The 117,873-nt window shown below is 34.4% G+C and overlaps 2 protein-coding genes and 1 long non-coding RNA gene across 16 annotated transcripts; 2 read left to right on the top strand and 1 right to left on the bottom strand.

Annotated features, from left to right (window-relative positions):
• Positions 1-607: 607 nt before the first annotated feature.
• LOC127834836 (uncharacterized) lies at positions 608-3,957 on the bottom strand. Its single transcript, XR_008028235.1, has 3 exons — positions 3,824-3,957; positions 1,054-1,148; positions 608-768 (listed from the first exon to the last, which is right to left on the bottom strand). It is a non-coding gene; the product is annotated as an uncharacterized LOC127834836 (long non-coding RNA).
• Positions 3,958-7,704: 3,747 nt separating this feature from the next.
• Positions 7,705-85,047, top strand: LOC127833813 (glutamate-rich protein 6-like). Of its 14 annotated transcripts, none has more exons than XM_052359274.1 (23): positions 7,705-7,810; positions 16,829-16,936; positions 20,148-20,234; positions 21,784-21,801; positions 24,506-24,632; positions 25,819-25,949; positions 26,931-26,975; positions 29,405-29,520; positions 38,748-38,906; positions 41,982-42,155; positions 43,994-44,175; positions 45,167-45,234; positions 47,399-47,467; positions 58,222-58,482; positions 60,250-60,407; positions 72,545-72,598; positions 76,940-77,025; positions 77,840-77,992; positions 80,539-80,767; positions 81,147-81,209; positions 82,495-82,566; positions 83,239-83,318; positions 84,468-85,047. In XM_052359274.1, the coding sequence occupies exons 2-23, from the start codon at positions 16,873-16,875 to the stop codon at positions 84,655-84,657; spliced, it is 2,586 nt and encodes an 861-aa protein (XP_052215234.1). In that variant the 5' UTR covers positions 7,705-7,810; positions 16,829-16,872; the 3' UTR covers positions 84,658-85,047. The 14 variants fall into 14 exon arrangements, with proteins under 14 accessions (XP_052215234.1, XP_052215233.1, XP_052215237.1 ...); XM_052359273.1 differs by having other exon boundaries at positions 21,763-21,801; XM_052359277.1 differs by lacking the exon at positions 38,748-38,906 and adding an exon at positions 34,648-34,731 and having other exon boundaries at positions 21,763-21,801.
• On the top strand, positions 9,070-13,691 carry LOC127835562 (uncharacterized). Its single transcript, XM_052361996.1, has 2 exons — positions 9,070-9,836; positions 13,688-13,691. The coding sequence occupies exons 1-2, from the start codon at positions 9,070-9,072 to the stop codon at positions 13,689-13,691; spliced, it is 771 nt and encodes a 256-aa protein (XP_052217956.1).
• Positions 85,048-117,873: the final 32,826 nt, after the last annotated feature.

Below are 117,873 nucleotides of genomic sequence, written 5' to 3'. Positions count from 1 at the left end.
AGTAAAAAATCAAGAAAAAAAATTAAAAAAAAGGAAAAGAACATTGCCCGGAGCAGGTTTCGAACCAGTGACCCCTGAAGTCCTGCCAGAGTCCTGAAGTAAAAACGCTTTAGCCTACTGAGCTATTACGCCGAGTACACATTTCTGACGTATTTTATACCTTATATAAGCAATCTTCGTAGTTGCACAAAATTTAACGACAAAAACAGAACTCTCCAAATTATTCAATCGTTTCGCGTTGCAACGCTTTATAATTTTTAGGTTTTAAAATCGTCAAAAGATGCATATAATGGCTATATTAGAGCATGGTTAATGTTCAGTATTACTGTTTCCTCACAAATAACATAACTAAAACGAAAACTTACGAATCTGAAACAACTTTTTTCAATTTTGTCAATTTACCAAAGCGTGAAAAGATCCCTTTAAGAGAAGCGTTTTGAGCAATCACATTGAGCGATTAAGCTGTAAATTTCGTAGTAACGGGAAGAAATTTAAATGATAAATAAACACAATTTAATGATTTGAGGCAAATACGCTCCCAAAACAGTATGAAAATGACATGTGGATATATTTCATGGTTCTTTCTAAAACGATTTACATTTTACAAAGTCGCTAACCAGAAACTGGTCACTTTGATTACAAATAAATACTGTAATATAATGTCATACCATTTGGTCGGCGCACACCTCGTAGACAATTTTTAATGAAGTAATTTTCCATGTCTGAATCAACGTGGATAAGGTTCCCACCATGTATCTGACAGTAGTGCTTTGAAACGAGAATTCGATCATTACATATCAAAATAGGCCGTAAAATATAGATTTTACCATTTTAAAATATTGTTTCCCAAAATCGCATCAGTTGTATTGAAAATAACCCGTATATATACAACACGTATGTGGAATACATTTACCAATACGACAAACTTAGGGAATTTAATGATATTTAAACAAACGTCTCACAATGATTTCGTCCCAAAAAACAATTAGCTAACATTTAAACAAAGATTTACACATAAAACGTTTATACAAATGACTAAAAGCATATACCCACCACAGCTTCCCAGAAGCGCGCGGGTGTTTTCGGAAACAAGTAGCACGAGCAATCAAATGCCAGCCATCCATCAGGACAATCTGTTCCCTCTGTTGCTGGTAAGATGATGTGGTAGAATAATAGGTTGGTGTTTATTATAGATCAGGTTTATCATGCGAGGCTTAGAAAACAAAAAGCACGAGCCTTGGCGAGTGCTTTTTCGTTTTCGTGCCGAGCATGATAAACCTGATCTATAATCAACACTAATCTATTATTCTATTTATCCCACTGTTTATACAGTAAACCTTTTTATTTAAACAAAAATTGTTTTCATGAGTGTTTGTCGTACTTGGATAATGACTGTAGTGTAACCAATGTCAGTATATTAATCCGCGTTCCAAAAATAACCGCTGATCAAATAATCATTTTTTTAAATCAGAATATCGTTCTGTGACAAAGAGTCGTACGTTATTAATTACAAATGTATTCATATTGAATTGCAAATCTATAACTTTTATAACATCAATATAACATTTTGTTGTTATATAAAAGGAGCTGCATTTGTTTACAACGTAGCCAAACAACGTATCACGTGCCGTTGATTATAGCAGAAATTTAATAAACGGGGCTTTAATCAACCGAATTCGCTGTAAAAGTGGGATAAATAAGATTAATACATGTGGTTATACATAACATTTAGTTTATATATAGAGAATAATAGGTTAGTGTTGATTATAGATAAGGTTTATCGTGCAAGGCTTAGAAAACAAAAAGCACGAGCCTTGGCGAGTGCTTTTTCGTTTTCGTACCGAGCATGATAAACCTGATCTATAACCAACACTAATCTTTTATTCTATCTATTCCACTTTTTATTCAGTAAACCTTTTTATTTAAACAAAAATTGTTTTCATGAGTGTTTGTCGTACTTTGATTATGACTGTAGTGTAACCAAGGTCAGTGTATTAATCCGCGTACCAAAAATAACCGCTGATCAAATAATCATTTTTTTAATCAGAATATCGTTCTGTGATAAAGAGTCGTGCGTTATTAATTACAATTTTATTCATATTGAATTGCAAATCTAAAAGTTGTATAAAATCAATATAACATTAAGTTGTTATATACAAGGAACTACATTTGGTTACAACGGAGTCTGACAACGTGGCATTATTTGCCTTGTTGAAACTCTAGAGGCTACATTTATTGTCCAATCTTCATGAAATTTGGTCAGAAGAATGGTCTCAATAATATCTTGGATGAGTTCGAAAATGGTTACGTTTGCTTGAAAAACATGACTGTCAAAGGGCGGGGCATTTTTCCTAATATTGCTATATATAGTAAAAAAGTGTTAACACTCTAAAGGCCACATTTATTGTCCTATCTTCATGAAACCCGGTCAAAAGATTCATCCCAATAATTTCTTGGACGAGTTAAAAAATGATGCCGATTGGTTGAAAAACATGGCCACCAGGGGGCGGGGCATTTTTCCTTATTTGGCTATAGTAAAACCTTGTTAACACTCTAGAGGCCACATTTACTTTCCGATCATCATAAAACTTAGTCAGAAGATTTTTCCTAATGATATCTTGGATGAATTCTAAAATGGTTGCGGTTGTTTTAAAAACATGGCCACATAGGGGCGGGGCATTTTTACTAATATGGCTATTTATTGCTTTAGTAAAACCTTATTGACACTCTAGAGGCCACATTTATTGTCCGATCATCATAAAACTTGGTCAGACGATTTGTACCAATTATATTTTGGATGCGTTCGAAAATGGTTCCGGTTGGTTAAAAACATGGCCGCCAAGGGGGCGTCGCTTTTTCCATATAGCAGTAAAACCTTGTTAACACTCTAGAAGCAATACTTATTGTCCGATCATCTTGAAACATTGTCAGAAGATTTGTCCCAATGATATCTTGGACAAGTTCGAAAAAGGTTTCAGTTGCTTGAAAAATATGGCCACCAATGGGCTGGGCATTTTTTCTTATATGACTTCATGAAATTTTGTAAGAATATTTGTTTAAATGATATCTTGGAAGTGTATGAAAATGGTTCTGGTCTGTAGAAAAACGTGGCTGCCAGGGTGTTTACTAGTCATGAAGGTTGGTAAGAACATTTTGTTCTTATGACATCTTGGGTTGCACATAACAAGTCAGTTCCTTTGAATCTCAGGTAAGCGACTTTGGGCCTTTCAGGTCCTCTTGTTTTTTTTATTTTTTGTTAGGTTAGTATTTCTACGGCCGATTCTCCGATAAACAGGATTCTAAATAGTTTTTCGTTGTTATATTGTTATAATATTGGGCGAAAATAAACGTTCTGTTCTGATTCCGGTTATCATTTCACAGTTTTGACTTCCATTATTGTAAATTAAAAATACATTACGCATACGTTGTACTAGCTAGTATATAAATAATACGTTGGTAATATCTAGTTTGTTAGATTGTGTAAGATTATCGATTTTATTTTCAGAATAACACCAGGAAATATTTTTCTTTTCTAATAAGTTGATGATAACATACAATGTAAGGTATTTTCTTATTATTCAAGCTTTCCCATCGTTTGTTTACTTGTTTAAAGGACTTTAAAGGATTTCTCTTCTAGAATCTTAACGCAAAACTAGTAATAGCATTGCTTTTCTGGTTTTCCTGTCGAAAATAGTATATATTTTTTTCTAATGTCTTTTTTTTTACTAAATTTCAAATCACCGACATTTCCCTAAAAAAATATAATTGCAGATTATATGTAATAAATGAATCATGAACATATTAAAACGCAAACAATATTTACCTGCCAACAAAGAGAATAGAATAACAAGACCGTGTTGTTTCGACATTCCGATTGTGTTTGAGATTTGATAAGAGACCTGATGTGAAATAACTCAGATAAGAGTCTCTGTACAAAGACATGTGGTTTTAATTACATAAGTATGGAAAAAGAGGCATATCAATGGCATGTTCCGTAAATAGCGACAGGCATGTCACGGCACATAAGAACTTGAATGACATTTGTTTTAAGAAAACAAAAACTGCTTATAGACGTTGTGCATATTAAGAACATATGCGACACTATGCAATGTCGTGCAATTGAAAAGAGAACATTCGAAAACGTTTTAGCTTTAAAACACAAAAAGCAGAAAGATTAAAAAAAATGATTGTTGTCATTTTCTTTGTTGTTGCTGTTAATTGTTCACCTTAAAGTGACCTTACTTATTCAGAAAATATGGGAAAAAAATCTAACATTTTACTACTTCAATGTGCAGAATAAGTCGATATATTTTAGCTTACTTAACAGTAGGCTTGAAATTAAAGACTTACTACTTTACACCACTTTTAGGTTAGATTTGATCTCTTGACTCCTCATTATGTGAATGATAAGGAAACTGTGCTATTACAGTTACAATTATAATAATACTATTAATATTTATTTATTTACATTTAAGGTCAATAGCACATACACATATATGACACATTAGACATGGAATATATCACAGATTAACATAGAATATATCTCAGATTTCAAGGAATTAAGACTAGGCTGATTTTTGAAAAATCAAAATTTAAGAGCAAACAAATAAAACGCTGTTACTGTATGCATACTTTTAACAATACTGAAGTTTTTTTAACAGTAGTATGTTCATATGAGCATAAATGCTGAGAACGTATGCATAACCCATTAAGCTGAAAGCTTATTTCCAATGGGGTCCATAAAACACCCACTGAAAAAGAAAAGTGACACATAACCATATGAAAAAACAAAAATTAAGAATTATCAATTAAGATTTTGGTAAAAAACGGGATTCTCAAGAGTAGGCATTCATCTTAATTTGCACAACATCACAATTTAACATGGTTATCACAGATGATTGTTGCAACATAGTATTAATAAAATAAAGTCACGTTTACTTTCTGATACGTGTTGTTCAAGAAGATGCTTTTTCACTAATTGTTTGAACGAAGTAATATTTTTTACACCAGAACAGAAAAGAACATAAGTTTATTTACGACTTGTACAATAAGTACATAATCATTGCAATTCTCTTAACAGAGTTGTCGTTCGTGCCACAACATGCATATGCATGTAATGAACCGCAGTGTAAGAGAGAGAATCATTGCATAAATACATATTTTGCAAACATAATATAAAGTCACATTGGAAAAAAGAAGCACATTCAACTAAACAATTACATAACTATAAGAGGATGAACTGATTTTTTATTATAAGTAATAGCAGTTCTATGAGACAGTGCTAATTTAATATAAAGAGCTAGGTTTTTCAGAACATTCTTACAATTAGTATTTAACAAATTTATGAATTTAATAACACTTGGATTAACATGATAGTATCATTTGATATATTTTTGTCTTATATCAATATACAATGGATAACGTGCCAATTCACTATATATACAGCAGCATTGGAAGTTCCGATATTTATGCCCCCCTTCGAAGAAGAGGGGGTATATTGCTTTGCACATGTCGGTCGGTCGGTCTGTCGTTCTGTCGGTCCGTCCACCAGGTGGTTTCCGGATGATAACTCAAGAACGCTTGGGGCTAGGATCATAAAACTTCATAGGTACATTGATCATGACTTGCAGATGACCCCTATTGATTTTGAGGTCACTAGGTCAAAGGTCAAGGTCACGGTGACCCGAAATAGTAAAATGGTTTCCGGATGATAACTCAAGAATGCATACGCCTAGGATCATGAAACTTCATGGGTAGATTGATCATGACTCGCAGATGACCCCTATTGATTTTGAGGTCACTAGGTCAAAGGTCAAGGTCACGGTGACCCGAAATAGTAAAATGGTTTCCGGATGATAACTCAAGAACGCATACGCCTAGGATAATGAAACTAAATGGTTAGATTGATAATGACTGGCAGATGACCCCTATAGATTTTGAGGTCACTAGGTCAAAGGTCAAGGTCACGTTGACCCGAAATAGTTAAATGGTTTTTGGATGATAATTCAATAACGCATACGCCTAGGATCATGAAATTTCATAGATAGATTGATCATGACTCGCAGATGACCCCTATTGATTTTGAGGTCACAAGGTCAAAGGTCAAGGTCACGGTGACCCAAAATAGTAAAATGATTTTTGGATGATAACTCAAGAACGCTTTTGCCTAGGATCATGACACTTCATAGGTACATTGATCAAGACTCGCAGATGACCCCTATTGATTTTCAGGTCACTAGGTCAAAGGTCAAGGTCACAGTGACAAAAATAGTATTCACACAATGGCTGTCACTACAATGGCCAGCCCATATGGGGGGCATGCATGTTTTACAAACAGCGCTTGTTACATTTAGTATCCTTTTACAAAATTTTAGTTGAACCGTTTCAATAACCTTAGATTTACCGTGGCCCCAAATCTCTGCCGCCTAACATAAGGTAGATCCAACAAAGGAGTAAAAACTTTGACATAGTAGTTTTGGCTTCAATTTATATTTGTTACAATTAATCAATAAAACATTCAACGCTTTACCAACTAGTTGTTCTTGGGTCACTGCAAAATTACCAGTATAATTGAAAACTGTTCCTAAATAATTAAAATCATTTATCACTTCCAGTGGGGAACCATTATATACTAAATTCTCTGATTGCAACAGACTGCCTCTTTTTCTAAAAACCATAACTTTCGTTTTATCTACATAAAAATCTAGACTCCATTTAGTACAATAACTACGTAATAAAAGTAAACTTTTGTTAATCTCTTCAGGCGAATTACCAAGAATTATATATCATCAGCAAATAGCAACAATATCAAGATAATATCATTCAGTTCTAAACCACAATTTATATCTTGTAAAAATAACTCGAAGTCATCTATAAACAGATGACCTTTAATCTTGTCAGGGAGAGAATTCCAGTCTCTTGGTCCAGTATATAAAAAAGTATGTTTACAAGAAGTATTATGGACACTAGGTAAAAAAATAAAACAAGAAATGGCGCGGCAGAGGCCGACGCGTATCCCCACGCCACATGTTTGACCCAGGGGGCGCCCCAGAGTTGGTAATGGGGTCTTGCATATTTGAGATTGACCGTATTGTCATAAGAGATGTTCAGTATCAATTTGAACTAATTCGGTGTAAAAATGAAGAAGTTAATGTAAAATAACATAAAAATGTGTAAAAATCTCTGACCCAACCCCTATAACTTTTGACACAGGGGTCAGATCAATATTCCAAATAGTGCAGGGTCGCACATATCCTCATAGCTTCCATGTGTGTAAGTCAAGGTTCTAGTGCTAATAGTGTAGGAGGAGATAGTAGCCAGGACGGACGGACGGCGGAGATAACCACAATATCCCCACGCTTTTTAAAAAGCGTGGGGATAATTAAATTCCTTGGTTTCTCTAGAGCTATTAACAAATTTTTCTCTAAGATATGAAGGACATGTTTTATAATAGACTTTATGCATGCACTTTAGCCTTAGCTGTTTTACTCTATAGCTAACATTTAACATATTCAGATGAACATAGTCCTGCCAAGTAATACTTTTTTTTTATTTAAAATGTTTTTCATACTTGTAATGCACATTAAATTTAATTATCTAATACACTTCATATCGTCATGTATGCAGTAAATAACGTACAGTTGAAATGCAATCCTATAAAGCTAAACCCATTGTAAGTAGTGTGTAACCATTTTCTTAGGGTTCCTTTTGATCACGTGACGATCACTAATGTAAACTAACATGGTGGATTAATAAGAAAAGTCGTCGCGAAAATGTTTTAATAATTGCCATAGATTGACCTTAGATACAGGTATTTCTACCAACTACATACAGTTAACTGTTGTTTTTTATTTTGTGTAAATTTCACATTTCGGCTGTATGCGATTACCCAGCGTCTGATGCTAAGCGATGGAATTGCCAACGTCACCTGGCCCTGGGTTTTCATTGTGATATCGGTGATCATGTTTTATCTTGTGTTAAACTTTAAAATTGTTAAATATTATTAAATGTTTTCCCCTTTCCCAATGGAAATAAGTATATATTTTTTCCAAATGGGAGCAAAAAAATCCCAAAGGAAGGTGTTTTTTAGATCTCAATATTTTGTTCATCTCCCATCGATATAAGTTCAACTATAGTAAATATCGTACGATTACCGTAAGTCGACCATGACCTAATTTCGACCACTTTGTTTACATTAAGAACGCGGCCATTTGGATGACGTCACACGCAAGCGCTCCGAGTATTTTGATGAAGTGACATAAATACGCTTATAAACAAAAACAAATAAAAACAAAATGAGGAAAAAACAGGTAAAATTGCATTTCAAAATAAAAATTTAACTAAAATTACACAAATTTATCTATATCCCATACCTTTTATTGGTCCTCTTTATTAAATTCCCACAAAAATTGAAATGTCTAGTCGACGATCTTAACATAACACTTTCATTGACAGCGCTTCATATCGGAAATAGTAGTAAATCGTAGTAAATTTAAAGCAAAGCTTTTTATTAAATTGGTTTTCAGACCTCTTCATAATGGTGATCTTTTTTTACTTTTTTTCTGTTAAGGCTTATCCAAAACGACTTAAACAGACAAAGAAACACAGATTGTACTCCCCAACAGCTTTATCAAATGCTTACAAGCTAGTAAAAAAAGATGGTGTCTCTGTAAGAAAAGCGGCTGCCTTGTTCAACGTCCCAAAAACCACTCTAACGGATAGAACTGCTGGAAGGGTCAATGTTAACATTATGTCTGCAGGAGCTTTGCCTTTGTTTAGCTATGAAGAAGAAAAAAAATTGGTTGAACATTTCAAAAAAATGGCTGAATATGGCTATGGGTATACCAGCAAAGAGTGTATAGACATTGCATCTGACTACGCTATTCAGTTGGGTAAAAGAACGAAGGATAACCTCCTTTCTCTAAAGTGGATTTATGGGTTTTTAAAGCGCTGGCCAGAACTCAAAGTTCTCAAACCAAGAGCCCTTGATCATGCTCGAGCTAAAATGGCCTCAAGGAGTCCATCTCGAATTTTTATCACAACCTCAAAGAAACATTAACAAAAAATGAAATGACTGATGAGCCCCACCTGATCTACAACATTGATGAAAATGGGGTAACAGTTAATCACAAACCACCATTCATCGTAGCTGGTGCTGATTACTGTCCTTCATCTGTCACTTCTGGAAAAGGGCAGACAATCACAATAATTGGATGCGGTAATGCAGCAAGTCAAGCTATACCCCCATTTTACATTTTCCCAGGCCAACGAATGAAACCTGACTTGTTGAATGGTGCAGCTCCAGGCTCTAATGGTACAGTAAGCGAGACCGGATGGTCCAATGGTTGCGTTTTTCGCTCCTACTTAGAGCAGCATTTCCTGAAGTTCACCCCCGGATCTAGTGACCAGAAGAAACTACTGATACTTGATGGCCACAAATCACATGTGTCAGTTGGTTTGACAGAATGGGCTCTGGAACAAAACATCATCATATTTGTCCTTCCCCCTCATTGCAGCCATATCCTCCAACCTTTAGATATCGGCTGCTTTGGACCGTTCCAGAAGATGTACGACAGCCTCTGCCATCGACTAATGCGCCAAACATCAGCTGTCATTACACGCTACAATGTGTGTGATGTCGCATCAAAGGCATACATGAAGTCAATGTCTGCTGAAAACCTTACTTCATCATTTCGCCGTGCAGGCATATACCCGTTTAATGAAGACGCTGTCCCCAGCCAATGTCTTATCCCAGCTGAAGTTTTTCAGCACACCGAGACAGAAACTTCAGACAGCCAGAAAACTGTTGAAGGTGGGATACAAGTTGATCAGAAGAGGTGCAACATTTATGTGCCCATGCTGTGCTTAAGAAGAGTGACAATTGTTCTTAAGAAAAGTGAAAGAAACTTGTTCAATTGTATTTATAAAATATTGAAAACATATTTAATATATATTTACTGTTTTAGTTCGTGTTAAAATTGTTCAGAGAAGCGAAGTTTTAAGTTTAGTTGGCCTAATCCATTACCACTAGGGTGCTGTCCCTTTCCCGGATGTGACGAATCGACTTAAGGTAAACAACGCGCGGAGTTAATGTTCTTGTAGTGTGTATGAAACTATCGGCTTTGCGTAGTAAAACATGCTGTAAATAATCATTTTTGACATTGATTTAACGGGAATTAAATAAATCTCTGAAGGTAAATAGTATATTGCTGCATTTTGTTGCGTAAATTTAGAAATTCTTTTACTTGTTTCCTTAACCGGTCGACTTTCGGTAATTGGAGGATATACGATGCTGTCCGGTAATCTTGCGCAGTTAAGGGTCAATTGGTTTTAAACATGTTCTTTTATAAATTGACAATATAACAGGGCTCGAATTTAACTTTTTTTTCTACTTGCAAAAAATTGCGAGCAGCTTTAATACCAACTTGCAAAATAAAAAACATTCTCGCAAATTTTGATGGAAACATAAAAAACCTTGGACATTAGTTTAGTACTATTTAAACAAAATAAAAGTACTTAACATGTATACACATTTTATTTCTGCAACCATACAAAGATATCAGTTCCTTGGACCATAAGGGCCCACATCAGGTTGATTGACCATCTTCATCTACAACAAGTTTTAGTCTTATTTTAAGTTATTTTTCCCACTAATTCACTGTTTTCGTAGAAGGATTTAAAATCTGTTTTTTCTAACTAAACGGTTAACTTTGCTTTATCTTTTGTATTATGTATATTTTGTGTTATTTCCGTCTGTGGGAATAAAGTGACAAGTTATTTTTCGCTTCAATTAACATGTGTGAATAGTCGACTGTTTCACATCCTTTGTACCAATACCATCCGTGTATCTGTTTATACCAGTCTACATACATGGTGCGCGCTTACGCATAAGGGTACTTGGGCGTTCTATAAATTGACCTAAGTCTTAGGGATCATGACGTCGAGCAGCATTATACCTACTCATTTCTTTTCACTATTTGTTTACTCGCAAAAAAATACTAGTGGCTTAAAACTTAACTCGCAATTGGTAATTTTTACTTGCATTTTGCGAGTGTGCGAGTGTTAATTTCGAGCCCTGTATAATATCAAAATTTATAATGAAAATAAGAAGTTCATGTGCTTATTAACACGAAAATATCTGATTAATTCAGTGAAGATCTGTCTGATTTGATTTCAAAACAAACATGACTCACCTCACTTTCAAACTATCACAGTGTCCAGTAATCTTGGGCACTTGGTGTAATGACCTCGTTTAGGCAAAATTGCAGACATATGGTGTCTAATTTTTGAAAAAAAAAAACATTCCAGAAAATTATTTTAAAAAGCAGTTTGTAAAACCATTCAAATTTAATGTGGATTAATAGCTGTACTTCGGTTTCCTCGATGATGGTGATGGCATTCCGTTGACTGTAGCAAAAGAAATATTAACATGTTAAATTAATTGATTTCTAGCGTGAAAAAAATGTTTATGCAGTCATTCCGAAATACCGTCGGCCCTCGGATTTTTCCGATAATAATTTGGAAAATCCGGAAATGATTCTAATATTGCCGGACCTCGTGTCCGGTAATAAAATTGTAGGCGAAATTTGGAATTCCATAAGCTTTTTCCAGAAAAGTTTCAAGGCGAAAGTAAGGAATTTATCTAGTTATTTATGAATACTTTAATCATGAAAAACATTTTTTTATTGGTTGCATTTCTTGAATGACGTACGTGCATATACGGTATCCGAAGATTTTTGCTGTGTCGTCAACGCAAATTACACACTACGTCATCACTATATGAGTAGATTTGCAAAGGGAGAGAAACGATACCATATACTTTTGGTTCCCGTTATATCCGATTAATTCGTAAGCAAGCAGGGCATTAACACAGGTCATTGTGATCTTCCCGCGATCTGTCAACACCTACACAGGAGTTCGAAGCAATCTGACAATATTTACACAGGAGTTCGAAGGAAAACAGAGTATCCAGTTATATGACTGGTGATTTTGTTTTCATTTTATTTATTAATATCTTAAAACGTTTCAATTAAAATTTGGTGAAAGAGCCAAACCAAACTCTCATGATGATCATGATGATCAAACTCAGCACTGCAGATGTTACAGCTTATGACCATTCAGCAGCTGTAGACAAATGGCTGTTCAGATTCGATGGTTTTATTTTAGATTAAATATTTAATGAGGTTTTTACGTAACAAACGCACACCTACATACAGGACCAATAAAGTTTTCTACCATAATTTAAAAAAAATTATCCAAATAATCCACTCAAAAGCATTAGGATTGACATTAAGACTAGTATAATATTATAAGGTATGCTAGCCTACAACACCTTAGCAAAAAAATTAAGTATTATATGCTCATGATACAGGGAGATGGTCTTCGTCGACTTAATTATTAGCGCCCACCCAAGGCTATGCCTGATGAGTATCCAACGAAAGAAGATTAGTCAAAGGATGTGTCTTAGTAGAGGATTCAGATATCCAGGATGAAGAGACAAATGTTAAAGAAATCTTGGCAATTCTGAATTATTAAATGCATGCTTTGTATATTAATCTGATAATATTACAATATTGTTAAAAATGTCATCTTTGTCTTTCGTCGTCATTTTTTTACTTTTTGGGCCTGAAATAATCAGTCTGGGCCGGAAATGGCTGCATGATTATAGGACCTCATTTCCGGCAATAAATTATAATTTTGGGAAGGACTGTTAATGCATATCAGGTTTAATTTTACCATGATCATGCTTCCATAGTTTACTGTACAGAAAATATTAAAACTAGGCAATTGCGCATGCGGAGATCATACCAAATGTGGTTTGACAAAATGGCGGGAAATGATGACAATGTCATCTGATGCGATATATTTTCAAAGCCAAAAAATACAATAACTGATCGGATATTGTGCAATGGATTCTAAATTAAACGTTGGAATTCTTTATTTTAAGTATGAAACGCTAAAGACTGCATGGAATGTGTGATTCATTTCGAATTTATCGTAAGAAGGTCATTGTTAACGATACATGTACAATGTATAAGGATGACATAACCGGTGTTAAAATGTAATGATTGATTTTTATTTTGCATGGAATACGTACCTTTTAAATCCTTTAATTCTTAAAAATGTGAAATTCCATCTTTCATCACCTAAGAAAACTATTCGTCGTCTGCGAAATTCGCAAACTGAAGAGTGCGCAAGATTACCGGACGCCCAAGATTAGCGGATTTAACTGTTTTAATTTAACACTTGTATTCTCAATTTTTAAGCATTTTTTAGCAAAACAACAACACGAATTTCCCAATTTTAGTCAAAACACAGCAAATTTTCCCATTCCAAAGGGACCTGGCCTAATTTACATAATGGTGGAAAAAACACTGCAGAGCATTATGGGCTTACCTTAGTTGCAAAAAAACAAATTTCCAGCAAATGACCTTCTGGGTTGCTGGGAGATTTAGCAGCGATTTTTCTTCCCCCATTGGGAAAAGTACCTGTACCATACCAATTGGGATAAATTAGTGCGAACATCCCTGAAATTGGGAAAATTTGCGTTGTGAAATTTTCACATTGGAAATTATGTGTTTTTTTAATTGCTTCGTATAAACATCACAAATCAACTCAAATATTGATTTACATTCATTTTGGCATGAAATGTTCTGTGTCATTGCTCATTTTATTTGTTAACTTGCAGATAATGCACTTTTGGAAAAAATTGATGAAATTTTCCTTCCCTTTAGGAATTTTTCAGATGGCAATTGCATGGGAATTGGGTAGTTTTTCTTCAACAGTACTGGAAAAGTACCTTTTACGGGTACTTCATAAAAAAGGGAAAAAATCGCTGTGTAGGTACATGTATGTACTTATAAAAGCTAAAAGCATTGAAAGAGAGCTCAGGGGTTTTTTTGCTATGTAAAAAAGGCCGTAAAACGGACCCGATTCAAATGCAAACGGACCTGCTTGCCAACTGAATTTTTTTTTAAATCCCAATTTAAAAAAAAAAATATTTTTTTTAGAAAGTGTCTTATGACTTATGATTTATATTAGACTCTTTATCTCAATTTTATTTTTTAAACAACCTACAAAATATATAACCATAATTTATATGATTTTTATCCAAAATGGCCTGGAAAAAACCTGTTGCGTCAATATTTGTTGATAAAAAAATCCCAAATTTGTCCTTGTTGTCGATATAAAAAATTCCCAAATTTGCCACTTTTATCGATTTAAAAATCCCAATATAACATGATTCCTTTTCCCAAAATTGCTGGAAAACCCCCTGGAGCTCGATATGAGTATTCTTGTGAAAATGTGCATATTGCAGAAATAAATGAAAATAGAACTCATTAGACAGGTCTGAACAATTCAATTAAATTGTATCCTTGTGTTGGGTATTGACAACGGTGTATGGCTTCTATTGACATGCAAAAAGATACAAAAAATTAATGTTGGTAATTCAAACAATATTACCAACTTTAAAATAATATCAACTGTTTACTGCTTATGGGCCGTAATGAAAGTCACTCAATGCACATTGTTTTTACATCATGAAGGGTACAGTCACAATTAACTCTATATTTACAGCGCAAAAAAGTAAACCACCCTTCTTCACATTTAATGGAAAACTTTTGTTATACAATTTGAATGAATGTCGATATTATTTGAAAATTGAGTAGTGTAATGTTCATTATATCCATTTTCATATAATTGCTCTCCAATGATCATTTAATTTTCGTATGTGCATTCTGGATATACAAATGGATCTATCGAACCTTTAACAATGGTTGTTCTAACATGGCAAGTCATATCATTTGTAAGCTAACTAGAATTTAATCATAGTATTCTGGTAGGTAGATTGGTTTGCATAGAGTTTGACTTCATGTTTACCCAATTTTCCTTTTTTTCGCGAGGAAACCTTTTTCTTTTGAACAGTATAATATTGTTGTGATTTTTGCGTGAGGTCTCTGACAGCATGAATGTTCACGTTCTGAAGAAGTCATCACATTGTTATTGTTGTCTATTATTGTCAGTTATACATTTAAAATGTTATTAAAATGTCAAACCTGGATTGCGCTTCTCTTTGCTTTAACAACAGAACTGTTATTATAATACAATGGCTAACACCTATATAAATACTACAAAAAGCATCCAAAGCTGTTCTTGATTGTTTTGTGTGTTAAAAAAAAAGCGTACCAAAAATGCATATATGTCCATATATATATATATCGCTATATGTATACATATTCCGGAAAATCAGCAAAAGTCCCGGAAAATTGAGCTCAATGTCCCAAAATTGGTCTGCAAATTTATGGAGTGTATGTGTGTAAAACAGACAAAATGATAACCTTTGGTGATAAGTGGAATATTAATGGATTATTTATATCAAAATCATAACAAAAGTTAGTATTTTCCTATAAAAATGATAACTGAACAGATTGATAGGAAATATATTAACAAATCAGGGTTGCAAGGGTTCCTTCCTATAATTTACCAATTACTAAGGCTCATTGGGTCATCGTCGACCAGAAATGGCTTGAAGTCACCTGGGGGTGACTAGAAGCAGATTTTTGTCACCCTAGGGTGACTTCAAGCTGATTCATGTCAGCCTGGGGTGACTTCAAGCCGACCGGGGGACACAAGAATCGGCTTGAAGTCACCCCAGGGTGACATGAATCGACTTCTAGTCACCCCCGGGTGACTTCAAGCCATTTCAGGTCGGCAATGACCCAATGAGCATTACTAAGGTAGTACCTGATATGTAAATTATTTGCCTTTATTTTGTTGGTTGGACATACACAATTTAATAATATGTCTCACTTACTTGTGTTGAAAATGTTTTCATTCAGTATAAAAAGTAAATTTAACTCTTAAGTGGCCGAATAAACAAGGAAAGAAGCAATAATTCAGGGCTCGACATTAACGGTAGTCCGACTGTCCGGGACAACCAAATTTTTAGTCCGGACAAGTAAATATACAATTTGCAAGTCCGACGGGACAAGCGGTCGTTATAATTTTATTACTTAAAAAAATGCCTTTAAATCCGTTATTTCTGTGGAGTTACCTCAAAACTTTTTCGATTATATTATGTTAACGTTTAAACGACAAAGCGCAAAGTATTCTGATAGTTCCATGCAATACTACACCGTACTGTTTACAAGGGAAGCAACCCTTAACATTTTCCTTTGCCAAGATAACAAGAATATTCTCCCTTGTAAAGAATATGCATTTTACGACACCGGTACACACCGATCTTACAGACAATTAACGAAGTGACGTCATCTCTATGTATAGAATGATTTTACATAACACAAGTTTTTGTCAGGTATTATGGCTTTATGTGTTTAAAAATCAATAATCTCGAGTTTTCCGTTATTCCAGTCAGTTCTTTTTGTATTGAAATTGCCTACAATTATGTTAACATGTTTTTTGAATGATTACAGTCGTTATGATTTGAGCATTTTGTATTATTTCATTATTTTGCAAAGTTCTGAGCAGATTTATATATAATGGTCAGGACAAGTTGCTTTTTGGTCAGGACAAGTGAAATTTTGGTCTACTTGACCGACCGGACAAGTGGCTTCAAAAGTTAATGTCGAGCCCTGTCATGTAAAACATTGTGCTTAAATTAGCGACAGAATATGGCTTCCATATTTCTTATAAATATTCAGTTTTAAGTTGATTGGATATTATGTCCATGTTGTGAAGGGATTAAAATTGAGGTGTGGATTTTGTAAATTATGTAAACTTAAGTTGTATGTGTACCTTGAATTCCAGGTTGTTACCTATGACAACTTTTTTTTATACATTTTTGTTGATGACATATTATATTTTTTAGAAAAAATGGCATAACAACGTGGTTATTGAACTCAGACACTGAAGATGGCAGATATGGAGCCTGGCCAACCAATGGAGTTTCCACTAACAAAGCCTTTGCCGCCTATTGGTAAGATTGGTATTAAAGTTTCAACTAAATTATTCAAGCTTTACTGTGACAAAAGCCAGGGCTTTGTTTTAGACAAATCCTCTCATTTCCTGGGTAGAACCAGTACTCATTTGTGACAAATTTGTTTTGGACACTCTGTTCACAACCCCAATTGATCATAAAGGAAAATCAAATCCATTACTGCACTGTGACCCAGACAATCAAAATATATAATTCGCCTCTTTGGTGCAATAAGGTACCATGCGACGTTGAAATTAATAGGCACATGTTACCTTTTTGTACCAATGGGGCGAATTATGTACTAGCATTTTGTCAGTTGTGAGCACATTTGTTTTAATTTATTGTACTTTTGTTCAGTTGTGTTTGGATATGTACTATTCCATTGATAACGTTCATGGGAAGCAGGGATTTATACATTTAATAGAGTACTGCCCATAGTATTGACCTTTTAATTCTTGTTGGGTGCCTAGATTGATCCCTTATAGAAAATCAGGGTGGAATGCATATATAGGAGCTTACTTTAAGTGATGTTAGTTGGTTCTGACTTGTAAAAAGGCATTGTTTTCGTGACTTTCGCTAAGGAGTAGCATGTATTTTCCCAAAATGTTCTTTAAAAAAAGTAAATTCCAGAAAGGCGGATTAAAACAATATATTTCGGCAACAAATTGATTTTGAGCAATGAAACCACATTGGAAAAATTAAATAATTATGACTTATGTTATATTTTACAAAACAAATCAAATCTTATACAAAAATATGAGAGAAGCTCAAACGCGTTATAGCTGTATGGTGTATTAATTAAAAAGAAATATAAATATTAAGAGGTTTACCAAGAGAAAATACTTGCTACTTTTTTTTACAAAAATCATCAAAACAACGCCATTTTGTAAGTCAGTTCCAATTAATCTCACTTAAACACAGTCTGCTTCCGTATACCCATTCCCATATTATAACTCAACCACAAAGTATTTATTAAATGGCCGCTTGATATTAAGGTCTTCTTGTTTTGATATAAAGATGGGATTTAGGCTAGATTTTTTTGTTATATTAATATTCTGCAGGAACATGATTTAAGGATTTTAAAGGCAATCTATATTTTATTAATATGGTGAAATATTTTCAATTAATGTGTTTGTGTATTTAGAAGTTTATGAGGTCTTTTGGAGCCAATGGCTACATTATATGTGGACCCGGAGTGTGTCCCAGCACTCCTACTTAATTAGCTTACCTGACTCACAAAAGTTAGGACGAATTTTGATTTCGTGCTATTTCATTGCTTCTTAAAGATTTTTCAATTTTGGTGTGGTCTTGTTGTTGTGGGTCGAAGCCCTAGTGCCGCAATAGGAAACCCCCACCTGTGTGGTATGGTGACCATCAACCAGGACGAATTTCGATTTCCTGCTATTTTCGTTGCTACTTAAAGATTTTTAGCCGGATTTTTTTCGAAAAAATCTCGGCTTATAGATTGATGTTGTCGGGCGGGCGGGGGGGGCGGGCGGGCGGGCGGGGTGGCGGCGTGCTCGAAAATGTTAAAGTTCTTATTTCATGGTATAACTTTGGTATGCTTGGACCTAGAGTCTTCAAACTTGACATGACGGTTGGCCAGGATTAACAGATGACCACTGGTCATTTCAAGGTCATTCATTTGAAGGTCAAGGTCACTGTGACCTTCAATATAAAAAATGTTAAAGTTCTTATAACTTTGGTATGCTTGGACCTAGAGTCTTGAAACTTGACATGAAGGTTGGCCATAACTAGTTAGTAACCACTGGTCATTTCAAGGTCATTCATTTGAAGGTCAAGGTCACTGTGACCTTGAATGTAAAAATGTTAAAGTTCTTATTTCATGGTATAACTTTGGTATGCTTGGACCTAGAGTCCTCAAACTTGACATGAAGGTTGGCCAGGATTAACAGATGACCACTGGTCATTTCAAGGTCATTCATTTGAAGGTGAAGGTCACTGTGACCTTCAATATAAAAATGTTAAAGTTGTTATAACTTTGGTATGCTTGGACCTAGAGTCTTGAAACTTGACATGAAGGTTGGCCAGAACTAGTAAGTAACCACTGGACATTTCAAGGTCATTCATTTGAAGGTCAAGGTCACTGTGACCTTGAATGTAAAAATGTTAAAGTTGTTATAACTTTGGTATGCTTGGACCTAGAGTCTTGAAACTTGACATGAAGGTTGGCCAGAACTAGTAGATGACCACTGGTCATTTTAAGGTCAAGGTCACCGTGACCTTGAATGTAAAAATGTTAAAATTCTTATTTCATGGTATAACTTTCTTATGCTTGGACTTACAGTCTTCAAACTGGACATGAAGGTTGGCCAGCACTAGTAGATGACAATTGGTCATTTTAAGGTCATTGAAGGTCAAGGTCACTGTGACCTTGAATGTTAAAAATTAAAAGTTGTTTTAACTTTCGTATGCTTGGACATGGACTTTGCCATGACTAACAGATGACCACTGGTCAAGAGAACAACTGGTCATTTTAAAGTCTTTCAATTGACAGTGACCTTAAATGTTATTGTTGTTCATGTATATGCATGCATTCAAAACATAACACAAGGTTTGCTCATGCCTTGAAAAGTACTTACATTTCATTTTGACCTTTGAACAATATTTCAGTAATTTAAGTATTGCATTGACAAAAACACGAAAGGTACTTTCCTGTCATTTAAATAAAAAATCCGGCTTCAATGCGGTCATCTCCGACCGCGGAACTCTTGTTCAATTTTGGTGTGGTCTTGTGTTGTGGGTGGAAGCCCTAGTACCGCAGGAGGAAATCCCCACCTGACCATCAACCAAACTCACATGCTTCCAGAAACAGGAATCGAACTTAGGTCGCCTAGGTGAGAAGCGAGTGTACAAACCACTTGGATAGTCGCACAGGGAAAGATTGGTTTAAATAAATATTTACCCCAAGAAAGAAATAAACGATCTTACACTGACATGAACACATTTTCTGTTTCTTTTATGCCCTTTTTTTCAAGAAAATAATTAACAGCTGTTTCCCTTTCACTGAAAAGTTACCCTTTCTCGGAGTTTCTCCCGTGACGTGCCTAAATACATTTCAAAACACAAAATGACGTCATTAGTGTGACGAAATGACGTCATTATACCAGCGAGTTATTTCACTGCAGAAATGTCATATTTTATCATTAGGTATAAAAGAAATATAGTCACTTCATATTAACTTTCACAGGTTCCAAGTCTGCAAATGCAGAGAAGTCACAGAACTCAGAAACAGACCACTCTCAGTCTATAGCCGATGATGACAACAAATCAACAAGTATGTTTTTATGATGATTATTTAAATTTAATGAGCCAAGAAAATGAACAAAAAATCATAAGATGTGTTCCGTTGAAGATGACTTATCAAGCATTTCATTTTTGGGTGCACAAAATATTTTTTGAAGAGTTTACAATTTCTATATCAGGAAGCAATTTCAAACTTGAAATGGCGCAGCTGCAGAGGCCGATGTGTATCCTCACGCTGCATGTTTGACCCAGGGGCGCCCCAGCGTTGGTAATGGGGCCATGCATAGTTGAGATTGACCGTATTGTCATAAGAGAAGTTCAGTATCAATTAAAAGTGAATCGGTGTAGAAATGAAGAAATTATAGTAAAAGGCAATTTTGGGTGAGCGTGGCCTATGTGGGCCGGGCGCCCCAGGGTTGGTAATGGGGCCATACATAGTTGAGATTGACCGTATTGTCATAAGAGAGGTTCAATATCAATTTGAAGAAAATCGGGTAGAAATGAAGAAATTATAGTAAAAGGCAATTTTGGGTGCGCGTGGCCTATGTGGGCGGGGTGCCCCAGGGTTGGTAATGGGGCCATGCATAGTTGAGATTTACTGTATTATCATAAAAGAGGTTCAGTATCAATTTGAAGTGAATCGGTGTAGAAATGAAGATATTATAGTAAAAGGCAATTTTGGGTGGGCGTGGCCTATGTGGGCGGGGCGCCCCAGGGTTGGTAATGGGGCCATGCATAGTTGAGATTAACCGTATTGTCATAAGAGAGGTTCAGTATCAATTTGAAGTGAATCGGTGTAGAAATGAAGAAATTATAGTCAAAGGCAATTTTGGGTGGGCGTGGCCTATGTGGGCAGGGTGCCCCAGGGTTGGTTATGGGGCCATGCATAGCTGCAATTTACCGTATTGTCATAAAAGAGGTTCAGTATCAATTTGAATTGAATCAGCGTAGAAATGAAGAAATTATAGTAAAAGGCATTTTTGGGTGGGCGTGGCCTATGTGGATGGGGCGCCCCAGGGTTGGTTATGGGGCTATGCATAGTTGAGATTGACCGTATTGTCATAAGAGAGGTTCAGTATCATTTTGAAGGCAATCGGTGTAGAAATGAAGAAATTATAGTAAAATAACCTAAAATAATGAGGAAAAATCTCTGACCCGGCCCCGCCCCAACCCCCATAACTTTTGACCCAGGGGTCAGATCAAAATTCCGTCACTGTCACCGTCGCACATATGCTCATAGCTACCATGTAAGTAATTTTCAAGGTTCTAGTGCTAATAGTGTAGGAGGAGCAGGTGGCCAGGAAGGACGGACGGATGGACGGAAGGACAGACGCTCATTACCACAATATCCCCATTTTTTCTCAAAAAAACGTGTCTTTAAGTCTTTTACTTTTTGTTATCTATTTCCTTTGTATATTAACTACAGTTTTTTTTAATGACATTTAGTTTTTGTTGGTGTTATTTTCCTCAAAATTTAGAGTTATATGCATTTATTTTTAATTTTTTACTTACAATTACCTCCCCTTTTGAACAAACCTTTGTTACCTCCCTTGCTTTAGAAAGAGTTGTCCCCCTTGTAGTTTCCAAGCAGCGGTTAGGTAAGATTTACTTAAGCTTTGTGTAAGCAGAAGTCTTAATAATTTTGATTATATTTTATTGTTTATTTAGTTTGTTTTTCCAATTTATTATGCTGATTTTATTGGTTAGGTACATTTTGTTTATATGTTTATATCTATGGTAATACTGTTTTTCTCGATAGTGATTATTTTATATTGATAAAAATGCTTACAAAATATTGTAATTACATTTATGAAAGAGAAAGAAAAACATTAGTTTATATATTGTTAAATTTCTAATTTAACTATGTCCATGTTTTGAAATAATGACGTCATTTTGGGGTTAGAAACAACGTCATTTTAGCAATTTTGACGTCATGAGGTAATTATGACAAACAACGTCATTTAAGCAAATTTGACGTCATGAAGTAATTATAAAAATTAAGACATCATCATTTCTAGGTGATGAGGTCGAAATGACTCCCTACTGTTGAGATACATGAAAAGATGACAAATGTTTAAGATATTTAAGATTTAAATAAAACTAGCTAGAACAAGTGAAATCAGATTTGTGCCATGTGGGCATATTTTACTTATCTTTGTTAAAGTAATAAGAGAGTCTCAATATGTTTACTAGTAAGGTTGTCAAAATTAATTACCCACCTTGGTGGTATATTGGTGAGTGGCTTTTCAAGATTTTTGTTGCAAAGTTTTATTTGAAATTGACATGTCTCTCTTTACATTTTCCAGTCCGGAACTATTATTATTATTTATTTATTTTTAATTATTATTGTTGTTATTGCTATTATTATTATTATTATTATTATTATTGTTTTTATATACTTTTTATTTATTAATAGTGGAGTATTTTTTATTGTTTAATACGTTTTTTGTTGTTTTTTTACTTTCTTTCTTTATATATATTAATTAATTTAATTATTTATGTAATGATGATGATTATTATTATTATTTATTTTTTTGTTTATAAAAAATTAAGTGTTAATTTATTTTGTTAGCCGGATTTTTTTCGAAAAAATCTCGGCTTATAGATTGATGTTGTCGGGCGGGCGGGGGGGCGGGGCGGGGGGGGCGGGCGGCGTGCTCGAAAATGTTAAAGTTCTTATTTCATGGTATAACTTTGGTATGCTTGGACCTAGAGTCTTCAAACTTGACATGAAGGTTGGCCAGGATTAACAGATGACCACTGGTCATTTCAAGGTCATTTATTTGAAGGTCAAGGTCACTGTGACCTTCAATATAAAAAATGTTTAAGTTGTTATAACTTTGGTATGCTTGGACCTAGAGTCTTGAAACTTGACATGAAGGTTGGCCATAACTAGTTAGTAACCACTGGTCATTTCAAGGTCATTCATTTGAAGGTCAAGGTCACTGTGACCTTGAATGTAAAAATGTTAAAGTTCTTATTTCATGGTATAACTTTGGTATGCTTGGACCTAGAGTCTTCAAACTTGACATGAAGGTTGGCCAGGATTAACAGATGACCACTGGTCATTTCAAGGTCATTCATTTGAAGGTGAAGGTCACTGTGACCTTCAATATAAAAATGTTAAAGTTGTTATAACTTTGGTATGCTTGGACCTAGAGTCTTGAAACTTGACATGAAGGTTGGCCAGAACTAGTAAGTAACCACTGGACATTTCAAGGTCATTCATTTGAAGGTCAAGGTCACTGTGACCTTGAATGTAAAAATGTTAAAGTTGTTATAACTTTGGTATGCTTGGACCTAGAGTCTTGAAACTTGACATGAAGGTTGGCCAGAACTAGTAAGTAACCACTGGACATTTCAAGGTCATTCATTTGAAGGTCAAGGTCACTGTGACCTTGAATGTAAAAATGTTAAAGTTCTTATTTCATGTTATAACTTTGGTATGCTTGTACCTAGAGTCTTCAAACTTGAAATAAAGATTGGCCAGTACTAGAAGATGACCACTGGTCATTTCAATGTCATTCATTTGAAGGTCAAGGTCACTGTGACCTTAAATGTTAAAATGTTAAAATTGTTATAACTTTGGTATGCTTGGAAATAGAGCCTTCAAACTTGACATGAAGGTTTGCAAGCACACTTAGATGACCACTGGTCATTTCAAGGTCATTCATTCTAAGGTCAAGGTCACTGTGACCTTGAATGTAAAAATGTTAAAGTTCTTATAACTTTGGTAGGTAAAAATGTTAAAGTTCATATTTGTGACCTTAAATGTTATTGTTGTTCATGTATATGCATGCATTCAAAACATAACACAAGGTTTGCTCATGCCTTGAAAAGTACTTACATTTCATTTTGACCTTTGAACAATATTTCAGTAATTTAAGTATTGCATTGACAAAAACACGAAAGGTACTTTCCTGTCATTTAAATCAAAAATCCGGCTTCAATGCGGTCATCTCCGACCGCGGAACTCTTGTATTTGTTGTAGATTGAGATAAAAATCTCATCAAGTATTATTATTTTTAAAATACATTTTTTTACTATTTTTTTAGACATAAAATTGTTTTGGTCTTTATTTTATATGTTATTGACCTGATTCTTCATAGAAATATCATGATATATAAAATAAAACTTATACATTATACAAATGGATTTTTTATATATATTTGTCTATTCAATGCAAAAGAAAAAAGGCCAACATGCTGTCATGTTGAAACTATATGACATTGATTAAATTGTTTTATGGTTGTGTGTTGCATGATTTTACCTTGTGTTTAAATCTTTCATGGTGGTGTGTAGCCTCAACCGACAAGTCTGCTGAAGGGAGCAGCAAGCCTCGAGTCATCCGGGGATTTCGACCAGAAGCTCTCTCTGATGAGGAAATGGAGAAACAAAAAGAAGCGAGAGCTGTATCATTCAGTGATAAGTATGTGACATGTAATCAAAATTGTTTGTGACAGGGTTTTATGTGCCAATATGTGATATTACATGATATTGTTTTATGTGCCATTTTATGGCCTGTATTCCCTCCTTTACCATCTGATAAAAACATGAAAAAATACCCCTGGATTAGCTTTAATATTTCCCTCATAATGATGATTTATTAACAAACAAGACAGAAACAATTGTAAAATAGAGGAATTTTGCTAACAGTTATAATCAAGTGAGTATATGTCATAAGTTATCAATTTTAGCACAGCAGTTTATTCAGTTTTTATGACATAGTGTTTTCATCACATTAACATGTTGAAATAATTTATTTTGTAAACCTCATTTGTGTGTTACATTTTCCATTTGTGCCCTCTTATGGAATGGCAAAAATACCATTAATTTGAGAATTTAAATAAACAGTAAAATTATATAGATATAGATATAGATATATTATATAGATTCTTTGACATTTATTATGAAACAATCAGGCCCCATGTTCACAAAATGATTTTGCAATCGAAAATCGATTTTAACTGACTTTGATTATCATTTTTGCCTAGCAACTACAATGGAAATCCATTTTCAATGACAAGCAAAATCGATTTTCGTTCGCAAAAAATGTTTTGTGAACACGTGGCCAGATTTTTTAAATAATATGAAAATGACATCTGTTAAGTATTTTAATGTATATTTATTTGGCTGTTATTCGGGCATTGATATTTGTTCACATATCTTGTCTCCATTTACCATCTGATGGTTTTACATTAAGATGTTTTGAAATCAAGTTTTTCATGTAAAAAAACAATTGTTTAAGCAATTTTCAATAAAATTCCTGTAAGTCCTTTAATCCCTTTCCCACTCAGAAGCAAAGTAAAAATGGCTATGTGCAAACAGCATAAAACCAGAACAGCCTGTGAGTAACTCACATTATGTTCAGGTTTTATGCTGTTTGCTGTTTATCAGTACCTAAGGTTTGGAAATGAAGCCTTAAAAACTTGAATCTATTGAGAATGGTCTTAAATTAAATACAACTTTTTAAGGGACTGCAAGTGCGTCAAAATATGTATCTAAGTGGTGAAGGGTTTATCCCTGTGTACATGTCTCTTGTGAAGTTGGTTGCAAATAGCCATTGCCACTTTGCCTGTAAGCAGGAACTTGTTAATATTTTTCTCTTTTTGCAGTCACTCCGTTCCGTTCAAGAAGAAGACATATGATGGACGGGAGATCTTGTTTGTCACCTTGGATACCCAGACTGACTGGGAGTGGGTGGAGAAGAATGAGATCATGGACGCAATGCAGATTGGACCCGATAGTAAGTGCAGTAAACCCTTTGCATGCTGGGAAATTTGTCGTCTGCTAAAATGTTGTCTGCTAAATTTCTAAAATTAGCGTTTTCTTTGATTTTTTTTCAAAGAATACTATCAGAATAGCAAACAGTTTGGATCCTGATGAGACGCAACGTTCTGTGGCGTCTCATCTGGATCCAAACTGTTTGCAAAGGCCTTCAAAATTCTGTTCCAGCACTGAAAGAGTTAACCCTTTCCCACTCAGAAGCAAAGTGAAAATGGCTATATGCAACCCACATTAAACCAGAACAGCCTTCAAGTAACTTGCAGGATGTTCAGGGTAAATGCTGTTTGCTGGTCATCAGTATCTTTGGGTTGGAAATGAAGTCTTTAAAACCGGAATCTATTTGGAAATTTCTTAAATTTAATTGGATTATCTAAGGTATTACAAATGCATTAAATTGCATATTATCTGAGTGAAAAAGGGTTTAATTTGGTATGCTCCTATGTTGATACATACTTATCCTTCTGGTCAAGGCAACAAAAATGCAATCGAGTATGACAAAATATGAATATTATGTCCAAGGTTTAACGCCTTAAAAAACTCATATAAACAACATCATTAATTTAAATGTCAAGTGACAGAAATATTTGTTACAAGGATGACATCATCCTACTTGTCTAAATATCTGTGTTTACAACTGTAGACAAGTGCTTATTAAGTTTAAAAATTAAATTAGCACATTTGATTAAACCTCAAACAAATATTGCATTTGTTTGGCGGAAACCACCCTTTGTTAGAAAAAAGGATGAACATACTTGGTAGAATACTAACAATTAAACATTATTGTAGTTATTTTTTTGAAAATGCTGCTCAGAGTTACTGTCCATTTGGACTTTCTCATCTATTTACTTGTTTTACATACATTGCTGATATTTTTAAGCAATAATAAACTGGGACATTAATTTTGATCTGTTATTTCTCATGCTTTCTTCTACATTTTCAGAAACATCGTCTCCAGATGTAAAAGAAATGGCCTCCCCTAAACCTGGTATTTGAAATTTTATTTTGTTCAATCTTCCAACAGTTAAGAATTCTTTATACATAAATAATTACCCTTAAGGAGTTTTTTTATGCCCCGGGTAGGGTGGCATATAGCAGTTGAACTGTCCGTCAGTCAGTCTGTCTGTCCGTCCGTCCGAAGACTTTAATGGCCATAACTTTTTAAATATTGAAGATAGTAACTTGATATTTGGCATGCATGTGCATCTCATGGAGCTGCAAATTTTTAGTGGTGAAAGGTGAAGGTCAAGCTCATCCTTCAAGATCAAGGTCAAAGGTCAAATTTTTCAATATTGAAAATATTTGGCATTCATGCATATCTCATTGAGCTGCACATTTTGAGTGGTGAAAGGTCAAGGTCATCCTTACATGTCAAAGGTTTAGGTCAAAGGTCAAATTTGGCAATATTGACGATAGCAACTCGATATTTGGCATGCATGTGTATCTCATGGAGCTGCACATTTTGAAAGGTGAAATGTCAAGGTCAAGGTCATCCTTCAAGGTCAAAGGTCTAATATATAGCTTCAAAGCGGCGCAGTAGGGGGCATTGTGTTTTACAAACACAGCTCTTGTTTTTTTATGCCCCCAGTAGGGTGGCATATAGCAGTTGAACTGTCAGTCAGTCAGTCCGTCTGTCCGTGCGTACGAAAACTTTAATGGCCATAACTTTTTCAATATTGAACATAGCAACTTGATATTTGGCATGCATGTGCATCTCATGGAGCTGCACATTTTGAGTGGTGAAAGGTGAAGGTCAAGGTCATCCTTCAAGGTCAAATGTCAAATATATGGCGTCTGTCTGTCCGTCCGAAAACTTTAACATTGGCCATAACTTTTTCAAAATGGAAGATAGCAACTTGATATTTGGCATGGATGTGTATCTCATTGAGCTGAACATTTTGAGTGGTGAAAGATGAAGTCAAGGTCATCCTTCAAGGTCAAATGTCAAATATATGGCGTCTGTCCGTCCATCCAAAAACTTTAACATTTGCCATAACTTTTTAAATATTGAAGATAGCAACTTGATATTTTACATGCATGTGTATCTCATGGAGCTGAACATTTTGAGTGGTGAAAAGTGAAGGTCAAGGTAATCCTTCGAAGGTCAAATGTCAAATATATGGCATTTGTCCGTCCGAAAACTTTAACATTGGCTATAACTTTTTCAATATTGAAGATAGCAACTTGATATTTGGCATGCATGTGCATTTCACGGAGCTGCACATTTTGAGTGGTGAAAGGTGAATTCAAGGTCATCCTTCAAGGTCAAATGTCAAATATATGGCGTCTGTCCGTCCGTCCAAAAACTTTAACATTTGCCATAACTTTTTAAATATTGAAGTTAGCAACTTGATATTTGGCATGCACATGTATCTTATGGAGCTGAACATTTTGAGTGGTGAAAGGTGAAGGTCATCTTTCAAGGTCAAATGTCATATATATGGCGTCTGTCTGTCCGAAAACTTTAACATTGACCATAACTTTTTCAATATTTAAGATAGTAACTTGATATTTGGCATGCATGTGCATCTCATGGAGCTGCACATTTTTAGTGGTGAAAGGTGAAGGTCAAGCTCATCCTTCAAGGTCAAGGTCAAAGGTCAAATTTTGCAATATTGAAGATATTTGGCATTCATGCATATCTCATGGAGCTGCACATTTTGAGTGGTGAAAGGTCAAGGTCATCCTTCAAGGTCAAAGGTTAAGGTCAAAGGTCAAATTTTGCAATATTGAAGATAGCAACTCGATATTTGGCATGCATGTGTATCTCATGGAGCTGCACATTTTGAAAGGTGAAATGTCAAGGTCAAGGTCATCCTTCAAGGTCAAAGGTCAAATATATGGCTTCAAAGTGGCGCAGTAGGGGGCATTGTGTTTCACGAACACAGCTCTTGTTACTATTTCAATTTGTTTGCAATAATTAAAATTATTTAAAGCATGACTTGTTAAATAAAGAAGTTATTTTCCTTGCTATGTTGTATGTATACACAGTAATAAAAAGTATGTTAACAATTAAGTCCCTCTTAGAATGTACACGATGCATTGTTAAAAACTTACATTTTAGCCTTTGTTGCCCATCCTTGTTCTTGCAAAAGTTCTTGTACAGAGGGAATATGAGATTTCCATGGAATTCATAGGAGCTCCCCACAAATTTACAGGTAACCATGACATAGTGGATAAGTTGTCTCCCTAGTGACCGGAAGGTCGAGGGTTTGATCCACACTGTGGGAATGTTCTTTTATCTCCCCCATAGACACCAAGCACTGCATGGTTCTACCCAGGAAAAGGACTTGAGAGCGTTACACTTAGCCTAAAATAAACTAAATCGAAGGTACTTTTGCCTACTGGTCCCCTGCTAACCATGCCCCAAGCTACATTTAACATTTTACAATCCTGTTCATTTGTTTCACAACTCAGGTAGCAGAGCAGATGGTCATGAGGAGAAATCCAGCCCTTCGCCGGCGTCCATTTACATGCCATACAGCGATGAATATGGTATACCCATACTGGACCTTAGTAGCGACACTGATGATGTAAGTGGCCCTTGCTATGAAAGGCTGAAATATGCATTAAAATACATTTCAGTCTTGTTCCGGGAAAACAGGCAAAATGCATGTATGTGCATATGTTCCAGATTAGCCTGTGCAGTCCACACAAGCTATTAAAGGATAACATTTTCTTTTTTTTACTAAGAAGAAATTTCTTTTTAAAACAACATAAAAGCGGGAAGTGCCTTCCCTGATTATCCTGTGGGGACAGTACAGACTATTCTGGGACGATACTTTACGCACATGCATTAAGGCCCATTTTCCAAGAGTGTGACTCATTTAAATTGCATAGTTTATCAAGGACAATGCAGAATTTAAGAAATAATATTTGATACAGCAAATAGTGAATCTGTTTTATGTTTCAAAGAGATAATAATTATCAACTTATGAAATATTTTTTTCTGCTTTATTTCTCAAAGAGATAATAATTATCAACTAATGAAATATTTTTTTCTATTCAGACTTGATTATGTACCTATCAATGTTGTTCTCCAGTGGTATGCATATAGAGATATAGCACGTTAGACTGCAAGTGATATTTGACTGGCGGGATTGGGTCACTGTCAATTATTTAAAGTTGAAAGAAATAATTCTTAGTTTGGATTTCAGATCTCAGCCTGTTCTAAACTTCCCCAGTCTGGACCAAGACCAAGAAAAAATCTAATTCCTAAAAATTCTCCTGGGTGAATTTGTAATCAAACCCTGAGAAAATATTGATAGGCACATTAACTGCAAAGAATATTTTCAGGCATATGACTGATGGCTTGATTTCTTATAAATTGTTAAGCCTGTTTAAACAGAATTAGCTTAATCTCACTTGTTTTCTTATTGCAATAGTTGAAAAACCTTCACTATAAAAGTTTTAATATTTCTAATTGAAAATTATATGTGAACTTAACAACATAAATAATATTTAGAAAGACACCATCAAATTTTAAATAGTAAGACAAATAAATGAAACAAGTGTCTTAATCCAGATATTCCTAAATCAGGCTTAACAATTTTTAGATGTCAGAACCTTATGCTCTGGGCTGGTATTCACCAATCAATTTTTAGACTTTAGTCTAAACACAAAGAATATTCTAAAAATTGTAAAAATTGTTATGTTCTGACAGTGTTATGCAGTTCAATATGAATGTATTTTTTACCACTCTTTACAACACAATCTTCATTTAGAACAATTTATTTATCAAAAGCAACATTAGTAGAATGTATAGATTTAAAATTGATTCTTGTGGGAAACTCTATTCTTTATTCTTAAGTTTAAGAATAGGTTAGTGAAGACTGGCCTTGTTGTATAGTAATTAAATCATGAGATAATATTGTACTGATGGGGTTCAATGAATCTTTGCTAGTTACACGTATTTTTTGTTAAATGTCATCAATAGCTATCAGGCATGTTTATTTATATAGCGCAGAATTAAGGTCAAAATGTTATTTCAATTTAACTAATTTTGTTCCTATTTTTATGTCCCCCACTATAGTAGTGGGGGACATATTGTTTTTGCCCTGTCTGTTGGTCTGTTGGTTTGTTTGCGCCAACTTTAACATTTTGCAATAACTTTTGCTATATTGAAGATAGCAACTTCATATTTGGCATGCATGTGTATGTCATGGAGCTGCATATTTTGAGTGGTGAAAGGTCAAGGTCATCCTTCAAGGTCAAAGGTCAAATATATGTGGCCCAAATCGCTTATTTTTTTAATACTTTTGCAATATTGAAGATAGCAACTTGATATTTGGCATGCATGTGCATCTCATGGAGCTGCACATTTTGAGTGGTGAACGGTCAAGGTCAAGGTCATCCTTCAAGGTCAGAGGTCAAATATATGTGGCCCAAATCGCTTATTTTATGAATACGTTTGCAATATTGAAGATAGCAACTTGATATTTGGCATGCATGTGTATCTCATGGAGCTGCACATTTTGAGTGGTGAAAGGTCAAGGTCAAGGTCATCCTTCACAAGGTCAAGGTCATCCTTCAAGGTCAAACGTCATATAGGGGGACATTGTGTTTCACAAACACATCTTGTTAGATCTATCTTTAAATACTTAAATTATAACACTAATTGTTGATACTGCAAAAGCTAATAGGTTAACGCCTAATGCGTGAACTGAAATTATTTAAAAAAACTTACCACAGAATATTAGCTCTAATTTAATCGATTAATGTCATGTATTAATAGTTTAATTACATGCATCTATTAAAGTCAAGCAGTATATCGCTTTATCTGACTTTGTATATATATTTTTCTTTTGTTTAAATTACATTTGCAAGGTATAGCATTGTCGATCAATGCATTGTGTGTAGTTTGTAAAGCATGCATTTTATAGACGCATGCATTAAATGGAAACATGCTTTTGGGAAAATACCATTCTATACATGGACATGTATCATAAATGACTCCCTGTAAGCCTGCGACTCTTTTCCATGCATGAGACAAACCTAGACGTAGTTCCGTAAGCAATTTATATTTGCACTATTGCATTTGTATATAAGAATTAAGATGAGAGAGAGCAATTGGTATTAAGCATAAAGTGGTTTGATAATATAAATATAAAGGAGATGTGGTTAACAGAAATGCAACTTAAAATAACAGTTTAATAAGAAGTATTTTAAACACGAATTAACAAAATTGATCTGGTTTTTATCTACCAAAACTAAAAAGAAATAAAAAATTGAAATATTCATATCCCATTAGTTTAATCCTAACAACAATTTTGAACCTCATACCTCTCCATATATTTCATCATTAAACTATTGCTGAGTATGTTCATGTTTTCAGCAAGCCCCAATGTCAACTCAAATGATTATATACTTTAAGAAAATAAAGAAAGACAAGCCAGTTAAGAAAGACAAAGTCAAAAAGGTTTTCTTACTGTTGCAAGAAAGCTGTTGAGCATAAAGCATTGTGCACATATCAAAGGTTTCAAAAATAACCATCAATTAGAGTCAGACATTTCTTTAATTATTGCATGATATGCAAATATTTTTCTGTATACAATTAACACATTTTATGCAGTATTAATGCGAAAGTTTTTTTTTCCAAACCTAAAAATATATATTTAGGATGAGGTGTAGATTTTAGAGAAAGTTTGAGTAAAGCATTCCTAAGAAACTTTGGATATGTGCATTACTGATATGTTTAGTTACTTAATGAAACAGTTTACGTCATCTTTTCTTAATTCAATAGTTGCTGTTATGTTTCCTTCAATCAAATATTTATAATTTGAGTTTTACTATATTGTCAGTATTAGTACCACCTTGTCATCCCATATACATGTTTTAAGATGTCTACAGTTATGTTTTTGTAAGAATTTTTTATGTCCCCCACTATAGTAGTGGGGGACATATTGTTTTTGCCCTGTCTGTCTGTTGGTCTGTTGGTCTGTCTGTTGGTCTGTTGGTCTGTTTGCGCCAACTTTAACATTTTGCAATAACTTTTGCTATATTGAAGATAGCAACTTCATATTTGGCATGCATGTGTATCTCATGAAGCTGCACATTTTGAGTAATGAAAGGTCAAGGTCATCCTTCAAGGTCAGAGGTCAAATATATGTGGCCAAAATTGCTCATTTTATGAATACTTTTGCAATATTGAAGATAGCAACTTGATATTTGGCATGCATGTGTATCTCATGGAGCTGCACATTTTGAGTGGTGAAAGGTCAAGGTCATCCTTCAAGGTCAGAGGTCAATTATATGTGGCCAAAATTGCTCATTTTATAAATACTTTTGCAATATTGAAGATAGCAACTTGATATTTGGCATGCATGTGCATCTCATGGAGCTGCACATTTTGAGTGGTGAAAGGTCAAGGTCAAGGTCATCCTTCAAGGTCAGAGGTCAAATATATGTGGCCCAAATCAATTATTTTATGAATACTTTTGCAATATTGAAGATAGCAACTTGATATTTGGCATGCATGTGTATCTCATGGAGCTGCACATTTTGAGAGGTGAAAGGTCAAGGTCATCCTTCACAAGGTCAAGGTCATCCTACAATGTCAAACATCATATAGGGGGACAAACACATCTTGTTTTTTAACAAATCTCAATTTTTGTAATGGAATAAGCATGTACAACATGAATGGTACCTGAAATAACAGCTAACAGTTCCAACATCAGGAGATGAAAAATACCTGGCTGCCCCCAAACATGTCTGTATATATTTGTACTTTATTACGCAACAGTCTTTACAATGACCCAATAATACCTGTCCGATATTTAGTGATTAAGACACTGACCATGTAACCCTTGACCACTTAGATACGTATTTTGACGTGTTTGTAGTCCCTTAGAAAGTTAAATTTATTTAAATACCTTTCTGACTAGTTTTAAGTTTTAAAGGCTTCATTTCCATCCCTTAGATACTGATGAGCAGCAAACAGCATAAAACCTGAACAGACTGCCAGTTGCTCACAGGCTGTTCTCCTTTTTATGCTGTTTGCACATAGCCATTTTCTATGTTCTTGGAAAATAGAACATTTTCTTGGGCCGAGCTAAAGTGAGGAGGTTTTCTGAAGATGTTGGTATATTTGCAATATACAATATATATTATTGATCTGTGGTTGTGAAGAGCTTAGATAAGGAAATTCACTGAAGATATGTGTATATCTGTATAATATGACCCTTGTCATGCAAACATGGGTCTTTTGCCATATGTGGCCAGTGCTACCCTGTCTGCTAATGGGATCATGAAATCATGCCAAACTTATAGCAGGCAGTGTAGCTCCTGACAACTCTGCGCATTGACGTAGTCTTGTCTGGAGCTACCCTGTCTGCTAATGAGACCAGGAAACCATGCCAGACTTATAGCAGGCAGTGTAGCTACTGACCAGACTACGCAAATGCTGGACTAGAGCTACGCTGGCAGAATATTGTACATGACCCATTTTTGTAGTACACTGCATAAAATTACTTAATTTAAGTTTCTAGATATCGTTCCTACAATATGACTAATCCTGTTTTTAAACTGCAAACAGACTGCAGATTGTGCTGTCTCATATGTTAGTTGATAAAATGATTTATTTGTTTTGTATGCTTTTATTATGCAACTTTATTGAGAATGTCTGTATATGTGTGCTCTAAATGACACCTGTTGTACAACAGAGTTCGGATGAGGAGGTCTCCCACAAAAAGGTCAAGGATGAGCGGGCATTCATGCCTAGTATTGGTCCCCCAAATATCTTGCAGGTACAACAGACACCCGGTACCCACCCACCTCTGTAGCGAGACACTAATCTAGTTGCAGTCTTTTCGTACTAATGCTTGAACAGTACAAACTTACAGTTTGGGATGGTCAGCTCTTTGTTGCTTACAGACCTTTTCCTGGCGTATCTATGGTTCCTTTAAACCCACCGATTCCCTGAGCAAAATGGTAAAAAAATCCCTCTTTGAAATAAATTGATTTTTTTGTTAAATATTTTTATTATTGGAATAAATGTCATATGATAATTATATCTCAGTGTATTTTCAATTACATCTAACAAAGTATGTAAGTTTAATTAAAATGTTTTTTTTCTTAAAATTTGATTCTATACAGGGTTATACCGGTATTACCGGGTAAATTATTTTTTCCCTTTTGACCGAGAAAATTCTCAATCCAAAAATTGCATTTTTTTCCCTAAATCACCTGGAAAAGTTCTGGCTTTACTTTAACCCTAGATGTATTGCTTTTTACACTAATGCATAGATGGTAGAAACTTGTGTTTTGGCAGAGTTAACTCCCTTGTAGCTTTATACCTACCCAAGTTGCAGTGATTCTTGCATTAACGCTAATACCATATATACTTACAATTTTGCATAATTACTAGCAGATGTGTGCTACCTAGACACTTAAATTGTAGTTGCATTGTTTTTTGTACTTATTAACATAGCATGTACATGTATACTTATACTTATACCTAAACAAGTGGTTGTTTTCTTAAAAGCAAATATTAATATTGTGTGCAATCATTTTCCTTTTACTTATGTGTAACTTAAAATAGTAATTTGATAATTATCATACACCATGATGATAAGCATTAACAATACACTAAATTTATATGCTACATTTTATTTTATTTTTTCACAAGTTTACTGATTTGATAATGGTACATTTATTGCAATACACTTTGATTGATTTACCCCAATTGCCAGTATGGACACTAATGTATTTATTGCCAGTATGGACACTAATGTATTTATTGCCAGTATGGACACTAATGTATTTATTGCCAGTATGGACACTAATGTATTTTTGGTAACAGTACTTGATTCTATTCATGCATAAAGGGCATATTTGCAGGTTTATGTTGGTTAGCTGTACTGGTTCAAAGAATACTATCAGAATAGCAAACAGTTTGGATCCTGATGAGACGCCACGTTCTGTGGCGTCTCATCTGGATCCAAACTGTTTGCAAAGGCCTTTAAAATTCAGCTCCAGCGCTTTAAGGGTTAACAATTCCATTCTTCTGTTTAATTCTTTTTATTTATAATATGTTTTTAATCTGGCATGCAGTTACTTAATTATTTATTATTTGTAGTACTTATTACATATATCCTATATGCTTATTGAAATGGACAGTCTACCGCGATTGATGAAAAAAGTAAAGTTAATATTTTCAATATATTCGCGATGTGAAATCGAAAGTACATCGCGAAAAATAGGTGACATAACGATATACACACTATAAATAACGCAAGAAGATTGATAATTTTATATATAAAATATATACAATTCACTATGCATGCACAATTCCTGGGTTTACCACATGACGATAATGATCAATCTACTTGCGTTATTTATAGTTAACTGGTAGTTACTTGATACCTGTACCCAGTAAAATGTATTACCAAATATACTGAAAATATGAAAACTTAACAGATTTTTTTCAAGTAATGTAATAAACCAGTCGTGATATTTTAATTAATATAAACTTATAATTGTTAAAAAATACAGTACTTTAGAACTTTTCTTTTTTCGTCAATCGCAGTTGACGGTCCCTTTAACCATGGACACATACTCAGATAACAAGTTCTTTTGCATATTAGTTAGGTTTGGAAAGTTAACCACAGATCCTTTCCTGGTGTGCAGTGTGTTAATTCTTAGACCTGTAACTTATTGTATATAATTTTATGTTGCTATACTTGTAGTTTTTAGCTCTACTGGCCATAGGCCAGAAGAGCTTATGGGATGGCATGGTGTCTGTCTGTCTGTTTGTCTGTGTGTGCGTTAGACTTTCTCTTGTTTATCCTATAAAGTCCACATTTTTCATCCAATTCTTTTCAAACTTGTTCAGTGTGTTGATATTAATGAGGACTCAAACCCTATTGAAAATGGGTTACATCAGAGTAAAAAGTCCAGAATTATCTCCCCTTGAATTTGAGAAAATTGTGAAATAAGGCATGTTTACACAATTAAGTCCACAGTTTTCACCCAATCATTTCCCAACTAGCACAGTGTCTTTATCTGAATGATGAGTCAAACCCTATTGAAAATGAGCAATATTGGAGCTATAAGTCCAGAAATATCTCCCCTTGAATTTGAGAAAAAAATGAAAATCTTCAACATTTTGCCATAACTTTTGCAATATTGAAGATAGCAACTTCATATTTGGCATGCATGTGTATCTCATGGAGCTGCACATTTTGAGTGGTGAAAGGTCAAGGTCATCCTTCAAGGTCAAAGGTCAAAAACAAAAAATCAAAGCGGCGCAGAAAGGGACATAGTGTTTCTGACAAACACATTTCTTGGTTGTTTACATATAAAGTTCTATCCTTTTGAAACTTCAACGGATGTTATATATCATCAAGGGCCAGAACCCCATTGACAGTGAAGAAAATTTGTCCAACTTATTGTTGAAAAGGAGCCATTTGAAGTTTAAGTTTTACGTTTCTTCTTGTTTATGCGATGAATTTCCCATTTTGGGTCTGTTTGTTAAAAACCTACTCAGATTGTTCATACTATCAAGGGCTTGAGCCCTATTGATTCCAGCCAGTAGAGTGATTCAGGCCCTTATTGGCCTTTTGTTAATTCAATCATAGCTACCAGCTGAGTAGCTATTAATTCTTTCTAGCAGTGTTCAAGACAGCATCAATTATTCTTTACTTTAAGACATGATGGTCATCACCATCATCATCAGCAGCAGCAGCAGTACCACCACAACCACCACTACCATCACCAAAATCATCATCATTACCACTGCCACCATCTTCATCATCATCATCATAATCATCACCAATACTGGCACCATCATAATCATCCTCATCACCACCATTATTATTATTGTTTCTTCTCACTCATGTGACTCTTATTTAGCTTTTGCTTTTAAATTTCTTATTCCTTTCTAGAAAAAACAATGTGGTCCAGAAGCGTGTTGGTTATCCAAAGTCATGCAGATGTACGTTTGTCATCCGAATGATTTTGATAAATCTACCAAATCAGAAATAACAAACTTAGTACAGAGACGGTTATTTAAGAAATAATATTTTCTATGATGGTTTGTTGTCGAATAACCCACAGTAAGGAGTATAGATGCGTAGGAATTAAATCACGAGTGCGAAGCACGAGTGATTTGATAACACACATCTATACAACTTACTGTGGGTTATTCGACAACAAACCATCATAGAAAAATATTATTTCGATTCTAACACGATTCTGATTGATTTGGTTCAAGCTTAAGGACGTGAACTATATTTTTCAATGCGCCGCCCTTCTTAGTACAAAGTTCACTATTTAGTGACGTCACTGAATTGTACAAACATATGACGTCGTTTTCATTCATAAATATTTTGCAAATGACGTCACTTTCATTGAAAACAACAATCGTAGAAACTTAATGACGTCACGTTTATTGATGCTACTGAAAAGCTGACATGTTGTAAATGTTTTCTGAATTACGCTTCCTAACCAATAACATTCTTTGTAGGTTTGGTTATGCCACTTATCACCAAATATACAATTTGTTTTTTAATTACATTCATATACATGCTACATTTATCACATTTCTTTTAGGGCGGGTTTTAGCACGTGCATTTTACTGCAATATTTTCTTTATTTATTCGGAACTATTTTCGAAACATTAAGCTCCGCCCATAAGTTATTGCAGAATAACCCACACTTGATTTCCTTCTTTGTCTATAGAAAACAAGTCACGTGCTGTGTTAGAATTCTTTCTTCGCTTTCTCTCTCATTCTGTCTTCTTTCTCTTTCCGTCCCTCATTAGCATGTTCAATCTGCCACTGCCAAATCACGGCCACCAAAGAAATCATCTCAGTCAGGTCAATCAGGGAAACTCTCTGTAATCATTGAAGATTATCTGGAGGTTCGGAGACTCTCAGCTGTATTTGAAGAAGAATCGCTGTTGAATGATACTTCGTCCGAGGTTTGTGCGCAGTTCTCGGGTTAATGTAGCTCATTCTTACATTGCAATTGGAAACCGTTACTTTTTCTCAATCTTCTATCCTCTATTCACGTTTTTGTAAATAGACAAAATTAAAAAAAAAATGTTTCAGATTCACAAATTTTCATTGTAGTTAAGATATTTTTGAAGAAACAGTAAATACTGGACATTAACCATGCTTTAAAATATCCATTGAATATGCATCTTTTGATGATTTTGAAACCTAAAAATTATAAAGTATTGCAACGCAAAATGATTGAATAATGTGGTGAGTTCTGTTGTTGTCGTTATATTTTGTTTCATTACGAGGATTGCTTATATTAAGTATAAATTGTATAAGCACAGATGGCCAAGTGGTATAAGCGATAGACTTTTACTCCATGGTTCAGTGGTTTGAGCCCAGTTGAGGGTTACTTTTTTTTCTTTCTTTATTTTTACTACTGTTTTTTTTTTACTGAAGCTTTTTTATATCGAATGTTTACATTTATCAATATAAAACATTTCATGACAAACTGCAATACATGCCAAATCTGTGAAAAGGTCCCTTTATTGTCTCTAGTTCATTGCGGCTTCTCTGTTTACTGTGTCATAACATTCTTCTATCTGTCATGCCTCCATATCATTCTGACTTCTATATTTCATGTTAAATTGCTTGGTACAAAATAATAGTATATGTCATTATCATTTGATTTAGAAACTATTACTATATTATATTGCAGGAGGTTTTGTTTGCAGGAAACTGGTAAAATATAGACATTCTGTTATGTGTTTCACATGAATGAATTATGCATCCTCACTTGTTGTGGTATTTTTTCTCTAAAGTAAAGACAAAGTCCTGGCAGAAATATTTCCAAAATTAAACTTTGAGCTCACTGTTTCTAATAATAGACATATTACATCTTACAAAATTAAAACAACATAACAGCATTGAAATCAGGCAAATAAAAATTAGGTTATTTTATATAATTCTGTATAATTTTTTGCAATAATTTTGTTCATACGCTTGAGTAAATTGACATGATCATAGCTAGTAATACTCTGTTTATGCCAAGTGTTTATGGTGTACACTTCAACACCATTATTTCGAAGTCGTCGGGACCGTTAAAAAAACTTCGGATTAACGATAATTCGAAAAAAACATTTCAAAGACCAGTTCTTTGATTCTGTAATGTCTAATGATAAAACGTTGTGGAATTCGCATGTTTCGGTTACATGCTACTATTAATTATTGTTTTACTTAAAAACGTAAACTAGTCAGATTGCAATAGATTTCTACTTGGAACGTAGGAATAAACGATTATTTTTCTCCTTTTTATGTTTTCTCCAAGTACAGAACATATTAAATATAATGAATATGCACTAATTATCAGAACATATCAAATATAGATCTAACAAATAGTACAAATTATCAGACCATATAAAATATAACAAATAGCACAAATTGTCCTACATGTAAATACAGAATGATGAATACATTTTCGGAAATGAATTAACATTTTTTGTAAATAAGACGCGATGTCTCTCTGAAAACTGGCCTTAGCAGCACTAAACTGGACGCGTGTAACATATTTCTCCAATTTGTCAAGGACATCAAAGAACTCACTTCCGCCCATGTTTTGCTCGCAGAAGGTAGAGTTTATATAATATGAATTTCATTGGACCACATTTACTCAGACCTATTGTGACACGTTTATTTGTTACTAAAGAATGCAAAACTACATAAATAGTAATTATCGGCTTTTGACGACATTGTAAAATTAACACGCTACTCGCAGACGTCAAAGATGTAATTATCAGCTTTTGACGTGCCAGGCCCAGTCGACAAAGGTGTAAAATTATTTTCAGTGTTTTGCAGCTTTGACTTCGAATTAAAGATTGATGATTAGGTGCGAATTATAGTGTTGGGACCGACAGAATCACTTGGAATTAAAGATTTTTTCGGTTTAACGAAGTTCAGATTAACAATGAATATTTTACATTAGACAAAGAAGAGCCAAAATTGGGACTGGAAAAATACTTCGAAATAACGGTGACTTAAGGTTATCAGTGTTTGAAATAACGGTGCTGAAGTGTATATTCCATCCACATTAAGTGCTTTTAAACATATTTGAATGCATTTCTTAGAAATAATTAATATTCAGATAGAATTGTTTGATAAAATTTTGTTTTTGTAAGAATTTATGCTCTTTTATAATAAGTTGAATGGATTGAATGATTTTGATTGGCTTGTGCCAGCACGTCAATAATAAATACCTTTCAGCAATTATTCCTCTTATAGATCAATTTAACACAGTAAGATAAAAAAATGACACCAATTTTATGGAATTGTGATTGAGCTGCGTCCTTGGAGATGCATGTACTTAAAGTAATAAAGTGTTATCCAAGATGAGCCTGTGATTTTTGCACAGGCTAATCAGGGACGAACACTTTTCACTTTTTTGTAATTTATCATTTAATGAAGTCTGTTCTATACCAAAATCCAGATATGGCAAAAGTTAGTGTCATCCCTGATTTGCACAGGGTATTCATGGATGTCACCTACACTCATGCATTAAACCGAGTGTTCCCAGAATGAGGCTCCATTGTTTTAACGGAATGAACCAATTGATTATTGCATGTGTACAAATGCACAGATTATTCATAAAGCAGTATTCTGATGCTTATTTGTGTTTGTTCCCTGTTATAACGTGTAGCATGCTACTTTTGTATTTTCATACATTGTCAAACTTAATTGCAATTTATTTGGTATAGTAATTTACCTTGTTTTAAGGATAAAACAACAAATCAAAGAAATCATATTTATGATAATAAAATTTTATAAAGACATGTTAATCATGTACTTTTGTGTTTAATTAATAAACAATTAAAAAATTCTCAATCTTATACAAAATGTTGAAGAGAAATTGACAGAAATCATTTTTATTAAATCTGGGTACATATTCTTAAAAGCATTCTTAGTAATTGCTAAACTATTTTGTCATAAAATGTAAATTTCCCTGTATTAAGTACTAACTTAACTAATTTGTCATAATTTTTCCACATTTCCTATCCAATCAGTACCAGCGAGAGTCAGAGAAGCAGGAAATCCCAGTTCAAGACCCTGACTCACGGATCCTTGACTATGACTTTGATAAAGACGATTCCGGGGTTCCGTATGGCATGTTCTCGGGCAACTGCGAGTTCTGCAGCAAACCAATCAAGCCTTTCCCCACAATGGAACAACAGCTTACCGTGAGTGTTCCAGAGTCATTGTCAGTAGGAATGCTTGATTACTTTTGAATATAAAAGAAAATGCAGTGGCCTGGAATTTCCATTCCATAAAATAAAATGTATGGGTTATAGACAAAATCAAATAAGAAGCTATCTTTGTTGCATTATGATTAGTAATAAGTAAAAAATTACTCTCCCACTGTTCTTTCAATCTCCCTCAAAGAAACCAAGTACTTGTTCTACACAGGAAATTGACACAAGAGCGTTTGAATTCAGCTTTCAATGCAATCAAGTTAAAATAAATTAGTTTAAACTTAAGGCTCTATTCAGTTTTTACCTCGTGGTATTGATTTTTTATGCCCCACGGTAGGCTGGCATATAGCAGTTGAACTGACCGTCAGTGTGTCGGTCTGTCCGTCCGAAAACTTTAATGGCCATACCTTTTTCAATATTGAACATAGCAACTTGATATTTGGCATGCATGTGTATCTCATTGAGCTGCACATTTTGAGTGGTGAAAGGTGAAGGCTAAGGTCATTCTTCAAGGTCAAATGTCAAATATATGGCGTCCGTAAAACTTTAATGGCCATACCTTTTTCAATATTGAACATAGCAACTTGATATTTGGCATGCATATGTATCTCATGGAGCTGAACATTTTGAGTACTGAATGGTGAAGGTCAAGGTAATCCTTCTAGGTCAAATATATGGCGTCTGTCCGTCCGTCCGAAAACTTTAACATTGGCCATAACTTTTTCAATATTGAAGATAGCAACTTGATATTTGGCATGCATGTGTATCTCATGGAGCTGCACATTTTGAGTAGTGAAAGGTGAAGGTGAAGGTCATCCTTCAAGGTCAAATGTCAAATATATGGCGTATGTCCGTCCATCCGAAAACTTTAACATTGGCCATCACTTTTTCAATATTGAAGATAGCAACTTGATATTTGGCATGCATGTGTATCTCATGGAGCTGCACATTTTGAAAGGTAAAAGGCCAAGGTCAAGGTCATCTTTCAAGGTCAAAGGTCAAATATATGGCATGTGTCCGTCCGAAAACTTTAAATTTCGCCATAACTTTTTTTATTCCCCTGAAGGGTGGCATATAGTTTTTGAACTGTCTGTCTGTCTGTTCGTCAGTCTCTCCGTTTGTCCGTCAGTCTGAAAACTTTAACATTGACCATAACTTTTGCAATATTGAAGATAGAAACTTGATATTTGGCTCGATGTGTATCTCATGACGCTGCACATTTTGAGTGGTGAAAGGTGAAGGTGAAGGTCATCCTTCAAGGTGAAAGTTAAAGGTCAAAGGTCAAATTTTGCAATATTGAATATAGTAACTTTATATTTGGCATGCATGTGTATCTCATGGAGCTGCACATTTTGAGTGGTGAAAGGTCAAGGTCATCCTTCAAGGTCAAGGGTCAAATTTTGCAATATTGAAGATAGCAACTTGATATTTGACATTCATGCGTATATCATGGAGCTGCACATGTTAAGTGGTGAAAGGTCAAGGTCATCCTTCAAGGTCAAAGGTCAAATTTTGCAATATTGAAGATAGCAACTCTATATTTGGCATGCATGCGTATCTAATGGAGCTGCATATTTTGAGTGGTAAAAGGTCAAGGTCATCCTTCAAGGTCAAAGGTCAAATTTTGCAATTTTGAAGATAGCAACTCCATATTTGGCATGCATGCGTATCTCATGGAGCTGCACATTTTGAATGGTGAAAGGTCAAGGTCATCTTTCAAGGTCAAAGGTTAAATATATGGCTTCAAAGTGGTGCAGTAGGGGGCATTGTGTTTCACGAACACAGCTCTTGTTTTTCATAGTTAAATTGCTTGGTAATTATTGCAGATGCCCCCGGAGACGCTGTACTGCTGTAACGACTATCGAGAGTTTGTGGAGTTTGTGTTGACCACAAGCAAGGAGCTGGAGGAGCAGCAGATGAAGCAGACGCAGATGATTGACATCAAACCTCACGAGCATGTGGGCTCCAAACAGGAGAGGAACGCTGCTAAGGAGAAGGCTGTACAGAGGTGAGACTAGGGGCTGTTGTATGATACTGAGGGAAAACTGGGCTTTATTCTTAGGGTCTGTTGATGGCTGAAACCACTGTTGCAGTAAGGTTGGTAATGATGTAAGTGCTGACGACTGTTGTGGTTTTGTTTGTTTGTTGGTATTCACAGTGGTTTCGATGGTGGTACTTGTAACAATAGTGTAATTGGTCGCATGGGAGACAAGAATTTATGCAGGTGGTGTCCAGCATTTGGCATTGTCAATTACCAAATGAGCCCCATTTTCCGAAAACTGGGCTTAATGCATGTGCGGGACAAAACTTTCCGCTTTTATGGTATATTTTGTATGACGGAAGTCTCCTCTTATCAAAAATCCAGTTTAGGTGGAAAGTGTCACCCCCGACTAGTCTGTGTTCACTGCACAGGCTAATCTGGGACAGCACTTTATGTACATGCATTAAGCCCCATTTTCCCAGAATGAGGCTCAAATAAAACATGACAACTGGCGCTGCAAACGCTGGACAACCACCTTTAATCATTTATATCTCTACCGCGACCACAACCACCATTGATAAGACTTCCAGCATCAAAACCATTGACCGCCACCATCATCACCACCACTGTTAATAGCAACATACACAACCGCCACCATCACTGCGACCAACATCAATGCCAACCATACTGCCTCCATTAATGCAACCACCAACAGACACCATGAACCCCACATAGTGACATAATCATATCAAAGCAGATATGTTTTCACTTTTAATGAAAATAATCATATTTTATCTGACCCTTCATGTATCTTAAACTGAAACCATTGCATATCTTTTGAATCACTAAACACAAAAAAGGTTTTGTCATTCTTAAAATCCAATTAGATTTTGTCAAAACAAGGCTTTTTTTATTCATTCATGCGTCACTTTTATCCAGTACATAATATATACAACTATAAATTATAAAAATTGATATTAAGAATTTATATTATTAATATGCATCAACTCCTTCATAGAATGCGAGAGAGAGAACTACAGCGAAGAGCTCAAGAGGCGAGTGGCATGCAGAATAACTTCTTTGCATGTAAGTGCCATGTGCCTTGTCACCTCTTGGAAAACTGGGCTTAATGCATGTGTGTAAAGTGTCGCCCAAGATTAGCCTGTGCTGTTTGCACAATTTAATCACTGACAATACTCTCTGCTTTTTATGGAAAATACTGTTAAGGCAGAAAGTGTTGCCCTGATAAGCCTGTTTGGCTTGCACAGGCTAATGTGGGAGGACACTTTACACACTTGCATTATTTAAAGCCTGATTTTATCAGGGCGTGGCTCATATATATAATAAGGAGATAGGAAGGCTGCTCCATTGGGTGTTAAGGTGTTCACTAACCTTGAAAAATGTCATTTATACTGTTTTATGCAGTATGAACTGCTATGAAAACAACCATTTAAAATTGTGTTATAACAAGTTTATAACTCACCACTTTAATGTTTAAGTATGTTATATGCTGGCTTTTGTTAAAGATTATTGTTCTGGTGTTTATATTTGGCTGTCTTGATAAAAGGAGACTTGCTCAAACTTTGGGTTTTGGGCTATTGAGCGATGCCATGCAGGTGTCCAGTTGAGTTGATATAAAACAGTAATGAAATGACAGAGAACAGCAATGTATGCAGTATGCTAACGGGTTGTTGGATGTTTGATAAAGGAAACTTGGAATTATGACTGTTTTAACAATACTTTAGTAAATCTGTTAACACTATAAATCAGGATTGTCAGAAGCACTTACATAATTTTGTACTTTTATGAGCTTAAGAACAAGTAAGAGAAAAGATTGCTGTACAATTATTATTTTTGTGTGTAGTTTGATCACTTGCGCAACAAAAATTTCTGAACACTTTGGTGATTTCTGACAATCCTAGGATTTGTTTTTTCATATGTCTGTATGAAAACTTAACAATATTATAACAATTTAACTTGATTGTGTTGTGTCTATGTCATATTCACCAGTGAATCTCATTCCGTTTTCATTTGGTTGGTGCACAGCGGTCTGCTATTTTCCAGACTTCTTTCATTCTTCTCTAGATCACATCCATGCCACTTTTCTATATTTTATGACTCCTTTACACTATACTACATCTTTCATTTCTCAATAACTCTTCTATATTTCTATCTCTTGATAACACTCTTTTATCTTTCATATCTCCATAGCACTCTTTAATCATGTACTGCTTCGGCAGTGCATATACTAAAAAACTCTTATCTTCCATGCAGACCTTTTCCGCTCCATTTTGGGAAAACGCCACACTGGAATTTTGGGAATTTCGCGTTGTGAAAAACCCTATTTTGTGAAAAAAATTAATCGCAAAACTGGCTCAATTGGGAAGAATAATCGCATGTAAATAGTGTTTCTCATATTTCAAAGAAGCTGTTAACTGGTAAATAACGACTATTTTGATAATATATTACTAAAATTTTACAAAAAATTATGAACATGTGTGTTAAGTGCAGGTTTTTTTTATCTGATTTGGGGGAAAGGGCCTGGCTTTTTTTTAAGGGAAAAAATCGCATGAAACACCCGATTTTGGGGAAAATAAGGAAAGTCTTAAATAATCAATTTAACATATTTTACTGTTTTTAAAACAAATTCAAGGCAACAGATAATTTTATTATGCATGCAATGTTTTTCTATTTTCTACACTGGATCTTGTTAACTTATATATTAAAAGGTTTAAAAAAAAATTATTATTTTTTTTTTTTAATTGGGAATTTTTTTTCAATTCGGAAAAAACAACCAGATTTGCATTGGGAATGAGGCCAAAATTCGGACCCGTGGCATAGGGCGGAAAAGGCCTGCCATGTCTCTGTAACACTCTTTTATCTTTCATGGCTCTAATGCTTTCCTTTCTCTATCTTTGTTGTCTCCATAACACTTTTCATTCAGTGTACATATAATTCTTACTTTTATCTTTCATGTCTACATATCCCACTATCCTATCTTTCATGTCTACATATCCCACTATCCTATGTTTCATGTCTACATATCCCTCTATCATATCTTTCCTGTCTACATATCCCACTATTCTATCTTTCATATCTACATATTTCACTATTCTTTCTTTCATGTCTACAAATCCCACTATTCTATCTTTCATGTCTACATATCCCACTATTCTATCTCTCATGTCTATATATCCCACTATCCTATCTTTCATGTCTCCTACACTTTCTGCTGCTTTTCTTCGCACAGCTCCTTCCAAGATGGTATTTATGAAAATCCCTGGAGGCCTGGGCAATGTGACCATGAAAGACTTGTTTGGTAGGTAAACATAGCAACCACACCTTTCTTTGACCTATTTTTATCATTTTTCCTGACCTCTGTTTTATCATTTTTCCTTTCAAAGTTTTACCCAGAACATGTTATATGTTTCATTTTCCTTTCAATGTTGTACGCAGAACATGTTATATATATGTTTCATCTTGTTCATGTTTTCTTGTGAAGCCTCAGATAAAAAGTCCAAGGATTTTTATCTGTATTTCTTAAAAAAAATAAATTGCTACACGATAGTGATTTTTTTTTTTTTTAAACTAGGACAGAACCTTTTAAATTTGACAGTAATAGTCATGTGTTTTGTTCTGAGAAAGCTGGGCTTAATTCATGTGCGAAATGTGTCGTCCCAGATTAGCCTGTGCAGTCCTCACAGGCTAATCAGGGACGACACTTTCCGCTTAAACTTGATTTTTCGGTAAGAAGGGACTTCCTTCAAACTTAAAATACCATAAAAGCGGAAAGTGTCGTTCCTGATAAGCCTGTGCGGACTGCACAGACTAATCCGGGACGACACTTTACGCACATGAATTAAGCCCAGTTTTCTCAGAACACGACACACATGTTCAAAGAGCCAACTAAGGATTGTTTGAAAGAGAAGTATTGCTATACTTTTCATGGATTAAGTGCAAAACTGTGGTATCTGCTAATTATTTCAACATTAGATACAATAATTTTTATACTAATTGCTCTTGATTGTTCTTCCTGAACTTGATATCTGAGGCTACAGTGCCTGTAGATTTGTTTTTTAATAAATCATCCAGTTACCCAGGTCAGCTCTATGACAGTTAGTTTCCTTTCCATGTTCCACGAAGTGGTGGTTTTTTGCTTTGTAACATAAGGTTACATTTAAGCCTCACCTTGGGAAAATGGGGGTAAATTGTTGGCTCAGACTGTGCAGTTCGCACAAGCTGATCAGGGAGAACTCGCTTAGAACTGATTTTCGTTTAACCCTTCTCCACTTAAGATACGCATTTTTACGTATTTGTAGTCCTTTAGAAAGTTAAATTTAATCAAAAACCTTTCTTACTAGATTCAAGTTTAAAAGACATTATTTATTACCCTTAAATACTGATGAACAGCAAACAGCAAAAAACCTGAACTGACTGAGTTACTCACAGGCTGTTCTGGTTTTATGCTGTTTGCACATAGCCATTTTTACTTTTCTTATGAGTGGGAAAGGGTTAAAGAAGACACTTTTTAATATTTCCATAAAAGCTGAAAGTGTGATTCATGATAAGCCTGTGCGGACTGCACAGGCTAATCTGGGACGACACTTTATTGATATGCATAAATCCCTGGTTCCCCAGAGTGTGATTCATTGTATTGTTTGAGTTCATGTTGGGTGTTCATGACTTTGGATGGTGGAGGTAGCATGCTTGCTTCTAAAAAATTCTTTGTATGTGTTTTATTTCAAGACAAGTCGTATATCAAAGGTTGTATTACCATTAGTTTTTTGTTTGCAATTATCCAAGGACCATTTTAATCAGACTTTTACTGGAGACATATTTACGTCTCTGCTTTTACTGACTGTTTACAGGTGTTGTTGATAGACAGAAGTTTTATGTCTGCATGCCCAGTGTATAGATATATCATGTGCATGTATTTAACTGGAAATGTTTTATTTGCATGTTTGCATGTCTAGCTGCAGCCAGAATTGAAGGTAAAATGGTTTTCAAGACACACATTGTTAGCTATGGCCAGAATAGGCTTCAGAAATGCCAGGATAATGGATTATCACTTCTCCAGACCCCAGAGTCACACCTCTCTGTTTGCAGAATAAAGACCCTTTGTCTATTATTCCACTATAGAATCTATAGTCCCAAATTTGTGTGTGTTTAAATCCTCTGTTTACTACTGGGTTAATCTCGCTCAAACTTTCATAGTTGAATCACCTCTAAGTGTTTATGGTAAAAAACTAAGAATAACACTGTAGCCAGTTTTGGCTGAATGTTGGCCCTTTGTATTTGTGCCCAATGTAGAATATAATAGAGGATTTGTCTGAGTTCAAACATTTAATGTGGCAGCATCAGAGTCTATGACGCAATTCTAGTTTCTTATGTATCCGTCATTAATACTGTTTTCAACTTTGAGTCATTAAAAAATATCAAATTAATGTAAATTTTGTTCATTTTGTTCCACATTGGTAAACGTATAATCGGTGTTTGTGATTATATTTAGCCCCCTAGTATGTTTCAATTTTAATGCAGGACTTATAACTGTAAGCGCTAAGTTTTATTTAGGCCATACTTGCATAATTCTCTCAACATATTGCCATTTGAATAATTTTATTTTGATCTTTCTTACAATGATATGAGCCCAGCTCTGCGAAAACTGGGCTTAATGTATGTGAGTGGAGTGAAGTCCCAGATCAGCCTCTGACAAGCTTATCTGGACAGGCTTAATGTATGTGAGTGGAGTGAAGTCCCAGATCAGCCTCTGACAAGCTTATCTGGACAGGCTTAATGTATGTGAGTGGAGTGAAGTCCCAGATCAGCCTGTGACAAGCTTATCTGGACAGGCTTAATGTATGTGAGTGGAGTGAAGTCCCAGATCAGCCTCTGACAAGCTTATCTGGACAGGCTTAATGTATGTGAGTGGAGTGGAGTCCCAGATAAGCCTCTGACAAGCTTATCTGGACAGGCTTAATGTATGTGAGTGGATTGGAGTCCCAGATCAGCCTCTGACAAGCTTATCTGGACAGGCTTAATGTATGTGAGTGGAGTGAAGTCCCAGATCAGCCTCTGAAAGCTTATATGGACAGGCTTAATGTATGTGTGTGGAGTGGAGTCCCAGATCAGCCTGTCACAAGCTTATATGGACAGGCTTAATGTATGTGAGTGGAGTGGAGTCCCAGATCAGCCTGTGACAAGCTTATCTGGACAGGCTTAATGTATGTGAGTGGAGTGGAGTCCCAGATCAGCCTCTGACAAGCTTATCTGGACAGGCTTAATGTATGTGAGTGGAGTGGAGTCCCAGATCAGCCTGTCACAAGCTTATATGGACAGGCTAATATGGACAGGCTAATCTGGGACAAAACTTTTGGCCTAATCTGGACATTTGTTTTGACGAGACTTCCTTTAAACGAAAAATTCCATTTAAGCGTAAAGCATTGTCCCTGATTAGCCTGTGTGTACAGCACAGGCTAATCTTGGATGATCCTTTACCGACATGCATTTAGCACTGTTTTCCCAAAGCGTGGTTTATTATTTGTGCTGCTAGAATTTCACTTAATGTTATCCCATGTATTGAGGGTTGCATGGGAAACTATTGTATCAAATATTGGCATATAAAACATCACAACACCACAACCCTGTGATATCCTATTGTTCATAGATTATTATTCTTTCTCACAAGCAAAAACAATATAACAAGTGACCAATTCAACATGTCCAAACATAAACATAATATAAGTATAATATATAAAATAAAAAAATGGCATGTACATGATACCTTGATGTAGATCAGTTTCATGCTGATATGGATACCTCTTACATAAATAACTCTTCATTTTGTTGTGTCTGTAGCGCATGCAGCATTAATTCCTAATGCCCCATTAGGATCGGGTAAACTATGTTAAATGTTAGCTTACAATCACACACTAGAAGCTGTGCAATAACTTGCTGGGTATATGTATATAAAAAAGTGACATTACCCCACCCATGACCTCTTAATTAAGAGGGAATTAAACTAAAACTAGTAAAAAGACCTGTTTTCTAATTGTTTGTTGTTATAGCCGCCGTGCAATAACTGTCTGGGTATATGTATATGAATCAGAGACACTCTCTTCCCCACCCACAACCTCTAAGTTAAGAAGTAATTGTTCTAAACATACATTTAAGCATGCTCTGTGGAAATGAGGCTTAACACATGGGCATAAAGTGTTGTTCCAGATCAGCTTGTGCAATCTTCACAGGCTAATCAGGGACAACACTTCTGCTTTTATTGATTTTTGTGTATAAACAAAGTTTCTTCTAAATCAAAAACAAATTAAGGGAGAAAGTGATTCCCTGATTAGGGGGTGCAGACTGCATAGGCTAATTTGGGACATCATGTTCCACACATGCATTAAGCCAATTTTCTCAGAACGTGGCTATTTTATTAAAAAGAACTGTAATATATGTTATAGTTGTTGTTGTTTTGGGCATTTCAATAATTTAAGGTATGCTTTATCAAACTTGTCAATTGCTTAATATCATATTGTTTTGTCACTTACTGCAATTGCTTAAAGGTGGGTGGGGAGTGTATTTGATGTGGCATTTGGTAAATAACCACACTATCATGTGCCCTAGAAATAAATTTTACACATGTACTTAAAAAATGCAAGTAGACCCGACATGTAGCAGCTTGTTTTTTTTTGTCCCCTGTCACACGCAACATAGAAAACCTGCAGCAGAGAATTGTCATGACTAAAATGTATTTGCTGGTATATAAATGATGTGTAACAGAAAATTATTATTGCAAGTTTTATTTACATTTTTTGTATTACAGCACATTTGGTGTTTTAATGAATTTTTAGCTCGGATGTTTTCGGAGAAAACCCGAGATATTCTCATAGCCAGCTCGCCGCCCGGTGTCTGCTGTCCGCGTCGTGCTTAAACCTTGACATTTGTCTCTACAATCAAAGTGCTTCCACCTACTACTTTGAAACTTCATATGTAGATGCACCTTGATCAGTTCGCCTGTTCAGCGCAACACTGTTCCAACTCTATTTTTCAAAATTGTTCAGGAAGTAGAAAAAACTTGCCTTTATGTATACTATTTGAGATCCAACACATTTTTTGTCTTATATTTTTTCAACATATCATTTCAATATATTATTCAACATAAATGAAATAATATTACAAACTATAAAAAAGATATTTATCATTATTGGAGTTAGAACAGTTTTCCCACTATAAATTTTAGCAATTGGGAACTTTTGTTTGGTGCAAAACTGTTCTAACTCAAGTTAGAACAGTTTTCCACTTATAAAATTAGGTTGTTTGGTAATAACATTTCAGTGCAAAACTGCTTCTTGGTTATTTTTCTTAAAAAAGAAGTTCTCAAACATGGAAAAATGAATAAACATTTCCAAATAATAAAATCAAGGGTCGAAACATTAATACATTACAATACTGTGAACATTTTATATCCTTAACAATTTATAACATGAACTAGTTTCTATTTGAATTTCATAAATCATATACTTCGTATATTTTTTTGTACTTTATATATCTATACCATTGTATTATGTGAATTTTAAGTAAGACATCAAACTTGGAATGGACATCATTTTTTGTGATTTTCTCAAACAAAACTGTTTATTTCATGTTCTAAATGTTTTTGTTTTTAAATATTCTATCTATAGGTTTAGTATAATAAGAACTTTTCCATTAACAGTAATGGCATTTTTATCAGTTTGAATGTTGTTTCTTTAAATGCTTTCATGCTTTCATCAGTTTCATCATTTTATGATAGCAAAAATCCAATGAAACACCGGTTTCAAAGTAAACTCAATTTATTTGATGCCAGTCGATTTGTGTCTATTTTACTTACATTTTAGTCTATGGTTGATGTCTTATTCCAACTTCAAATATAAATATAAATATTTTCTTTCATTCCTTTAATTTTAACCATTTTATAGATTCATCCACATCAATATATTGGAATTTAATACATCTTTAGTTAGATGTATCAATGGTGTAAAAAATGCGTTCATTTAGGATAATTTTTTATACATTTACTGAAGTATGAACTACTTTTTTCGGCGTAGCTGTTTAACGTCACTTTTGACCTTAGATGACCTTCTTTCATGATAGGTCCGAAATGAATAAACCCGAATTGTGCATTGGCTAATTGGTAAACATTAGTAGTCTGGTTCCCAGACTTAAACATTGGATGCATATCATTTGAACTGAAATATGAATATATTGTAAATTACATTTAAATTACAATAAATTAAAAACTGTCATGGCACAAAACATCCTCTAAACATTACATCGAAATGATTCTCCTTAGTTTACGAAGCAGTACAGTATTAATCACATGTCTTTACAATTAAAAGAATCTATTGTTTACATGCCGTTGCGGCCACACTAAACACTACAAAAACAGGCTAGATTGCACTTTACAGGTACGCAGTTGTTTACCACTATCGACAAAGCGGTGGTTTGGAGGCGGTAGCCCGCGATACTACATATTCCAACATTATGTTCATAGTATTTCAGTGGCGAATAAGTTTTCTTTTCCTATTGAAACTTATGTATTACTCGTTCAATTATGAAAACCTAGTCATTACAATCCTTATTGACAATAAAACATACAATTTCACCTCTTCTTGTTCTTCATTTGTATTTGTTAATACATTAAAATATATTATCTTATTATCACTCACTACTTTATTAAAATACATGGTCGCTTCATTCCATCTCCTTTCACTGGTCGCAAACATTACAACATCAACGCCTTATATCTTTTTAAAGATATTTCTTGTTTAACTTAAATTAATAAGCTCTGGACATTATGATTTTGTAGTTTGTTCTTGAGTCACTCTACATTTTTGGACATCCCAATTTTAGACAAAATAATTATGCTTCGTGACTTATTTTCCGGACGTACTGGTTTTCGTCCATAATTTTCGGACAGTTAATTTTAAAATGCCATTTTACCAGAATTCTTCCCTTCTGCGCTTCTTGTGACACTTCTGGTGATCATGCGTTTTTACAACCGGATAAAGGTAATAAAACTTGGCAGACAAATGCCTTAATGCATTATGTCCATTACATTTGGGCTATTGGGTAAATAACTTTGTTTACCGGTAATAGATAATGGTTTCACCCAACAGCTTAAGTAAATCATATAAAAAATAATGTATACTTTATGGCGTGGTATTTGACAAGAACGTGCTGTCATTCATTTAAACAATTGACTCTTTACACATTGCATACCGGTATCCGATAGTCAATTGAATGTTTTTAGAGTGTCTCTAAATTTTCCGAAACTTGTATATCTGAATATTATTTTAATTTAAATAATATTTTTAAGTGTCCGAAAACTTTTAAGTAATTACAGTATTTAAAATAAAACTATTTTTCAAATGCAGATAACAATTTAAATAACTGAACTGAGGCTACACTTTTTGTTTAGTGCATTGTTGAAACAATGTAAGTGAATGGTTACTTTTCCAAAAAAGTAATGAAGCTAAATACTTGATCGTTTTTATCATCAATGAATCAAACCTTATTTCACATTAATTGTGTTGTCACAAGTGTTATTTTGCATGTTCGTCTATGATGTATATTTTCTCTAAGGAATCATACGACTAATATTAGAAACTGTTATTTTGAGTCCCAAGATATAAGAAGTTACGCCCTGACGACTTCTGCGGAAAACCCATTCACAGTGGTTAACACAGTGATAAAAGCATCATGATGATGAGGCTAGTTATCTTGAGCACCATATATGTTTTAATGTTTAATGTAAAAAGCAAAGTTTACAAAGTACTTTTGGTAATGAATGAATGCAATTAATATATTTGACTTAATTTATGGAATAAGCACAGGTTTATCTTGGTATGATGCTATTTTTCTCACTGATTGGTACCATGCTCAACAATGTGACATAGATGTATTACAGTAAACAATATTCCTATGCAAATGTCTCACCAATATTGCTAATAATCAAGTTTATTCTTAGGACAATAAGTTGAAAAACCACAATAGGAATTTGCATCAAGGACACAATTTTTAATTCTAAACAAGTATTGCAAGAATTATTTTGAACCTGATATATTATCCCTAATGTCCTTGGCCAGGCAATAATTTACAACTTGAGCGAAGCAAATCTTTTGTGAAAACTGTTTTTGAGAATAAATTGTGTTCAAGAGCATGAATAGGTCATACCTTTTATATGACTTAATGCAACAGAATAAAAACGGTTTCTTAAAAAATGCCTACATAGGAAAAAATGCGTGAACACAAATTGAAGCTAACTTCAAGGTTCCATAACTCAAGAAAATGTCTGACTGCAACCTGCTCTTATTTAAAATAAGGATATCCATAAAGACAAGAAATATTAACTAAATGTACTGCAAACTCCAAACATGTGATTTGATTCAGACATCTTCATAGTCATTATGTTTTGTTGATTTCCAGCCAGTAATTATGGAGAAATAGACTAGCAAGATACTACTAATAGTCCTACTTCTACTGCTACTACTTAACTACTACTACTAATAAAGTAATAATTATAATTGTAATAAAACTGAAAATTTTTAGAATTAATTAATTTAAATAGTATTGTTATTATTGTAACCAGTATTGTAATGAGATTCCGTTTTTAATGGTATTTAAAGGTTTAAAAAACACATTCAAAGTGTAAACAATTGCTATGGATATAAATGTCTAATACAAATTCATGTATATACCAAAAGTGACACCATAGTTTTAGTATGATGTCATTATTCAAACAAAGTATACGGTAAAAATTAAATCTACGACAGTATTGCACTGAAAATGTAAGTGATTCTGGTCATTTTTTTATGTGCAACACTGTTCCAACTCAAGTTGGAACAGTGTTGCACTGATCATTACAGCTAAATTGAGTTAGAGCAAAATGCCAACTGGCCCTTTTTGGCCCCAATTTTAAGAATTTTGTTGAAATTCATTTTGAATAATGTGTATTTATTAAAACCAGTTACAAAAATATAAAAATGTCATTTTTGTAAAAAAATGGAGTTAGAACAGTTTTGCGCTGGACAGGCGAGTTGTACATGCAACACCCATTTTTGAGTCACTAGGTCAAAGGTCAAGGTCACTGTGACCTCTAAAAAAATATCTGACTTAGCTTTCATTTATTCAAAATTGCACCCGCAGCTGAGCATTGGCACCCGTTATGCAGTGCTCTTGTATTGATTTGTAAGTGCTATTGTTTTGTTTGTACTGCATGTATAATGCATCATTTAGATTTGCTAGAATTTTTAATGCACAATATTATGGTAGTTCCACGCAACTGGTAACCTTTTAAACAGCTTATGAACATAGAGAAATGATTTTGAAACTGTTGTAACTGCGTAATGTTTCTTTATCGGATACAATTGTTTTATACTCTTCCCTCAACAGGCTATAAGTATAGATAATTATCAGGTAGAAATTCACAATTCACTTAAAAAAAATCCATGTTCACAAAAGAATGTTTGTGTGACTGTGTGTACATATAACATAAAAGTATAAGTAAGTTTAGTCCCAAAACTGTGTGTGTTTAACCCTTTCCCACTCGAAGCCAAAGTGGAAATGGCTATGTGCAAACAGCATTAAACCAGAACAGCCTGCGAGTAACTTGCAGTCTGTTCAGGTTTTATGCTGTTTGCTGCTCATCAGTATATAAGGTTTGGAGATGAAGCCTTAAAAACTTGAATCTAGTAAGAGAGGTCTTAAATTATATATAACTTTCTAAGGCCCTACAAATGCCTAAAAATACTTATTTAAGTGGTAAAGGGTTAAATCCTCTTCAACTTTTGGATAAATCTTGATTAAAACTTTCATAGTCGAAGCACTTCAATATGTTCAAGATCTAAATAGACTGAAATTTTGCTGTAACAAGTTTGGCTGAATTATGGCCCTTGTATATTTGTCCATGTAGAATATATAGTGGAGTTGTCTGTGTTTAAAGATGTGATTTGGGAGCATCAGTGTCATGTCAATTCCATATTTACAAAAGAATGTATACCTATAACCTTAAAGTACATGTGTCAGTGTTTGTATGTGTGTTGTTTGCCTGTTTAGACAGTTCGGGTTCCCCACAGCGATTTCTGGATGGATCAGCAGGAGCTTGTATGTTACCCAGATACAATAAACATCACGAATTACAAAAACTTCCTATCCACGTTTTACAAGTTGGAATATCAATAAACAAACTTATATAATTTTTGACAAAAAAAAAGGGAACTGGGATTTTAAATCCACTGTTCTGATGTACTCAGATAATAATACCCCTTTATGACTTTGTCAAGGAAATAAATTGACTGGGGGTTAATTTATTTTTATAGTGCATTAATATATTCATTGGCATCTTTGAAGTAACTTGATGTATGAAGCTGAAATTCATCACATCTTTATAAGAAGAATGCATCTTGATTGCAGTGCTATAATTTTTATAAAAGCATGTCATAGATTTTATTGATATTCTAACATCCTTGTTTGACTATAAATTGCCCTGACATTTTAGAGGCGGAGTGTGAAACTGTTGTATGTCAGACAGAAATGTAAATCATTTACAACAGTTTCTTGCTCAGTCCATGGATGTGTTACCCAATTCACATCACAAGAGTGGACACCACTTCCTATCCACGATTTTAACATTCTTTCTTTAACAGAACAGTTCCATGACTTTGTGTTATCCTGAGAGATGATAAAAATGTAGCAAATACAAATAAGATTGTATCCATTTTTCTGGCTTTCTTTGTATGACAATACTGTACCACTACAGGTTCCATACTTCTTTAAGACATTTGTGAACATGGGACATTGGTATTTATGATGCAATAAAACAGACAATGGGAACCAAAAAATCTTGGTGCATAGTCGAGACTGTGGGAATAACTGCATGATCTTAATTAAGGGAGCATTCTTTCATTACCACAACCTCTGTTGTACCTCTGGCAAAGCAGAAAGAATGGTTGTACTAGCTATATAAGGATAGCAATAGACAGCATTCTTTCATTACCACAACCTCTGTTGTAAACTGAGTTTTGTAAAAATTTCTAGATGTCCAACTAGACCCTTTTGAGATCCATCTAGATTGTCTAGACATGTGTCCATTACGGGCAAAGTCAAGGGAGTTAGAACAGCGGGGCCAGGGAGGGGACAGGGAGGGGAAAGAGGGGCCGGGCAAGGGGTATGAGGGAGACATGAAAATCAAGGCCACACAAGTCCTCATAGATAAGGGTCACTGCTTTGAGTGTAAGATGTTTCAGACAGCCCAGATTGCTAGCATTTATCAGCAAGCGAAGAGGAACTCAAGCATGGGTAGGGCTTGGTCGGCCTAATATATTTAACCTTGCTATGGGAAAACGGGGCTTAATGCATGTGTGTTAAGTGTTGTTCCAGATTAACCTGAGCAGTCCGCACTGGCTAATAAGGAACAACACTTTTCGCTTTAATGGTATTTTTTGTTTTTAAGGAAGTCTCTTTTTGGTGAAAGTCTGTGCTAACTGCACAGGCTAATCTTGGATGACACTTTATGCACATTCATTATGCCCATTTTTTCCCAAAACAAGGCTGTAATATTTGTTCTGTTCAGAAAATCTGTCTTATAGACTGCATTTTGTTGATAATAAATTCATTAGCCATCATTTCCTATTTAAGTTCAAGATTTGTTCTTGTATAAAAGTTTGAATACTGTTGCATGTACCAAGTGTTAACAAATTATTGTCATTATTATAAGAATTGTTTTGTAAGTCCTTGAAACCAAGTTTTTCAGATGTCATAATTGGAATATCTAATTACATAACTATATATTTTTTCATACTATGTTTCATGCATTTGACTATAATTTTATATTTCAAGGTTAAGTGTAGGATGTTGAATGTTTGGATTGCCTTAGCAATTTTTAGCTCGGCGTTTTCGGAAAAAATCCGAGGTATTGTCATAGCCAGCTCGACGTCCGACGTCCATCGTAGGCCTCGTGCTAAAACCTTAACATTGGCTCTAAAATCAAAGTGCTTCCACCTACAACTTTGAAACTTCATATGTAGATGCACCTTGATGAGTTCTACACGCCACACCCATTTTTGGGTCACTAGGTCAAAGGTCAAGGTCACTGTGACCTTTAATATTAAACTTTAACATAGGCTCTAAAATCAAAGTGCTTCCACCTACAACTTTGAAACTTCATATGTAGATGCACCTTGATGGGTTCTACACGCCACACCCATTTTTGGGTCACTAGGTCAAAGGTCAAGGTCACTGTGACCTCTAATATTAAACTTTAATATTAACCTTAGCATTTGCTCTAAAATCAAAGTGCATCCACCTACAACTTTGAAACTTCATATGTAGATGCACCTTTATCAGTTCTACACGCCACACCCATTTTTGGGTCACTAGGTCAAAGGTCAAGGTCACTGTGACCTCTAAAAAAAATAATTAAAAAATCTGACAAGCTTTCGCAGCCAAGCGTGGCACCCGTTATGCGGTGCTCTTGTTATATATATTTTGCATGGTGTATTTAAAATATGTTCACATGTTTATTAACAGGTTTGAGTGGATTAATATTGTTTTGTTTGCTTAAAAATAATAAAATAACAGTATTTATGCAGAATTAAGTTACTGAGTCTCTTTGTTTTTGCCTTAAAAAATCAACAATGTTTTTCACATTTTGGTTTGATTTCTGTTAAAATATATGGTTAGCTTGTTTTGCCTACTTTTGAAAATTGTACATTTTCTTGAATTTTTGCTAAATCCTTATATGTTTATACATGTTTACAAAAAGTGAAACCATGGCTGAAATCTCTTATACATTAAAAAAGTCTTTGTTGCAATATTTACTAACAATTATCTCATAATTATATTTCACACACACACATTTCTAGCATAAAACCAGAACAGCCTGCGAGTAACTCTGTTAAGGTTTTATGCTGTTTGCTGTTCATTAGACACTTTTGTTTTCTTTCATTTCCTAAGGGACCACAAATTGTCAAAGTGTGTATCTAATTATAAAGGGTTCAATAATTCGACAATCAAACTATGAAACGAAGGTCGGCACATGTTAGAGTGACCTCCCTTGTGTTCTAGTTGCCCGCCAGATGAAGACCATCAACTACCAGCTGTCTTCACAAAAGTGTCTTGATGAAGGCTGGACCGTCCGCGCTCCCTCGCCTTTCTTCGATGATCTTGGCGACGACGTATTCACGCCTGAGCCATTGAATCCTGCAATGCTTGCGGATGGCAAGGTAAAATATAGCTTTTCTCTTTGAACTCGATATTGCCTATCAGCATAAGAATGCTGATAAGCCTCTCTGGCTTATACGTTCTTCTTGAAAGTTAAAGAGGCTTTAGTAATTTTCATTTATGAAAAGGCTTTGCCCTGGTAAAACTGGTACTTAATGCATAGTCCACACAGGCTAATCTGGGCTAAAACATTCTACCTTACCTGGATTTCCTCTCAGAAGAGCCTTCTTTAAAATGAAAAAAACAACATAAAAGCAGAAAGTGCAGACTTAATCTGGGACAACACTTTACGCATATGCATTAAGTCTGGTTTTCCCAGTGGAAGACTTGTTTCATCCTTGAAAGCCAATTTGGCATATGGGCATAATGTTAAAAGAATGTTGATAAGCCCCTCTGGCTAACAGTGAATTATATTCATGTTAGAAATGTCAGGTTTTAGTACTTTAATCTATCATCATGCCACCATTGACAGCGTATACGTGAAAATTTAATGGTATGTTTCTTTCAGTTAAAGGTAGATTTATTTAATTTGTTTTTCTTAAGCTTTGTTTCGTCTGATGAACTATGATTATTTTTATGCCCCCAATGAGTGGTAAGCATTAAGCATGGCACTTGTCCGCCTGTACGTTCTGAAGCTGTGTTTTAAACTTCTCTTAAAGTGTTGGGCGGATCTGGCTAAAAATTTTACACTAAAATGGTCGACCTTAAACTGTACATGTAGGTTTATGTAAAGAAAGGATTTTAGGCTCTTTTTTACAGAAATATGGCCCTTTGTTTTTTTCCAGCAGATAATATTTAGTCACCTGATACTTGTCTTTTCAACTCCTCTTTAACTTTTGGGTGAATCTTAATCAAAATGTCAAAGTTAAATAACCTTAATGTGTATAAATTATGATGGTAAAGAAAGGAATTTTTTCTGAAAATAGTTTTGGCAGAATTATGGTCCTTTGTCTGTTTTTCCACTATTTTCCATATAAACTCCCAAAATTGTGTAATTGTAACTTTTGTTTAACTTCGGGGTAAATCTCACTCACGTTTTCATAGTAAAATGACTTTAAGGTATAAATGATTGTAAAGAAAGGAATTTTAGATGTGGTCAGGTTTGGCAGATTTATGGCCCTTTGCCTTTTTTTTCGAATAGAATATTTGTTTTCTAAACTTGTGTATTATATATGCCTGGCAGATTCTGCTCAAAGTTTCTCAGCTGAATGTGTATCCAATCAATCTGAAAGGAATTTTGCCCTTTGTCTTATTATTTTGTCCCCTGTAGAATATTGAGTAGATTTGTCTGTGTCTAAACATGCATTGCTGGGGCATCAGCCATATCAGTTTACTGTATGTCATGCCAATATTTATGTGTTGTGCTGTGTAAAAGGGGGGTTTAATGCATGCGTTTAAAGTGTTGTCCCTGATTAGCCTATGCCGTCAACAGAGGCTAATCAGGGTTGACACTTTCCGCTTTTATCATATTTTTTTGTTTCAAGAAAGTCCCTTCTTAGTAAAAAATCAAGTTTAGGCGGAAAGTTTTGTCCCTAATAAGCCTGTGCAAACTGCACAGGCTAATCTGGGAAGACTCTTTAGGCACTTGCATTTAACTGCCTTTTTACAGAAGGCAGCTCTTATATTATTTGCCAACTAGATTATGCTTGTTATAACTTGGCTGAAATGTTCAGTAATCAGCTGTTATTATGCTTGTTATAACTTGGCTGAAATGTTCAGTAATCAGCTGTTATTATGCTTCACTGTTTTGCAGAATCATTTTACGTTGATGTCTTAATAGACCTGCATGTTTGTCTCTCAATAGTTCTGTGTCAGACCCAGTGACTTTCAATATGAAATTCAGTCGGGAAATGTGCATGTAAGGCGACTAGTAGGTTAGCAATAATGTTACACACACCATACACTGCACTATAGTATTTTTAACAGAGTATTCAATACATATATACAAGTGTTAAGTCGCAGTTTAACAAATCTTTTAAAACTGATGATTTGGTTTTAGTTGTTTTCAATGTTGAACCATGTAACTTAAGCTTTAAAACAAAACAATTTTGATATGTTTTAAATGGTTGTTTAATGATGCAGTAAGACAAAATAGTATACGAAATATAAAAAATCTGTCCTCTCAACATGGCATAAATCCAATGCTGGAGAATGATCTTTGTTATATAGGATATATAATGTATAATGAATGTGCATTTATTATTTCATTTCCTCTGGTAAAACATTGTGTTCATGTTAAATGCTCACAGAAAATACATATCATCAATTTGAGTTGCGTTCTGAGAAAACCCGGCTTAATAAATTCGCGTAAATTGCACAGGCTAATAAGAGATCACACTTTCCGTCTAAAAACTGGATTTTTATTTAGAAAAGACTTCCAATAAAAAAAAATACACAAAAGCTGAAAGTGTTGTCGCTGATAAGCTTGGAAAGACTGCACTGGCTAATCTCAGACAAAGCTTTATGCACATGAATCAAGCCCAGTTTTCTCAGCACGATGCTCACTTGGTGGTTACTATGGAGACTCGTTTTATCTATGCAGAAGAAGAAGGGTGCTCAAACTGCTAGAACCTCGCGAAAGTCTGTTGTGGAAAGCGTAAGGAGTTTATCTGGTCTTTAAAAAGATACAAATGATGTCTGTTTGACAAATCAGAAATAAGTATATAACAGGACAAGCCATAAGCTTTTTGTATTCATTCTGGAACGGATAAATGCTTTTTCAGAATTTATAATCGAGTCAGTTCTTGTTTAGTTACTTTCAATTAGGGTGCATATGCAAATTATTATACTACAAATTATGAGACACTTCAATAAATTTCAATATTTTTAAATGCAATTTCCTGACCTATGTTTAATAATGTCTTTAAAGTGTTAAATTGAATTCATGCTTGGTAACCAGTCAGTTTAATAATAATATTTAAGTTGTCATTGCCATTTTTACCAGACCAAGCAAAGAGGATCGCAAACCGTGCGAACCCCGAGGTCTAGCATCGATGATGGACTTAATGTAAATGTATAATAAGTATAGACCTGTTTTCAATCACCAGTCAATTTACCGTAATTACTCCAAATTTTGGGACACTCAAAAATAATTAATTTGTGTTATGTCCGAAAATGTAGATACTTAAAAATATTCTAAAAATACAGTGTCCAAGAATTTAGAGACACACCGACGATATTCCTAAAGCATTGGTTGTTCCTATAATCCTTTGCATAACGTCACCGTCGAATAATAAAGTGTGCTTGTGTATATCATGCAGTTAAGTGTTACTTACAATAGGATATATTTGCAACCGTTATTAGGTTGTAAAACACTTGTGTGATGTTTCAACGGAATAATGCAAATTGCTTGCTTTCTGATATAAATGAAACTGTCTGAAAATTAAGAGTCATTCATTATTGGGAAAAATCTTGTTTGTTTTTTTAATTTGAGTATAAACAAGAAATATCTTCAAAAAACGATATACGGTGTTGATTGTGGTTGGAGTTTATGAAAGGTAAAGAGTTCAATGAATGAGATCAAGGATAGCAAATGTCTTTTTCTGTGCAGTTCTTAGCTGCATCACACCCAGTACGGGATGTTATGCGGATTTTTCGCGGCTTAGTTTACATTATTACATATTGTTGGTCATAAACCTATAGATACAAAACAGAAAACCAAACAAAGATTGGAATTGAAATTAAAACATGAGTCAACCGGCCACACGCGAAGTAACCATACATATTTTAAATATTTATACGCGCATTCTTCGAACAAACCTGTTTTTATTTTATTCGATTATTAACAGTATCGAGAATCATTGCGCTCATGCTTAATACATAAGTCAATATGGTGGAATAATTCTTGTTAAATTAATTAAAAATAATATTTATCATGGTATTATTGAAAACACATTAAGAATCTAATATTGACATACCATAATTATATCGCTGGATATCTTCATTTAACATCTTTCTGGTCTCAAGGAAATTCCAGTTCACCTCTAAGTTCACGCTATAGAGTCTTTATTATATAATGATTATTTTACTGGCCGCGCACTCCGGTCAGCACATAAGGTAGTCGTGAAGAAGCAGCGATGACCTGTAAATAAACTCTGACATTCACACACTGGCCGCAAACTGACCTGATACCTCACGGGTTGAAATGCAATTCATTAAAGTGAGGCCTTGCTTCCACTGCTCTTTATACTTTTACATGTTAACATGTTGACAGGAATATGGAAGTTAGTACTAAATATCAGAACATAGCCTTTAAGTACAAACGTTTTCACACTGGCAATCCTCTGAAAATAAAAGGTGCACGCACAAACTGTATTGATGTCCAGATTGAGTATAAAACTGTTCTATCTATTAAACCTTTTCATTAGAGATAAAATTGATTCATACTGAACACGCAGTAAAACAGTGTTACAAAGACGCGGACATGTTTCCAATGTTCTGGTCGTATGCTCAAATCAGCCTATGGGATAGATGAAGTGTATTCATTCTGACCTAGCCGCGGGAAATTTTTTTGAATTTTATTGGACAGTTACAAAGGTCAGGTAAGGTGAAAAGCTGGCGTATACAGCTTCGCCGAAAAAATGATTATTTTGGCTTAAAATTGGGTGTCTGAAAACTTTGAGTAATTACGGTAATTGCATTTTCATATTTTATATTATTGATAAATGCTTCAATTATTTGATATTTGATGTTTTGAAAATGATTTGAGACAGTTTTGTTATGAGTCCAGCTGTTTCATTATTTTAATGTTCTGTTTATTAGTAGCAAATAAATTGAATAGTCATATAACTAAAATGCAAGTTAAACTCGACTAAAAATTGCTGATTGCTATGAAATTGTTTTTAGCTTGGCGTTTTTGGAGGAAACCCAAGGTATTGTCATAGCCAGCTCGTTGTGTTGTCCGACGTCCGCGTTGTGCTAAAACCTTGACATTTTGTTAAGGTTTTGAACATTTGCTCTAAAATCAAATTGCTTCCGCCTACAACTTGGAAACTTCATATGTAGATGCACCTTGATGAGTTCTACATGCCACACCCATTTTTGGGTCACTAGGTCAAAGGTCAAGGTCACTGTGACCTTTAAAAAAATAATCTGACAAGCTTTCATTTATTCAAAACTGCACCTGTAGCCGAGCGTGGCACCCGGTATGCGGTGCTTTTGTTTTACTAATAAGTATAAGACAGCAGAAATGCAATCTTTGGTATTTAACTCATAAATTTGGATTTCCTTTTGCCATTCTTTTGATGAAAGGGCTTGTAAATCTGTGCAATATCTTATTTTAATTCTGTAGCCAGAACATCATATTGTTCATCGACCCTTGTCCAGTGGCAGTGACAGTGTAAGACATAAAATGGGTTGTTGTGAATGTTGAGTTGTGACTAAGTTTGGTGGAATTTGACTCTGGCAAGCACAAAGGGACAATACACACTTTCATTAGAAAACTTCTCAGAGTGATCTCCTCTATATATCCTTGCAGAAACACAGGGAAAAAACTGTAAAAGGTTGCAATTTTGTTTGTAACAATCAGTAATTAATGTTTTTCTTGAAAATTAACTAAAAAGCACATATCCATGTAACTACAATGGATATTCAATTAAAACTACACTTCAACCCCGTTATTTCGAATTCGTTGGGACAGTTAAAAAACGACGGATTAATGATAATTCGAAATAAAAATTTTGACAGAAAACTTCTTTGATTCTGAAAAAATAAAATGTTGTGGAATTCACATGGTTCGGTTACATGCTAACTTAAAAACGTAAACTAGTCAGATAGCAATAGATTTCTACTTGTAACAAACGGTGGAATAAAACGATTCTTTTTCTTGTTTTTATTTTTGTCTAATTACAGAACATATAAAATGTAATGAATAGCACAAATGATCAGACATACATACATACATACATACAAACATATGAAAACATTTTCGGAAATTAATTAACATTTTTTTAAACTAATACGCGATGTCTCTCTGAACAACGGCGTTCACGCAGACGACAAAGGTGTAATTATCGGCTTTTGACGCGTCACGACAAAGGTCTGAAAATTACGCTCAGTATTTTGCAGTTTTGACTTCGGATTAAAGATTGATAATTAGGTGCGAATTATAGTGTTGGGACCGACTGAATCACTTGGAATTAATGATTTCTTCGGTTTAACGAAGTTCGGATTAACAATGAAACTTTACATTAAACAAAGAAGAACCAAAATCACGACCCGAAAAATACTTAGAAATAACGGTGCCTTCGGATTATCGGTGTTCGAAATAACAGTGTTGAAGTGTATATTGGTTATGGACCAAGGCATGTAAATCTGACCTGCAAATTTAGCACAATTATTCTCCTTTTTGTACATATAAAATATAGGCTAATTTTTTTATAAAAAATATAACTGAATTTCCATGCTTGTGGCTAACAAAGACACATTACACATTTCTTAGGTGATTAATAGAAACTTAAAATCTGTCTTTAACATAAAAAATGTATGAGCAAGAGCTTTTTAACCTCAATGATCCTCACAATTCCGAGTTATTTGCCACTGAACATAGCTGACAATGCATCATGGGGTATTAATAATGTTTGTAACAAAGAAGTACATAACATTTTACATAGTGTATGTTATGTCTAACATTTATGGACATGGATCACTATCTCCCCTTTGTGCTGCAAGAGCTAGATGATAACTTACAAAATGAGTATAACTACTAATGATACCTGTGAAGGGAGACCTGGATATTTGTCTTGCTCTGGTAAAATGGGGTTTAATGCATGTGAATCAAGTGCGTGATGTCCCAGATTGCACAGGCTAATCTGGGTCAACACTTTGTGTGCATGCAATAAGCCCAGTTTTCCCAGATTGAGGCTGAGATAAGTATAACTACTAAATTAATGATACATGTGAAGAGTGATTACTGGTAAGATGTTGATATATTTATTCCATGGCAAACCTTGATCAATATGAATATGTTTGTATTTGTGTGTGTTTGTGTATGCAAGGATCAAGATGTGTTGAGGAACAACATTATTGATACATTGATGGTATGCTTTTTTGGAATGGTCATCTGTATTTCGTGAGGAATATTTTGATGGTGAATTTGTTGATGGAATCGAAATGGGTCAAGTCACTATAAATCTTTTGTTACTGTCTTGAATGTGCTTAAGTCATTTCTGCCCTTCAGATTGTTTATAATTGTCAATAAATATCCACATTTTTATACGCCCGTTTAAAAAACAGCAGTTTCCGCTCTCTAATTGACATGACGCTTGGACGATGATCGCTCCGCCCACTTTATCACGTGGCTCAGCGGGTAGCAAAACCTAGACAAGCTAACACTAAAATGGCTTCTTTGCCTATAGATTGCATATAGATTTACGCGATATTCCGGATGATTTTTATGGACTTTTTCACACCATATAACACTTGTAAAAGGGTTTTGTGTCATTTAGTTATTATGCAAATGCAAAAATATACGTTTATACAAAACATCAGCTATTTATAACTTTTTTCGGTACATTAAACACGCTCTCAAACCCTTGCGCGCTTACCAGAATCGAACCTGTTACTACGTGTAATGGTGGTATAAGCAATAAATTAACACTTCTACAACGGTATTTACACATGTTATTTACGAAAATATTCACGAAACATTTTCCCTTGTTTATTTGACACGAAATATCGCTTTATAACTGGGATTTTGATGAAGTTTCACGCACTTTCTGACGGCGAGTGGGTACATGTGTAACTAAATCCCACATGTTATTACATATAAAAGTGATATTAATAATATTAAACATTGCTTATTGGACATTTATCAATCACTATAATTGAAAGTGCAAAACAACACAATCAGTTTGGTCATAGCTACTTAATAAAGCTACCAGTATCAGACGCAGGCGCGCATTTAATTCTTATATCAGTAATAATAACTCTTATACAATGGCATTTATTGAAACGTTTTTATTAAAAAAGTCACATAACATGTTTCTGAAACACACAAAAACTCGATTTATAACGGGGATTTCGTTAAGTTACGCAAAGTGGGTACCAATATTCTCTATTATTTTACATGCACACGTGATATAATTCATACTTTATAATGCTTAGTTACTGGTATGTGACATTTCCATTTTTTTTAAATAAATTAATTTTCTATAAGGGGGAACTCTGTAATTCTACACATTGAAGCTTCCACTCGCTCTTGTCAAGACCGCATTTCCGCGTTGGAAATCTTTCTGGATACCGAATGTCAGAGTTACATAATCCCTATTTACACTGTTTTGCCATATTTCATTTCTGTTGTTTTTTAAACAACATAAACGAAACTCATTGCAAAAAATTAGAACTAGGCATTCGATCTCCAAGTGTGGATTACAAGCGTTCATTTGTGACACCACATGTCCGCACATGTGTAGATACTGTTATTAAGATAAGATATCACGTGTCACCTTCTAATAACATGTATTATGACAATAAAGTGCATTACTATCAGAGTAATAAAACACAGCATGAATAAGGCTTCATGCTGTGTTTTAATTTTCTTAAAGTAATGAAGATGAACCTTGCTTTTATTAATCACCTAGTAACTGACAAAACTATTAAAAACATTAACTATTATGTGATGATCAGATCGATAACATAAACTATTTAAATAGTATATTCCATAATAAGATATTGTAATTGTCTTTGACTGTGTTGACGTTCAGTTGTTTGTGGGGACGACCGCTTGCATTTATCCATCTCTTACACTTCTCAAGATCTCTTTTCGGTTTTGGAAACAGTATAAATTCAATGCCACCAACTAATCTGTCAGGATATCGATTGTCCGAGTTACATAATCCCTATTGACACCGTTTTACCATTTTTAATCTAAGTTTTTTAAGAGGAAAACAAAACAAACTCGTTAAAATAAAAGTGAACCTTGACATAGCTTGTCTAGAAAATGGCGGACAGTTCGTTGCTAACTCGCGCGCCCGATTAATCGATCGCTGCTTGGTAGATCAATTCTTAGATAAGGATGTGATTGACAGGCGGCGTCATTTCAATTCAAATAGTTTTCATCCGATCTTCACCAAACTTGGTCGGAAGTTTTATCTAGACAATATCTAGGTCAAGTTCGATTATGGGTAGGGATGGCAAAATTATTCGAATAATCGAATATTCGATTGAATGGTCAGCATTCGAATAATAAAAATGATATTCGCATATTCGCATTTTTTTCCAAACGTATTTTCACCAATATTTAATGAACTGCGAACCACTTACTAAAAAGCAACCGAAATCACTTGGGAGTAACATGTTTGACGTGACGTTCTTCGTGTCAAACTGATAACGCGGCTCGTATCAGAGTTGATTGCGCAATGCAATATACACGCTCTAAGAAAGGCCCCGACTGTTGTTTGCCAATGGGGTGCCAATTCACGGTTTCAATTGACTGGCGAATAATAAATAAGTTTTGTGATCACAGTATGTACAGCCATTAAAATGTGTAAATTACTCAAAAGTAACAGATGATATAAATTAAACAATCATCAAGGAATCATAATTCAAATCTGAAAATGCCACCAGCCCCTACTTCAGTATGGAATGGTGTCGTGTGGAATACTTTACACGGTCTGTGGATAAGAAGACCGCAAGGTGTAATGTGTGTAAACTTAGTTTTACATATGCGCTGTCTGCTACAAATATGTGGAATCATTAAAAAATAAAATTCTATGACACGATGTTTTTCATTCTATTTGTGCCCGATCACAGTATCGGTCATAGTATTAATCGACAGTAAGGGTATCACGTTTAAACGTTTAAACGATGGAGTTTCGTGTTTTGCTCAAACACGTTTACAAAAACAATAAACGTTTAAACGACAGGCAATGTCAACATTATTCATTTAATTCATTACATTACGATGTTGCAAAACTCATTAAAAGCTGCTGAAAAAGACTCGTATGTGTATCACATGCGCCAGATGGCCCTTATTCACAGTACCGTAGACATAACAATATACCTGTACGACCTAGACGTCTTGAATATTTAACCCGCATCGGCACGAAGTGCTCGGGAAAAGTTTCCCGCTATTTCTTGCATGATCATGCCCCTAATCGTCTTGAACATTCAACGCGCGTCGGCATGAAGTTCATGAGGAAAATTTCCCGCAGTTTATTCATCGGCATTCATTTTTAATTTAATGAACAGATACTCATTTTGATGTACATCTTGTTAATTAAAACAATAAAAACAATTAACACCGGTGTACTCTTATTGAAGAAATGTGGGTTAAATATTAATTCATCTTTGTTACAAAATATAACGGCATGTAAGTAGAAAACGCGTAACCCAATGGTTAGAAAACGACGAGAACATTTGGTTTTAATATGACGTCATTGTGCAAATGGGTTATGAACTAAATATAACTTCCGGAAATAATCACTACTTTCAGTTTGGAAATGTGATGGAACTGATGCTTTTAAAACGGACGTATGGATACCGTTTGAACGGTGTCGTTTCGTTTATTTCATTTCGTTTAAACGTTTAGAAAAATCTGTAAACGTGATACCCTTAGTCGACAGCGATACAATTATTCGATAGCAACGTTAATAAACAGCCGCGTATTTAGCAAACGGATATAACTTACAAACCAATGGAAATTATTACATAACAAGGTAAAATCAATCCAGCCGTTTTATGCGAATATTCGAATATTCGATTGAATGAATTTGCGAACATTCGAATACCGATATTGGTATTCGATGCCATCCCTAATTATGGGTTATGCCGGTCAAAAACTAGGTCACAGGGTCACTTAGTGCAATTAAAGCATTTAGCATGGTTTCCGCTCTCTAATTGAAGTAGTTTTTATCCGATCTTCACCAAACTTGGTCAGAAGTTGTATCTGGACAATATCGTGGTCAAGTTCGAATATGGGTCATTCCGGGTCAAAAACTAGGTCACAGGGTCACAAGTTATAGTGCATTTCAAGCATTTAGCATGGTGTCCGCTCTCTAATTGAAGTAGTTTTCATCCGATAATCACCATACTTGGTCAGAAGTTGTATCTAGACAATATCTAGGTCGAGTTCGAATATGGGTCATGCAGGGTCAAAAACTAGGTCACAGGGTCACTTAGGGCATTTCAAGCATTTAGCATGGTGTCTGCTCTCTAATTGAAGTAGTTTTCATCCAATCTTCACCAAATTTGGTCAGAAGTTGTGTCTAGACAATATCTAGGTCAAGTTCAAATATGGGTCATGCCGGGTCAAAAACTAGATCACAAGGTCACTTAGTGCATTTCAAGCATTTAGCATGGTGTCCGCTCTCTAATTGAAGTAGTTTTCATCTGATCTTGACCAAATTTGGTCAGAAGTTGTGTCTAGATGATATGTAGGTCAAGTTCAAATATTGGTTATGGTAAAGTTATCAAGTTGTCCAAAACCTTTAAACGGGCGTGACTTGTGACAGTTTGGCACTCTTGTTTATTTTCCTACAAATTTTGGTATTTTATGTAAGATCATCAATGGCACAGTAACAGTTTATTTACTTTTTAATAATTATATAACATTTCAACAATAATTTTTCAGATAATTATTGCAAATTTTCACAAATATTGAAAGGAAATAATTTAAATTGCTCGTTATAATTTGCAATTTTAAATAAATAACAACACTTCAGAACCAACATTTAAAACAAATTTTTACACTCAGATATTTAAATCAAATTATGAACATCTAAAAATTGAAATGTTAAAGATAAAAGAATTGATTTAACCTTACAACAACATTCCAATATTCAATTTATTGGAAAGTCAGTTTGTGTACTATAAAAAAATGAAGGATGATTGGGGGCCTTTTTAACCCTTTCCCTCATAAGAAGCGAGGTAAAAATGGCTTTTGCAACTAGCATAAAGCCAGAACAGCCTGTGAGTAACTCGCAGTCTGTTCAGATTTATGCTGTTTGCTGCTTATCAGTATCTAAGGGTTAGAATTGAAGCCTTTAAAACTTGAACCTAGTGAGAAAGGCCTGTAATTAAATTTAACTTTTTAATTGACCACACATGCCTCAAAATACATATATCTTAGTGGTGAAGGGTTAATATAGGGGAGGAATGTTATCAATTATATGGAAAAGTTAATCTGCGTTTTCCCTTTAAGAATTCTGACCTGGCATCAGCATATCGGCCTGATTCAGCTTACTACCGCCAAAGAGTAAGACAGTGCTTAAATATGAAACTTCCCACAATGCTTCTGTACAATAGATTCACAGCGACAGCATTCCAGTCCTGCTCACACCATGCTTTTATATAGCCTTAATAGATAGAGAAGAAAATGCAGCCGCTGCTTTGGGAATACTGGGCTTACTTCATGTGCTTTACAGTGTCATCCCTGATTAGCCTTTGCAGTCTGCACAGGCTAATCAGGGCCGACACTTTTTATAATTTTTTTAAAAGTAAGTGTCTTCTATGTGAAAATTCAGTTAGGTGTAAATTGTTGTCTCTAAATTAGCCTGTGCACACTGCACAGGCTAAACTGGGACTACACTTTAGTCATGGGCAGTAAGCCCAGAGAGAGGCTTAACTTAACATGAATATAGTGTTACTTGCAAACTTAGACAATTTTAATAAAAGTTTTTTCACTTAGCTGCTATAGGGCATTGACTTTTGCACAGCACATAGATTATAAACAGAATGCAGACACAATTTTAGGCGAATTGACTGGTGGGCCCCTGCTAATTTCCACCCCTAGTATGTTCTGTCAAGATTCTTTCCATATAAATTTAATTTGTCCCATATAGTCTATTCACTGTGCTTCAATGTCTCTCACTTCCAAGAGGCAGGTATTCACCTTTGCAATATTATTGCGTGTAAAGAGCAGTATTACAGACTGATATATGTACCAATTATGGCAACTATAGTATTGGAGTAAGAACCAGAGTTTACCCAGTAAAATTGACATGAAATCAATATTAATGTTTTTCTAATGTGCCTCATTGTTGCTTTGTCTGCCAATTTGTTATGTAACTTTTACTTATTGTTTGTGTTGTTATTTTGCTTTATTTACAATTGCTTATTATTTTCTTCCGCAAGTGTTGATGTATTTTGTGTACTTAGAAATGACATTCTGTGCCAACCTGTGTGCTTTGTCTAAGAGTTTGCCTGTGTCAAACATTTGTGTCCCATTTTTAGTGTACCTGTGTCCATATGGACATTTTCTGATTGCCTTTTATCTGTTGATTGCATTTGCAACATTTACCTCTTGAACAATCTAGAGGCAACATTTATTGCCCATATTCATGAAACTTGGTCAGACCATTTGTCCCAATCTTATCTTGGCTGAGTTGGGAACTGGGTCACATGGGGTCAAAAACAAGGTCACAAGGTCAAATTAAAGAAAAATCGTGTGAACTCTCCAGAACTTTTCAAATCTAAATGAAACTTTTTCAGAGCTTTTTTGTCAATGCTATCTCAATCAAATTCGAAACTCGTTTACATGGTATTAAAGTAACTATAACGCTCAAAATCAACGAAAATTTCGTTAAGTATTTCGTAAAATAAAGTTAACACCTTAACAATCAGTGTTCCTTAAAGCAATAGCCAAAATTTCAATGCTAGATGTGGTATGATTACTTAGATTTGTGTAGATACAAAATGCTCGTTTATATTTATTTGTGGCCACAATTAATTCCGGGTGTGTAGAAATACCGATATCCCCGTAATTACCGCAATCCCCCGAAATCCCCAGATATCCCCCGAAATCCCCAATAATATTTATTATTTATCAAACTACTGCGGATATTAAGATAGAATATTGCAAAATACAATCTATTCACTGATGAAAAATTGTTTTTATCCATGTTTGGTAGTGAAAAACGAAAATATATACATAATTATTGGGATTCCGAGTATGAATCCATAGTGCATGCTTTCACAAGCACGATCAGGTACAGAAATCCCCGCTGTAAATATTGTTGTTAAGTTTTTGTCTTTACCTCTTCTTTCTAAAATCAAAAAGCCACCCAGATGATTTTTGACACTTGAAGAGCTTTACAGCGGGGATTTCTGTACCTGATCGTGCTTGTGAAAACATGCACTATGGATTCATACTCGGAATCCCAATAAATATGTAAAAATGTTAGTTTTTCACAACCAAACATGGATAAAAACAATTTTTCATCAGTGAATAGATTGTATTTTGCAATATTCTATCTTAATATCCGCAGTATTTTGATAAATAATAAATATTATTGGGGATTTCTTGGGATTTCGGGGGATTTCGGTTATTACGGGGCTTTCGGTATTTCTACACACCCGGAATTAATTGTGGCCACAAATAAATAAAAACGAGCATTTTGTATCTACAAAAATCTAAGTAATCATTCTACATCTAGCGTTAAAATTTTGGCTATTGCTATAAGAAACACCGATTGTTAAGGTGTTAACTTTATTTTACGAAATACTTAACAAAATTTTCGTTAATTTTGAGCGTTATAGTGACTTTAAAAACTATGTCACTTGGTGAAATTAACTAAAAAGCTGAACACTCTACTTGCAATTTTTAACCCATGCAAAAAACAAAAAAGTCTCACATGACATGAGGTCCGTTAACTTTTAAAATATACCAGACCTTACCAGATTTTATCGGACCTTGTTCTCCTTTTACAAAACAATAGAAAATATATTTTAAAGAGTTTATTTTTATCATTATGATGTTCACAATTTTTAACAATTTTAAATACAATCAAAGAACAACTAAATTTAAACCTGTTCTATTAAAACATGGTTAAACTTCCTATTAAAGGTAAAGAAAGCTTTGTTATTATTTTATAAATTTCAAGTGTTTTCAAACAGCAATACATTAAAACACTAGTAATCCAACTGTTCACAGAAGATAAAACTATGAATTGACGATGGAAAAAAACGCATCACAACAAGTTACGATAGTACTATATCTGTTTATACAAGATTAAAATATGAATTTACAATTTAAAAAAACCCACATCAAGACAAGTTACACTAGTACACTAGTGCAATATTTGAATGGTTTTAAGAATAGCAGTTGGAGTTTGTTATGTCACCAGAAAAGATGGCAAGTTTGAGTGGTTGGTCAAATCCGTTTTATTATAAACATCTATCGTAGTAAAATAAGCATAAACTAGTCCGTTTTTTATATATTTTCCAAATTGTGTTTTCTTTTTAAACCAAAACTGTTTTACATATTGCTTTTTTGTGTCGGAGACAAGGGCTGACAGTTTCTGGAATATTGAATAATACCAGACCTCAGCAAATTTAATCAGAATTGTCCAAGGTCCGACATCTTTCGCATGGGTTTCTAGTAGCCACATTTTTTGCCCAATCATCTTAAAACTTGCTCAGAAGATTTGTTCTTACGACATCTGAAACAAGTTCTGTAATTGTTCTTGAAATATCGCAAAAGCCTCATGTTAGGGACTTAAGGCCTTAAGCCTTCTTGTTCAGTGTTACTATGTATTAATATAATTTAATGTGCTTTAACATTTATTGTTTATTTGTTTTATGTGCCCAGAACTGTTTGTCATTTTTTTCTTTTTTTCTTTTTATTTTATCAAATGAATCACCAGTTTTGTGTATCTGCAATCGAAATTACAAATAAAATAAACCAGAAAACGCTGAGTCGCTGCACTTGCTTTAGACGAAAATTAAGTTACAATCTTAAAATTGGCTATCCGGCTGTGGTAGATGCTTCTGTTGTTTTTTTAAGTTTGCTTAACTTAAGTGTTTTAAGTTAAGTTTGCTTTTTTTTTTAAATATAAATTGCAAGTGACAACTCACTGAATTGTTTTTGGTAAAAAAGTTGTAGATTTGAATCAAAGCTTGTTTTACTGCTTTATAATATTGACTTGTTAACTGTTTTTATTTTGCATGATTATTAGCAATTTAGAAAAAAAACACTGTAGCATAATAAGTAATCACTCTAGCATAATAAGTAATCACTGTAGCATAATAAGTAATCACTCTAGCATAATAAGTTAGTACTCATGTTGTCTTCAAAATGTCTACATGTTCTTGTGCATCGCTCATTTTATTATAAACTGCCCATAAATTATGTTTCAACCTATCATTTGATACTTGTTATCTATCAAAGTTTAGAATTTAAAATCTGTTTTATGAGGTTTGTTAAAATCTTTAACCCATGCCCAGGTGTGTGAAAATTCTGCAATCATCAGTTACTTGCTCAACTCAAAATATTGCCTTAATTCCATTTATTTCTGACATCAGATCAAAATGATACACAATTTGTTTTTCAAATATTTTTTTAAATAAAGACGATAATTCCTTTTTTTAACATATTTTTTTTCACCTTGACATTGTGCTAGTCTGTCAAGCACAAGAAGACAGGAAATATTTACTTGTCCTATAAGAAAACAGTAAATTGACCCATGTCACAGAAGTCTGACATTCAAATTCTGCACCCTTAGTACTGGACCACTATTCCTAACTTGCTATAGTAAAAATGCTGTGCACACATATCGTTTTGGCCCATATCACATCTAGCTGTTGCTTAATGTTTCAGTTACGTGATCGGCCACTGATCGAGAAGTTCTACGAAAGCGGACAAAAGTTCCTGACAATGTTCCCTGATGGAACAGGAAACGTGTTGTATCCTTGACCTTAGATTAAAATATAGCCTTGTTCTGATAAAACTGGCCTTAATGCATGTACATGAAGTGTCTTCCCAGATTAGACTGTGAATTCCGCACAGGCTTATCATGGGTGACACTATCTGCTATTGTTGAATTGTTTGTTTAAAGGAAGTCTCTTTTACTTGAAAATCCAGTTCAGGCGGATAGTGTTGTCCCAGATTAGACTGTGAATTCCGCACAGGCTTATCATGGATGACACTATCTGCTATTGTTGAATTGTTTGTTTAAAGGAAGTCTCTTTTACATGAAAATCCAGTTCAGGCGGAAAGTGTTGTCCCAGATTAGCCTGTGGCTGTAATCTGGGATGACACTACTAATATGCATTAAGCCCAGTTTCCACAGAACAAGGCTCACTGTATGAAATGGCCACCTGTGGCATTTAAATTATGTTGTTTTTTCCATAATTTGACAGGAAATTCATTGGATATTTCAACCATGATGGACCTTTTTAATACGGAAAGATTGACTTAATGCTGGCAAACTCAGTCCTTGGCTAGTATCATTTTCAAATTATCTTACATGTCAGATTTTGGTAACCTTGCAATATCTAGATTTTTTATGTAGAAATTAAGCTTATAATAAATGTAACAATATCACAAATCATAATGATAAAGACGATGTAAGGTAATGCAAACATTATTCTTATGTAGCAATAATATCTAATGCCACAATAGCAATAAAAAAGCATCAGTTATCACAAGGTATTATAATGTAAGCATATTTCAAGAGCAGCCTACATTCTGTGTTGTTTAGCTTAACCATCTCCATAGTTACCCTTCCGGTAACTTAGCGATACTGATCTCCTCCGTGAAACTGGGTCAGTACAACTATACCATTCACCATGACTACAAACTCTCTGGGGTGGCGGCAGTTTTCGAACCCAACGGATACGGTTACTGCTACTTTCCCAATGGAGACATCAGGTAACCTTGCATGTTATTATTACTATTCACATAATTTAGACTTTATTGCGGAGCTTAATGCATTTGCGTTAACTGTCGTCTCTGATTAGCTGCACAAGGTTATCAAGGTTGACACTTTCCGCTTAAACTGGATTTTTGCTAAAAGGATACTTCCTTCAAAAGAAAAATTACTTACAAGCAGGAAGTGTTGTCCTTGATTATCTAATCTGGGACAACACTTTATGCAAATGCATTAAGTCCTGTTTTCCCATACTGAGGTTCATGTCCATCTTGTCCTATATTGGTCATATGATCAATATTTTGCTTAGCTTTCAAAGTGTATTGTTGGTTGCTTATTGGTTCATACTGTTTTTTAGATTTTTGAAATTGCCATGCTTACTGGTCGAATTATATTGAAAACGCTAAACAAAGTGGTAATTGGCTTGACCAAATAGGCAATTTTTGAGTACAGGAATTATAGAATTGTTTTGTTGCCGAATTCATGACAATGGTTCTTTAAAGGCCTAGTTTAAGGAATATCTTGGCTCTCAATGAGTATTCTACTTTATGTTATGGGGTCCACCTTTAATTCTCTTATCTATATCTGCCACCTTTCCTCTCATCTCACTAAGCAATGGTGGAGTGAACTGCAATGTAATGTTTTGCAGAGCACTTTCCTTCAACTGTCAAATGCTTTCATTACAGGTTATATGTGAGCCTTTCTGTGGGAAAACAAGGCTATATCAATGTGCGTAAAGTATTGTCACAGATTAGCCTGTGCAGTTTGTACAGGCTAATCTGGGATGACACTTTATGAACATGCATAAGGCCAGTTTTCCCAGAAAAAAGATCACATATGGACCAGTTTTGGGGCCTAAACATGGATGCTTAGTGGTCAACCTTATCTTCGTATAGTGCCCCTACCACCAGTTGTTAATGGCCTTCATTGCAGCTTATATATGAGCCTTGCTATGAGAAAACAGAGCTGAATGCATGTACGTAAAGTGTCGTCCCAGATTAGCCTGCAGTTCACACGGGCTAATCAGGGATGACACTTTCTGCCTAAACTGGATTTTTGTTAAGAAGACACCTCCTTTACAGATTATATATAGACCACACCCGCCTTCATTACAGGTTATATATAGACCACACCCGCCTTCATTACAGGTTATATATAGACCACACCCGCCTTCATTACAGGTTATATATAGACCTCAATTATTGCTTCATTACAGGTTATATATAGACCACACCCGCCTTCATTACAGGTTATATATAGACCACACCCGCCTTCATTACAGGTTATATATAGACCACACCCGCCTTCATTACAGGTTATATATAGACCACACCCGCCTTCATTACAGGTTATATATAGACCACACCGCCTTCATTACAGGTTATATATAGACCACACCCGCCTTCATTACAGGTTATATATAGACCACACCCGCCTTCATTACAGGTTATATATAGACCACACCCGCCTTCATTACAGGTTATATATAGACCACACCCGCCTTCATTACAGGTTATATATAGACCACACCCGCCTTCATTACAGGTTATATATAGACCACACCCGCCTTCATTACAGATTATATATAGACCACACCCGCCTTCATTACAGATTATATATAGACCACACCCGCCTTCATTACAGGTTATATATAGACCACACCCGCCTTCATTACAGGTTATATTTAGACCACACCCGCCTTCATTACAGGTTATATATAGACCACACCCGCCTTCATTACAGTTTATATATAGACCACACCCGCCTTCATTACAGATTATATATAGACCACACCCGCCTTCATTACAGGTTATATATAGACCACACCCGCCTTCATTACCGGTTATATATAGACCACACCCTCCTTCATTACAGGTTATATATAGACCACACCCGCCTTCATTACAGGTTATATATAGACCACACCCGCCTTCATTACAGGTTATATATAGACCTCAATTATTGCTTCATTACAGGTTATATATAGACCACACCCGCCTTCATTTCAGGTTATATATAGACCTCAATTATTGCTTCATTACAGGTTATAAATAGACCACACCCGCCTTCATTACAGGTTATATATAGACCTCAATTATTGCTTCATTACAGGTTATATATAGACCACACCCGCCTTCATTACAGGTTATATATAGACCTCAATTATTGCTTCATTACAGGTTATATATAGACCACACCCGCCTTCATTACAGGTTATATATAGACCTCAATTATTGCTTCATTACAGGTTATGTATAGACCACACCCGCCTTCATTACAGGTTATATATAGACCTCAATTATTGCTTCATTACAGATTATATATAGACCACACCCGCCTTCATTACAGGTTATATATAGACCTCAATTATTGCTTCATTACAGATTATATATAGACCACACCCGCCTTCATTACAGGTTATATATTATAGACCACAATTGCTTCATTGCAGGTTATATATAGATCACAATTGCTTCATTGCAGGTTATATATAGACCACCATTGCTTCATTACATTCTATATTTGGACCACAATGGCTTCATTACAGGTTATATATAGACCAGTATGGTGGGCTGGAACTTGACAACGTGGGTGCTAAGCGTCGCAAGTGGTCCTGGAAGGATCAGCTGACTCACGTGCATGCCCCTCCCTTCCAGCCGATCTGCATAGGCCTGAACAGACATATGGGCGTTCGGTTAATGAGCCAGGACAACATCGCACTGACGTTCAGTGCCAGCAAGAGGAGCTGTCGCTTCAACATGGGCTCCCGACTTAGGGTATACATTGTGATTTAAAAAAAAACTATTTTAGGAATGATGCCCAAGTGCTTTGGATTGGTATAAATTGAGTTGTTTTGACCAAAATTCGGAAATAACAATTTTTGCTTACAGATAATTTTAAATTGAGAACAAAATTGTTTTCAATATTTTACTTCAAAAGGTTGAACATACAAAGTGGGATAGGAAGATGATCTAAATGTCACGATTATATTAAAAATACAAAGTTTTTTTTGTTTTTAAACCTTTAATTAGAAATTTTTGGCCATCAGTTGGGAAAATGTATACTTTTTGAAATTAATGGGGATTTAAGCCCCAAATTTGACCCGAAAAACACAACTGGTATGCATTTTATATTTTTATATGCTCCTATTTGCAGACGGGTGGGGTGGGGGAGGATAACTATATGTCCTTGTCTACTAAACAAAGAAATGGAAAGCAGGTATCTCAAAAAGTCACATTAGTATGCATTGTTCAGAAAACATGCTCTTAGTTGGTTGAATTAGTCTCAATGGGAGCTAAACTGGCATGATGGTAATTAATGACGTAGTCACTTGTGTATCCATTCGTGCTGATGTCTGTCCTAACGTCATGCTATCAGATTTTTGTGTCACAGGTAATTTAAAAAGTGTTACTGCAAGAGCGATGTAACTTTGCAAATACATTAACCAGGAAGAATGTGAATATGCACAACTCTCTGGTTTTTTTTTTTTTGTATTGTTGTTGTTTCTGAATAACCAAAGTTATTGCCCTTTCTTAGCAAACATTGTATTGTTAAGCTAATGTGGTACAGAACTCTGGAAAGTTTTTCTTAATATGCATCTCCTCATTTTTTTAATTTTTTTTCCGACATGATTGGAATTGTGGTCCTATTTATAAAAAAGACATTTTTATGCCGATAATTTTAGAGAAGGGTGAAGCATAAAGAGAGATTTACTTGTGTTTAACTTTTATTGCACGTAAATTTAAAAGTATTGATATTAGAGGTATGAAACCAGAATGTAATATAGGGCACTGGTATTATGTATACTTTTTATGCCCCCGGATCAAATGATCAGGGGCATATTGTTTTTGGCCTGTCTGTCTGTCTGTCATTCATTCATTTATTCATTGTGTGTCCCAAAACTTTAACCTTTGTTAAAGTTTGGCAATAACGTTTGCATTATTGAAGATAGCAACTTGATATTTGGCATTCATGTGTATCTCATGGAGCTGCACATTTTGAGTGGTGAAAGGTCAAGGTCATTCTTCAAGGTCAAAGGTCAAATATATGGCTTCAAAGCAGCGCAATAGGGGGCATCGTGTGTCTGACAAACACATCTCTTGTTTTTTACAAAAATGATGGTTTAACCCTTTCAACCATAAGAAGCTAAGTGAAATTGGCTTTTGCTACCAGCATAAAACCAGAACAGCCCACGAGTAACTCTCAGTCTGTTCAGGTTTTATGCTGTTTGCTGCTCATCAGTACCTAAGGGTTGGAAATGAAGCTTTAAAAACTTGAATCTAGTAAGAAAGGTCTAAAATTAAATATCACTTTTTAAGGGACTACAAAGGCATGAAAATACATATCTAAGTGGTAAACTGGGTTAAGACAGGAATGAAATGTGGGGGACATTCATGTTCTAGGGTAGGATGACTTGCTATACATGTAGTTCCTCATTATGCTCTATTTCTGTCTCTTTGTTTTGTGTAGGGTTTTTGTGATTTTTGTTTTCTCTCACTTGCAGAGGGGTGGGTTGGGGGAGCTTAAAGATTTGTCATTGCCCACCCATGTGTCCAAACAAATAAATGGAAATCAGGTATCTCAAGAAGTGACATAATTATGTATTTTTTATGTCCCCTACCACTGTAGTGGGGGACATATTGTTTTTGCCCTGTCTGTTGGTTGGTTGGTTTGTGTGTTTGTTTGCCCCAACTTTAACATTTGCCATACCTTTTGCAGTATTGAAGAAAGCAACTTCATATTTGGCATGCATGTGTATCTCATGGAGCTGCACATTTTGAGTGGTGAAAAGTCAAGGTCAAGGTCATCCTTCAAGGTCAAAGGTCAAATATATGGGTCAAAATTGCTAATTTAATGTACACTTTTGCAATATTAAAGATAGCAACTTGATATTTAGCATGCATGTGTATCTCATGGAGCTGCACATTTTGAGTGGTGAAAGGTCAAGGTCATCCTTCAAGGTCAAAGGTCAAATATATGGAGACATAGTGTTTCACAAACACATCGCTTGTTTAGAAAATCCTCTTTGTTGGTTGAATAAGTCTGGTACGGGGCCTCCATGATATCAGGGTAGTTAATGAAAGTGTCACTTGTGTATACAGGTACATTTGTAAGGATGTATGTCCCTCCGTCATCCAGTCATATTTTTGTATTGCAAATTGATACAAAAGGTCGACACTTTATGCACATGAATTAAGCCCAGTTTTCCCACAACAAGGCACACAAATGATCCCTATGCTTGTTTCAGTTGGTGGCCCCAGAGAATGCCCCATTGAAGGAAGTGGATGAGGAGCAGATCTTCCTTGAAGAAAAGAAAAATACTGTGGAGTAAGTGGACATAAATCATTGCTTAAGCCTACTAGCCGTTGTGTAGTGAAAATGGTGTCTGCCTAGGGCCCAGCAGCTCACGAGTATTTGATTCCCACTGTTGGAGCATTATTTAGATCTTTCTTAAAGACATCAAGTACTGGTTATACCAAGGAAATGGAGTTAGTTTAAAACTATTTATTCTAGCTCAATTGCATCGAAAGCCTAAGGCTTATTTGAAATGCTCTCGTCTGTTTCCTGGTACTAGAACCAGTATTTAACAGGGTCTATGGGAGAGATCTAAAGAACGCTCCCACAGTGGGGATCAACCCGTGAGCTCCCAGTCGCTAGGCGGACACCATATCCACTACACCATGGCTTTTTAAGGAAACGGAGTTGAGAGCGTTTCAAAAAGCCTTAGGCTTTCAATGCAATAAAGCTAAAATAAATAAGTTTTAAAAAATTACTTCAATCCATTTTGTTTGTGCAAACGGAGGGAGGGCAAACTGTATGCGTATTTAACATGGTTCATAGGTAGTCGGAAACACTGAAGTTTGTAAAATGGAGATTTTTATAGGAAACAATTAAATGTTCTACACTTTACATTGATCAGTGTAGTTACATGTTTATATTATTGATTTTGTTATCCCTTCAGCACAAACACATTTTGAAGGGGTTTATACAAGAGCTGCAATTGTTTTGGTGTGTTGGTTCCTCTGTAGAGATATTTGTTATTGTTGTGATTTAGATGAAACTTCTCAAAACAGATTATAAATAATTGTGATTCACATGCATTATTTATTTCCTACTCACGTTAACTTCTTACAAGAACATATTTTTGAAAAGTATACCACAGCTTTAAGAGGTTAATGGCAAAACTAATGCATTTTTTATCAAAAATGTTGAGTAGATACCAAAGTTATGCACTCAAATGATGTAGCGTAGTGGATATGTTGTCCATAAAGCACCCGGGATGTCACAGGTTCAATCAAACTGTGGGAGCGTTTCATAGACCCACCTTAAAGACACCAAGTACTGGTTGTATGCATGAAATGGACTCATAAGCGTTTCAATAAGCCCTTGGCTTTGAATGCAATTGAGCTTAAATGAATAGGTTTGAACTAATTTAAACTAACTGTGTACTGGTAATTATTTCCTTGATATTTCCAGGATGCTGCTGAACAAGGTTGCTAACCTGCTTAAGTTCCCAAACAATCCTAAGCTGGACAAGATGTTACCTCCCCAGCATGTGACCTCCAACCAGGTCAAGACGGAACGGCTCAAGATGGATCGCAAGGAGTACCTGAGTCAGCGGGCTGCACGGGATAAGAAACAGTCCTCCATATCTGTCGACTGTTGAGCACGTGCGAGAACAAGTCCGTTTTTAGTTTTATCAGAGACTTTTAAAATCTTGTTAGATTGGACTATGTATGAAATTTGTGTTTATTTTAATGTTAAACCTGTTTTATCAGCTTAAATAATGATAAGCCACTTTTGTGATCGTGTTAGATAGGAATGATTAATACTTTTAAGTGTATTTATGTATTTGTATTTTTAAATTTTTACGTTCATAGTGGAGTCAATTTTATTATGATAATATTGAAAATATTTATGTTTGATAATTTTAATAGTTTCTATTATATTTACCCTTTTTTTCTTTGCTTTTTTTGTTCTTTTTTATTTTACTGGTTTTAAATTTTATCTTTTGTTTATTGTCACTTTCTTGAACATTAAATCTGTTTTGTTGTTATTTCTGGTCTCTGTGTTAATGTGAAATTGTAAGTGAGACTTGGCGTGATCACAAAATGTTGACAGTTGGCATTATCACAAAATATTGACATTGGGATTATCACAAAATAATATTACTGTGAATTATCAAATTGATGGCTTTGGGGTTACAACATTTTTATATTTTGAGTGATAACACAATATAAACATTTGGGATGATAGCAAAAGTTGATATTCGATTTGATCATAAAACTTTGACATTTATAGGTACCACAAAATATTGACATTGGTTTTGATAAAAAGGTTGCATTATTTAGGGCTATCACAAAATGTTGACAATTAGGAATATTTTGAATTAAGGTATGTCTCAGTAGGCAGAAAATCTCAATTAACTTGCTTCTTTTTTATTCCTTAAAATATTTAAGATATTCACTCACTGCCAACAAAAATCTGCACATGGCAGATTAAGTTCAAAATTAAAAAAATAAAATAACTATACAGTGAACTATCGTGTATTGGGCATGTCCTGCTAGGCATAATATGAATAAATAAGGGTCACAATTTGTTGCAGAGCTTACAATGGCATAGTTTTACTTCCATGGTACAAAATTAATGTCATATTTAAGAATGAGCGAACCAAGGGTCTTTCCTGCAGGTAAGGTGTGAGTGAAAGGAACATAATTGCAAAACTTGAAATTAATTAATAGTGCACAAAATTGCATATTTGTTTAGATATAACCTGATTTAAGTGAAGTTTACTCAGTTTTATATAAGTTTTGTGTTATAATAGGTCTAAGCCATCAAGAGTGATTACGAAGTAATAGCCCCTTACTTTTTATGCCCCAGAAGGAGGGCATATAGTGATCGCACTGTCCTTCTGTCCGTCAGTCTGTCCGTCACACTTTACGTTTAGGTTTCGAAAAATGCTCATAACTTCTATGTCCTTTCAGATGTAACATTCATATTTGGTTTGCATGTGTATATGGACAAGGCCTTTCCACACACAAATTTTGACCCCTTGGACCTTAAACTTAGGGTCCGTGTTTAGGTTTCAAAAAATGCGTTAAGGTTTCCAAAAATGCTCATAATTTCTATCAAAGCATTTATTGGGGGCATATGTCATCCTATGGAGACAGCTCTTGTCTTTAAATGTGTTTTGCAATACTAAAAGTTATTTTTAAAATTGTAACAACAGAGGAAAGGGTGAGAGGGATGGTGGTTGTTTGATTTATGTTTATTAGCTTTTGTTATAGCGTCTGTGATATTTATAAATTGTGCATTATAAGCTTGTTTTACATTAAAAGTTTTATTTCGTTATTTACAGGGAATTAAAAAAGGTTTTTATTTAAATACAATTATTGTAAAAAAATTAACATTAAGTTTTAATAATTTTTTAAGTTTTGTTATGCAAAAAATGTGTACTATACGTTTGTAGTTGTTGACCGTGTTGCAGTGATAAATGAAAAGCTCTGCTATGTACATGTAGATGTTGTTTTCTTTCCATTTTGACGTGATTGATGTTAAGTTTAAAACAAGGATTTCATGTTAGAAATTTGTAATTTGGCTTTTTATACGCCCGTCTATGACGGGACGTATTATGGTATACCCCGCGTCCGTCCGTCAGTCCGTCTGTTAATGTCGTACGCTACGTCAAATATCCTTCGATGGATTTTTTTCAAATTTTAACACAATCTTAATATTGATAAACCCTGATCCCCTTTCGTTTTTGACGGAATTCTGAATTGTCGTTCCAGAGTTATGGGACTTTGTTCGTCAAAATTTCGTGATTTCATTGAATGTCCTACTGTAGCTCAAATATCCTTCGATGGATTTTTTTCAAATTTCAACACAATCTTAATATTGATAAACCCTGATCCCCTTTCGTTTTTGACGGAATTCTGAATTGTCGTTCCAGAGTTATGGGACTTTGTTCGTCAAAATTTCGTGATTTCATTGAATGTCCTACCGTAGCTCAAATATCCTTCGATGGATTTTTTTCAAATTTCAACACAATCTTAATATTGATAAACCCTCATATACTCAAAAAAAGATATGGTATGAATGTCAAGGAGACGGCGCTCCATGCTCATGTACTTATAAAATAAACCATGTATTCAAATACAAATAAACTGAAGTAAAAAAATGATTCAAAGGGTTATTTATTACCTTACTACTTCATTGGCGAACGACGGGCGTATCATGCGCTCATGGCGCAGCTGTTTTTGAAATTTTAGTTGACAGAGAAACAATAATTATGTATGAGTGCTAAATACCTGTATACCTTGTATCTTTAAGTCAGTTTGTATGCTTGTGAATGGATGAGGGATTTACTGCCCCAAGTGTATATTTTCGTAATGTGTTATTTATGAGTTAAATGGAATTAACTAACACCAAATCACAACTAAAATATTATTCATCCAATTGGAAGTGTGGACATTGTCATGCTATAGCACATTTTGTCGCAAAAACTTGGCTTAAAGTGTTGAAACGTGTTCATATGCTTGCCTAGCTACTGGGAGGTCATGGGTTAAATCCCCACTGTGAGATCATTCTTTAGATCTCCCCAACAGACACCAAGTACTGGTTATACACAGGAAACAGACTCGAGACCATTACATATGAGCCATAAGCTTTGGATGTAATCAAGCTAAAATAAATAGGTTCAAACTAAACGTTTTCAGATCTTTATTAAACCTTGAAAGTTTGTGTGATGATAGGATAATCTCTCATCCACACAGCAATGTGTGCTTAATTCAATGTCGGAATAAACACATTTGTGTATTTACTTACATTTAATATTTGACAATTATAGATGAAATCTTTATTGTAAAAATCATGAATTGAATGGTTAGGTAATGTTAGATGTTTGTGTTGTTCACTGTACGGTTTATATATTTGTCACCATTTATATGCTTTTCTTTTGTCATTTAATTGCATTTATTAAAATAAAGTCTATTAATGATACATTCTCTGTGTTTTTTTTTGTCATGATTTTGTGTTGAAGTTTAATTAAAGTATGTAATCAACTTTAAAACTCAATGCGTTGCATCAAGTTCTTATTTTTATCCCATCATTATCTCTGCATTAACCAGATAACATCCTATCTGAAAAATGTTCTTGTTTACAACACTGTTGATTCAGCAAACACATGACATTGTTTTGTTTATTGTTATGCCATTTTATGTTTTAGTGTTGTTTTCAGATTTTTGTGTGTGTTTATTTTCAAAATGAAGTGAAAATATATGAAAATGATGGGATAAATAGAATACCTGATAAGTGTTGGATTCAGATAAGATTATATGATCAGCATGAAAATCTGAACCACTCGTATAGGCTGGTGGTTAAGGTATTTAACACTTACCTTCTCTATTAAACATGCGATGAAATCACTTATTTTGGTTGATTCATCTTGTGAATGTTTTAAAGGGAATATCCTTGGTTAATAGGGTATTTTATTTAAAAAAATAAACTCTCATTTTAAAAAGTATGTAGCAAATGTCTCCTTTTTATAAACGCTAATTTAAATTTATTTATATAATGAAAAGCTGTTCTGAGGGACACGTTCATCAATTGTGGTAAAATCACTAGAAGTAGTAAACTAAAAAAAGTATTAAAAACAAGAGGGCCTGAAAGGCCCAAAGTCGCTCACCTGAGATAAAAAGAAATGACCTGTTCTTTGCAGCCCAAGATATCAATAGAACAAATGTTCTAACCAAGTTTCATGAAGAATGAACAACAAATGGCCACATGGCGGAAATGTTTTTCAACAGCCTGGAACCATTTTTGAACTCTTCTAAGATATAATTGGGACAAATCTTCTGAAAAAGTTTCATGAAGATCCTACAATAAATGTGGCCTCTACAGTGTTAACAAGGCAAATATTCATGAAGCACAACGGAAGACAGACAATTGACAAAAGGTGATCACAAAAGTTCACCATGAGCAAAAAATATGCTCATAAAGATTGTCACCATGTGTGAAGATCAGCAAGTGTTATTTAGATTGAACTAAAAATGTGACTAAAAGTATTCACAATGTTTTACTATAAACAACTGTGGTAGTGCGGTCTCGTTCGCTTACGCAAGTGAACCGGTCACGGGACAGTTACAAGTTATGTAACTGTATGAGCACTTATGTAATACGGAAATATTTATCGAATCTTATTAAAGAACGCTTATTTCTAACACACTTACTGGTTGTAATTCAATTAACTAAAGGCGTCCAGTCAGATACGCCTGAATACACTCAAAGAATTAATCTTGGTAATTGAAAAACAAAGCAGCTTTAATGAAAATAACTAACTTTAGTCTTAAGAATCTACGCATCGTTAAAAATGAACAAATACAGCAAATACCTTAATGAATGTAAAAAGAAGTTCACAATCTGTCAAAAATAATGATATAAATATAAGTTACTGTTAGTCTAGAAGTTGCTTCAAAAATTTTAAGTCTAACTTAATCTAAAAGACCACAATTTATGGAGAGTGGAAAACTCCATTGACTCAAATGTAAAAAATAAGAAGAATTTACAAAAGTTATTTCAATCAAAAGAGTCTTACTAATTTAGAAAATGCCAAATAACAAGGTTGCCATGGAAATAGTTTCATAGCACAGTAGTCTGCTAAATACACCAAAACACAGTAGGTTAACTTGGCTTATCAGTAAAGATCAAAGATAAGGCTCTACAGTGCATTAGTACATGTACAGTTATTTTATGACATAGGTGTATTAAATTGCATGCAAACTACTGTCTTTATTTACGCCACATTTTTAGCTCACCTGATCACAACGTGCTCGTGGTGAGCTTTTGTGATCGCCTTTTGTCTGTCGTCCGTCGTGCGTCGTCCGTCGTCAACATTTTGCCTTATGAACACTCTAGAGGCCACATTTATTGTCTGATCTTCATGAAACTTGGTCAGAACACTTGTCCCATTATTACCTCGACTGAGTTCGAAATTGGGTCATGCTGGGTCAAAAACTAGGTCACTAGGTCAAAAAAAAAGAAAAACCTTGTGAACACTGTAGAAGTCACATTTGATGCCCAATCTTCATGTAACTTTATCAAAATGTTTGTCTAAATGATATGTTGGTTGAGTTCAAAAATGGTTCCGGTCCGTTGAAAAATATGGCCGCCAGGGGGCGGGGCAATATTCCTTATATAGCTATAGAGAAACCTTGTGAACACTCTAGAAGTCACAATTTTTGCCCAATCATCATGAAACTTGGTCAAAACATTGGGTTTCATTGATATCTTGGACGAGTTCGAAAATGGTCCAGCTCGGTGAAAAAACATGGCCGCCAGGGGGCGGGGCAGTTTTCTCTATATCAGATCAGTAAAAAAGCATGGCCGCTGTGGGGGGGGGGGGTCATTTTCCTTATATTTATACAGTAAAAACAGCTTGTGAACACATTAGTTTAGCATGTCAAGGGAAGTAACTGCAAAATGGCTTTTGAAAAATTATATTGAATTGACAGAGTTGTCTCCCTTTTTAAAATATTTTTTAAGCACAAGAAGATTTAGTTGAATTAATTATTAACACAAAATAGGCAAGACATTTATATTTATATTTATACATTGATAAATACACATTACAATAACACAAAATAGGCAAGACATTTAAGACGATGAGTTCAAAAATGGTTTTAAAAACATGGCCCCTGGGGGGATTTTTCCTTATATGGCTATATATGGCTTTAGTAAAACCTTGTTAACACTCTAGATGCCTCAATTGTTGTCCAATCTTCATGACATTTGGTCAGAAGATTGGTCTCAATGATATTTTGGATGAGTTCGAAAATAATTATGTTTGCTTGAAAAACATGGTTCCAAGGGGCTGGGCATTTTTCCTTATACGGCTATAGTAAAATCTTGTTAACACTCTAGAGGCCACATTTACTGTCCGATCTTCGTGAAACTTGGAAAGAAGATTCATCCCGATAATAACTTTGAAGTGTTAAAAAATGATGACCGTTGGTAAAAAAATATGGCTGCCAGGGGGCTGGGCATTTTTCCTTATATGGCTTTAGTAAAATCCTGTTAACACTGTAGAGGTTTATTTTTTGATCTTCATGAAACTTGGTCAGAAGATTTGTCCCAATAATATCTTGTTATCTGAGGTGAGCGACTTTGGGCCTTTCAGGCCCTCTTGTTTGAAAGAAGTCCTATGTTTATACAAGGGAGTTAACAATTAGTTAACTATTAGAAAGTATGTACAGGTTATCTTTCTTAAACATTATGGCTTATCACAACTAGACTGTTCAAATGCTTTCACTATATACATATAGGGAAAACTACCCCACCCCCTGGCGGCCATGTTTTTTCACCGATCTGGACCATTTTTGAACTCAACCGTCATATCCAGAAAACACATGTTCTGACCAAGTTTCATGAATATTGGACCAAAAATGTGACTTCTAGAGTGTTCACATGTTTTCACTATATACATATAGAGAAAAGTGCCCCGCCCCCCTGGCGGCCATGTTTTTTCACCGATCTGGACCATTTTCGAACTCGTCCGAGATATCAATGAAACCAATGTTGTGACCAAGTTTCATGATGATTGGACAAACATTGTGACTTCTAGTGTGGTTCACAAGGTTTCTCTATAGCCATATAATGAATAATGCCCCGCCCCCTGGCAGCCATGTTTTTCAACGGACCGGAACCATTTTTGAACTCAACCAACAAATCATTTAGACAAACATTTTGACAAGGTAAAATTAAGATTGGGCATCAAATGTGACTTCTACAGTGTTCACAAGGTTTTTATTTTTTTAGCTCACCTGAGCACAACGTGCTCATTGTGAGCTTTTGTGATCGCCTTTTGTCCGTAGTGCGTCGTGTGTCGTGCGTCGTGCGCCGTCAACATTTGCCTTATTAACACTCTAGAGGCCACATTTATTGTCCGATCTTCATGAAATTTGGTCAGAAGTTTGGTCTCAATGATATCTTGGATGAGTTTGAAAACAGTTACATTTGCTTGAAAAACATGGCTGCCAAGGGGCTGGGCATTTTTTCTAATATGGCTATATATGGCTATAGTAAATCTTGTGAACACTCTAGAGGCCCCATTTATTGTTTGATCTTCATAAAACTTGGTCAGAAGATTCATTCCAATAATATCTTGGACGAGTTCGAAAATGATACCAGTTAGTTGAAAAACATGGCCGCCAGGGGGCGGGGCATTTTTCCTTATATGGCTATAGTAAAACCTTGTTAACACTCTAGAGGCCACATTTATTTTCAGATCTTCATGAAACTTGGTCAGAAGATTGGTCTCAAGGATATATTGGATGATTTCGAAAATCGTTACGTTTGCTTGAAAAACATGGCTGCCAAGGGGCGGGGCATTTTTCCTTATATGGCTAAAGTAAAATCTTCTTAACACTCTAGAGGCCACATTTATTGTCCAATCTTCATTAAACTTGGTCAGAAGATTCACCCTGATAATATCTTGGACGAGTTCGAAAATGATGCCGTTTGGTTGAAAAACATTGCCACCAGGGGGCGGGGCAGTTTTCCTTATACGGCTTTAGTAAAACCTTAATTGTTAACACTCTAGAGGCCACATTTTTATTTTCCGATCTTTATGAAACTTGGTCAGAAGATTTGTCCCAATAATATCTTGTTATCTCAGGAGAGCGACTTTGGGCCTTTCAGGCCCTCTTGTTTGACCCAGCATTACCCAGTTTCGAACTCAGTCGAGGTATCAATGGGACAAATGTTCTGACCAAGTTTCATGAATATCGGACAATAAATGTGGCCTCTGGAGTGTTCACAAGGCGAATGTTCACGCCGCACGACGCACGACGGACAAAAGGCGATCACAAAAGCTCACCATGAGCACAGCTCAGGTGAGCTAAAAAGTTAAAAAAAAAGTTTTTTATGAAAAGTACCAAAAGAAACCAACGCCATACTATCTGGTGTCTTCCGCACTCTTCTCTTGCCAGAAGAATGTAACGTCCTCTTCTCTAAGGGTTTCAGAATCAGCAAGTCGCGTCTCCTGCAGTGGAGTCTCACGAGTTCATCGTTGATACCTTAGGTCGTTCGGTCATCATGATGGTCTGGAAGTTATCCGATAATCCTGCAGAAAGAGTTCTTACATCCCATGTGCACAGTTTTAGGACAGGAGTTTTTCTTTCTGTTTGGTTTTCTAGTTTATTAATCGCGGTGCCTTTACGCACCAAGAAGGCAGGCGTTCTGTAGCGGGAGAGCACCTAACTGGCTGGGGGCTGTCCAGCTTGAGGCGTGCGTTATCTGTCCAATGAGACATGGTTATCTTCCCCGCCGTCGGAAGCAACCCCTGGCGCAAAGCTCTACACCATTGGAGCGCAGGGCTTATAATCGGTAACTGCTGCTTCCGGTTTTTGTCGACGCTGTGCGGCGAAGCTTGAGTGACCTCTCCTGGGTGCAAGCCGGGGCAGGATGGTATGAAGGGTCTGCTGTCGTCCATGCAGAACCGCCCCCACCTCTCTACGCAAGCTGGTAAGTCCAAGGGAAAGGCGAAACCGATACATCTTGGCACAAGAAGCGTCGCAGTTGTTAGAACAATATTGTAGACAACCTAAAGTATCCATGGCAGGGAGACTGAATGGTACTCGCACTTGTCTAAGGTGCTCCCCTGGACTAGTGGCATAGCGCGGATGTCTTACTTTCCCGTGCAGGTGTGTCATTTGCCCACTTCCCAACTCTTCTGCCCAAAGTGTTTTTATTAATATCATTTAAATCAAACGATGTACAAGTTTAAGAAATCCACTATTTTCTTACTGTCAAGCATTTTTAAACTATTTGCTCCGCTTATTTTGTGAAATGCATTCATCAAATGCAATTTTAGTAAGTATTTGCAATGATTTATTTATTTTATATCATCACAGACAGACGTCATAGTTAATGTCAGCCACACGTACCCCGCGATAACCTGGCAATTAAGCAGGGATATTGTTGAACACGGTCGTATTAACGATGAATGGGACAATCTAAAAAGCCTCAATATCAAGGAAGTAAAAAGTACAAGCTCGGGCACAGGTGTGTTAAGGTGTAAGCGTATCTACCATGTAATCGGTCCCTCAAAGTCCTTGACAGAATTTTCGGTAATTTCATGTTGTTTTGCAGTTAAGTAAAAGTGTTCAAGGAAGAGAATAATGAAATTTTTGATACAACACAACAATAGAAATCGAACCAATATCTGCCGATCCACTATTTTAGCCGAGCCGATTGTAATTTTGTTTGCAAACTTGAAAACTTACAACAGAAATGGATGTGGAAAAATGAAAGAACTTTTAATGGTTTAAAGCAAAAACCAAAGATCTATAAAAACAAATCTTGATATATCTTTGCCCAAACCAAAGCGTTCGTGGTCGCGTTTTGAACCGATAAAGGTCACTAGCTTCTGTAGGCCCATTACGCCTGTTTTTTGCACAAGCGCCGCCGGCATTTGTAGTTGGTAGCAACAGAATAATATCCCGCGGTTCGCACGTTGTTAGTACCCTTGTCAGTGACGATAATGAAATAATTGATAAATCAATGCATATTACAACTTAAAGTCAGTGTCTACTAGGAATAACGTTTTTCACTAATGGTCGGTATTATTTGTTAAGGATTCGTATTTTTATATGTTTGTTGCCGTTGAATTACGCGATTTAGTGTTACAAAACACATATATAAACCTCAATATGTGTTGTGAGAACAAAATTTGCGATTGCATTTAAAAAGTTTTTTAAAACTACAGTGAAACTTTATCACCCAAATAAAATATAAACTTTAAGCATCGACATGTTAAATATTACGAAATAATAAAATGATTAAAATAAAGTTTAATTGCCAACGCGACTTCGTGAAAGTACCGCATTTAAAAGAATTTATTGACACGTATTTGCCGTTCGTTATTTTGCAATACATACTTTAATCGTCCAGTATCACCATCATATTCCAAAGTTAAATACATTTTAAAAACAATATTTTCATAATTCATACAATTTAAGTATTTCAATTTATGGGTTTTATGTTTGTTAATATAAGCCCTAATATTAAATGTAAGTATTTTTATATTTTAGTGTTATGTTTGTTAAAATACCCAGTTATAAGGTCCACCAGTCCTCAAACAATCAGCATCGCTGGGAATTGCGTTGAAACATTTCGAAACGCGTTTATGCCAAACTATTAATTAAACTTATTCAATGAATAATAAGTCAACTAAAATTATATTGTGAACAAGTAATAATATTTAAAAAATGCATCTAGTATCAATATTCAAATGAACTGGTATTTTGTGTGCTGTTAAATTTCGGTCTATAATAAATACTTATATGCACATGCCTGTCATTTCAGAACATTGATGCCATTCGTAACATAGTTACTGCTTGCCTTGATAAGGCTTCAGAAGAAGGTTATGAGACGGTTAGTTTTCCTACCATTAACCAAGGCCTTATAGGGGACGAAAAAGTGGCTGAAATTATGGTTCAAACCTTTCATCAGTATGTTACCGGTTCAAAATGCAGTTTGAAACATGTTGCGATTGTTATTTTCTACCATGCAATGTATGGGGCAAAAGTAAGTTTACCTTTACACATAGCTCTTGTAACTTCATATCTATGCTTTTTGTTTTATTTTACCACCTAAGTAAGGATGGAGTTCTTAAAAACGATTATCGGATTATCGATATATTTTTACAATATGCAAATTTCACGCCAATATTTCAATTAATCATAATCATTGCTGATAAAAAGGTTGGGTTAGTTTTTTATTTACCAGAATGCTGACAAATAAAACGTGACAAAGAGGTGTGAGAAATTTTGTATATGTGTGGGTAATAGAGAATTAAAGGTCGCACGTATTTACAACAAATTGGAGCATACAAATAAAAGAGAGGTCGCCCTGCAATTTTGTTTTAGCTAAATCTCTACATTTCGGCTCAGGATGAGCGGTCAAACCGTCGTGGCCTTAAAGGGAGAGTATACGATTTTAAATGTGTTAAATTGTAATATATTGTTAACAATATGTTACAATAACACAAAATAGGCAAGAAAACATTTACATTGAAGACGAATTTCCTTAAATGCAGCAAAGACAAATCAGCGCACCGAGCCGATTGTGACGAAGATATTTCGTACATATTTTTCTACAATAACCGAAGCATTCGTTTTTTTATTAGGATCGGAGTCAGTGTTCGTGTGTCGTATGAATAGATATCGTTGCAGGAAATTAAAATGATCCGTAAAACTAAATTTAGATTAACAACGTACATGCATGATATACATGCTGGCAAATTCGACTGTACAGACATTTTCGATTTCAGAATTAAATATCTGGCTTATTTCGCATTTTACGACACATGTTCTTCGTCACTTTTATTTTAATTTATATTGAAATATATGAATAATTAGTTTTTTTAAAACATTTTATGTAAATTCATAAATATGTGACAAAATCGTATAATCTCCTTTTAAGTGATTTTTCAAAACTATTTTTTTTCTTTTTAGTATCTTTCTTATTGTAAGATACATTGTCTACAAAACATATGCTACACCAGTATCTCAACAGTAATAATACGACAGCGACAAGAACACACACTTGGCAGTTGTGGCCGTTAAGATTATATCGCCATTTTCATAATGGCTTCAGTTTCAAATAAAGCGATTCAATGGAATCATGATTTACGATCAATTGTCTTATTTATTGTCCTGAACGTATCCGTTTTATGTACTCATATACAATTGCGGCAGATTTAAGCATGTAGTCTGGACCTTTCCCTTTACATAAAATATGTGTGTACCTCTTTCTAAATATCTGGATTTCATTTGTTAAGCTGTAAGTATTTGATTACGTATAATGGCAAATCAGATCAACATTATCATTGTTGGGAAATTAATGTAATAATACTCGGTTAATTTTCAACAAAGGAAAGTAAACTGTTTAATTCTAACAAACGCATAACTACACAGCCTCTGCTTTTTTGTCCGTCTTAACTTAACTTAGTGAACAAACCACACTCAATTAAATGTAACTGTCCCTTTGTTGAGTAATACAGTGGTTCTCCGAATGTCATTGTCCCATAGTTGAGAGATACAGTGGTTGTCCCAATGTCATTGCCCCATAGTTGAATGATACAGCGTTTGTTCCAATGTCATTGTTTCATAGCTGAGTGATACAGTGGTTGTCCCTATGCCATTGTTTCATAGAATTTCTACTCTAAATATTTTTTTCTGAGAAACGATGTAAATTTACGCCTTTAAGCATGTAGTCAGGACCTTTGCCTTTACATATATATTTATGTACCTCTTACTGAATATCTGGATTTCTTTGGTCAGTATTTGCTTTCTTAGTATGTCATACCAAGTCAACACGGCCATTGTTTCTTTTAATTAAGGAAAGTGTATTGTGAAACTCTAACATACACATTACTCCGAAGTCTCGTCTCGTTTTCTGTCCGTACTTGACATATAACATAAAATATCAATATCCCATAGCATCAGGTCATGATAGACAATCAAAATACGCACCCAATACTAATTTACTAATTGAGTAGGCGTTCTTTAAAACAATATCACGTCTTACAGCATTTTTTTGTATTTGTAAAACGTACATAGTCGTTGATATGTTGATACATTAAACCACTATAAATGTTAAAGGTAAAATGAACATACGTGTGATTCAGTCGATAAATTAAAACATTGCATTGTACTCAAACAGGTTTTTGAACACGAAGTTCCTTCGTTGCTTCAGTTTGACTCTTCGTCACAAGGTAAGTTCTAAAGTGTATTCTTATTATTGTAAGACGACTTCAAATCTTTTGAACAAAGTTTTTGTTCATGTATATCTTTGAAATGTTTGCGTTGACTTGCAAAACGGGGATATTAATTAAAATATTCTGTACCTAAGACTGTTGATGAATTTGCACGAGTTTGCACGTGTGACATATATTACAACATATTTAAAATGATATACAATGTATATTAAAATCAGGACAATACACCAAGCGGGTTTGTAAACCTTATATCTATCTAACGCTTCTCGACTTCCAAAATAGTGAAGCATGAAGGGGCAGTTTCCAGAATGTTTCACGTGCTCTAGAAGTGGATCATCTGTGTCTGCTAAGTCTTTCAAGCCGATTCCACAGCAAAAATATCGTGCAATAAACGGTAAAAAGTGTCTAACAACTGACACAGTTATGTCACATTTTAATCTTGACCCCACCCCTGCAAAATGTTTAAGAATGCTTCATGAACTATTCGCATTGTCTTCATGAACCATTCATAATGGTACTTCATGAAGACTTCATAAGAAACATGTGAAGACAAAATGAAACTTATTCCTGAAAAGTTCATAAAACAGAGTTCATGAACTATTAATGAAGTGGAAAATGCATCAAATCTTCATCATATCATGCATCCTTAACGCCCAGGAAGAATTCATGCAGAGCTCAAGAAGTTTACACACCTAATATTCATGAATTATTCATGAAGTATAAACATTTAATTTTTATTAATGAAACTGTACATATCTCATATTCATGAAGAATTCATGAATTTCTTGCTCAGTTGTTTATGAAACTTTACATCATGAAGAGTTCATGCATTTTTTTGTTAAATATTTTAATGTCTCATTTTGAGTTCAGGAGTATTTACTTCATGAAGTTGAACAATTCGTGACCATAATTATTCTTGAAAACTTCATGAAAATTTACGTTTTATTCATGAAACTGTACATATCTCATATTCATGAAGAATTCATAAATTTTTTGCTCAGTTCTTGAAACTTTACTTCATGAAGAGTTCATGCATTTTTTTGTTCAATATTTAAATGTCTCATTTTGAGTTCAGGAGTATTTACTTCATGAAGTTGAACAATCCATGAATACAATTATTCTGGAAACTTCATGAAAATTTACTTCTTGAAGTTTTCATGAAGTGAAACCTCTACATTTAGCCTTGTCAGCAGACAAAAAGTCTAATCACTAAAAAAACTCAAACATCGAATACACATTTTCAGGAGAACTAAATGTAACAGTCTTACTGGCAACATTTTCATGAGAACTACCAGTCTTGCTGGATAAGTTTTCAGTAGAACTAATAGTCTTGCTGGCCACAATTTCACGAGAACTAGTAGTCTTGCTGGCCATATTTTCACGAGAACTAGTAGTCTTGCTGTCCACATTTTCATGAGAACTTTTATCAATCATGTCAGCAGGGTATTCACTGATGCTGCTTGTGTCCTCCTCTTGAGCATCTCAAACACCAGTAGATCTGCAAACGTTTGACACCAAAACAGAAATTGGTAATTTAAGGGTCAATTCGCCGAAAATAAGGAAAAATAATATTAGCAAAAATTATTGACTCTTAGTATATTGTTATAAAATAGAATGTTATGAATGACATGCAAACATTTTATTGGTTATTTCCACCTATTAGTCCTTTTTGTACACTAAAAATCTCATTATTTCTTAATTTTTAAAATAAAAACTATCAATTTGGAATGTTTTACCTGGATTTGGGAAAAAAGATATGTTTTGCCATTGGGAATATGACCGAATAACGGCTATAAAAACAGCTAAAAAAACCTGGTCACTTAATTTGCATGAAATAATAAACCCAAAATGGTATAGAATCTATTATGGCCATGTTAGGGGCACGTGGTTTATGAATCATGGACTCTTGTCATGAAGGCATTCTTCAAACATGATATTAAATTGCTTATTGTGCATTCCACTAAAATGTTAAATATCGCTGTTCTGGTAGGCCTGTCGCTTTTATGTCTTTAATTTAAATCAAAATAAGTTTGTTTGCCTGTTGTTTTTGTTTGTTTATTGTATCACATGATCAAATATGACTCAACTCATAATAATTACACGAAGTGGTGTAGTGGCAGAAAATACAGTTTGAAAATGTATTCATATGTGTGGTCTCATTGGGCTGTGTGGGCTGGTTGGAACTGAGGCGATGTTGGAGCAACTGGTCCAGGGTGGTGTCATTTCAGGGTAATTGGTGTCATCTGAGCTAAGTATTCCTACAAATTAACAGTTTTAAACTTTCCATAGTCATTTGTTAACAAACAGAAGTGATTTAAGTCAAAACCATTTACTTTAATTTACTTCAAAATACTTTTATTTAATACAAGTTGCATTTTGAGCAATCCATTTATAATTATTAATTGCTTCTTTCAAACAGTTTCATTATTATTAAGTGAAGGCACGTACTTACTTGAAAGTTCAAACTATAATGCCTCAAAATCAATTTTGTGTTGTAACCCCCAAATATTTCATAGTTCATTGTATTTACATTGGTTTCCTTTTTTTTTACTGGCATCCGTGTGCAGTTTTCATTAATGCAACAGAACTGTGCAGGTTTTAAAAAAATCTGCTTCATCTTGTAAGCCTAATTTCATATTTTTCTCAACTTCAAGGGGAACTGATTCTGAACTTATTCTTACGTTGCTTATTTACGATAGGGGTTGAGTACTCATTGATATGAAAACACTGCAAAAGTTTGATTTTTTTTTTAATGAAAACTGTTAATTGCATAAAGAAGCTGCCATTCACAATACTATGAAATTCAGTAAAAGATCATAATAGATTTATTGCTCCGATATTCATCATTTTCAATAGGGTTCGAGTAATACTGATATAAAAACACTAAACAAATTTGGAAACATTCAGACGAAAGTTGTGAAATATTTTAAACAAGTGGAAATTGTTTATTTTGTCAAATTTAATAGAAAAAAAATCTGGACTTATTGTCCCGATGGTTCTCATTTTAAATGAGGTACAAATGCTCATTGATATGAAGACACTGTAAGATTGGAAAGAATCTGATGAAAAATGTTGACATAATCACCTAACCAAGCAGTTTTTCACTTTTATTTTTAAATTCAAAGAGACATATTTCTGGACTTATGGTCCGATATTGCTCATATAGCGTTTGGGTTGGGTCCTCATTGATAAAAAAACCTGTGCAAGTTTGGGAACTATCGGATGAAAATTTTGGACGTCGAACAACGATTTCAAAATTCCTCAAATTCTAAGGAAGATAACTATGGACGTAATGGTCGGATAATGCTAAAGGGCCCATACCACCTGGATAGTAGTACGTGTCGCGCTTTGCGCTCTATATGTGGTTCTTAAAAAAAAACTCCGAGGAGTGCTTGACTGTAGGGAAACGGGTTGCTGGGACACAGCTCCTCCTTGATAAGCGGCTGCTTCCTTTATCGCAACTCATTGTTACAATCAATAAAACGTGTCGCGCTTCGCGCTCTATATGTGGTAGGGATAGTACTAAGGGCCTATGATAGACAACCATAAAAAAACATGGATAATAGATGTGTTGTTTGCATTTATTTGTTAATATAAACACACGTGTATTTTTATAAGATATTTAAGAAATTTTAATTACCGTTGAAACCACGCGGCATCCTTTAATTTTAATAAAAATGTCCAATTGTAGTTTAATGGATTTTAAAATGTCTACATAAGATAAAACTTTATTATATTTATGAACCTGACTGAAAAAAATTGTCAGCCCCGAATTGTTCCGTTCGTGCCGGAACCCGGTATAGAACCGGGTGCCTCTAGATTATTGTTGCGTAAACAACTTCAGTGTAACGCTCTACAAACTGAGCTATTCCGGCTGACATCAATTATGTACTGCTATTTGGTGAAGTTGTGTATAGCGATCTTTATTATATGTCTATTAATAAACTAATACATTGTACGTTTTCGTACCACTACGCCTTCCAATAAACTTGCTTGCGCGATAGGTCGTCAAATATCGTAAAACATTGATTCTCCACTAAATAAGCAAATTAGAAAAACACACAAAATAAATATATTTTGATTATGTTTTGTTTTTATACAAAACCAGAAAGTTTCGCGTTTCAAACTCTGTGATCTTTCCCCTGTGATCAGTTGTGGATCAGTTATTAATTAAAACAATTAGCTTTGCATTATTGGCAATAAATGTTTTAATAAATGTAATAGGCACAAATGCAGTACTTATTTGCACTAATTTACACAAAAAAATCACCACTATGTACTATTCTTAAAACAAAAATATATGCATTGACCCGTAAAATAACTTCTCCTCCCATTAGCGAAAAAAAAATGCATTACATACTAGTCGCCGCTCTTCAGAGCGACGCCAATAATATTTGCACTTCCAATTTTTCGAATACAAAGTGGCTTACCGGGTGACAATATTCGCTACGCCTTCACGAAAAACACAAAAACGACGCCATTTTGGAACTAAGTTCCAACTAACCTCACTTAAATTAGGAAATTCCCGTATACGCATGCCACTCTGGTATGCTATTAATACTGTTCGTGAAAGCTATATCCCAGAAATGCAAAAAAACAACAACTGAATATTATATTGGTTTCTTTCAATACAATTATGTTGATAATGGGGTTCAATATTTATTTGTTTGAGTTTAACAAGATACAACATGGTTACTGTTGTATTAGCATAGATTGATATCCTACGAGGATGATATCTTGATAAGGAAGGCGAACGTATTGAGAATGTTCTGCCGATATTCATCCAAGTCGAATATTAGTCTGCTGTACGGTTTCTTGTACAACTTTACTGTACGCAAAATGTGTAACTAAGAAAACCCACAATCCGCAAACATTAAGCGAGTTAAGTACTTAATAGTTTTTAAAGGGAACAGTATGTTGACCTTTACGTGAATCGATGTGTGTTGTAGACTGTTGTAGACAGGCTGCAGACTGTAGTGTACATAAGCAGTTGGGTTCAAAAGTGTAACATGTAGACTCCCAACAAAACACACTACACTAAATCAAACGGATTCAAAATTATAACAATCTGTGGCATTTTTAACAGCCTTTATTTGACGTTTATGTCTTGAAATGACGCATTAAGTTGTTAAATACTGACATTGTTTAGAAAGTTTTGATGTTAGATGGAAAAGCGAATATGTATTAGTTGCATATTGTCGCGTGTGTGATGTACTTTGTATTCAAAGTTAAACTTAAGCATGGAATTAAATAATTAAACTGATCATTTATAACATAATAATTGCATCGTAAAGCAATGACGAAATAAGTCAATAACATGACGTACTCACAGTCTATTACGTAGATGTATAGCGAAACTTGATGGAAATTAATTTTCGCAATCAACATCGCAATCGTGATACATCGGCTATCTCGGATTCCTCCGTAAGATAGGCCTCGTGGCTAACGGTCGCCATATTGCCTTGTATTACTACTTTACTACCCAAAAGGTTGTCAGTCTATTGTTATGAGGCTGTATACATGCGCGTTGAACTAGCGCCAAACTTTTTACCGAAACTTTGATATTAAGAGCACTATTAACGTTCATTTGTGTTGCATTTTGACCTATTATCCAAGTGATTTACTTTTCCATTATTATTTAATCACCATATCATCCAATTTTTAAGATGAAATTACGGTGTTTACAAAACCAACCAAACCGAAAGTGAAACTGGATGCATTACGTTTCGCGATGTAACCATTAAATATTTGTTCAGTTTGAGGAAGCGAATCGATAATAGACGTTGGAATATGTATGCAATACAGACTATCATTGCCGGTTGTAGTACTGGCTAAAAAATACCTTTTATGACAGGTCATGTATAGAACGTTAATCAAATGAAATAGTGACCATAAATCACTACAAATGTCTGGGTTGTTCATTAACCCATTTATGCCCAGTGGACTCACCCATCCTTCTAAATTGGATCAATTTATTTCCAAAAGTAGGGGTGTCTGGTATATTTATTTCTATGTTTAGAATATTTCTTACAGAAATTTCTTTAAGCAAACAGCGCAGACCCAGATGAGACGCCGCATTATGCGGCGTCTCATCTGGGTCTACGCTGTTTGCAATGTCCTTTTTTTCAGGACGCTAGGCATGAATGGGTTAATATAATTAATGCACGTTTCTGATCTAATTGTCTGTATCTAGTTGTAATTACCATGATATTGATAAAATTAAAACGTTTTTTTTTATTCATAAATTAACATTACATGTTTTATTTTTATCATTTAGGGAATATATAATTGTATCATTATCATCATTAAATACATGTGTATTCTGAAAATGATCTAAATTATCATGATTACTTTAAAGTAGAATTTTTAAATTTTACTCATTATTTTTAATGAATTTCCACATTTGCTTGATTCAAAATAAAATGTATTAATAAGGGTTTCAGTTGTTAGTTTTAACCCTTTTTTAGTTCGATTAAATTTAAAGTACTAACTACGTACATGTATGTGAAATGCTCTTGAGTTCGTTTCCTGGGCCTAGAACCAGTACTTGGGTGTCTCTTGGAGATTTCTTAAGAATGCTCCCACACTGGGGATCAAACCAGTGACCTCCAGATCATTAGGTGGACACCACATCCATTACACATCAGCGACCTTTAATTAGTAAATTACTTTAGTATTGCAGCATTATATAATGTAATGTTGCTACATATTTTTGGAAAATGATTAATGTGCAGTACTAAATAAATCTAAATGCATACAATTTTAATTGTGTATATTGTGTGATTATTAGTTACAAATTTCCTTTTTACAGGTATACTGGATTATGAAAGACTGATAAACATAAAATTGACAACTCATCTCCCCAACGATACTTTGTGTGGCTCATTCTCAGAACAAACCCATAGTCAGTGAGAAAACTACAGTGTAAAAAGACCACTTGATTGTGACAATTATGGCTGACCAAGCAAATGTTATCATCTAAAATAAAGAGAACTTCCAGTTCAATATACATTTTATACCAATTATGACATTGGCCAACACAGAAAATAATTATAAGGTTGATTTTCCCAAAATTGACTGTTACAATTGGATACTGTTTTAAGCTTCACTGTACTTTGTCTGAAAATAAAAGTCCTTTATGATGTAATAGAAACATACATATTTAATTTTTAGTTTTACAAGGATATATATATACATACATATATTATAATATCTTTTATCGATGGTCAATCAATTTAAGTTTAACTAATATATACATACACATTTTATACATGTGTATGCTTTGATTTTTTTCTATTGAAGCCAAATTAATATCCCATTAGATAGATAGATAATATCACAGCAGTATTTCTATTTTGTCTGCAAGTACTGCAGAAATCATGGATTATTATTTTACTGAGTCAGCCTTAATCTTTATATTATAATTGTTAAAACAGATTATGATGTGCATTATACAATTGAGGATGCATCAAGATTAAAAAATGGTACATGTATTAATTAATAAAGAATCAATAACAATCAGAAACTGTGCTTTTTTTCAGTATTGTGTGAAAGGATTTGAAGTAATGATGTGTTTTTGAAATATGATTTATGTGAATTTGAATAAATATATAAAATTTAGTGATTTTCTCAGACAAAAACTGTTAATTACATACTAAAGTATTCAAAATGTATTATTGTAATATTTATTCGAATTTTTTAGTACAAAAAGCACTTTTCCCTGGCATTTGTATTTATAGTAATTGCATATTTTATAATTCTGACAGCATTTATAAACTGCAAGCATGAACACGGTTTCATTTTTTGAGTATTTAAACAAGAGGGCCATGATGGCCCTGTATCACTCCACTGCTGAAAAAAAGGCTGAAACAAATTTCTCTGCATGTGCAAATACTTAAATATAGGCCCTATTTAAGCACATGTACACTTTTGTGACCTTCTGGGCTGGGTCAAATTTAACCCCAGGGGCATTATTTGAGGAAACTTTGTAGAGGACTACTAAATCTCACTACATACAAAATGTGGTAGCCCTAGGTCCTAGAGTTAAGGACAAGAATATTTTTAAAGTTTTCACAAAATAAGAAAGATATAAGCGTATATAATGTTCAATTTTGTGACATGCGGGTCAGGATCAAATTTGACCCAAAGGGCATAATTTGAACAAACTTGGTAGAGGACTATAAGATGTTACTGCATACCAAATTTGGTAGCCATAGTCCAAATGGTTTTCGACAAGAAGATTTGTAAAGATTTCACAAAATAGGCGCTTTAAAAGCGTTTATTCAATTTTGTGACCCCCCGGGGCAGGGTCAAAGTTGACCCAGAGGCATTATTTGAACAAATTTGGTAGAGGTTTATTAGATGTCACTACATACCAAATTTGGTAGCCCTAGGCCCAATGGTTATGGACAACAAGATTTTTAAAGTTTTCACAAAATAGGCCCCATATAAGCGTATGTTCAGTTTTGTGACCCCGGGCAGGGTCAAATTTGACCCAAGGGGCATAATTTTAACAAACTTGGTAGAGAACTATAACATGTCACTACATACCAAATTTGGTAGCCCTATGCCTTATGGTAAAGGACAAGAAGAGTTTTAAAATTTTCACAAAATAGGCACTATATAAGCATATAATTGATTTTGTGGCCCCCGGGGCAGGGTCAAATTTGACCCCTGGGGCATAATTTGAACAAACTAAGTAGAGGACTATACAATGTCACTACATACCAAATTGTGTAGCCCTAGGCCTAATGGTTATGGACAAGATTTTTTTTAAGTTATCACAAAATAGGCATTATATAAGCATATGTTCAATTTTGTGACCCCCGGGTCAGGGTCAAATTTGACCGTAGGGATTAAATTTGAACAAATTTGGTAGAGGACTATTAGATGTCACTATATACCAAATTTGATAGCCCTAGGCCGGATTGTTATTGACAAGAATTTTTTTTGAAGTTTTCACAAAATAGGCCTTATATAAGCATATGTTCAATTTTGTGACCCTCGGGGCAGGGTCAAATTTGACCCCAGGGGCATAATTTGAACAAACTTGGTAGAGGACTATAAGATGCCACTACATACCAAATTTGGTAGCCCTAGGCCCAATGGTTATGGACGAGAAGATATGTAAAGTTTTCACAAAATATACCCTATATAAGCATATGTTCAATTTTGTGACCCCCGGGGCAGGGTCAAATTTGACCCCAGGGGTATAATTTGAACAAATTATGTAGATGACTATTAGATGTCTCTACATACCAAATTTGATAGCCCTAGGCCCAATGGTTATGGACGGGAGATTTTGAAAGTTTTCACAAAATAGGCCTTATTTAAGCAAATTTTCAATTTTGTGACCCCCAGGGCAGAGTCAAATTTGACCCCAGGGGCATAATTTGAACAAATTTGAAAGAGGTACACCCCAGGAACATTCCTAAGAAATTTCATCAGAATTGGACCAGTAGTTTAGGAGAAGATGTTTAAAGGAAAAGTTTATGCATGGATGCACGATGGACACAGGACCTTTGGCCAGTGGAGCTAAAAATCAAATTAAACATTTAGTTTTGATTTAATATCAGTTTTTATATGCAAGTGTCTTTTTCACTTATAAATTAAAACAGCATATTATTCATTATTGAAAAGATTATTCCAAGCTTGATGTCATATTTCAACTTTGCATAGTGTAGTTAATTGAACATTGTATTGAACTGTATGGGCAGCTATATTTTTTAATTTATGTATGTTGTATTATACAAAATGCATTAATTCTACCACAAGTAGACAATATAAGGCCTACTGCTACTAAATAGGCACTGGTATGAATTTGACACTGTTTTTGATGCTCATACAAAACTTTAATTATTACTACGCTTTAGTATATTAAATATTTTCAAGTTTTTGTTCAACATTTTTTGCAAAAGAAAAGAGTGTCTGAATGCATTTGAAAATATACTTAAAACAAACTAAAAATGCATTTTAACATACCTTTTTCCTGGTAAAGTGTATTTGGGATGATAAAAAATACACTTGAAGAGTATTAATGCTGGAAAAATACAGAAAAAAATACATTTGTTTCTGTTAGAAGTGTGTCTTGTCTGCATTTTTAAGTGTATTAAATGCACATCAAATGCAGATAAATACAATGCCAATACTGTTACATGTATTGTAATGGACATAAAATGCACTTGTTTTTGTAATTAAATGCTTTAGTGAATTGAAATAACCTTTTATAACGTTTTAACAATTAATAATACCTTTTTATATAAATTTTCTTTTGAAATGTGACACTTAAATGATTTTTGCACCACTAGTAAGAGATATAATTTGTGCTCATAATGCTTTATCATTACACTACATAATATCATTTGTTGTATGAAAATTACCCGTAAAATTCTTGTGAAAGCTCAAGAGATCAATAGCAGCGTGCTATACCCTGCTCCTTTTTACATGACTTGATGGTATTTAGTCCCCAATTCTACATGGCTAAGGGAAAATTAATGTGCAGATTTGACAAATAAGTCTTAACTGGGATCCAATAGGCAGACTTTCATATTACTTGTATTTAATTTAAATCATGATCTGAATTGCTCTTTGGCAAATCTTTGTTGGTCACAGTATTCAACTGAATTTTGTTCACTTTGTAGTGATTATATTTTCTATATTTATCAGACAACATCTTTCTTCAAAAGTTTAACATGATTGCTTGGTTAATTTAGAAACAAGATCAATGCATCATAACATAAAATGAAAAAATGTGTAATAGTAAAAATGGCAGCAAAAAGCACTAGATTATCTGCCTTAAATCTGAGACGATATGTTGATGTATTGGAATTTCTCATAAATAATGTGCTCCATAGTTGTATAATTGTATAGTCGCATGCATGAGTGGTGTCAATGTCACAATACCAATTAAAGCCTATAATTTACTAAAACAATTTGAAGTTTGATGTGATTTTTTTTTTAAGACCTGTTATATATAATTATATATACATGTATATATATATATTGTTGAAAAGATAACATGCAATAAGTTTACTGTAATTAAGTGACAAATAGTTTTACTGATTTGGTTGGATGCATATATGCAGATATATCATGGTTTGTGCAGAGGACAGTAGCAAAAACAAGAGCTGTCTCTGTAGGATGACATACGCCCCCGATAAACGCTTTACTAGAAGTTATGAGCATTTTTCAAAACCTAAAAGCCGACCCTAAGTTCAAGGTCAAAGGGGTAAAAATTTGTGTGTGTATGGGAAGGCCTTGTCCATATACACATGCATACCAAATATGAATGTAACATCTGAAGCGACATAGAAGTTATGAGCATTTTTTCGAAACCTAAATGCAAAGTGTGACGGATAGACAGACGGACAGTGCGATCACTATATGCCCTCCTTTGGGGGCATAAAAATGTGTTTCACATTGTTTTAGTAAATTAGTAATGTAGTTAAAAGAACAGAATCATCAATTATAAAGTTATTGATTATAAAGTGTTGCTGGCATATTTGATGCATTCATCTAGCTATAAGAAGGTCCCTGTTTTATCCCCACTGGCACCGAGTGAGGGTTCTCAAAATCTTTAAACAATATGAATAACTACATACATGTATAGGGTCGAGAGCCTTGTTGATATGGGGGCTAAACACCTGAAATCAAAGCGACCCAGGTTAAAGGCCGAGGCTAAATTAATAAACCAGAGGCCGCATGAGCCTGCTATGCTCTGAACAAGTATTGTTTCTTCTCAGAAAACTGGCTTAAGTGTCTTACTAAGCTTTAGACTTTGAGTTTCAGTGCAATCAATCTAAAATAAATTGGTCAAATTAAATAATAATTTGTAAAAAATAAACATTCTGCACAAATTCAATTATTTACTTTACCAGTGTGCATGAATCATTTCAGTCTTGATGGTTAGTGAACTATGTCAAAAGCACCATATCTATGAAACACTTGTTTTTTTAATATTGCAATGTTCCACAGAAATGCTGCTGATGATTATTCTACACGATGATGAATTATTAGATATATTTCTAAATTCCATTTCCACCAACAATTCGGTTATTCCACTACTAGTTCACATGCTTCATACACAGTTGAAAATAACACTATTTCACTCAACAACCGTGACACATGAACTCAATTTTTCAACTTTTCGCAATTAAAATTGTCTTCTACTGTTATTGTTGTTGTTGTACTTATGAAAGTAGTTCGAAAGATGGCGACCATTAACCCAGAGATTGATTTATGAAATAAATCGTCTGCTGATCCAGAGTGTCAACATCGTAAACACAATTGTGAAGCACAAAAACATATGTGGCCAGTGGCCAGCACAAAGAAAATCCCAGCTCAAACATGATTGTAACTTTAATCATCACAGTTAATAGGTAAGGAATGTTGCTTTAAAATTACGACTTAAGCATTATGTATTAAAATATATTATCCATTGTTTAAAGAAAACTGTTAAGATTATGATTGTTATACTCGAAAATCTTCTTATGTGTTTGTTTTTTAAAATGACGTTTCCTCATACTCGCATATTTAATACGCGTATGTTCATTTTTTTGCTATCACTTGCGTTTTTTAAAGTTAAAGCTGTTGCAATCATGATGTCTCTCATTCATGAAAGCTTCTTAAACTGTTTACCCAGATCAATTGTTGTTTAATTGTTCAACGACTTTCCTATAAGTAAGAGTAACTACATACAATCAGCCGCCTCGTGGTATTAAAGCTGCGACCTCTGGATAAAAAAACCCTGACATTTACACTTCTCTGTAAATCTCAAATATACACATGTACTTAAGTGTGTGAATCTTATACAATGTGTTAATAGTTGTAGACCAAAAGAAGGACGTATATAATCAATAATTATTTTAGCGTTTTCAATCAATTCATATATATAAATCAATAAAAACATGCACAACGTATTAAATAAGTAATAATTAACAGGTACTAATGTAAAAGTAAATTATTTCATAGAACAATAAGCACAATAAGATCTTACCTGACGTAAATATAACAGGGTATTGCGAATAGTTTCGATTTCAAAACGAACCTGCATAACAAATACAAAAGAATAAACATACTTTAGGTTACGTTTTATGTATTCACATACAGGCATACGTATCACGCGATAGTACCGGGTCATGTTAATCGAAAGCGCAAAAGTTTAAAGTCTCTATAACGCTCAAAATCAACGAAAATTTCGTTAAGTATTTCGTAAAATAAAGTTAACATCTTAACAATCAGTGTTCCTTATATCAATAGTCAAAATTTCAACGCTAGATGTGGTATGATTACATAGATTTCTGTAGATACAAAATGCTCGTTTTTATTTATTTGTGGCCACAATTAATTCCCGCGAATATATCTATTCATACGACACACGAACACCATTTTAGTGTTCATGTGTCGTATAAATAGATATGCAAAACAATAATAAAAACGAGCATTTTGTATCTACAAACATCTATTTTACCACACCACATCTGACGTTGACATTTCGGCAATTGCCATAAGGAACACTGATTTAAATTTATTTTTAATTGGTTAAGTTTATTTTACGAAAAATTGTACGAAATTTTCGTTGATTTTGAATAGTAATGTTACTTTAAGAAAAGCGATAAAAAGGAAGAAAAAGTGTACAAATCCTTTTCTTCATATACAAAATATAGGTATATGTTTACGGAAATATACACGATGATGTTAATTTTTTTAAACAAGTTAAATAATTATTTTTCAAAACAGGTCAGTCATAATTAATTACCTGCCTCTTGGCAGTCATGTTTTGCAATGGTCCGGAAACATTTTTGAGATTAAATTTTAGGTGCAGTATAACCTAAACGCTTGAGCTGTGATCGGAATAAGTCATGCTTCTGCGTGGAGGTTGAGTCGATATATCATTAGAACAAGTTTTTCGAGCAAGTGTAAAGTTGATATCGCAATAGATATATATTCTTTTAAGAAATATTTTTACAAACTATTTCTGAAATCTGCCCAATATATTTAGTTTTTGACCCCACGGGACCAGGTTTCTTACGTGCTTGATATATAAAAGGGCCATTTATTTAGAGCAAATTTCGTGAAGTTAAAAAAAGCCTAGACGTGTTAACCACCACATAAGAGTTAACGTACGACATTCCTGTTTTTCCGTGTTCAACATTATTCAGTCACATCACGGCGGTCAGTTAACCTTCTCGCACTTTTCCTTAGATAGAAAATTTACTTGTACTAAGTGCTAACACTTAATCCAGAAACAGACAACTTAGATCCGAGGTAGGAGACGAATGGACGTAAAAAAGATTTAATGACAAGTCATCATATAAATGATGTTGCCAAGCCGGGTATCGAAACCCGTGATCCTCGGTTTTGTAGTCCGGATGGGTAGTACTTGTCTCAATTAATGTATTATTTTTCTCAAATGTATTATTTTAACAATCGCAAATTACGTCTGTACTCTGTTGACAAAAATTCACCCATAAAGCGAGACACACTATTTGTAACATTTGATCTGTAAAATGAATGCAAACATTTCAGCTATGTCAGGTGCGTTTCTCTTTATCCAAGTAATAACATGGCTAGGTGGGCAAAGTGCTGGTTGCAACACGCTCTTTGTGGCAATGACGATTAATCTGATCTCGCAAAAAAACAACACAAAGAGGCCACCATAGCTTACCTTAGGTCATTTGTGATGGATGACTCAGAGGATGGAGTGAGTTCATGTCGAGGAAAGATTTGTTTCTGATAAAATCACCAGCAAACACCTACTGATGACTGACACATTATGATATGTTTAATGTAATATTCATTCAAATTCGGTTGGTTAATAGGTATACTGCATATGTTAAAGCTGATGATTAAAATATTCAGAACTATGAGTTAATGTTTCAGATTTATGTTTTATAAATAATGATTGACTTTTCATACTTTAATTGCATTTGTGTGTTGTCTGCCAACCCACTGTTTATTACATAATGATAAAGTGAACGTCTTCAAAATTCCAAACAATTGATTTTCAACATATGAAATAGATAGTCGTTAAGTAAAAACACATGGACTCATGTTTTCAGACGAGGATTTGGAGAGTGGTTATAGAGCCTCTTCTAAACTAAGTGCATTATATCTGTTTTGTAAATCCTCATTATAACTTGAAGAAGATCTCTGTCAAATACGTATTGATTGTCTCATAGTCTATCAAAAACAGGTTGTGCTCGGACATAATCATTTTGTGGCGTTAAATGTTCGTATGTGATTAAAGGTTCATGTAAAGTGTAAAAAGGCGTATTCTTCACATAGGAATACTTCAATAAATATTATGGCAATAAATTCAATTTATAAGTCAATAGCCTCGTAAGCACTTGTAGAACATATAAGAAAATGCTAATAAAAAAATATGATGCAAAATGTTGCTTTTGAAGAAATATACAGCGCATGCATGAAATTATCAAAATAACAAACGGAGTTAAATTGAACAAATTCCTTTGGTCAAAATATTGTATACACTTAATGTAAGGTAATACAAATGAAAAGTCCACACAACACACACCAACAATCCTAAAATATGCAAAAGAAAAACATAAAAAAAATGTCAAAAGTTAACACAATAATTGGGAACTACTTTAAGTATGGTGGACTTACCAGTGAACCTGCATTTTCAAAATTACTTATTTACTCGCAATACAGTACTCATTATAGTCACAAAATGACACAATTACAAAAAATAAACTATATTACCAAAAGGCAAACACTTTGATTGTTCATTTGAAATATATAGGACTCGGAACGACGACTAATTGGCTACCTTAAAACAAATTACAACATGTTTATGTCACATCTCGAACTCCATACACGTTAGTTAAACATGTGGGGCATAAAACATCCGGTTTCAAGGAAGTCGACATAACAATATTGCAATTAACGATCTAGGCATAATATTTGCGGGATCGGAAAAATGAATTATACAAATGTTGGGCACACGTACAAATTAAACCAACTGAACACTTACATTTCTATAAAAACCTTGTCATTTATCAAAAAATGCATTTGTTATTGTCTTGTCATGTTTACTTGTTCAGGTAGCCATTATTTGCCGGAAGTATATTCGAAAAATATTTCGTTTCAAAATCGATCATTTATAAATTACTCACGATCCGTTTGTTCTAAAATTTGTATAACTTGTTTATGAGGTAATTTTAAGTTATGTTATAAAGTAAATATTTAATATAAGCAATATTTAACAAATTCGCAAATGCGAATCAATACACATTTCTGACCAAGATGGACGACCGATGAAATTAAATCTGGAGGAGAGTCAATTATATCAAGATTATTTTCAAAAAGTGCGTTTCAAGTAAGTGTCATTGTTATGGAGATATTATGAAAATGATATATTTTCATAAATTTTATTTTATAAGATCATAACTCTTTTTGATCGCATGCTATGCGCGTGGAAAGTTAGTATTTTTCCAAAATCTATAAATAGCGACTCATGGCATTGACATGTTCATTTTGAAATACGCATAGTGTCTTTGTGGGGCTGTATTGACGCAATTCAATGCTAGGAGTACCTTACATATAACTTGCATATATTGTTGGTGTTTTTATTTGGTGCATTTGTGTTTTTTTTAATGAAATTGAGAATTTGCCATACATTTCAACATTTTTGCTAATAATTACATTATTACTGACATTTGTGAGTGTTTTTTTTAAATTGTATACATATTTGGAATAAAAATGTGATTATTGCAACCATATGTAAATTTCATTAAATTATTTTGGGTATTTCTGATCATTTTTATATTTTAAAATTTCATCTATGTGGGGTCATTTTGGGACTTTACATGAACCTTAAATAAAATTCGATGAACTTGTGTCGATTTGTTGATTTAAAGAAATCACTTCTTCCTTTTTAGGCAGAGTCCAAAAACTATGACGAACGCTAACATTGGTTAATAATATTAACTCGCAAATCGTGAATGGAGACAGATATACAAACACAATCCTGACAGACAGACACGGTTCGTCAGACAGACAGAGACACATTGAGAGGCATTGCCTCATAGGCACCTTAAAGGTTGCTTCAACCATATGGCATACATGTACATGAAGTTATGCGCCATTAAATCACATTTATTTGAAATAATCAAACGTTTTAACAAGTTTTGTCATACTTTTAAACGCTTCAATATTGCCCAATAAAACACATGTCGCATTCACCATCAATACAAACTTTGAAATGGTAAAATGTTGTATCCAAATTTATCTTATTAAACAATTATTTGAAGAAAAAAACTTGTAAATTTAATGAAGGATAAACCGTTAGTAAAAAGTTTGACGATCTTGTCAGTCGTCTCGAACCAACATCTACTGTGAATATATGTATCCCGGAAAAAGCAACTTTTTGGGAAAAAAAACCACTAATCTGCTGGTACAAATAAACATGAACCATTTATAATCCTTTCGAAATAACACACCTTATCAACCGTTATTATTTAAAGTAAGCTATCATTGGTTGATGTAATGGACCAGCGTTGTTTGTACCGGGGTGATTAGTGGGTTTTTCTAACCTCGTGCTTTTCCGAGATCAGTCTATTGTTTTGATATAAATAACATCGATTGTTATGAAAACAATAAACTGCGTTTATAAATGCGTATTTTTCTTGGTTTATAATTACTATTCATTTATCACTATCTCATTTAATAGAATAATACCATTTGCTTAGATATGAGGATGACATTCTGGCACATTATTTGTCGTGACTATTTGCAACCTAGTAATCCACGGTCTTAAATGTAAAAACACCGTGATTTTGTAGTTTCATAAAGCTTTTAAAAACACGGCCATATTATCTACACACAAAATGGTCGCAGCTGTTTCAATATCACTAAACAAACTTACGAGCGCTTGTGTATACAAAAGTTAAACCGTTAAATACATTCTTACCATAGGAGATGATTGGCTTATAGTGTGAGTCGATTTAAATATGATCGACAAATACAGAATTGTCAGTTCCGAATATGGTCCATTCAAAGTGAATACAATCGGGAACCATAAAAAAGGGTGCACAAACGATGTGCATTTCAACCACAAAATTAAAAATAAAGAAACACAGAAATCTGACTTTTATATTTTTTGTTTTGTTTTCTAAAAGCCAACAATCTGCATAGCGAAAATACAATTGCAATTTAGTCAATGTATTATTTCACATATTTTAGATAATGGCATCTATTTAAATACCGTTTAAAAACACATATAGGCTATATGCATATCGATATTTGTAAAATGCTGACACATTATTGAAATAGTAATGTGATCTTCAAGGAATGTCAAACACAATATCAACAGCATAGTATATACATCATTACTATTTCTGAAAATCACACTTCACTCAAATGAAAATGAAACAAATACAGTGTTATATACGCGGACCTTGATCGTTCAGCGAAAGTTCATCAATAACAACCGCATATAGAACAAATATCGCAATGTCAAAAAAAACACAACTTCAATCTTAAATAACACATAAATTACGCAAAATTTATATAATAGTATGAATATACTGAAGTCGGTCCACGTCAAACTTTTAAAAATTATATAGAACATACAAACGCGTATATCAGGGATGTTAGGAGAGCAAACTTTCGCAGTCGCAAAAATTAACGAGTTATCCCATAGTTTAAATGATCAATTCTTCAGTGTAATTCAACCAATCAAACGACGTTTAAAAAACAAAAACAACAGTCACAATAAAGGCTGTGTTCGCTTTTTTAATATGTACCGCTACACTTTCTCGTTTATCACACATACCGCTATGCGCCGTAATGATCATCATTTCCACTACTTCATTCGAAGAGAGTCTATACATGAATTTTAACTTGACTGGTAATTAATGGGTTCATCAACTTTGATATAAAAAATGCCAGCAAGTTCCCCCATAGGAACATAGTGAAGTAACAACGGAATATATGCCGTGGCCGACGGTATCTTAAGGTGTGGTTATTGTTTTCGATACAGGTTTAACATTTATGTTTACGGTTACTAAACTTATTTAATCCATCTATTATCAAACCGTAAAGAGAAACATATCTTATTCAACAGGAACGAAAATTGCGTGTCCGGAAAATATCAATAGCTTACTGATAACATGCATATTTATTGACATTGAAAATAAGTTTTCTTTGATAGCGAACATTTAATTTTAAGTGACCGAGAATTTAACTTAGATGTCACTTAATATTGATTTTCAAGACATTGATTGAATAAAGCTTTCTATAGTCGGTTCACATATGAAACAGGTTTTGTTTGATGAACAACAATTTCAAAAATCAATGAAAAACATTAGCCAACTACAATAGAACACTTATTATAGAACGGGAGCAAGGGAAATGCTTTTTTTTTCAAGAAAACATTAAAAATGGTGTCTTATAATTGTACTTTACGTCTAAATAAACAAACTTCACAGCAAAACACTATCAAAAATGATAGGGAAATTAAACAATGTATAAACCATAACAATATTAAAACGTTATACAAAAATAACCGGATGTGTTTTAAAACTACTTAGATAAGATAGTGAACATGAACATTAATCGTGTACACTATTTCAAGCCTAGGCTGTTTAGTAGTTACCCAGCCTGTGGAATCATTGCACTAGTTAGTTATATAATAGTATGCAAACCAGTGAAGACGAATGCTTTGAGAGCTATGTCATATGAACTTAAGATAGCGAATCCCTAATGATTTCCCGCGATTTATTGTACGATCTTTGCCGATCTTCAATGATCGGTTATTTCCAAGAGATGCTTTTTTTCAAACTTCGAATTTTGATATATGTTTACGTAATTCCTTTAGAATACATTACTTTCACAATAAATATTGACTTTGATCCAAATATAATCTGAAAAAATACGATTTCGCGATTTCTTCAAAGATCTACGAGCCTTTTAACCTGTTTAGTTATGGACATCTGATTTAAGCTTACACAAGTGTGAAGTTGTCGTGGCCGAGTGGTTAAGGCGACTACAAATCTTTTGGGATCTTCCCGCGCAGGTTCGAATACTGCCGACATCGCATACTGTTTGCGACGCGTTTTATTTCTTTTCTAACGTAATTTGATT

Source organism: Dreissena polymorpha, chromosome 6 (assembly GCF_020536995.1).
Source record: "Dreissena polymorpha isolate Duluth1 chromosome 6, UMN_Dpol_1.0, whole genome shotgun sequence".
Lineage (NCBI taxonomy): Eukaryota > Metazoa > Mollusca > Bivalvia > Myida > Dreissenidae > Dreissena > Dreissena polymorpha.
The sequence above is the reverse complement of the archived record's forward strand: the minus strand, read 5'-3'. Positions and strand labels throughout refer to the sequence as shown.

Excerpts from the sequence above, each read along its gene's own strand:
- LOC127835562 (XM_052361996.1), top strand. The coding sequence starts at position 9,070 with ATGACTGATGAGCCCCACCTGATCTACAACATTGATGAAAATGGGGTA.
- LOC127833813 (XM_052359273.1), top strand. The coding sequence starts at position 16,873 with ATGGCAGATATGGAGCCTGGCCAACCAATGGAGTTTCCACTAACAAAG. Across the intron at positions 25,950-26,930 it reads AATGCAGATTGGACCCGATA|AAACATCGTCTCCAGATGTA; the intron begins GTAAGTGCAGTA and ends CTACATTTTCAG. Across the intron at positions 42,156-43,993 it reads CAATGGAACAACAGCTTACC|ATGCCCCCGGAGACGCTGTA; the intron begins GTGAGTGTTCCA and ends TAATTATTGCAG.